This window comes from Schistocerca piceifrons, chromosome 2 (assembly GCF_021461385.2).
Source record: "Schistocerca piceifrons isolate TAMUIC-IGC-003096 chromosome 2, iqSchPice1.1, whole genome shotgun sequence".
Classification (NCBI taxonomy): domain Eukaryota; kingdom Metazoa; phylum Arthropoda; class Insecta; order Orthoptera; family Acrididae; genus Schistocerca; species Schistocerca piceifrons.
Window position 1 is genome coordinate 1,008,408,327 of NC_060139.1, and position 144,179 is coordinate 1,008,552,505.

Below are 144,179 nucleotides of genomic sequence, written 5' to 3' on the forward strand. Positions count from 1 at the left end.
TGGACCATAAGAATTCAGTTCGAAAGTCGTTAGAGACTCCAAAATTCGTCAAACCCTCGTCTGTATAGTGTAAAAACGCTAAGCAAAGTGTAATATCCGCTATGAAAATCATCTACATAGTAACGAAGGTAAATATTGCTACAAGCAAATTTTCCGTATTAAAACAGCTGTTATATACTAAGGATATCTTCATTTGACGAAATTAACTTTCAGTGGCAATGAAAATTATGAAAGTTATGATAGTATTAATGATATAGAGGATAAAGTGTATAAAATAGTTGCTGATTATAGTTTATCGAAAATAAAGTCAGCCAGATAGAATTCAGTTATGAGAAACTAGTCTACTGACGTTACTCAAACAGAAACTCTGCATATATATGTGAAAACAGTGGAGAATGGGAAAATGTGCACTCACTGCTTAACACTGTCTCCACTAACAGGATGTACTGCGAGAAATATATATTCATGTTTTGTAGGAATTTTGGATATGTATGGCACTGATAAGAGCAAATGCTCCTCAGCTGTTACTGATGGTGCATCCATTACGAGAGGAGTTCGATCTGGGCTCCCAATTTTTAAGAAGAACAACCCCCATATATTACCTGTGCACTGTATGGGCCATCGTTAAGCTGCAGCAGTCAGTCAAGCAGCTGAATACTGTGTGGAGCTTGTAGAGTTTCAAAATATTCTAAACGGAGTATATAGTTACTTTGAACAGTCACCAATGAATTTCAAAGTATTAAAAGATATGCAAAAAATACTTAATGAGCTGAGGGAAAAAACGTTTAACACTTTTGAGATTCGTATTGACAATACAAAGACTGCAATTCTTTGGTATCTGTGCTGGAAAAAGAGAAATAACACATCCCTTCTGGATTACTAAAAAATGTAAAGTGTCTAACACTTTTGTCAGTATTGTCATGTATGCAAGACTTCATGTTACTTGTTGACAAATCGAGTTTCCATTTTTAAAATTTAAGTCCCGTGTGCATACTAATTTACTTGAACTCATTCATACCAGAACTGGAGGACGTTAACTTGAAATCTGTTTCAAATTACAGTTATTTTCTTGTTAAGTACCTTCAGAATTTCAAGAAGGTGAATTCGACTTTCGTGGAAACGTAATACAAGATTCATTGCAGCACAGAAGTGTTATTAAGTACACAGTTTGCAAATTATTAGATTAATAGAGCATAAATTTAAATGTCGGACTAAGAGATTTAGATAAGATAGGAGTATCTAATAGACTGTATTCTAAAAACTACAGAAATGATGACGAGAATGGCAATAAATAAATCACATAAATATATTCACTAATTAATTCTGCCATGTCTATTAATTTAAATGATCTGTTACTGTCATAGTCATTGTTTAAGATAGTGTTGAACAGTAGATGCACTGGAATGAATTTCAGAGAGCTTCATTTATGATAATAAGGTGAGTAAATAATTCCCTCTTATGATTTAATTATAGAATACGCCTCTGTCCACTACACACAGTTGATTGCAGCGAGGGTTTAGTTGCTTGAACAACATATAAATGGAAATTATAAATCGTCTTTCTGTGGAAAGAATTAGTAAACTACAGATAATTAATATTGAAGAGCCATCTTACAACGATTTTGGTTTTGAAAAGACATTGATTGTGTGTATTAATTGCGTGGTCTATGCATAAAAACCGACATATTCTAATGTGATATGATATAACGTAATGCAAAATCCACAAATCAATACTGACATTTTACTGTAGTGTAGATATCGTATGGAATGTGTGAATCTTTATGTGTAAAAGCTACTATTAAAAAAATAATAAAATTTCATTTAACATATCACTGTTAACTCGAGTTCAGTATACACATGTTGCTCTTTTCAAACCCTCATTAACAGTATAATTTATAAAATTTTCTGTCAGCAGAATTTTGCACAAACTTTTCACTTTTTGCACAAATGTAAATTCTGATGTGTGCACTTTTCCGTTATCATTTCATTTTGTAGCATAAAAGTGATTCAAAGCGACAACGAAAGCTCCGTCAGAGGCTTGATTTCTCATATTTTATTACGATTGTATTGCGATGATCATGTCTCGTTTGTAAGTTGGGCACTAATATAATATTTTCTCATTCAGACGAATAAGCTGGTGCTTGAAACTGAGATCCTTCCTCAACGAGAAACGCCTTTCTTTATTGGTTGCCACCCGAACTAGCTTATCATATGCCCCTTTCGCCTATTCCGTGACAATACGAAATGAGCTGTTCTTCTTTGGACTCTTTCGATATTCTTCGTCGATTCTACGTGATAAAGATCTCAAGCCGCACAGCAGTACTTCTACAGAAGACAAGCGTAGTATAGGCGGTCTCTTAAGTCGATTTGTTGCATATTGTCTCTGCTAATAAAACACAGTCTTTACTTACCCTTCTCGATGGCATTTTCTTTGTGATAGGTCCCATTCAAGATATTCGTAATTGTAAACCCTAAGTATTTTATTGAATTTACCGCTTTTAGATTTGTGTGATTTATCGTGTAACTGAAATTAAACAGATACCTTTTAGCACTGATGTTAATGACCTCACACTTCACTATTTACGCTGACGTGACAGAAGTCATTTGATAGCGATATGCATATACTCAGATGGCGGTAGTATCGCGTACACAAAATATCAAAGGGCGGTGCAATGGCGGAGCTGTTATTTGTACTCAGGAGATTCATGTGAAAAGGTTTCCGACGTGATTGTGGCCGCACGCGGGAATGAAGTGGCTTTGGAGGCGGAATGGTAGATGGAGCTAGACGCTTGGGGCATTCCATTTGGGTATTCCGAAGGGAACTCTTTATTCCGAGATCCACAGTATCCAGAGTGTGCAGACAGTACCAAATCTGAGGTATTACCTCTCACCACGGACAACGCAGTGGCCGACGGCCTTCAATTAACGACCGAGAGCAGCGACGATTGCGTAGATTTGTCAGTGCTAACAGACAAGCAACACTGCGTGCAATAACCACAGAAATCAATGTGGGACATACGACTAAAGTACCCATTGAGAGAGTACGACGAAATTTTGCGTGTGCCTTTGTTAAAAGCGCGACATCGCCAGCAGCGCCTCTCCAGGACTCGTCACCATATCGGTTGTACTTAGACGACTGGAAAATCATGTCCTGCCGAACTGAATCGATCACCGACAGAGTCAGCATGATTATTACTCCAAGGGACTTCCAACGAGTTGACTCCATGACACGTCGAGTTGCTGCACTGCACTCGGTAAAAGAAGGTGTAAATCGATATTAGGAAGTATCCCATGACTTCTGTCTCCTCAATGTATAGTACGACAGCCCACGACCAAAACCATGTCTAGTAGTTTAACGGCCAAAATCGTACAAAATAGTTAGATTATATGAACTTGAACACGAAAGGTGGGCAGTCACAGCTTCGCGGGGACCGTTTCTGGTACATGCTATTATCGCAATATGTCAGATATTAAACAGGTACACAGCCTTTGTCATTTCTTGGAGAATTTTTGTTTTCAGACATTCCGATCGTGTCGTATGGACTGAGATGGACTGAGCACATTCTCAAAAATGTAAACAAATTGTACTGAAATCTATTATAGCCACCCAGTCACATTTTTAAAACCTTTTGAATGGCTATTGGGATTGCTAAAATACTATTTTCAGACATTTTCGGTATTACCTATACTCGCAAAAGTGGAAAGAATGTTCCGGCAGTGTCACTCGATTCACCACAGCGCATACGGCAGCATTCTGTTTTGACCGTCGCAACGACGCTAATTTACACTGTCCATAAACTACCTGATAGCAAGATCCAAGAAGTGAGGCTAGAACGAAAATTATTTGGGCGGCTTTTAGCGTTGTGCTTACAAGAAAAAAGCATTGAAAAAGTGCTGTGTCACCCGATAAGCCCAGTACCGCTATCACTTTGTCACATGTGCGGAACAACAAATAAAACCGACAGATCGATGGTCATGCGAGACCTTTAAAAAAAGACTGAAAGCAATGAGCTGGAATCTGTAAACGTTTTAATCATAGCCGGATTCATTTTACTGCACGCCTTAAGAGACATTCCACAAATAATCAGAGATCACCCGAGGAAAATTTTTGCACACGTTGCGTGAACAGGACGTTGAAAGCATCGATCTGATATTTAACAGACATTCTGTCCGGCCATCAGCGACACCGAGCAGCGTTTGCGCGAAGGTATAACATCGGTAGATTTTCATATATCAGGACTGTAACAAGTTAAGCCATAGGATTTCACAAAAGAATGAAGCTATGGTTAAATTTTTTAATTAATAATTGGTCACAACAGGAAAAGACGCAATGATCGCATAGAAAACCATCCATAGTAATCAAGAGTGTGCTATGAGTATTGGGTTGAAGACGGTACAATAAATCAAACAATTAATGAAGATTACCTCGTCAAGAATACGAGGGTCAGACACCAAGAATATTTACTATTTTTGACCAATTAATCAACGAGATCGAATATGTTACGAACGGCTGCGATTACAGTTCTGCATTCTGTCGCAAGAGGAGAAGAGCCATTTACAATGATGAAAAATTATACACGCTGTCAAAAGGCTTTCACAGATTTAAGCCGATATACACCTATTACAGGAATTAATTGACTGTCTTAAAAGGATTAACGTGCAGATTATACAACGAAAATAATTAATGATGTCTATTCGGCTATAATGTGGCTTTTTACAAAAACATGTAAAATGAAATGTTAACATTCTTTTACAACACTAAATCTGGATTTATCTAATTACTACTACTGCAGTATATCGCTGTGTGAAGCAGAATTATAACGCCATTTGTTCAGAAAAAATTAACTGCGTAAACACCTTGCAAAGCTCATACGAAGAATCTAACCGATTTAAATGACATATATTTCGTATGCTATGACAAAGAGGGAGATTACGATTTTCTTGGATCTCCGGTAGCCAACTACCACAAATGAACGACGTTATCTTAGACGAAGAATCAACAACCATATAAGGTAGAGTTCACATGAATTTTATTGTAATATTTTTCTGAAGAAATGTGTAATTTATTTTCCAGAAGAAAAAGTTAAATATCTTAGCAGTGAGCTGGAGAATGCTTTTGATTACGACGATAATGATGATGAGGGTGCACTTTAATTAAACTGTGTTTTCCGAACATTATCCCAGTTTCATTTCGTGAAATTTATTTAAAAAATCTTCCAAGTTGTTCAGTACGACGGTTATGAATAAGCTCAATATTCATCATCTCAGATTTAGAGGGTTTGTGCTTATTCATTGACTTGCGACATTGATTTTCATATGATTTTTACTGATTTTTTAGTATCGATAAGTTTTCTTATTAGAAAAGGGCTGCACTATTTGTCTGATATAAATTATTTCTACATCTGGTAAACTTTTTTTATCACGTCCAATAGTTCTCAGACGTCATACATTCTTACCAATCGGCCAAATTTTCTTAATATTTTCAAAACATTTTCATCATGGAAGGTGCTCAGATTTTCTTCGGAAAAAGGTTTTTTCTCATTAATTTACCCAAATCTGCTAGTAAAACAGATTTCAGGCAGTTTGCTAAGATTTTTGTCTTGTTTTATTTTTTAAGTGCTCCCCAAATTTGCTCCACGCTGCAGGAGTCTGACAACCGTGTTTTCTTTATCCTAGATACATTCAACTACATTCCAAAACTCAGACGTATTGCTATGATACTATTCAGTAAAATTTGTTGACATGTTTGAAAACACGTTTATATGAAACAGGACGCGAAAAATTCCTGAAACTGGGTTTTGAACGTATTGCTATTAGTCAAAAATTTTTGTCTAAATCATTTTGTAATTCGTATTGATCTTCCGATGACTTTACTACACGGTAAATCATCTACTAAGACTCTAAGAGGGCATCTCTGATTGTCTCCTAAATCACTTATATTGATTACAAAGATCAGAGAGGCTATATAGCTTGTGATTTACTCGACGACTTTCCATCAGTTGCCATGAACTCTGACGTTTCTGAGAGCAAATCGCGAATCCAGTCGGACAACTAAGACAATAATCCACAGGCACGAATTTCCTTTAAAGCCGCTTGTGAGGAACAGTATCAAAAGCATTCTGTAAATCTAGAATCATGGAATAACTTTGAGATTCACTATCAGTAAAACTCATTACTTCATCAGAACAAAGAGCGAAGTGTGTTGCACAAGAACGATTTTTTCTGGATCCGTGTTCCAGGTAAGCCGGCCGTTGTGGCCGAGCGGTTCTAGGCGCTTCAGTCCGGAACCGCGCTGCTGCTGCGGTCGCAGGTTCGAATCCTGCCTGTCAACTAGCATGGATGGGTGTGATGTCCTTCAGTTTCTTAGGTTTAAGTACTTCTAAGTCTAGGGGACTGATGACCTCAGATGTTAAGTCCCATAGTGCTCAGAGCCATTTGAACCATGTTTGAGGGGTTCATCGAACCAACCACCTTCACAGTAATTCTCTATTATTCCACTCTCGAACAGCGCGCGGAAATGACGAACATCTGTATCTTTCCATGCGATCTCTGATTCCCTTATCTTATTATGATGATCGTTTCTCCTTACATAGGTCGGCATCAACAAAATATGTTCGCATTCCGAGGAGAAAGTTGGCAATTGAAATTTCGTGAGAAGATTCCGCCGCAACGAAAAACGTCTTTATTTTAGCGGTGTCTGTCCCAAACCCTACATCATGCCAGTGACACTCCCTTATTCCCCGATAGTAAAAAACTTGCTGACCTTCTTTGAACTTTATCGATATACTCGGTTAATACTGTCTGGTAAGGATCCCAAACCGAGCAGCAGTACTCCAAAAGAGAACGGACAAGCGTAGAGCAGATAGTCGCTTTAGTTCAAAAATGGTTCAAATGGCTCTGAGCACTATGGGACTTAACATCTATGGTCATCAGTCCCCTAGAACTTAGAACTACTTAAACCTAACTAAACTAAGGACATCACACAACAGCCAGCCATCACGAGGCAGAGAAAATCCCTGACCCCGCCGGGAATCGAACCCGGGAACCCGGGCGTGGGAAGCTCGAAGGCTACCGCACGACCACGAGATGCGGGCAGTCGCTTTAGTAGATCTTCTAAGTATTCTGCCAATAGATCACAGTCTTTTGTTCACCTTACTCCACAACATTTTCTAAATTTATTTCCAGTTTAAGTTGTTCGTAATTGTAATTCCTAGGAATTTAGTTGAATTTAGGCCTTTAGATTTGACTGATTTTTGGTGTAACCGAAGTTTAACGGATTCATTTTAGCACTCATGTGCAAGTCCTCACACTTTCCATTATTTAGGGTCAATTGCAAATTTTCGCAGGCTATAGATATCTTGCCTAAATCGTTTTGCAACTGGTTCTGATCTTCTTATGAGTTTACCAGACAATAAACGACACCATCATTTGCAAACAACCTAAGACGGCTGCTCAGATTGTCTCCTAAATCGTTGACATACATAAGGGGCTGCAGAGGGCCTATAAGATTACTTGGGGAACGCCAGAAATTACTTCTGTGTTACTCGACGACTTTCCGTCTTTTACTACAAACTTTGACGTCTCTGACAGATAATCGCAAATCCTGATGCATAAGTGGGACGATGTTCCATAATAACCCAATTTGTTATAAGCTGGTCACGTGGAAAACATATCTTCTAGATCCTAGACTGTACGTACACTGTCTGATAAAAAGATATCTGGACGCTACTATAAACCGGTATATTAATATGAGTTGGTCACTCTTCGCCTTTTTGACGACTTGAATTCTGCTGGAGACACTTTCAATGAGGTGTCTGAATGTCTGTGGAAGAATGGTGGAACATCCTTCCTTAACAGCTGAAATCAGAGAACATAGTGATGTTGGACGGATTCAGATCATGAATCTAGGTAGGTCTGTCCATTTCAGCAATGTTACTGTCCGCAAACCATTGGCTCATAGATTCCACTTTATGACAGAATGGATTCTCAGGCTGACACCAACAGCCATCGGCTCCGAACTGCTGCTCTTCTGTGTTCACGAAACAGTGCTGTAAAATTAGTTCACATTTTGTACATTTAGTGCTTTTTTTTTTTTTTTTGACCGTAATGAGGAGACCACGCCCTCACCAAGAAAAACACGTTACATCGAATTGTCGCAGGGTATAGCGTGATTCATCACTCCAGATCACTTGTTGCCAGAGTCCGCCCCGATAGCTGAGTGGTCAGCGTGACGGATTGCCATCCTACAGGCCCCGGTTCGACGCCCGGCTGGGTCGGGGATTTTCTCCGCCCAGGGATTGGGTGCCGTGTTCTCTTCATCATCATTTCATCCCCATCCGGAGCGCAGGTCGCCAAATGTGGCGTCGAATGTAATAAGACCTGTACCAAGGCAGCCGGACCTACCCCGCAAGTGGCCTCCCGGCCAATGACACCAAACGCTCATTTCCGTTTTCCACTTGTTTCCAGACATCCACTGTCCAGTGGTGTAACTCTTCATATCAAAAGAATCTTTAGCGCCATCTACAGAAATGTGTGGCTTATGAGGGGATGCACGACCATCGTACCTCATTCCTTTTAACTCCCTGCGCGCAGTGATTTTACTAACTGATCTGCTGGTATCACTTTGGAAGTAACTAGTGATTTCTTCCCCCCATTTCACGTGCCTTTTAACTTCTGTCCTCCGCACTGCTCGGTGGTTCGTGTCCGTCAGTCCATTAGCTATTCCTTGTCTTAGTTTAGCTGTAATTGTTGCTTCGCATTGTCACTACACAATCACTTCACCGATAGTTCTTTTGGACAGCTTCATAAGTGTTTAAATGTCTCTGATGGACTTGTCACTCAGGTGACGTCCAATGGCTAGTCCATGTTCGAAGACAATGAGCTCTCCGACCGCCCCATTCTGCTGTTAACTACTTTCGCACTGACAACACAACGCTCCCCGCCTCCTTTTATACCAGCGTGTCCATCTCTCCTGATATCCACTGTGAGCGACGTGTGGGTGCTATTCTGTCATTCTGCACAACGGATTAATTTGAGATGTACCCTTTACCCTGTGGCTCCTGCAAGATGCAATTTCCACCCCCACACTACTACAGAAGTCAGACAGACGCTCCTAACGTTCGAGAGAGAAATGCCTGAAAATCTTTCAGCAATAAATATCTTCTGGAGTCGTCCGCTGTAAATAAATGACACAAAAATTCACAAAATTTCTTACACAACTAGTGGGATACTTGGGTACTGGAGTAGTGATAGTTAGTGAAGAAAAACATGAAACTAACGAAAATTATTATTTTTTTGCTAAAATCCTGAGAAATCACTATGGCACTTTTAGTTATGAACTGAAAAAGTTATTTCCGGGTTCTTTTCGGAATGTGAAGTTATCTCTTAAGGATAGGATTCGCTAATGAAATTTCTATACAAAGTTTAAGATTGTTATTGATTGGCAGAATGGCTGAGAGCTGTGCCTACTCAACTTGAATAATTATCCACTAGAATGTTGATAGGTATGGTCGAGGCTGTCGCGTGTGAAATGCAGTGAAGGGTACTGTTGTGGAGGAAATATGGGGCTCGCAATAGCTGTAGCACGCAATACTGTAAGCTGCGATGACTGCTGTCTGCGCTGCTCGCTGCTGACAAATAAGATAACTCTCGTTCTATCTGGATTGACCTTCGCCAATCAAACTCTCCCTACGCCTTGATGAAGTCAAAGACTCCTATTCGCCCCTATTCTAACTATTGGCATGGTACATTGGTCAGATAACCAGTCCACCGCGATGCCACTCAAAAATTCGCTCACAGGCTGTCCGTTCACACCACACAATAAGTGCGGCGGCCAACACAGTGAACAACGCTTAATTGCAAGGACTCAATATAGAGTCGCACGGCGATTCGCTCTCGACAGAGGTGCTCTCCCAGTGAAGTACTGAGGAGAGACTTGTTCCTTCCTCTTCGAGTACACGTACGAGCACACACGCTCTCGTTACGTGTTCTCGCTCCAAGAACGACAATGGAATGGCCTCTCTCCACGCCAGACATGAAGGGGTATATCTTTTGGTCTCTTCCATTACTCCTTCAGCACAAGGCATCAGAAATATCGTCTGCCAATCAAGATTGCTCTTCTTCAATGGGAGAATGACGTTTCGTTTAAGGCGACTAATCCGGAAATCTGTAGCATCAGGATTTGGTGTTTGCTGTCTCCCTGTGAAAACCTCTGAAACTGTGTGCTATGTTTGTAAAGAATGCGTAGGCTGAGCGCTCCTACACAATGTAGTGGAATTTGCTTTTAAGCCGAACACGGGGTCGTTCTCCCTCTCACTCGGGCAAACGCTGTCTGCTCTACAGGCGGTCGCCAGCAGACATAGACAGGTTGATTCATCCTCTGAAAGGACCGGCCTCCTGGCATGCGGTTTGCCTCTCCCGAACTAAAATCTTTTGTTACCGTCATGTCTTGAATGTGTGTGTACGCCAGCCGTGAGTATTTCAACCTCGGTGCGCACTTGCGATTTACATGTGATTTGCATATCGTCTACATGAATTCATACAACATTGACTTTATCTTATCGAGTTTGGGTTCGAATGAAGCGTCTTGATGTGCGGAATATGATTGTGAGGGCGGAATATGTAAGCAAGTGAAGGTCAGGAGACCACGATTGTCTTACACCACTGGTCAATTCCGAATTACATAGTGATATGCGGATGTCTTTGATTAGGTAGGGTATCCATAATTCCTTATATTTCTTACTTTGCTCTCCATGATATACAGGAACTTTTTGTAACTTCACATATTTAATGGCTTACATATTTCCGTTTCAAACTATGTTTTACTATACCTCTCCATTATCTCATACAAATAACAGATCACCATTAAGTCTTTCTAAGCACCCTGCTTCACAAACATGGGTCTGCCAATGCGGATGTCAGAAAAGGGCAACAAAAAATTATTACAATAACTATTTTTGAACTCTAGAAGATTTTACCAATTTTGTATGTTTAGAAGTATGTGTAGATGTCGTTCATATTCAGGGTGTATCATAATTAATGGCGTAAATGCATACTGTTGAAAGTAAACCAATCTAAAAGCAGAAAAGTCTCAGTAAGCCTTAAGAGCTACGAGCAATTTTTCATCTTCTATACTGTTAACCAATCTCTTCTGCTGCAAGTTGTTTGCTTCCCATATTTTGCGAAGTGGTAGTATGGACCAAAATAAGAAAAAATGTCCAGCAAACATGTACTCAAAAACGCATCCCTTAAAAGTTACGAGCTCTTGATCATTAGAAGAGTTGTGTTTTAAAGTAGCAAAGATGAACAAATGCTCATAGCTCTTAAGGAATGCATTTTAGAGCGCATGTTTACTGGAATTTTTTCTTATTTTGGTCCATACAGCCAGTTCCCAAAACATGGAAAGCAAAGAACTTGCAGTAAAATAGATTTTTTTCACAGTATCTAAGATGAAAAATTGCTCGTAGCTCTTAAGATATACATTTTCAACCCTAAGTTAAGTGAGACTTTTTTGTTTCTAGCGTTTTGTACTTTCAACTGTATGTATAGACCGAGAGCTACGCGAAGAACAAGCTGGATTTCGTAAAAGAAGTAAACCAGAGATCACACTGTCAATATCCGATATATTTTGGACAAGGTAAGACAATTCCATAAATATGTGAATATCTGCTTACTATTTATGCTAAAGGCTTTGAATATGTCGACCACAATAAATTATGGGAAGAGCTCAAGAACATGAGAACATCACATCATCTCACTTACCTAATACGGAGTTTACTCCAACCAAGAAGCCTCGGCTAGAGCCCCATATGGAGCAACTACATTGGAAAAGATACAGAAAGGAGTAGAGAGAGGATGTATATTATCACTTTACTTATTCATTCTTTATCAACAACACTTTATGAGTAAGGCCATGTTATATGAAAAAGAAACTGGAACTAAAATATCGGGAATAAATACAGATAACCTTAGCTATGCAGCATGATAGCAGCATGTAGAGAAGAGTTAAGAATTGTCTTACTAAAAGTGTAAGGATAAAGTTCAAGGGCTGGACTAATGTTGAATGTCAAGACGACGAAAATTATCGCACACCAATCACTTCATGGCATGGTAGAGGAGGTAGTGTCTACTGTCAACTGTTGCGGCTCCCAGATGTCTGCTGACGGTGTAAGAAGCTACGAAATCAAGAGACGCTTGTTAATTGATAGATGTTAATGTGCACCATTGACAATGTTTTAAGGAGTAGAGACGTAACATTGACAAAAATGGTCCAAATGGCTCTGAGCACTATGGGACTTAACATCTGAGGTCATCAGTCCCCTAGAACTTATAACTACTTAAACTGAACTAACCTAAGGACACCACACACATCCATGCCCGAGGCAGGATTCGAACCTGTGACCGTAGCAGTCGCGCGGTTGCGGACTGAAGCGCCTAGATCCGCTCGGCCACCGCGGCCGGCTAACTTTGAGAACAAAGACGCGTGTGGTAAGGGTCTTTCGCTTCGTGATGTACGAATTTAAGACTCGTATCATTAGAAATGCTTCCCGTCGTCGAATCGACTTCTCTGAATTGTGATGTTAGAGGACACTATTTTGTTCCATGGACTGCAAACAAAACTATTATGTCGGTATTACAGCAAATAAAACCAATTCGCTCCTTAGAGAGCCTGATCTTGCAACAAAAACTCACAAACTTTAGGAAAGTCATGAGAAGACATGATTCGCTGGAAAAGACATTAATGCTGGCGACGATCCAGTGCACAAGGAGAAAACCACAGCAAATAATGATACGTATTGATGGTATCATAAAACTAATGGATTCCAACCTGGAAGGTCTTCGGGACTAGCGCAAGACAGGAGAAATTCGCATGCTTTAGTTCAAGGGCCCACGGGGTGTCGGAATCGACTAAACAACTAGAGAGACAGAGAAAGAGGATATTTACCCGTGAGCACCATTGGGATATTTTCCCCCTTGTAGCTACTAACTGTTATACATAATGTCTACGCCCTATCGTCCATGTTCGAACTTCGGGTATACCATCAGCAGCTTGTGTCAGTTTCAGCGGACATACGTATAGACATCTGTTGCAGCATGTGTCTAGTCCATCTATGAAAGATACCAGAATTTCTACTTAATGGCCTCATATCCGTGACGACTACAGTTATACGAGCTCTAGAAATAATGTCAAGAAACAAGAAACTGAAATAAAGCTGAACTAACCTTGGACTGCGCTTGTAGCAACATGTTAAGGTCATTTAAGTGTCGCACGACGTCGAAAGGCGATGTTCATTCTTCCAATCTCTTTTTGTTAGAGCAGGAAAATGATGGAAGAAAGGTATAAGAAATGTACTTTCCAAGCAATGTCCTGCACCTTAAATATTTCAAAAAGTGATTTCCTGAACTGCCGAAATTCTGCTAGAAAATTGTTGAGATGTTATCTGCTACGCTTCACTCAATGTGTCTAGGTGCCCCAGACATCTTCTATGCAATAAGATGCCTGAGTGTTCGTCGAACAAGAAATGCATGTATCAGCCTGGTGAAAACGGCTGTTGTACCGTTGGAAGAAGAAAATGTTCACAGCGTACTCATAAGAATGTTGAAACAAACACTCTGGTTCAAGTTCATCGTAACTCCAATTACTGGATCCAAATCGTGGTAAGAAAAAATAGCCAAAAGGTTACAGAACCAGTCCTGGCCTAAACTGAATCCTCCGCACACGCTACAGGTTAAACGTCCTGTGTATTCGGCCCTCTCAGAGCACTGCATCATTTGAGAAGAGGCAATTCGGGACTCGTATGACCACAGACAAGCCTGTAGTCTCTATGTTATATAGTCCGTTGAAGACGGGCATCCTTATGGTCAGCGAAGAAAAATGACGTTTTCACAGGTACCTGGTTCCAAAAGTGTTTTTCGTTCAGTTCGCTTCTCAGTATTCGATCTGAAATTGGTTGAGATGGATCTACATCTACTGACAATAGAAATTCCTGTTGGCTTAAAAGTGACTGTCATTCGCATGTCGTCAGACTCGTCTCCCGGTGGTGCTGATTAATATCTTTTTACGACCACTGCTGTTACGCCGTGATACATTGGTGTGAGTAGACAGGCTGGACTGTGCGCTTTGATGTAGCAAAGAATCGCGCAGCTTCATACATTTCGTGGTAAGGACGCGTCGTAATAACTCTTTACCGCCACTCTGTTACGTCTTCAAATGGCTCTAAGCACTATGGGACTTAACATCTGAGGTCGTCAGTCCCTTAGGCCCGCATCTCGTGGTCGTGCGGTAGCGTTCTCGCTTCCCACGTCCGGGTTCCCGGGTTCGATTCCCGGCGGGGTCAGGGATTTTCTCTGCCTCGTGATGGCTGGGTGTTGTGTGCTCACCTTAGGTTAGTTAGGTTTAATTAGTTCTAAGTTCTAGGGGACTGATGACCTCAGCAGTTGAGTCGCATAGTGCTCAGAGCCATTTGAACCATTCGAACCTTAGACTTAGAACTACTTAAACCTAACTAACCTAAGGACATCACACACATCCATACCCGAGGCAGGATTCGAACCTGCGACCGTCGCAGCAGCGCGGTTCCGGACCGATGCGCCTAAAACCGCTCGGCCACAGTGGCCGGCTGTTACGCCTTCACTTCGACTCTTGTTACTGCACTGTTCCACACAACCGAGTGGCGCACACACACACACACACACACACACACACACACACACACACACACACAAACACACACCACTTCACTGCCATGACTTCGTCAGCACTGGAGAATCACAAAACTGCCTGGAAGCAGTTCTACGCCAAGTACAATGCTCAGAAAGACCAGAGTGCCCTTTTTGAAGATCTTGACTAATACACTCTGAGATAAAAAGAAAAGACGCACCGCGGAGGAATTACCCTAATGGATGTGAAATCGGTAGATGTGATGTACATGTGTAGACAAAGAAACTATTACAGTTCCAGAAAAAGAGAAAGAGCTTCACAACTTGAGCACGTCAATAATGCGTTGGTCCACCTCTAGTCCCAATGCAAGCAGTTATTTGGCTTGGAATTGATTGATAGAGTTGTTGAATCACCTTGTAAGGGATATCGTGTTAAACTCTGTCCAATTGGAGAGTAAGATAGTCATAATCCCGAAGTGGATGAAGGAGCCTGCTCAAAATACTCCAAACGTTCCCAATCCGAGGGAGCTCCAGTGACTTTGCGGGTCAAGTGAGGATTTGGAAAGCACGAAGATAAGCAGTAGAAACTCTCCCTGAGGATGGATCGCCATGAGGGCAACAAAATTGGGCGTAGAATATCGTCGACTCCCATTGTGCTGTAAGGGCGCCGCGGATGATAATCAAAGGGAATGGAATTGCACATCAGACCATCACTTCGTTGTCGGGCCTAATGGCTGGTGGCAATGAGAATGGTATCCCACCACGGTCCAGGGCGTCTCCAGACAGGTCTTCGGTGGTCATCGTAGTTCAGTTAGAAGCGGGATTCATCACTGAAGACAATTCTACTGCAGTCAGTGAGATTACAGGTGCCGATGACTAGCAAAGATATGTCTGCAGATGCCACGGACGGCGGTGGGATACCAACCTGACATTCACCCCCTCCCCGCCCCCCCCCCCCCACCCCCACCCCCCATACGACCCGACATTATAGGCAAGGCCCTCCAACCAGTTCGGTGTTTTGACGATCTAACGTGCTAGTTGAACAGAATTTGGCACGACACCCCTCTGAAGGACGTACAACAACTCTATCACTCAATTCGAAGGCGAATAACTGCTTGCATAAGGGCCAGAGATAGACTAACTCGTTATTAACTTGCTCAATTTTTAAAGCTCTTTGTCTTGAATAAATCATCCAATTTTTCTGAAACTGAAAAAATTTGTTTGTGGGTACGTGAGCACCATATTCACCGACTTCCATCCCATTCCGATAATTCCTATGTGGTGCGTCGTTTTCTCTCTCTCTCTCTCTCTCTCTCTCTCTCTCTCTCTTTCTCTCTCTCTCGTTAGTGTGTATTTTGTCTGGTGAACTCATTACAATCATTATATCATCATACAGATGTAATTATCAACTCTTACGTTGATAACATTATTTGGGCTATGTGATGAACCCTATGGTCGAAACTAGTTCTCAGAACATAGTAGAACCAATTAAGCACCTTTCTGGAGTCATAATGATGACCTTCATCAGTGCGGATGCACATGACTTACCTGAACTCTTACAGGACTAGGTAGACTGTCTGCCGCGAGTAATGGGTGTAATGGCAGGGGCACTACGAATGTAGTGTGTGGGCTACAATTTAAGAATATGGGTCTCACGGGGAGCGTGCCGGCGATAAATCCCTGCAGTCGCACTATCGTCTGTGCCCTCGGTGGCTCAGATGGATAGAGCGTCGGCCATGTAAGCAGGAAATCCCGGGATCGAGTCCCGTTCGGGGTACACATTTTCAACTGTCCCTGATGACGTATATCAACGCCCGTCAGCAGCTAATGGTATTGATTTAATTGTAATTTCAGTCTTCTGACTGGTTTGATGAGGCCCGTTACGAATTCCTCTCGTGTGCCAACCTTTTCATCTCACAGTCGCAATTGCAACCTACATCGTCAATTGTTTGCTGGATGTATAGCAATCTCAGTCTTCCTCTACAATTTTTGCCTTCTACAGCTCCTTCTGGTGCCATGGAAGTTATTCCCTGATGTCTTAACAGATGTCATACCATCCTTTCTCTTCTCGTTGTCAGTGTTTTCAACATATTCCTTTCCTCTCCGATTCTGGGCAGAACCTCTTCATTCCTTATCATATCAGTCCACCTGATTTTCAACACTCTTGTGTCGCATCATACCTCAAAGGCTTCGATTATCTTCTTTTTCGTTTTTTCTCTCAGTCAATTTCTCACTGCCATAGAGTTTTGTGCTCCAAACGCACATTCTTCCTCAAATTAAGGTCTTTGTAATTAATCAGAGACAAAAGTACAACCGTTGGTTCATTTGTTGCTGGTTACAGTTTCGCAATGTGCGCTGGGACCGATCAAGCAATCAGCCTACTGCCAAGAAAAAGTTCTGCTTAAACTAAAAACCATTAATGATACATTAATTCACTCTGACAATGAGAAAACGAAGTTTTCGAGTGACTCTCTTCTACCTGATGATTGTTTCTGTTTCATTAAAATGCGTCTGAAAATGTTAGTGTCATCTGATGCCAAAAATCAAAAGGCAATCAGACATATTAATTCTTGTTAAAAGTATAGTGTTAAGTATTAACACACCAAGCTGTAAAATGTATTTTGGATAGATCTGATCTGTCTCTATTACGTTTGATTCATAAATTGGCGATAGTGACACTATTATCTCGTTCGAATTGTCGATTGCATTTCACCCTGTACCACTAAAAGAGGGCCCCACCTACTACGCAAAGTATTATGGTTGCGGGAGGACCGTACAATGTTCGCTGTTTCCATTGCGGTGCAGGGCAGGAACGGAAAACGTACATCAGGCATGTGATATGTGCTGCCGCTGCCAGGCGTGTGCGTATACGTGTATGTGTGTGCAGGTGTGTGTGCGTGTGCGTTCGTTTGTGTGTATGATATGCTACATCCATCAAGCAAAGTGGTCCTGTGTAATGTATGCAGAGAGACGGCTCCACTGTGGCTCTGCGTAGCTGCGCTGTACACGAAGCGAGAAGTCACTGCGGAACGCCAGACCCGTGACGGGAGGGAAGGACGTATCGTCAAGGAGGCTAGAAAAAACTGTGATGTCTTTCCTTTCTGTCATGTTCCGCCAAAACACTGATGCCGCTGACTAATCACTTTCCTAGAAACATAATTCTACTAGTGCATCAGGTGCAAGGCCATAATAGAATTACGGAAGAATTTATACATTTCAAACCGAATCTATATGATCCTGATGATATATTGAAGGGATACGTCGCAAGACTCTTTGATTCAAAACAAAGAATAAGAAATGAAACAAACGATTAGATGACATAAAGACTACGGGGAGCGTTCAGTATATAATGTAAAACATTTTTTGTGAAAGCAGCTAGATTTTATTCAGTATTCCAACAGAATACATACACATCAAAAAAAGATTTTCATCACCTCTGTTCCGAGAGTCCGGAACCTGTACAGAAAATTGGAATAGACATCAACATAAACATCATTTCCTCTCTATTTATTGCTCATGAAAACCACACGTTTCATGTTGTACCACCATACAGCGAGACCTTCAGAGGTGGTGGTCCAGATTCCAGTGCACACTGGTACCTCTAATACCCAGTAGCACGTCCTCTTGCATTGATGCATGCCTGTATTTGTCGTGTCATACTATCCACAAGTTCATCAAGGCACTGTTAGTCCAGATTGTCCCATTCTTCAACGGCGATGCGGCGTAGATCCTTCAGAGTGGTTGGTGGATCACGTCGTCCACAAACAGCCCTTTCCAATCTATCCCAAGTATGTTCGATAGGGTTCACGTCTGGAGAACATGCTGGCCACTTTAGTCGAGCGATGTCGTTATCCTGAAGGGAGTCACTCACAAGATGTGCACTATGGGGGCGCGGCTTGTCGTCCATGTAGGCGAATGCCTCGCCAATATCCTGCCGATATGGTTGCGCTATCGGTCGGAGGATGGCATTCACGTATCGTACAGCAGTTACATCGCATTCCATGACCACCAGCGGCGTACATTGGCCCCACATAATGCCATCCCAAAACAGCAGGGAACCTCCACCTTGTAGCACCCGCTGGACAGTGTGTCTAAGGCGTTCAACCTGACCGTGTTGTCTGGTTGACGGCATATCCGACACTCATCGGTGAAGAGAACGTTATGCCAATCCTGAGCGGTCCATTCGTCATGTTGTTGGGCCCGTCTGTACCGCCATGCATGGTGTCGTGGTTGCAAATATGGACCTCGCAATGGACGTCGGAAGTGAAGTTGCGCATCATGCAGCCTATTACGCACAGTTTGAGTAGTAACACGACATCCTTCGGCTGCACGAAAAGCATTATTCAACATTGTGGCGTTGCTCTCACGATTCCACCGAGCCATAATCCGTAGGTAGCGGTCATGCACTGCGGTAGTAGCCCTTGGGCGGCCTGAGCGAGGCATATGATCGACAGTTTCTGTCTCCCAGTATCTGCTCCATGTCCGAACAACATCGCTTTGGTTCACTCCGAGACGCCTGGACACTTCCCTTGTTGAGGGCCCTTCCTGGCACAATGTAAGAATGCCGACGCGATAGAACCGCGTTATTGACCGTCTAGGCGTGGTTGAACTACAGACAACACGAGCCGTGTACCTCCTTCCTGGTGGAATGACAGGAACTGATCGGATGTCGGACCCCCTCCGTCTAACAGGCGCTGCTCGTGCATGGTTGTTTACGTCTTCGGGCGGGTTTAGTGACATCTCTGAACAGTCAAAGGGACTGTGTCTGTGATACAATATCCACAGTCAATGACTGTCTTCAGGAGTTCTGGGAACCGGGATGATGCAATACTTTTTTTGATGTGTTTATTATTCTCGACTCTTTTGGCCACCAAATCCTATTTTTCAACATAATCTCCGTTCAATTCGTCGGGCACCTTACTGAGAGGGCCTGTATGCCTGCATGGTGCCACTCTACTGGTCGACGTTGGAGCCAACGTTTCGCTGCATCGATAACCGCCCCATCATATATGTAGTGTTTCCCGCGGGTGGAGGAGATGGAGCAATCCACTGAAGTTCTGTGCCCCTCTCGGGTGCGCAAACTTGTGTGACATCTTTCGTTGTCATAGAGAAGGACAAGTTCGTTTGCATTTCTTAGCGACCAAGACGTTGAAGTCTTTCTTCAATTTCATAAGCCTAGCACAATACATGTCAGAGTTGATCTTTGCACCATGATGGATGAGACCAAACAAAATAACGCCTTCAGAGTCCCAGAACACTGTCCCCATGATTTTACCGGCTGGGGGTGCGTGCGCCTTTGAAATTTTTCTTCGAAGGAGAGGTGGTGTGGCACCAGTCCATAGATTTCTGTCTTGTTTTCGTTTCGTTGTGCTCGCCTGTGACAATGTTCGACAAAAAAACTGTCACGTTCACCCTCTTAACGCGCAAGCAATTCCGCACATATGGTCCTTAGTTGATCTTTATGGTCGTCTGTTAGGCGGTGAGGAACCCAGCGGACACACGCAGAGTACCCCAACTGGTGAACGCGTGTGTCAGCATTACCAACAGAAACGGCCAGTTGGGCAGCGAGGTGTTTATCTGTCGATCACCTCGAATGAGAGTGTCCGCACGTTCCGACATTGCAGGACTGACAGCTGTGTGCGGCCGGCCGGTACGCGGAACAGAGGACAGGTTTGCGTGACCTTGTTGTGATGATGACAGACGCCTCACCCAACGACTCACTGTACTTTTGTTCACTGCCACATCTTTGTAGATATTCTACAAGCGCCTATCAATATCTGTGCTGCTCTGGTTTTCCGCCAAAAGAAACTCAGTGACTGCTCTCTGCTTGGAACGCACCTTGGCTGCTCTGGTTTTCCGCCAAAAGAAACTCAGTGACTGCTCTCTGCTTGGAACGCACCTTGGCTGAAGGCGCCATTTTGAAAGCGATGAATAACGCCGCCACTCATCGGAACTTGATCATGAAACTATGGGGGCTGAATCAGGAATATTCCACGATGTTCCACAGCAAATTCCACATTTTTTTCCAGACGCCATATTTGTTTACAAAATATGACAGTATCATGTGATGTGTTACGACAATGAAAGGATCCTGTGACCACTGGAGGTACTCTATTTTACTTATTTTATTTTTACCGTTAGATATACGTTTGGTTTTTTGTCAAAAGAAACCCAAACCATGTTTTGAAATAGTGTTTTGTTTCTCCACTAGACAGTGCCAGAAGATCCTCCAAAAAAAAATCGTAAAATAACACACACACAAATGTCACACTGACAAATGTAAATCCACCTGATGATAAAGGTTTAAACATCTGAAACGCGTCGTGGAGATAAATAAACCAAGACTCCACAAGTGACAATGCCCTCCCTCTCCAAATCATCCGAAGAAAGGAACCTGACTCCATATCGCCGCCATTCTCGCCGACGCCGGCCATCGGGGGTAAAGTAGAGCCGCGAGTCATCGGTGAACACAATACGACGCTAGTACTCAGCAGGCTATACTTCCCCGTCAGCGCACCAAACGCTCTTGTTTTATAGTGATCAGATGGGGTAAACTGGAACCTGGTTTCCAAGTCGTCCGACATTAGACAACTATCACATCCGAATACCTTTCAAACCTGGGTTTTGTGCAATTCTACCAGGTGGTCAAGTGGTGAACCACAACAAGGTCTTTTTAAACACTGAGAGATAGTGATAACACTGTCTAACACGCGTATGCGGTATTTCCGTGCCTTTCGCAGTGATTATTTAATATCTGACGTTGTTCACCCGCCTTATATACCATGCCAGGACTGGTAACGTCACTAAACACCAACAGTAATGCACTCAGTTCAAGTTGCGACGGAGGGGTTCAGAAAAATGTAGACCCCTTTGATACGGAATAAAATGATATACTGTTGCAAGTCTTGCACGGGAGGAAGGTTATTTTATGCGTTCAAAGTGACCCCCATCAGAAGCCAAACGATGTCGATGCCGCTGACCTGTTGACCGAGCTTCATTTTTCAAGGCTCCCTATGGATGGCAGTAAAAAGATGTAAGGTCTAGACAGCTGGTCCCGGTGGAGGTTCGAGTCCTCCCTCGGGCATGGGTGTGTGTGTTTGTCCTTAGGATAATTTAGGTTAAGTAGTGTGTAAGTTTAGGGACTGATGACCTTACAGTTAACATTAGTAAGGTCTAGAGACCGTGGCCTGTTCTCAACAGCTCCTCTTCGATCTATCCACTGTCCAGGTAAATTTTCATTTAAGTAGGCTCTGACGTCTCTGTGGTAGTGAGGCAGAGCGCCATCTTGTAAAATCTTTCAATTCCAAATACCTCTCGAATGGCAGGTAAAATCGATGTATGCAGCATATGAGAATACACCTCACCGGTTACGGTGTCTTCAAAGAAGAACGGGCCGATCAAACCGCACGACGACAGACCACACCGCGCATTCACATCCGATAGATTAACATGTTTGTCCACATGGACGTTAGGATTTTCAGGAGTCCAGTACACGCGATTATGGCGGTATACAAGATCGTTCAGTTTGAATTGTTCCCAAATAACCATCTCTGTAAACTGTTCATCCTCGCGAAGCATGCCTTCAAACCACTCGCAGTACGCCGTCCTTCGATCCGGGTCGTCCTCGTTCATAGCGTGCAACGGTCTTGGAATATGCACCTTCCATTTCGCAGCCTTCAGAATTCGTCGTACGCTTGATATGCTTTTTTTCGCTTTGGAGTGAACGCTGCTTCACAGATTTTTTAGGTGACCTAGTAAAATGTTGCAAGACAGCAGCGCTAAAGCTGGACTGGTTGATATTTTTGATTGGCCAGACCTTTCCTTATGCACATTTGGATTACACCTTTACCGTTGTACCTCCATCATGTTTTCGTATTCCCAGTACAACTTCAATACGGCCTTGCCTCGCTCAAACGACAATCTTACTTCATCCATTGCTGCATTGTCGTCTGCTGGAAAACGCTCGCCAACATCTTTTGAGGAAACAATGGACTACGGTACCGCGCAAGATTGCAACGATATATGTTTTACTTCCAAAGATGTTAGCTGTCAAAGAGTGTCTACATTTTTCGGGAGCCTTCCGTATTTACATAACTGCTGATTATGTGTACGTGTACAAAGTTACACTGAAATCCGACCGTTCACTTGTCAAGCAATGTATATACCAGAATGAGATTTTCACTCTGCACCGGAGTGTGCGCTGATATGAAACTTCCTGGCAGATTAAAACTATGTGCCCGACCGTGAATCGAACTCGGGACCTTTGCCTTTCGTGGGCAAGTGCTCTACCATTTGAGCTACCGAAGCACGACTCACGCCCGGTCTCACAGCTTTACTTCTGCCAGTATCTCGTCTCCTACCTTCCAAACTTTACAGAAGCTCTCCTGCGAAAGGCAAAGGTCCCGAGTTCGAGTCTCGGTCGGGCACACAGTTTTAATCTGCCAGGAAGCTTCATATCAGCGCACACTCCGCTGCAGAGTGAAAATCTCATTCTGGAAACATCCCCCAGGCTGTGGCTAAGCCACGTCTCCGCAATATCCTTTCTTTCAGGAGTGCTAGTTCTGCAAGGTTCGCAGGAGAGCTTCTGTAAAGTTTGGAAGGTAGGAGACGAGATACTGGCAGAAGTAAAGCTGTGAGACCGGGCGTGAGTCGTGCTTCGGTAGCTCAGATGGTAGAGCACTTGCCCGCGAAAGGCAAAGGTCCCGAGTTCGAGTCTCGGTCGGGCACACAGTTTTAATCTGCCGGGAAGTTTCAATGTATATACCAGTTTCCTGAATTCTGGTGGCTGCAGAACACCTCCATGTGAAGTAATTTCACAGCAGTCGTTTATATTCAAGTGATGTTACAGAAACAATTTCAAATAACATATCCGTTATATATGGCCATATATTTCCGTGCCTAGTTTCATCTTCAGTAACACTTTTCCACGTAAGTAACCCGCCAATGTGGTGCATTTACTATTACAAAGGCGACGACATACAAGCAAGTTCATCACCCTGACTAAACCCACCTGTAACAGTGGCCAAACGTTGATTTTTCTAACAATTTTTTTCTTTTAATTTTTTATTTGCTTTAGAAATTTGTGCATAGAGTATTCTCACAGTCTGTTTTGTTATTGTTTGATTTGTAACTTCTCAGAGTTGAGCAACATAGGAATGGACTTCGGGATAAATTTCAGTAATTAAATTGACCTACAAATTTTCAGATAACATGTTTAAATTATGGGTCGATAAGGAGTCAAATGTGGCGCAGGAGACATGCGGGTAGTCTGAATAAAGTTCAATAATTTAATCGACTTATAAATTTTCGGACAAGGTGCTTAAAATAAAGGGTAGATAAGGAGAGAGATATGGCAGAGGACAGATGGGGGCAGTCTGTCTAACAGTGCTGCGTGAACTAATAAATACTCATTTATATTACACATGTAAGTTCCACCCCAATTCGCATTAAACTTAAAGCACGAACCTGTACCTAAAATTACAGTAACAAATATTTTGGTTCCACTCCTAACAGAGGTATAAATTTTGAAGGCAAGCCGTAAGGTTTAATTGTTCAGTATCTCAGTTTCCTAAAGTGCTCTGCGTTGATTACAAACTCGCACAGTGGTGTACACACTGGTAGCTAGTGTACGAGTAAGAATTTGACGCAGTCAGCTATTTGGAAATGTTTTATTAACTAACAAGACACAAAGAAGTTAGATGTCAGTGGGTGTGCCCTAACCAAGATTCGGACACGGGTCTCCTGCTTACTTGGCATATGTGCTAACAATTACACAATCCGGACACATTCGTTAACACACATTCACATCAAGCTCGAACTCTTACGGGAACTTGTGAGCTGCCGCAAGTAAGGAGGTTAATGACCAGTGACACCATATCAGTAATGTGTGGCATAAGTTGAGGGTTTTGGCCTTACAAGAGGTGTGCTAAAGTAGTAGTAGTAAGTGTTGCTACTACTATGTCTAGATGGCGTAGTGGTCAGTTTATTTACATAGTAAGCAAGGTAGCATGATTCGAATTCTGATCCGGCACAATTTTTAAACTTCCCCCAATGATATGAGTCAATGTTCACTGGCAGCTTATTTCTTTAATTCCTTCGTGTCTTGATTCATAGTGACTGGAGAGTCCAAAACGGTGTCTGTTCTTTCGGACCTGCCCGAAAGAAAAGACACCACACACATATTTATTAACTTTAAACAATAGTTGACTAACTTGCAGTAATGCTACCTCCCCATCTCTTGAAAATGAAAATGAATAACACCTGCATCCTAATGACGACACTCACGATCTCGACAACACGATCGTTGGTGTTTCAGCGAATGTCCGCTATGTTTTCATTGGAAAAGCTGAGACTGATATGTTTAGTTGCGCGGACCTCATAACAGTAGGAGAGATGAAATGGTGAAAGCAGTAGCTGATCAAATAGGCGAAAAGGCAAGGTCCAGTAGAAGGAATTGTATAGTATATGAGGTATGGAGTCCAATCGACGAATGGAGAAAATGTAAAAACGCAGCAAGTGAAGCACTTACGAAGTAGTACAAACATCTAAAAAAATGTGGCTGAAAGAAAATGTAAACTGGCGAAGCAGAAATTCATACAAAGAGATACAAGGCTGTAGAAGCACTCATGACTACGATAAAGCTAGATACAGTATACATCAAAATTAGAGAGACCTTTGCAAGACAAAGAAGCAAATGTATGAATATTGAGAGCTCAGATGGTAAGCTAGTACTACGAAAAGAAGGGGAAGTTGAAATATGGAGCAAATATACGTAAGGGCTACACAAGGGAAATGAATAAAGTATTATAGAAAGGGAAGACGAAGTTAATATGAATGAGATGGCAGATACAATATTACGAGAAAAATTTGACGAAGTTCTGAAAGATACAAGTCGAAAAAAGTACCCTGGAGCTTGCACCACTTTAGAATTATTGACATCTCTGTGAAAGCCAGCCTCCACATTGACGAAACTATTCAAGGGTGAACGTCTGGATGTCATTATCATACGTACCGTCCACATATGGCCGAATTACGCCAGGATAAGTTGAACAGTCAAAGTGACATAAACTGTCACTTATGACAATCTTCATTGTAGAAAAAAAACGTTTCCCTAAACGCCATACATCATTGGCACCAGGTGTTGTGGTCTGCGAATTAATTGGCCACGCTTCCCCAGTCACTCTCTAAATTTTTCATTAGCATGGTGACTGAGTCTGAGGAATGAATAAATTGCTGCACCCCACTTTCTCGTTACGTCTCCAGCCCTTTTAAAGCCATTAGTCTTTCTCCTGTTTCATTGTCATCCTTCATCACTTCCTATCTTATATTGGTTTTGTAGCTGCTGACCTCATTCTCTCTCTCCAAACTGTACATCGTCCCTTCAACACATCGTATGTGGCTGAGCAAATAGCAAGAGCTTTGATTGTTTGCATTTCCCCCTCTGATCGTATGTACAAAATGTCAGCTCTGTTTCTTCTGTCTTCAACTGTAAGTAATGTTTGTTAGCCTACTCAAAACTGATTTCAGCTGCACAGCTACTTTCTAGTGGAAGCGAGTGAGCACAAGTTACAAGTCACCCAGCCTCCCACGATACTGCAGCGAAACGTAATTATCTGCGACAAGTGCAAACACAAAACTATACAGAAGTGGTTCAAAAATGTGTGTGAAATCTTATGCGACTTAACTGCTAAGGTCATCAGTCCCTAAGCTTACACACTACTTGTCCTAAATTACTCTAAGGACAAACACACACACACACCCATGCCCGAGGGAGGACTCGAACCTCCGCCGGGATCAGCCGCACAGATAAAAGTGGTGATCAACGTGTATACTGATGAACCACTGCCCACCTGGTGGCGTTGCAGACACTTAATGTGATAAAGCGGTTATATAAGCTGACTGTAGACATAGTCGACTTTGACAAAGCTCAGATTGCTATGATTCTATCCATGGGTAACGACCATCTCGTAAACGGCGTAGATGATCGGCTGTTTGCGTACTTCAACATAGTTTGTCATTAACGCGAAAAAACGCCGACGCATGTGCGCCAAGGGAAAGCACGTCATGCAGCCAGCTGTCAAAAACACTTGTTAGCAGTTATTCATCTGCACGGTTGCCATTATTGTTTGAAGTCATCAAGGCCGTTATATGACTTGTGCGCGTTCCCCTCTGTCAATCTCCACACGAACGCCGATATGGCAGATACTGAGATAAGTGCTCGCGGAACGGAAAAGCAGCTACAATCGCTTAGTAGTGGAAAGTCATCTGGACTCGCTAAAATACCTGTAGTATTCTACAGAGAATACGTGAAATAAGTGAAAAAACTAGCTCCCCTTCTAGCAGCAGTTTATCATGCGTTTGATTCCTCAAACAGAGATCTTACGAAACTAGCCGGCCGGAGTGGCCGTGCGGTTCTAGGCGCTACAGTCTGGAGTCGAACGACCGCTCCGGTCGCAGGTTCGAATCCTGCCTCGGGCCTGGATGTGTGTGATGACCTTAGGTTAGTTAGGTTTAATTAGTTCTAAGTTCTAGGCGACTGATGACCCCAGAAGTTAAGTCGCATAGTGCTCAGAGCCATTTGAACCATTTGATCTTACGAAACTCAGTTAGCTCTCTTCCTTCATGATATCAATAGCGATGTAGGCAACGGTGCTCAGGTTGAGCCGTGTTTTTACTTTCGGAACGCATTCCGCACTATCAGTAGGTGAACAAAATACGAGGTTGCTAAGTAATGGACGAGATTTGCGACTGGATTCAAGACCTTCTTGCAAATACTACTCAACAAGTCGCTCTTAAATGAACAAAATCGACAGATGTAATGGTAGTTTCAGGAGTCTCCCAAGGAAGTTTGATAGTATCGTCACTGTTTACAGTACTCAGGGTGAACCGGCACTCCACCGACAAACTTTCAGAAGTGATAGTACGGATCACAACAAGAAAAAACTCCAGTTAACATGGGCTGTAAAAGCTCATGCTATGAGAACTACTTTGCTACTGCGAAATACTTTCCTTCTGTTGAACAGGTGCTCGTAGCTCTTAAGGTTCGCATTTTATAGCACAATTTTGCACGGCACTTTTTCTTGATTTGGTCTATATTGAACACTAGTGTCTTTGTCTAGTAATCAAAACGTCATAGGCCGGGGGTTCGAACGTGGGCACTGCTTGAATTTGAATATGAATCATCAGCAATGTCGGCAGAAGACTTCCGGTGCCAGAAGTCATCCTCGATCTGCCAACGGCCTTGTCAAAGAGGGTAGAGGAGTGGACAGAGGTTCAGGTCCCTCTCTTGCCCTCAGTATGCGAAGCTGGCCCAAATACGCGGAAGAATCAGCAATGAACAAAGGCATGAGGATGCAGAAGGCCATAGAAACCACTGCACTAAATTCACATAATGTGTATCCATAGGAAATATGGCGAATGGTCGACTTCGGTTCATTGGGAGAATTTTGGGAAAGTGTGGCTCATATGTAAAGCAGAACTCATATTGGACGCTAGTGCGACCTACTCTTGAATACTGCTCCAGTGTTTGAGATTCTCACCAGCTCAGATTAAAGGAAGATTCCGAAACAATTCAGAGGCGGGCTGCTAGATGTGTTACCGATAGGTTCGAACAACACGCATGTGTTACGTAGATGCGACGAGAATTCAAATAGGAATCCCTGGAGGAAAAGCAACGTTCTTTTAGAGGAACTCTATTGAAAAAATTTAGAGAAACGGTACTTGAAGCTGACTGCAGAACGAGTCAGCCGCCGCCAACATATATTTCGTGTAAAGGCGAAGATAAGATATGAGAAATTAGCGCTCATAAGGAGGCATATAGACAGACGTATCTTCGTCGCTCTGTCTGCAAGTGAAACAGGAAAGAAAACGACTAGTAGTTGTACATCGAGTGCCCTCTGCCACGCACCGTGCGGTGGTTTGCGGAATATGTATATAGGTGTAGATGAAAATGTAGAAAAATTGTTATGATGGTCTCTCCACCGGCAAAAGATTCCTGACCAGTCCCATATCCGGAGTTCCGGAATGGGACTGCAATGGGGTAGGTGGCTATGAGAAAAAGACGGATCAACCAACGACGGGATAACACTCTACGAACTGAAACTGGGGATATCAAGATCTGAACGTTGTAGGAAACATAGAAGATCTGGAAAGGAAAATGCAAAGTCTCAGTGTAGATGTAGTGCGAGTCATTGTAGCGAAAGGGAAAAAAGATAAGGATTGGAAAGAAGATACGGATTTCCGGTCAGACGGATATAGGATAATGTCAACAGCAGCAGGAAATGGTATCACGAGAGTAGGATTCGTTATGAACAGAAAAGAAAGGCAAAGAGTGAACTACTGTGAACAGCTCTGTGAAAGGACAGTTTTCAACAGATTCGACAGTAATCAAAACCGACAACAATAGTTCAGGTACACATGTCGACGTTGCAAGCAATGCATGAAAAGACAGAAAAAGTATATGAGGATATTGAAGGATAAATTCAATATGTAAAGGGAGATAAAAATCAAATAATCATGGGGGATTGCAAGGCGGTTGTACGGGTAGAAGAAAGGGTTACGGGAGAATACGGACTTGGAATAGGAATGAGAGAAGTGAAAGAGTAATCGAGTTCTGCAAAAAAAATTCGGATGATAATAGCGAATACTCTGTTCAACAATCGTACAAGCAAGAGATACACTTGAAGAGACTTAGAGAGATGGAAAGAATCGAGCTGAATTGCAACATGGTCAGACATAGATTTTGAAATTGTATATTGAATTTGAAGAAGTATCCAGGAGCAGATATGAACTTCGATCACAATTTAATAACGATGAATAGTAGAAGGAAGTTTAAGACAATATTCCGGACGAATCAGTTTGGAAGGAAGTGGCATTCAGAAGTGCTGAGAAATGATGAACGTTAGATATCCGCTTAGTATGTGGGTATTGCAATAAGGAATACCGTAGCAGACAGTTGAGTTGAAGAGGATTGGACGTCTCTTAAAAGGCAGTCACGGATGTTGGGCAGTCAGACGTAGAAGCAAGGAAGCTAACTCCGACAAGAAACTTGGAAGTGCTTGAACTGATCGACGAAAGAAGGAGGTACAAAAATGTTTAGGGAAAGACAGTAATTCAGTAATATATATCACTTAGGAATGAAATAACTAGGAAGCGCCGGGCAGCCAAGGTGAAATGGCTGAAGGCAAAATACGAAGAAATCGGAAAAGAAATTATTGTCGTGTGATCAGACGAAACATACACAAAGGTCTAAACAGCCTTTGGTGAAGTTAAAAGAACGGCGGGTAGCATTATGAGTGCAATGGGGATTCCACTGTTAAAAGTAAGCATTTCTGTGTCATCAGAGCTTTACTAGACTCATAACTGTATATTTGACTTACAGAAAACTCTGCTGGACTCAAAGTTAGCAAATTTGGGGAGAGGAAGAACTGGAATTTTGCCATTAGAGGAGAGAGCGGTTAGGAGGAAACAGTACATCGAAGACCTCTATGACGTGGAGGACTTGCCTAATGAAGTGATAGAGGAAAACATTGGAACCTATAAGGAAGATATAGAGAATCCAATATCAAAATCAGAATTAAAAGAGCTAAAGCAAGACTTCGGACACATAAAACAACAGTGGAATTTCTAAAATCATTGGGGAAAATGCTAGCACAACAACTATTCAAGTGTGTGTGTGTGTGTGTGTGTGTGTGTGTAGAATCTATCAAAATGGCGACGTACCACAGAGTTTCGGAAAAATATCGTCCACACATTTCCGAAGCTGGAAAGTGCAGATAACTGTGAATACCATCGCACAATCAGCTTAACAGCACACGCATCCGATTTCCTGACGATCAGCTTGGCTTTAGGACAGGAGAGGCAGTTCTGCCGTTGCGCTTTGTAACGGAAGCAACACTGGAGAAAAATCAAACACGCTCATAGCATTTGTAGATTTAACAAAAAGCGAACGACAATGTCAAATCGTGCAAGATGTTCTAAATTCTATGAAAAACAGGAGTAAGCTATAGACAAAGGCGGGTGATACGTAATGCACATAGGGAACAATACTACTGAAAGACCAAGAATGGAATGCATCAGTTAAAAAGTATGTAAGACAGGATTCCTTTCTTTCGTCTCTACTGTCCAATAGATACATGGAAGAAACAGAAACTGAAATGAAGGAATGGTTCAAGACCCGGATTAAAAATCAGAGTAAATGTCGTGAATGATAAGGTCTCCTGATATCATTGCTATCCTCAGTAAAAGTGAAGACGACTTAAAGAAAGACAAATCTAATGAGCACAAAATATTGATTGAAAAAGATAATGATAATGTGAAGCAGCACAAATGAGTTTAGCGAGAAAGTTAACATCGAAATTGGTGGTCACAAAGTATATGAGGTTAAGGATTTCTGCTACCTCGGAATCACAGTAACCCATGAGAGACGAAGCAAGGAGAACACAAAAAGCATGCTATAACAGGGAAAGATGGCACCAAGAGAAGTCTGCTGGTGTGTAACATATGCCTTAACTTAAAAGACATTTCTGAGAATGTACATTTGGAGCATAACATTGTGTGGTAATGAATCGTGGACGCTGGGAAACCCGTAACAGACGAAAATCGAAGTGTTTGAGATACGGCGCTACTGAAGAATGCTGAAAATCAGGTGATAAGATGGAAATAGGTAGTTCTCATCATAAAGGGGAAGAAAGGAGTATATAGGAAACACTGACAAGTAGAAGGGATGCAGAAAAGGCATTACAACATGAAAAAATCACAGAACACAGAAAACACTAGAGAGAAATTGAACAGATCGGACTTACACGAACATATATACAACTCCTGGTAGTCAGTTAAGATACGAACCAGGAAGCGCACTGGTTAGCATACTGGACTCGCATTAGTGAAGACGATGGCTCAAATCCGCATGCGGCCGTCCTGATGTAGGTTTTCCGTGTGTTTACCCTTAATAGTTCCAGACAAATTCCTGGTTGGGTCTTCTGAAAGCTCGCGGACGATTTGCTTCCCCATCCCTGAAACATCCCGAATTTATGGTCCGTCTCTAACAACCTCATTATCGATCGGACGTTGAACCCTAACCTTCCTTCCTCCTTAAAACTCCCTGCATAACTCAGCATGAACTTTAACAGGTATATTTGTTTCACGATAATACTCGCATGCTCTGACAACATTAATTGACAGTGTAATGTGTCTCCGTTCAGTCTGAAACTATTATTCGCTTTAATTTTGATGCTTCACTACCAAAATTTAATGTAGTAGACCTGTTTTGGAACTATGTCATCTCGCTTGAACGCGTGAAGACGAGTTCATTGTCGAACCTATCAAAAACAAATCACATAGAAGGAAATTAATTTTTCTTGGCGTCTCATTGCTATCTTAGAATTCCAGATTTGTGCAACGAAAGCTGTGACGTATTTTCAAAATGTTTGTATTTCTTTGTGTTTGAAACTGCTGCCTAGTATCTCATTTATCCATATTGTCAATGAGATATTTACTTTGCTTTTAGATAGTTGGATCCCTCTTGTCAGCATCGTTCCTACATGATGTTATTTGCACACCATGACCTTAGTCAGCTTCAACGTTTTGTTTTCACTTTTCTCCACTTTTGTGTTACCACGGTCGTTTAGTGACAGCAACCAGCATTATTCTGTAATGCTTCCCACGCTTATAGTGCAAGGTGACAAACCACACTGTTTTGAACTGATAACGTAACCCTTGGTCTAACAAACGACGGAGCTGATGCCACTGCTACACAAGACGGGTCAGAACACTGTTGCAGAAACAACGAGGAAAGCATATCAAATTAACGAACGCAAAATCTTCAAGATTGGCGGTCTTTTACAGAAGCTCGAAATTTAGTGCGGACTTCAATGTGAGACGCTTGTAACAGTTACTACAACGAAACTTTGTTTCGAAACCTAGCAGAAAATCCAAAGAGATACTGGTCGTATGTAAAGTGTGCTAGCATCAAGACACAATCAATTCCTTCTCTGTGCGATAGCGATGGAAATATTGTCGATTAGTTGCTATACACAGTCTTCCCAAATTCCTTCACCAAAGAAGACAGAATAAATATTCTAGAAGTCAAATCAAGAACAAGTACCAACGTGAGTAACTTAGATGAATATATCCTGGGGGTAGCGAAACAGCTTAGGTCACTTTATTAAGTCCAGACTGTATACAAATTAGGTTGATTTCAGAGTATCACTATACAGTGGATCCACGAGATATCCTCGGAATAGTGGAGAAAGTTAAATCACTTTAAAAAAGCAAGTCTTCCGCTCCAGACAATATACCAATTAGGTTCATCTCATAGTATGCTGATGCAATAGCTCCATATTTAACAATTATATAGAGTAGCTCGCTCGAAGACAGATCCGTGCGTACAGACTGGAAAGTTGCACAGGTCACACCAATATTCAAGAAAAGCAGTAGGAGTAATCCATTAAATTACAGGCCTATATCATTAACGACCATATGCAGCAGGATTCTGGAACATGTACTGTGTTCGAACATTTTGAATTACCTCGAAGAGACGGCCTATTGACACACAGTCAAGACGGATATACAAAATATCGTTGTTGTGAAACGCAACTAGCTCTTTACTCACACGAGGTGTTGAGTGCTATTGAAAAGGGACTTCAAACTGACTCTGTATTCCTTGTTTTGGAGAAGGTTTTTGACACTGTATCCCACAAGCGCCTTGTAAGTCAAACTGCGTGCTTATGGAGTATCGTCTAAGTGACTGGATTCGTGATTTCCTGTCAGATAGGTCACACTTCGCAGTAATTGACGGAAAGCAGTCGAGTAAAACGGAAGTGATTTCTGGTGTTATAGACCCTCTGCTGTTGCTTATCTATACGAACGATTTAGGGGACAATCTGAGCAGCCGTCTTAGGTTGTTTGCTAATGATACTGTCGGTTATCGTCTACTAAAGTCATCAAAAGATCAAAACAAATTGCAAAACTATTTAGAAAATTGGCAACTGACTGTACATAATGAAAGCCGGAGGTCATCCACATGAGTGCTAAAAGGAATCCGTTAAACTTCGATTATATGACAAACCAGTCAAATATAAAAGTCGTAAATTCAGCTGAATACCTACGAATTACAATTACGAACAACTTAAAATTGGAATTAACACATAGAAAATTATGTGGGAAAGCCGGAACAAAGACTCCCCTTCATTGCCAGAAAAAAGATGCAACAGATCTGCTGAAGAGACTGCTTACACTATGCTTGTCCGTTCTCTTTTGAAGTACTGCTATACTATGTGGGATCCTTACTAGATAGGATTGACGGAGTACATCGAGAATGTTCAAATAAGATCAGCACGTTTTGTACTATCGAGAAATAGAGGAGAGAGTGCCACTGGCATGACACAGGATTTGGGGTGTACATCATTTAAAAAAAAAGCATTTCTCGTCGCTGCGGAATCTTATCACGAAATTTCAATCACCCAAGTTTTCTTCCGAATGTGAAAATATTTTGTTGACGTCGACCTACGTAGTGAGAAACGATCATTATAATAAAATAAGGAAAATTAGAACTGTCGCGGAAAGATATACGTGTTGGTTCTTTCCGCGATGTTCGGGATTGGAATAATAGAGAATAATGGTGAAGGTAATTCGATGAACCTCCTTTCAGAGTATCCTTGTAGATCTAGACGTAAATTTAGTTAGTTAGTGCTAAGCCTGGACTGAGTTTCGTTGTACTGATTAACACATGGCTTGTTCAAGTGTGGGAACGGGGCGTGAAACAAGGAGATACTATGTACTATGATGGATGTGGAAAGCGTTACTTCATGAAGCACCAGTCCCACGTTTATCAAATGTTGTGGAGATGTTCGTCACATAGCGGATATTTAATGATTAAACTTTCATTCGATTGGAAAATGATGTCCAGCATCAACGTCAGTATGAGACCTCCACAAGTACGAATTTCTTGCCCTACCTGAAACACATGTCTTTATCATATTACGAAACTGCTGGCTGTTGGTTAATATGAAATTTTACATCCTTCAGCGACATGCCAAACATATTCTGTGAGTGACAAATCAAGGGGCTGGTAAGGCCAGTTAACGACACGTACATTCGTTTGTGGTGGGAACTCCAGTGCGGGCTCTTCCATGATGCTGCTGGAATGTGCCATTTTGAATCCAGTTCCTGAAAGTTATCACAATAGGGGCTTATCAGATACCTGCCACCAACACGATTCCTGGAGGTGAAGAGGTGTATTGGTCTCGAGGACCGCTCTGCTTCATGTGATCTTTCACCAGGAGTTGTTTATGGAGACGTTGGCGTCTATCGGAACCCTACAAGTGGAAGAAGGCTCATCTGTGGACACCACAGAACGCAGCTACATATCCAAGTTGCCGCATACCTTCAGTTGAAATCCTTTAGGAGGGTCCTGTGCCTGATCATACAATACTATTGTACTGGGTCATCTCTTCACCACTGATTCTGCAGTAATTGCACAATAGACAAATTATGTGTTACTAGTCTTTATAGTCCTCTTATGACTCCAAGCTAATGATTAGACTTATTTCAAAGAGCGGAACAATTCAAGCTGCACAAATGCGACCTCCTCAAAGGCTATGCTTCTATCTGCAGGTGAAAATTTCTAACTACGGGAGACACACGCAGTAGCAAATAATCTACTCACATCTTTCTTCATCTATAAGAGTGGCTTGTTTTCTGTACCTATAAACATGTAAATGTATGTTTGTACAAAATCATAACTCTCAGAAAGTTCTTCATCGATTACTTTGAAAATTGATACATCGTTGCATTCGAATGCACGCATGTTTTATACACCTATTTTTAATATACATCAAATATAAATTAAATGTAATACATAAAAGGGAAACGTTTTTTACCAAAAATCTTCAAAAGTTCTTGATCGATTTACTTTAAATTTTTGCTCAATGCTCTAATAAAGATTCGGACAGACATAAGCTCTATAGTAGTGAAACGTTGAGAGCAACTAGGAAAGTTGTTCTTATCACTTATCGGTTTATGATTAGAATACTACTACAGTATCTGTATATGTAATAAAAATAAATAACCGCAAGTTCAGTGGCAGTGGGGAGGGGGAGTGAGGAGGGGAAGAGAGGAGATGGACAGAACGTGGGCGGGGGGGGGGGGGGAAGATGGAAAGATGCGGATAGAAAGCGGAAAGGAGGAGAAGGGCAGATGGGACAGGAGGAGATGGAGACGGAAGGGGAGGAGAAGGTAGACAGAGAAAGTGGGGAGGAGGTAATGGACAGTGGGGGAGAGAGAGGGGCAGGGAAAATGGAGAGAGCAGAAGGTGGACAGATGAGGTGAGGAGATGATGAATGGAGACCACGGGAAGGAAAGTTGGTAGGTGGAGATGGAGAGAGAGGAGGGAGAGGAAAGTGTACCGGGAAAAGAGGTAAGGAATGATGGACAGAGAGAGGGGGAAAGAGGAAGATATGGACAGAGACAGGGGGGAAGAAGAAGATTAGGACGCATACTCAACGCACATACGCATTAGAAACTTGTGCTTTTTGTTTTGTTTTGTTTCCATTTAACCAGACTGAGCCGCAGCAGCGCGTGGCCGTGAAAATGTAGTTGAAAATAAATTAGATTAAGGATGCATTTTGCCGGACTGTGTGGCCGAGCGGTTCTAGGCGCTTGAGTCTGGAACCGCGCGACCGCTACGGTCGCAGGTTCGAATCCTGCCTCGGGCGTGAACGTGCGCGATGTCCTTAGGTTAGTTAGGTTTAAGTAGTTCTAGGGGACTGATGACCTCATATGTTAAGTCCCATAGTGCCATTTGAACCATTTTGATGAACTTTAAGCCGGTGTATCCCACAAGTGTGTGTAGCACTTCGTTGCCAAACTATGCTGAGGCGGCAGCGGCCCCTCCCCCCAACTCCACCACAACTTCTCTTTAAAAAGGCATAACGTAAAAAGGAAAGATAAAGGCACCAGTAAGGCTGCTTCTCACATTGCGCCTGATAATGGAAACAAGACTGAAGAAAAATAAACATACATTCATAGCGATTATTGATTTAGAAAAGGCGTTCGACAATGTGAGTGGCGCAAGATGTTCAAAACTGGGAGAAAATTAGGAATAGGCTACAAGGAAAGACGGGTAATATACAGTATGTACAAGAAAAAAGAGGGAACAATAAGATTGGATGACCATAAACTAAGTGCTCGATTTAGAGAGGGTGAGAGACAAGGATACAGTCTTGCTCGATATATAAATCTAAGAAGCAACGCCGGAAATAACAGGAATGATCAAGAAACGGTTCAAATGGCTCTGAGTACTATTGGACTTAACTTCTGAGGTCATCTGTCTCCTAGAACTTAGAACTACTTAAACCTAACTAACCTAAGGACATCACACACATCCCAGGCGGGATTCGAACCTGCGACCGTAGCGGTCGCGCGGTGCCAGACTGTAGCGCCTAGAACCGCTCGGCCACCACGGCCGGCAGTGATCACGAGCGAGATTAATATTCAGTGCGAAATAATACCAATGGTAAGATTCGCTGATCACATTGCTATCCTCGTTGATGGCAGAATATGGATTGAGAGTGAAGTAATAAGAAGTAGCACAGACGAGAATAGAGCGAAAATTAATACCAAAATTAGTGGTCACGAAGTAGGCGAAATTAGGGAATTCTGCCGCCTTGGAAACAAAATAACACGTGACGGACGGAGAAAATAGCACAGGCACGAACTGCATTGTAGGCCAAGAAAAATCTACTGGTATCAAATATGGGCTTCAATTTGAGAAACAATTTCTGACATTGTACGTTTGCAGCACAGCAATGTATGGTCGTGAATCATGGACAGTGAGAAACCTGCAGCAGAAGAGAATCTAAACATCTGAGATGTGCTGCTACTGTAGAATGTGAAAATCAGGTGGACTGATAAGACAGTGAGTGAGGAGGTTCTCTGCAAAATCGGTGATGAAAGGTACTTATGGTGATCACCGGCACAAAGAAGCGACTGGATGGTAGGATCTGTGTTAATACATCAAGGAATAATTTCCATGGGGCAAGAGGGAACTGTGGAGCCTAAAACACGCAGGGAAGACAGAGACTGGAACACTTCCAGTAAATAATTGAGGACGTAGGTTGCAAGTGCTACTCCGAGATGAATAGGTTGGCACAGGAGAGGAATTCTTGGCAGGCCACGTCAAACCAATTAGTAGACTAATGACTTAAAAAGAAACGAACAAAGAAACGTTATTGTATGTATTAGTAGAATATTGCCATCTGAAGACTTGAATCGCTGGTGTACAACTAATCCGTTCACGCGAAGTAATTACATGAAAATGGCTTATCCTTGTAGTACCCGACTTTTTTTCACCAATTAAAAGTAATAATTGTAAACTGGCGGAACAACTAGTCTTGCCACAAAATTGTCTCCCAAATCCAATTTCGTCCACTAAGATGTAATATTTATTATAATTAACAATAATGAAACACATTAATGCAGAGAAGATAGATCGACAGTCTTAGTGCGATAGAAATGGTGCCAATTTTGGTCTTTAGGCGGAAGGATACAAAGATTCTGAACAACTTGCGGAAAAGGGTATAGCATACAAGAAGCGTCAGACTCTTTTGCGCTATCTGATCGCGTCCTGCCAACTGTGTTCGCCCTCGGTTCCAATAGTCTAGGGTGGTTTCTTCACGTCTCCCCCGCTTGAGTTGGTATCCTGTAACCTTGGGCCACGTGGAGGTAGCATCGAACAACTCAGAAAATTGAACGGCGAAGCTATAAAGCTCCTAGCGAATCGTTGTTAAAGGCTCAGTTGCCAAGTCAGAAAGGTCACGTAGATCATAGTAATTAGCGGAAAGTCATCGAGTGAAACAGAAATGATTTCTTGCGTTTCCCAACGTAGTGTTATAGGCCCCCTACTTCCTTATCCCTATAAACGATTTAGGAGACAATCTGACCAGTCGGCTTAGGTTGTTTGCTGCTAATGCTGTCGTTTATTGTCTAGTAAAGTCATCAGAACATCAAATTAAATTGCAAAACTATTTAGAAAATATATCTGTATGCTGCGAAAACTGGCAATTAACTCTAAATAACGCAAAATGTGAGGTCATCGAGATGAGTGATAAACGGAATCCTTTAAATTTGGATTACACGATAAATAAAATCTAAAGAATGTAAATTTTACTAAGTACCTAGTAATTACAATTACGAACAACTTAAATTGGAAAGAACACATAGAAAATGTGCGGAGGCCGAACCAAGACTGCCCTTTATTGGCAGAAAGAGGATGCGACAGATCTGCTAAAAAGACTATCCTTCCTCTTTTGGAGTACTGCTGCGCAGAATTTGATCCTTACCAGATATGATTAACAGAGTACATTGAGAAAGTTCAAATAAGAATTGCACGTTGCGTATTATCGAGAAGTAGAGTGTCACTGACATGATACAAAATTTGGTTCAAAATGGTTCAAATGGCTCTGAGCACTATCGGACTCAACTGCTGAGGTCATTAGTCCCCTAGAACTTAGAACTAGTTAAACCTAACTAACCTAAGGACATCACAAACATCCATGCCCGAGGCAGGATTCGAACCTGCGACCGTAGCGGTCTTGCGGTTCCAGATTGCAGCGCCTTTAACCGCACGGCCACTTCGGCCGGCCTACAAAATTTGGGATCGACGTTTGTCATCAGTTACCAACTTCCTCCTCCGAATGCAAAAATATTTTGTTGACGCCGACCCACATGGAGAGAAACGATCATCATAAAAAAAAGGAAATAAGAGCTGACACGGAAAGAAATGGTTGTTCGTTTTTTCCGCACGCTTTTCTAGATTGGAATAACAGAGAATTATTGTGAAGGTGGTTCGATGAAGCCTCTGCCAGGCACTCAAGTGTGATTTGCAGAGTATCCATGTAGATGTAGTCGCTCTCAGTCCCCTTCGATCGACGTTGCCGCGCCAGTAAGTTTGTTCCAAGAGGTGAGTTCCTTCGTCATTGTTTTCCTTGCAGCGTACTACATCCTTTCAATTTTGTTTACGCCCTTGATAAATTACTCCTCGAGATGAGTAGCTATAGAAGAGCAATCAGTGTCATCTTTCTAAGTTTTCTGTGAAATGTACGTGTGAGTGTGTGTATGTGTGTGTGTGTGTGTGTGTGTGTGTGTTTGTGTGTGTGATGCGATGTATTGTTCCATTTACTTTCAAAGCAATACTTTGCCCGCAGTTAGTTGCTAATACAGGTACGGTAGGCCAAATTCAAGTATGTTCTTACTCCTAAACACATCAATATTCTTTTTAGTTTTTCTCTTGTAAATTCGATGTTTCGTTGTGCAGAGTAACGGCGCCAGCAAGTCACGATAAATAGACAATCTGCTACCATAAACACCGGACAAGTGTGCGTAGAACTACCGCTCTGAGTGTTCCATGCAAACTTAATTACTTTCACAGGTAATAACAATAATTTCGTGTGGCTCAGTTTCTTGCTGCTGGAAGCCGCTTCGGCGACTTGCGTGTTGCCTAACCTAGCCCCTCAAACAACCATGGAAAGGGACATACTTTTTAATGTGAAATCCGAAGCACTTGCTGTTTCTGGCGAATCCTGACATCGTTGAGAGGTGAGAATTAGGTTAAAGTGAAAAATCCCTAGTTCAACTGAGATTCAATCCCGTGACTTTCTGATCCAAGCACGTTCTTAATCGCTAGACCACCAGGCCCGATATGTACATGCACAGTGTTACGGTGTAAAGTCAGCGCCAGTCGGGAATGACAGAGAAGAGAAGGCTGTGAGAAGAGGTCAATCAGTCGCACACTGACCGACCTCCCTCCAGGACAACGCGACAGCAGTGACCCCTAGGTGAGGACGACATAAGCGCTGCGCCTGATTGGTGGCAATCCACTTCAACGTTATCCACTTCGCTAGTCGACAAATCGTATTCTCTTCATTAGCCATCTCTAGGTAGCTCAGTTAGTGATCAGCAGTCACTGCAGTTCGGTCCAAAAATGGCTCTGAGCACTATGGGACTTAACTTCTAAGGTCATCAGTCCCCTAGAACTTAGAACTACTTAAACCTAACATCACACACATCCATGCCCGAGGCAGGATTCGAACCTGCGACCGTAGCGGTCGCGCGGTTCGAGGCTGTAGCGCCTAGAACCGCTCGGCCACCCCGGCCGGCGCAGTTCGGTTGACAGGCTTTTGTTTGTAGTGTGTGACATACACGGCCGCATCATTTGACTGCATTGAGTTCGAAGCTTAAATTAATCGTTTACACAGCCAAGGGGCCGTAGACCTTAGTGTTTGACATAAACTTCAACTTGATACCTATAGCCGTACCTGAGAACTAACAGAAGTTAACAGATGGACAGATAGACGGACAACAAAAGACAAAAAAAAACTTTTGTGATGTACGATAGTTAAAAATTAACAATTTTCCGATATTTTCCTTTACTTTGTAACCTTCCCGTGAGAAATTAGAAAGTCCCACAAAAGTGAATAATAAAAAATGGGCCAAGTGTAACCTCCTTGCAGAATTAAAGAATAAAGATTGTTCATTAAACCCACAATAATATTAATTAAATAATGAACCATGAACCGTACGTAACATCTCAACAGAAATAATTAAACCTGATAAATCTTATAAGGGCAGCAACGCTGAACTTCGGCCCTGTGAAATAATTAAATCTGATAAATTCTTACCTCAGTAACACTGCATCTATATCTGCTCTTATTTTTTGGCACAGCTTCGTGCAATGCTGGCGTATATTTAATTTTGATTCTTGGAGGAAATGCATAGGAAATATCCTTTAAATTGAAATGAATGCTTTTTCTTCAAAAGGGTGGAAAAATTCTTTAAATTGAAATGATTACTTTTCTTTAAAAGATTTACTTTATAAAAAAATTATTATTGGGGCATTTCTTGAACAAATTAATTACAATTACCATACATTATTAGCTGAGCGCAATGCTGCTTCATTAACTTCTACAATAATACACATCGTCCACCACAATCCTGACCAGATTCGGAAGAACAGCACGCCGTCGACGCATGCCGACGCCCGCTCAGTACAACCGTCCACTCGCTACACACAACTGCTTCAGAATGCAACTCGGAACTGACTACTCTCTCTGCCCACTCGCCACACACTACTGAACTCTCGCACGGTCAAGCGCAGACTAGCAACGATAAATAACTCTCTGGTCAGAGATTCTGTCATGCCTCGCCATCGGTGGTAATGAATACATACGTGATTCAACTTGTAGTGTGAAACCTTGCTTCTTGCCGAATTTTATGGTTCTAGGTCAACGGGCAATAACCTATACCTCTTGATGAGCATGTTTCAGTACGAAAATATGCGAGGTAACCGTATTTCTTGACTGCATTCATTTAGAAGCTTAAATTTTTTACGCAAACAAGTTACCGAAAACCTTAATAGCTGACATAAATTTCAACTTTATATACCCACCCATTCCGGCAAAAAGGGTTCTTAACATACAACAGACAGACAAACAGACAATATGCGATATAATTACAAATTATCAAATTTCGGAGTTTTTCATTTACTTGTAGTAAAAAATCTTGCTTCTTGTCTAATTTCATAATTCTAGATCAATGGGAAGAACGGTATAGGTTTCGATGACTGAGTTTGCGTGTATCGAAATATGTCACAGAAATAGCCGCATCTTCTCACAGTATTGACATAGAAGCTTAGATTTTTGATACCGCTAAGGTACTAAGCAAAACCCGTCAACAGTTAGAGAGACAGACAGACGGACACCAAAGTTATCTATAAGGGTTCCGTTTTTACCGAATGAGGTAGGAACCCTAAAAACAACAAGACAAGAACCTCTTCTTCAAATAGGTAAGGAAATCCGTTCCGGATGTGCCAAGGATAAGTTATATATTCGTTCTAACTGTGCGAATTAATTTCGAACGCACAGCAACATCTTCCGGAAGACTATTTTTAACCCCGCCCTGCAGCAACCACCACTCACTCCCCTCACTTCCGCAACCACATGTTATTTCAGACGGAAGTACCGATTGGTTGGCTAGTGTTCCGTAAAGACTGATAACCGTCTGATGGAAATGTCTTTAATGCTATGTATCAATAAACGAGTTACGAACCGCTCGCATGGCTCAAAGATTTTTATAGTCCATGATTTCATCTGATGGACAATCATCTCTTTGGTGCATAGTGAAGAAGCATGTCTTCCGGCGGTTCTTTGAGCGTGTCGCCTTGTCGCACAATCAGGTTGCTTGGCGCAGACTTTCAAGTTAGACCATATGGAGAGACTTCTTGTGGTCACGTCGTGCAGCTGTTGACATAGTCATCCTGCTGACGATCTGCTAAATTCAAACATTTTGTCCTGTACATTATTGAGAGGGATTACGGAAATGTCCGATTCCACCCGTCTGTTCTGACCCGTGACATCATCAATATGGCGCCTATGATGTCACTATATACACACGGCAACGAACACGAAAATACGTATAAATAAGACAATAACATCTCCCTCCTAAAATACAGTGGGAGAGGACAAGCTAAATATAACACTAAAAAAAAACACACCACGATCCCAAAACACACAGAATGAGGAACAAAGAAAAATTACAAAATCTACAGGAATCGGACACTTCCCTTGACCTAGGTCAACCGCAGCTGACGATACCAAAGCTCCAACGCCTACAGCAAAAGCTACGGAAATTTGAATCAGACATTTACCTTGACCACAGCTGACAATACCAAAACACCAATACCTACATATAAAAATACGAAAATTGGCATCGGTCATTTCGCTTGACCTATATAGGACAACCATAACTACTGATACGAAAAAACCAACACCTGCAACTACGAAAAACAAAACCAAAACCACAACACATCAAAAATTCAAAAGTCAAACATCCGTACATAAATTAAAATACATTTAATACACAATAAACACACAAAACATTACAACTCGAGAAAAATAGACCAAAAAAAAAACCAATTACTTACCACCAACAAATTTTGTCGCTGCAAAATAGGTCGGCCATCCCAAACACACACACACACATACACAAACACACACACATACAGGGAGCCATCAAACACAACAATAAGACATCTACAATCACAACCAACTCATAAATTACGCGCTCTAATGACGTCACACACCACAACACCCTTACGTCATGGGTCAAAGCAGGCGGGTGGAATCGGACGCTTCCGTTGAATCTACTGAGATAAATAGAGCTTTGGAAGACATGCGATCAAAGAAGACAGAGATAACATTCCATCTCAATATCTTATGTCATTGAGGAAAGTGCCAGCCAAGCGACAATTCATGTTGGTATGTAGAATCTATGAGCCCAGAGACTTACCAACAGACTTTCAGAAAAATATTCTCCACACAATCCAGAATACAGCAAGTGGAGATACACGCGAGAACTTTCGCACAATCGGCTTAACGGCACATGCATGCTGTTTGCTGAAAAAATAATTCATGGAAAAATGGAAAAGAAGATCTGTTAGACGGCGGTCAGTTTGGATTTCAAAAAGGTAACGGCACCAGCGAGGCAGTTCTGAAGTTATGATTGATATGGAAGCAAGACCAAAGAAACATCAAGACACGTTTGTAGGATTTGTCGATCTATAAAATGCGTTTGCTTATTAAAATCGTGCAAGATATTCGAAATTCTGAGAATGGTAGGAACAACCTATACAAAAAGACAAATAACACATAATATGTACAACAGCCAAGATCGAACAATAAGAACGGCAGGCCAAGAACTAGGCTCTTGGATTAAAATGGGTGTGAGGAGACGGGGATGTAGTCTTTCGTCCCTACTGTCCAGTCTATACATGGAAGCAGCAGAGATAGAAATAAAATGAAGTATGAAGAGTGGGATTGAAATTACGGGTAAAAGGATATCAATGATAAGTTCGCTGACGAGATTGCTATCCTAAGTGAAAACGAAGATGAAATACAGTACATGTTGAATGGAGTGAACGGTCTAATTTCTATAGAATATGGATCGGGAGTAAACAGAAGAATGACGAAAGTAATGATTAGCACAAATGAGATTGTCGATAAACTTAACACCAAAGCTTGAGACAAATAATAAACGACTTGAAGGCATTCTGGGACCTTGGCAGCAAAATAACACATGACGGATGAAGCAAGTAGGAGATAAAAGCAGATTATCACAAGAAAAGACACCATTCTTGGCCAAGAGAAGTCTACTGGTATCAAACATAGGAGGAAGAAATTTCTGGAAATGTGCGTTTGGAGCACAGGATTGTATGGAAGTGAAACATGGACTTTGGGAAAACCGAAACAGACGAGAATCGAAGCATTTATGATGTGGCGCTGCAGAAGAATGTTGAAAATTAGGTGATGGTTCAAATGGCTCTGAGCACTATGGGACTCAACAGCTGAGGTCATCAGTCCGCTAGAACTTGGAACTACTTAAACCCAACTAACCTAAGCACATTACACACATCCATGCCCGAGGCAGGATTCGAACCTGTGACCGTAGCAGTCGCGCGGTTCCGGACTGAAGCGCCTAGAACCGCTCGGCCACCGTGGCCGGCGAAAATTAGGTGAATGATCAAGTAAGCAAAGAGGAGATTCTTGCAGCATCGGCGAGGAAAATAATACAAGGATAACATTGATAAGAATAAGAGACAGGATCGTAAGACATCAGGCAATAACTTCCATGGCACTGCAGGGAGCTGTAGAGGAAAATACTGTAGAGGAAGACAGAGCCGTGCTGCGGCTCGCGTTGCTGAAGTTTCTAAATTTCCGCCCTCTGTTGGAGGCCAGACGGTACCGTTTCGTTGGCATGTTCTTCTCGTGTTGACTGGTGCCACTCAGGTTCGCAAGCGTTGCCTGTCCGCTAGTGCAGCAGCGGCGATTATCGATATGTAGTAACTGTTGCCCTATCTTTGGGGCGACGACGTTGTTTTTCCGGGTCGTGTGAGTGGGCGAGTTCGGTTGGGGACTCAGGAGAAGCGAGGTTCGGGCAAGCCAGAACACGCCGGGACCACCAGCGGCACGTATGGTTTGCCGGATGGAAGAGCTGTGGTCACGGGTAGCACGACCCCGTGGTTAACTGAATCCAGCAAGTTTTAAGATGAGTGCATTTCAATCCAAGTAGAGTCATGGCGGCTGCAGTGTAACACGTGTTAAGTTCGGCTGTGCGAAATTTAGTTGAATTCGAAGGTGTTCTCGCAGGTGGTGTTGTCTCGTACAAGTGGAAATCGTGTAAACAACAGTGTTCTGTGCAGTAGTTCTATTTTTTTTCTGTGCTCCGCCAATATCTTCGGGAAAATGGTAAACAGAAGAGTCAACAGCAGCGTGTCCAGCAGCGGGGAAGCAGCAGGTGCGGCGGGTCTGTTCTTGGCGGAAGGTGCGGCCGCGGCTCCCGGTATAGCGGAGCTGGTCCGCTCTGAGGTAAACGCTGCGCTTCGCGATAAAGACAACCTCGACCTGATAGCAGGCACTATATCAGATACTGTAACGGCAACAGTATTCGCCAAAATGCGTGAAACCGTTGAGACCAATACTGCCGAAATTACAGCACTAAAAAAGTCTGTGTCTGAATACGAGAAAAAAGCACGAGAGTTGGAAGTGAAACTATCTGCCGCAACAGACGAGCTAGAACAGTACCAAAGGCGAAATAGTCTACGACTGTCTGTAGTAGCAGAAAATAAGGAAGAAGACACAGACAACCTGCTTATACAGGTTGCGCGTGAAAAATTAGACGTTGAAGTGACCAAGGCAGACATTGACAGGAGCCATCGAGTGGGACGAAAACTACCAGGTGCTACCAAACCTCGTCCAATAATAATTAAATTTGTCTCATACCGAAAAAGGGCAGAGATCTTTACACAGAAGAAGTAGTTAGCAAGGACAGGGCTTACAATAAGGGAAGATCTGACACACGAACGGCTAAAGATTTTAAACAGTGCCATATCCCATTTCGGTCTTCAGAATGTGTGGACTCAGGATGGCAGAGTAATCATTAAGACAGCAGCTGGAAAGAAGACAGTCACAAACATGACAGAACTGAATAGTAAGTGAAGCTACTCGAGCCAAAAGTGCAAACTTAACACCATTTGCATATTGTAACAGCCCTATACTCAGATATAGTCTTGTAATTGTATTAAGTTTTTAATTATACCCATATTTGTACCTTCAACTAATTGTTTTTGTAACTGTATTAACTTTTTACTATTCTTTTTGTGTCTGTAGCTCTAATCATTACTTAATTTTAGTTACTGCTAATACTTTTTTCATTTTCTCAGTTTATTCTCTTCCATTCTGTAATAGTTCTATTGCAATTATTAGTCTCTCCTTTAATTCATTAATCACCCATCTCTTCGGTTTAAACTGTTCATAACAAAAATCAGCATGAGTATCACTTTAGCAAATTTCAATCTAATTGTAGCTTCCTACGATAATCACTACCAGTATCAGTTTAGTAAATTTCAATTTAATTCTAGCTTCCTACGATAATCTATTAATTATTAAGCTTACTTCTCTCTGCTGTCAGCATCGGCCTCTTAAGTCACTCCCCTTTCCCTTATCTCCACCCTAAGCTGTTTCAAATACGCTTATTACATTTCTCCTCTTACGACATGGATACATAGTGACACACAGCCGTCACTATTTTGGTCATATTCTCCTTGCACCGAATACCACTAATCCATTTTCTATACTCCCGCAACCTCAGGAAATCTCTTGCAGTCGCCTTTCTTTCGGCACTCGCGGAGTCACAAACAGGGCGCGCAAAATTTCGGACACCCCTGTGTTATGTCACCTGGCGGAAGCAGCGGCCAGTGCCCCTCGCGGCAGGTAGTGCCTAACAAAAGGGACAAACCAGTCTGCCACCCTACTCCAGGCTGCTCAGCGGAACGCGTCAGAACTTTTAGCAGCTCACTGCAACATCCAGTCTTTATCTGCACATTACGAAGAACTTAGCCTCTTCAACCAACTAAACTACCACGTAATCCTCTTATCCGAAACGTGGTTGAAACCACACATATCCTCTGCATCTATTCATCTACTTTTGCAAACTACTTCTCAGTTGCCGCTGTCCGCATCTGGAACAAACTGCCCCTTACCTTGCGCAAAATTCAATCTCCTGCTGCTTTTAAGAAGAAGTTGAAGCATTTCCTACTATCATCCTCATAAAGTTCTCCACAAAATTAATGTACAAGGCCAATCCTCTCATCTGTCAAATAGCAAAGCTAGCATCTCGTGTCTTGCTCCTGAGATGCCTTCCCTCTTCATCTATCTCTATTAGCCACGCGATCTTCTTTTCCTTTATATTTCCTTAATTATGTTTCGTCATGTCTGTCTATTCTTCTCCTCCCTTCACCATGAGTCTCCCTCATACCCCCTGCTGCCAGCACTCCTATCTAGAATCTGTCTCTTCAATAATGTCTAATTATGACAGTACTTATGATCTACAAATATAAACTCTGTATGTATGTATTTTTCCAGGTGTACCTTTCTAATTGTTTATTTCACTTTTTGTACTAGATGTAGTTTAACATGCCTACTAAAACATATGAATGTAAAATAAGTAGAATGCCTGGTTAGATGTAAGAGAGGGCCTGATGGCCCTATCTTGCCAGGTTAAATAAATCAATAAATCAATAAATAAATAAATCTCCACCATTGTGATATCTCGCAATTCTCCAGTGACTTGGGTTCGTGTTGTTGTTCGTAGTGTCGCCGAGGCGAAGAGCAGCGAGTGGAGTGCTTGGGAAGGGCCGATCTGATTAGCTTTCCTAGACTTCTTATTACTATTTACTGCGTTCAACTTGTTACAATTTGTTAAGTTCAACCAGGGCTACTTTTTCTTGCCTGGTAGCCGCTAACGCCCCAGTTACCTGCCCTGGGGGTTAGTGTGTGTAACGGCAGTGTACGTTTCCTCGCCTTGCCGCTGCTGTCCGGTAAGTTTAGTTTTTACAGCTTTCTTGATTGAAGCCGGTTGGTGATTCTTCTACTCTGGTGTTAGTGATTCCTTTCTCATTCTAGGCGCTCTAAACACAGTATTGTGGGGACGTAGTGCAGACCGTTCGTTCCAGCTTTGGTGTATCTTTCCAACGTTGTATTTGGTTTATCGGACGTCAGGTAGCTTCAGCAAGATTATCGTTAGTCATTCGTTAGACTGTCATTAGTCTGAGTTACCATCTTGTGAAGTGAATGCAACCCTTGGCTGCCTATCTCATCGCTCGCGAAAGTGTTTGTTGCCGGACCTTCTCAGAGGTCGATTCTTGCAGCATCATCTGTGGCCCCTTGGTTCTAAAAGGAGGTCTGATGGCCAGTAGTTCAGTGTAACGCTCCTTCAGCGCACGCCTTCAGCGGGTGTAATCAGCTTCAGTACCCTTTAAGGAACTTATGTATTGGTCCTTGTGTTTTATCATTGTATTATTTATTACAATACTTTGAAATGCCTACATTAAAGGTTATATATGCCTAGTTAATAGTTCTAATCGCCTCCTGGAATAAATCTAGCAGTGTAGTGTTCAGTGGTTGTTAAGATTTCTGTTACAATGTTTACCATCATTTTGTTTCACCCGTTTGGTAATCAGTTGCTTGTTTTTTAATTAACCTTTGCAATTGTATTTACTGTTTTACATCATGTTCTTAATTTTTTATATTATTGCTGTTCCTCGGGTGTAAGGCCGTGATCGTGGTCATTTGCCTTAAAATTCTAATTTGGTATTTATATTTTAGCAGCAAGCCATAAAACCTTATTTACTGCCATTCCTGGCGTCTGATTCCTTCTGCTGTGTTTGTGGCGACTTGCCTTTAATATTTCAATACCTGTAATTTGTAAGTTGCAGCGAGTTTTAAACAATTCTTAATTTATTGCCATTCCTGGCGTGTCAGACCTTCTGCCGAGATCGCAGTGGCTTGCTTTTAAAACATTGTCTGCTGTATCTGTATTTAATGGTAATTTGCTAAATTGTAACTCACAGAAAACACTATTATTTACACAGCTGTTTATTCCTTCATTAAAAACATGTGGTATTTTTATTATTGTTCAGTCTGGAATTACTGGTTTAAAATAAATTGTGTTTAACTGTGAAAGGCAACCAATAGTAACTGATTACGGCTCCGTCCACATTCGTAACCGTATCCTGCCTTCCCTCGACTACCAGTTTTCAAAGACAGAGTTTGGAATGCATCCAGCAAACAATTGATGACGTAGGTTGCAAGTTCTACTATGAGATGAAAAGGTTGGAGCGGGAGAGGATTCGTGGCGGGCTACCTCAAACTAGTCAAGAGACTGATGACTCGGAAAAAAAGAAATAAGTCGTCAGTGTACCGAGCTCTGGGACGCAGAAATCGCTGTGCTGTCAATTTCTGACCAACCATTTCCCCCCTCCATCCAAATACACCAACAGCATCTCCAGCAAAGTTCATTAAACAAATGGTTCTTTGTTATTTTTATGTGACAGTTTTCTGTATGCATAACCGCCTGAAGATGGGCATAAAATGCCGGATACATTATCTTAAATTAAATATAAAACACATTGAAGTGACTGGTAGCAGAAAATGCAAATAAATAAAGGTCTACAATGGTAAAAGCATTTTATTTAAAAAGCATTAAGAATTTTCAGCTAAAAAATTCGAGGGCATTACCCTTCAGCACCCCCTCTTATTTCGTTTTCTTGAGCAAACTGTGTATATGAATAGTTTTACGTAACAAATAAAGAATATATATATCTACACTTACTGTATAAAGACAAGTTATTGATTAACGTTATTACCAAAAATCTTAAAAAGCACTTGGTCGATTTATTTCAAGTTTTTACATGATACTCTAATATACGTTTGGACGTATATAGGTTACATATTTCTCAGTGTAAATGGTACATAAATATGTATGTAGTAGATAAAAGCGAATGTTGTAAGTAAATATCTAGAAAAGTTGACCGATTTTTTCCTGTATTTGCAGTACACTCCAATAAACTTTCTGATGGACATAAGATACATTTTTTTAAATATATATGGTATATAAATATATGTGACTGGCTTCGGCAGCAAGAGACAGTGGTAATGTGTGTGATAGTCGCTTGTGTGATTGTGTTTATGTACATGTTGTCTAATTCAGAAGAAGGCTTTTTGGCCGAAAGATTACTTGTTTCGCAGTGTTTCTATTGGGGCTATCTGGGACTCAACATCTACACTATATAGTGAGGAGAGATCGATCCTTTTCATATGTTATCCTTATTCCATCCTAGATTTTCCGTTGTATGGTACATAATAGGTGAAGTGGAAACACTGTTTTCAAAAATCTCGAAAAGTTCTTGACCGTTTTACTTCAAATTGTTACAAAATACTCTACTACCATACAGACGGAAAGAGGCTACAAATTTCTTTTTCAAACAACAGTATACAAATTTTCTGTTGTAACTGATTGTGAGGAAGAAAATACTGAACTGTGAAAAGGTGTGATTTCGTTTTTTTCTTTCTCGACGTCATATTTATTTAGGGATCAGGGCATTTAAATCATTAGACGAATTGTTTCTTCCAGATATATTGTTTCACATAACTTTAAACCAAAACGGGGGGGGGGGGGGGGCAGGAGATAGACAAAGGGAGGGGTAGGAGGAGATGGACAGAGAAATGAGCAGAAGAACGTTAGGATGTACATACAATTTCGATAAATCTTTATCAGTCGCGAAGGAATGAACAGTTCGCTACCTTTGTACAAAAGCGAATATTTTCAGGGCATTCATACCAGAGTCTCAACTACTTTTGACTTAGGTTAAACTATAACAGGTCGTAACAGCTTTAAAGGTGTTCACGGCGATACACTTACCTCTTCCATTCTTGTATATACTGCGTTAGGAAAACTGTGGTGGAAACAAGGTAGTATTTCTTTTTTTAAAAAAGAAAATCTAAAAAAAGAGGAAACCTAACTTGAGTCGAGCGGGAAGGGCGGGAGAGGACGAAGCTGACAGAAGCGTTCTGAGCGCTGTGAGAAAGGGCCCTGCCGGTCACAAAGGCGCGCTGGTGTGAGCTGTGGGGACGGGGGTTGTTGGGTCTGGGTCGCGGGGGCGGTGGGGGCGTTGGGGGCGGAGTGGCGGCCTATTTTCATTTCACTTGCATCAAGCGCGGCCGGCGGCTGTGTCCGGCGCGCCGGCCCCTGTGTCTCTATCCGTCGCCGTCGTATATGGAATAAATTGCAGCGCTCCGCACCGATGCGGTTTCCGAGCGGGGCCCGAGGCCCGAGGCACGGACCGGGCGAAAATGTTGCACCGGGTTGCCGGGCTCCACGCACACAGGAGCGGCGGCCGACACACAAAAACAGCCGCAGCTCTATTTGTGTAATGGCGAGTTGTCTCTCTTTCTGTCTCTCTGTCTCCCTCTCTCTTGCACACGCCCACGCTGTTTGGTTTGTTTGTATGCGTGAGAGAGAAAGAGCGGTAGAGAGAAATAGGGACAGAGAGGAAGGTAGAGGAATAAAAACAAGTATAATGTTATTTGTCAGTAAATGTCCGATGATGCAGAACCGTTACAGCTGGTGAATATCAGCAACTATTTCGAAACCTGTAATCAAATTACTTATTATTTCACGAATATGCAATGCACGTGAAGGCAACCACTGCCAATTCCTGTTGTTTCATACAGTCTCTCACAAGCGCATACGTGCTTCAGCTTTCCTGTTTTCTCTTAAAACCGACTGTGGGAAGAAAACAAAACAGCATACAGTTGCATATACAATTTTTGCTTAAAATTATGCATGAGGAGAAATTATTGGTCTTATGGTTTAAATGCTCTGCTATTATAGTTAAAACAGACTCCGACAAAGAATAACCTATGTCCGTCTGAATATATCATTAAAAAAGTCTTAAATCTGTCGGTCAAGAACTTCTCGAGTTTTTGCTGACAACTTTTCTCTATGTCCGTCCCAATGTTTACTAGAATATCCTGTAAGAATCTGAAGTAAACCGGACATGAACTTTTCGAGATTTTTGTTAACAATGTTTGCCCATTGCCATTTAGAACATATGTACCTATGTCTGTCCAAACGTTTATTAGAGTATTGCTCTAGAACTTTTCGAGACTTTTGCTTACAATGTTTCCTCTTATATATTGCCATTTAGAACATATGTACCTATGTCTGTCCAAACGTTTATTAGAGTATTGCTCTAGAACTTTTCGAGACTTTTGCTTACAATGTTTCCTCTTATATATCAAAAATATGCAGGCTTCGTCCGTTCAAACATTTATTACAGTATTGTTTAAAAATTTGAAGTACACCAGCGAAGAACTTTTAGAGATTTTTGCTAACGACGTTTCCTGTTTACATGGTGTATTTACGTAGTTTATAAATTTTAAAAAATATATATTCTGAGTCTGTTCGTAAGTTTATTAGATTATTGTAAAAACAATTGAACTAAATCAGTCGAGATTTTTGCTACTAACGGTGTCCCTTTATTTAGTGTATATGTACTTATATACCATTTGGCCTATGTCCGTCCTGCCGGTTATTGGAGTATCGTCAAGTATTTTTCGAGATTCTTGGTAACAACATTAAACAACTGGTGTTTATATAGTAGTATCGATCGCCGTCTTTCCAATTCATTTCCGTCTCACTAAAAGAAAAATAATTCATTTATTTGCGTGCAGCATCAACAAGTTACTCCGTCAAAACTGCTTTCGAAATAGAAGTATGCCACATTTCAGAAAACCCAAGAACAGCCGATAAAAATAAATATTTATTTACTAGCGGTTTCGACCATCTTATCATCTTCAGGTATAATAAAATTATTTATTAAGAAGGATGTAGGTTTCAGTAGGTACTGGCAGATGAAGCAGCTTGCACAGGATAGAGTAGCATGGAGAGCTGCATCAAACAAGTCTCAGGACTGAAGACCACAACAACAATAACGATGGCCTACATAGCAACTTTCTTGCTGTGGGGCGAAATTAAATAGAATCGGGTCTACGTCACTGCTGTCAGTATTAGAGTGCAATACATAAAACTGCAGTGTTACATTTAATTACTCTTTGTACATCGCATTGGTCAGTATGAGAACGTACGCCTTAGAAAAGGATGAAATCTGATTATGACGGTTGCGAGCTAACATCCCATAGATCTATGGGCTATGTCTTGGCTCAAATTCGTCTAGGTGTTGAACCGCACGTGTCACATTACAGGCCCTAAATTCGACACTTGTGACCCTTTGATTAAATTGTCTAGATGATGGAAAGTTCGGGAAACACAAAGTTAATATAACATATAATGACAGTAATAATAACATCGGGAACTAAATTAACGACCCATAAACGATGTAGGCCACACAATTGCGATTTGGTAAGAATAATGTTTATTCAGAAAGCAAACTAATAGCGAATGTGGTCGTATTTAGAGTTACTACTACACTCGAGTGCATAATTATTTGATACAGTTCGATCATTCACAATCTCATGACGAAGTACCTCGTTAACTACGCGAAAAGTTAGTGTTCACACTAGACGCGCGGCTTAACACCGCTCAGAGACTAAGTTCTGCGATATCCCACTTTCACTTCCTAGCTACCTAAAGACTGGCTGTGCGCTTTCGCGTCTCAATCCGAAACAGAAGTCCAACAGTCCACCTTCCTAAATACACGAAAAGTTAGTGTTCACACTAGACGCGCGGCTTGACACCGCTCAGAGACTAAGTCCCGCGATACCACACAACGAGAAATTTTTTAAGTTGTTTCACTTCAATTACAGTAGCTGAACAGGGAAACATAAGTAGAAAAAACGTACGGTAATTGCAAAGAAATAGCAATACTTCAGTATATCGACAAAAGAAGGAACTACAGAAAGATAAGAACGTAGCAATTTAAGGCAATTAGAAATGAAAGAAATAGGAACTGCAGGGAAGCTAAGGCCAAATGGCTGCCGAAAACACGCGAATAAATCGAAAAAGGAATATTCGTCTGAAGGACTGACTTAGCAGGCGGGAAAGAAAGAACACATTGCGGTGAAATTAAATGCAAGCATATGAACTAAGAGGGTAATGGGATTTTCACTATTAAATGCAGAGCAGGAAGCGTATGTATGGAAAGAGTACTCTGAAGGCCTCTGCGACGAGCGGGACTAGTATGGTGCCGTGATAGAAGAAATGGGACAAGAGAATTTTAGAAGGTTTACTATGAAAAAATGTATAAGGGATGGATTACATTCCCTCCGAATTTATAAAATCATTGGCAGAAGAGGCAACCAAATGACTATTCAGGTCGGTTTGTAGAATCTATGACTCTGGAGATATACACTCAGTCTTTCTCAAATATGTCAGCTGCATAGTGCCGAACATGGCAACGGCACAATAACCTTAATGTCTCATACATGTAAGTCGCTGACAAATATAGTATATGGATGAAGAAGGGAAAAGAAAATCAAGATGAGGATCAGTTTGGTTTTTGGAAAGATAAAGGTGCTAGAGATGCAGTTCTGACGTTGTCCATGATTATGGAAGCAAAACTTAAGAAATATCAAGACAAGGCCATTGGAATTGTTGACCTAGAAAAAAAACATTCGATAATTTAGAACGGTGCAAGTTGTTCGAAATTTTCTAAAAAAATAGGAGTAACCTATAGGGAATGACGGGTAATAGATAATATGTGCAAGACCAATAGGGGACCAATAGGGCTTGGTTCAAATGGCTCTGAGCACTATGGGACTCAACTGCTGAGGTCATTAGTCCCCTAGAACTTAGAACTAGTTAAACCTCACTAACCTAAGGACATCACAAACATCCATGCCCGAGGCAGGATTCGAACCTGCGACCGTACCGGTCTTGCGGTTCCAGACTGCAGCGCCTTTAACCGCACGGCCACTTCGGCCGGCGACCAATAGGGAACAATAGGAATCGAAGGCGAAGAACGAAGCGCTCTGACGGAAAATAGTGTGAGAGATGGATGCAGTCTTTCGCTTCTACTGTTCAATCTATACATCGGAGAAGTAATGACGGAAATCAAGATAAGGCGGTATTAAAATTCAGAGTGCAACGCTTTCAATTACAAGATATGCTGAAGACATCGCTATCCTCAGTGAAAGTGAAGAAGAATTACAGGATCCTTTTAATGAAATGAACAGTTTAATCGGTACCCAATATGGACTGAGAGTAATTCGAAGAAAGTTGGAAGTAATGAGGACTAGCAGAGACGAGATCATCGAAAACTTGAAATCATGAAGTGGACGAAGTTAAGAAGTTATTCTATGTCAGAAGCGGAATAACACACGAAGAATGAAGAAAGAAAGGCATAAAAAGCAGACTAACACAGACAGAGAGGGCATTCCTCTGCAAAAGCAGTCTACTACTATCAAACATAGGTCTTAAGTTGAGGAAGAAAGTTTTGGAAATGCACGTTCGGGCACTACATCGCGTGTAGTGAATCAGGGACAGTGGGATCACTGTAAGAGAAGAGAATCGAAATGTTTGATATGTCATACTAGAGAAGGATGTCGAAAATTGGTTGGATTAATAAGATATAAAATGAGGAGCCTTTACGCTCCTGCAAAGAAAGGAACATATGGAAAACAGTGCTAGGGAGAAAGGACAGGATGACAGGACGTGTCTAAGACATCGGAGAATAACCTCAAAGGTACGAGTACCAAAGGGAGGTTAAAAGGGAAAAAATGAAGGGGAGGAAGTGATTGGAATACATATTCGAGGACATAGGGTGAAAATCAAATCCTATGAAAGGATGGAGAGGTTGGTTCAAGAAAGAAATTTCGTGGTGATCAGCAGCCAACTAGTCAGAAGACGACAGAAAAAAGGGAAAAAACGTTGTGACAGAAATATACATGCGACGGACGTTACCATTCATTAGCGAAGCGCCTGTTGTTATGAAGGTTTATGACAAGTTAGTAGATTGCCGTCACTATAGTTAGAGTCACGAAAGAAGGCGGTCGAGTTTATGCTTGTTGCGCGCACTTACATCACGCATTTTCCGACGGCAATGGGAGTTCATTAGTGTTCTGAGTGCTCTGCTGCAAATGTCGCAGCTAATGCGAGCATTAAATGTCATCACAGCAAGTTGTATAATGAATTTCTATTCCATTTATTGCGAGTTGTCATCGCTGAAGGTGGTGATAAGTGACAAATTCTTCATAAGGAACCGAGGGACACAATTTGTTGCATATACGCTTTCTTCAGGCGCAAATCACGCACATGCCATTATGACAATTGTCGCTTGGAATCTGCAACAGTGCAATCCCTGTCCGTGCCTTGACATGCGAAACGCATTCTTTCTTGGATCGGACTATAGTGTTTAGCTTGCGTGTCTGGGAGGCAATGATAGAAGCGAAACTGAAGAACATGGACGTGATACCGATATACTGTTGGTAGTTTCATACATTTCAGGTGAAAGTAAGAAACGTGTAGAAGTCCCTGTTAGTCCGAATTTACTAGCTACTTAGAGCAGCCCCCTATCCTGAAGATACACTTCCGTATGAAATTATTCATAACCCTCTCATATATCTAAATAGTTTCTCATGTCATAGTTATTGCCTGGTATATTACATTTAATAACGCATGTTGTGAAACTCCCGTGACGGTTTCATTTATTTTGTTTTTCACCGTTTCTGACAAATTCGAAGGCAGATCACGGAACACTTATAGGATCACTTTTTTGTCCATCTGTATGTCTGTCTGTTTGTCAGACTATTGGTAGCCCCTTTTCTCCGGAACGGGTAGGCATATCAAGTTGAAATTTATGTCACTTGTTCAGGTACAATCCCATGACAGCGTTAAAGATTGAAACTTTTAGGGCAATGTAATGAAAGGGTACGGGCATTTATCTCACATATTTTGATACCCGCAAACTCACTTATCAAAACCCGTAGGGTGTGTAATTGTGTATTGAACTGGGGACCTAGAAACGACGGAGAAGCTTCGTCCCGCCGTAGCCCTCAGTGGTTCACAACCCCACAACAGGCCACAGCAGTCCATACCAGACGAGTGTAACCCCACATGTTTGCGTGGTAGAGTAATTACGGTCTACGCGTATGTGGAGACAGTGTTAGCGCAGCATTCGCCGACATAGTGTAACTGAGGCGGAAAAAGGGGAACCAGCCCGCAATCACCAAGGCAGATGGAAAAACCGCCTTAAAAACCTTCTACAGGCTGACAGGCACACCGGACCTCGACACTAATCCGGAGGGCGGATTCGTGCTGGGGACCGGTAGACCTTCCAACTCGGGAAACAGCGCGTTAGACCGAACGGCTAGCCGGGTGGGCACCTACAGGCTACTTCCCGTTGACTTAGAATCAAGAAATTTGGCAAGAAGAAGGTTTGACAGTAGAAGGAAATGAAACAGCTTGTAATTATATTGCCCTAAAAATTATTTACTTTTCTATTTATTATCTGACCTGAAACTTAAAGTTAAAACGTCCACGAAAGTGAAGTATCAGTGTCGATAACAGGCAAAACTCGTCGAGATTGTCTATTCCAGGGGCTGATGAACTGTCTATTTACATAATTAAGTTTGTACGGAACGCTCAGATCGCGAGTCCTACCACTGTGATATACCTTCCTGCTGCTCTACTGACGGGCAACCTATCCCTTATTAATAATTTTGCGATTTAATGTCCAGTGAAAGCTTTCTCTGCATCTCCTCATCAGATAATTCTTTTGCCATTCCCGCTGCGTCTAACAGCTATGAAATCTAGACCTATGTTTACATATTTTGATAATCTCTCTGTTTTCTCATTTACATACACTGTCTTTTAATAACGTCAAAATTAGAGTACATTTGTGGCTGATACTTATTTTTCTTCAGTTCATTGAAGTGTGCTTCTCCCATGTCGTTACTTATTCAAACGTCCTGCTGTTCCTGCTTTTTCTAATTCAACAACTTAGGTATCTGCTATAGAACGTCCTGAAGTCGATGGCGCATGTGTCGCCCAAGTAGTTGTCTTCCTCGTTTCATTTTACATCATTAATCAATGCTATATTTCTATTGAAGCACCTTACTCTACATTCACGTTTCTTTCATACTTTTCAGGAAAACTTCACATGTCCAGCGTTCCATGTTGTAGCGCGTTGAATGAAAAGATTGCCTACCTTCTTCCTATATAAGTGTTCGAGTGCAGTTTGTCACTGTGAGACTAAGAACATTGCATGCATTATTAGGTTGTAGTGGCAGGGAGGGGGGGGGGAGGCTTGGTAGGTATTCTTGGTAGGTCTTCAGCCATTACATTGGTTAACAGCAGCTCCCTACGTATTTCTGTCTTCGACCTTACCCTTTACTGCTGTAACGGTGGTGCAGCCTGTACCCTCCGTGATCTGGTTGGTGTAGTCTAGTCTCGGTCTGCCACTTGTGTTCTTTTCTTCTACTGTGCCATCAATAACACTTTTAATGACACCACCATGTCTCAGAAGTGCCCGACCTAAGTGACTCTTCTCAGTTGGATAAGCTTCAAGAGACACTTCTCTTCCTCCACACTGTGGAACACCTCTTCATTTGCTACCATGTTTACCCAGGAACTCTTTAGCATTCTGCGATACCATCACGTCTCGAAGACTATTTTTCTGTGTTCTTGTGCTTGTCAGAGCGTATATGTTTCGCTTCTGTACAGAAGCACACTCCGAGCAGATATAATTATCAGAGCTTTCCTCAGATGTTTGTTTGTGTAGCTGGGACTGAAAAGGTTTCTTCTTTTGTTAAAAGCAGCATTTTACTGTGGTTTCGGCTTGTAACACAGTTCCTTGTTGTTCCATCTCATGTAATTGAACTCCACAGTAGGTGAAGGATTCGATGGTATCCAGGCGCTCATTGTTGATTGAGCATTGTGCAGTGATGTTTTATTTATCACCACTAAGATTCTTGTTTTGGCTTTATTAATTTTCAAGTTACAGGAACAGTTGAACGTGGTTTACATCTGAGCCAGCATCACTTCTAAATTTTCTGCATCTTCACTTAACACTGCCATATCACCAACAAATCTCAAATGTTCGTTTCCTTTACATATGATTTAATTCCTCCTGCAACTCCTTGTTTCTCCATGATTTCATCTATTGCCCTCCGAATGCATCCACGGAACAAGAGAGTGAACAGCCCTGTTGTAAACCCTGCTTAATGATGATATTCTCCACACCTTTACAAAGCCACCTCTCCTCTCTTCAGTCTCTGCATTACTCTTCTTATAATTTACGCCATTCTCTCTCAACATCTCAAATAGCTGTCGCCAATCTACCGAGTGATTCTTTTTCTAAGTCGACGAAGCCAGCATATGTGTCATGAGGCATCTGTAGTTTTTTCTCAAGAATTAATCGCAAGCCAACTATCGCTTCTCGTGTGCGCATACCTCTTCTAAGCCCATACTGGTCATCCGTGATCATTACATCCTACTTAGATTGATAGAGGTCAACATCTTCGAGTCAAACTGAGCTTTTCATATCGTTCACATCTGTTTCCAAATGCTTTCTTCGCTGTTGCTACAAGCGTAAAAATCAATCAATTACTGCTAATTGTGTTTTCCTAACACCTCATCGGAGTGCCAGAGTTCTTTTCTGTAAGGGAGCTATAATTACTGTTAGCAGCATTATAGAGCTCCTTCCAGCGCTAGATTGTAGTGACTCTCACGATTAAAATCAGTTTCTCCTCAGAAATCGACGATACAAACGTCTCTGCCCATATTCCTTTACAGGAAAACATTCTGCACAATCTTAAAATTATCTCTCCTGTTCTATTGTTAGCAGATAATCGAGATTATGAACGGAACATAGATTGTTAATTCAGACACTCCGTTCCATCTAACTCTTACTCCGCTATTATAGGGAGATGACGAGTGAATAATATCTGTGACCAACGGTGAAGCTGGTTTGTGAGTAATTGAAGGAAACAGTAGCTAACGATAATTAAGAAACAATATCTCCGCGGAACCGCGTGACCGCTACGGTCGCAGGTTCGAATCCCGCCTCGGACATGGATGTGTGTGATGTCCTTAGGTTAGTTGGATTTAAGTAGTTCTAAGTTCTAGGGGACTGACGACCACAGATGTTAAGTCCCATAGTAGTCAGAGCCATTTGAACCAATATCTCCGCAGTGAACAGTAAAGAAATTTTACTTTCTTCCTTTTTTAAGACATAATTGGTAAGAAGAGAACAAAAAAATCAATAGTTTATTTACAAATCATGTAACAGTGTTATTTACTGCTCTCCTACCATTCGAGTCAAATCCTGTGATCTTCAGCTCTGCAGTGAAGTAGTCTCTTGGTAGAAGACTCGCAGTTTGACCATTTTCAGTATCCAGAGGCTTCATGGAGAAAAACCAATGACAACGACGCTGAAAGCTGGTGTTTGCTATTTCCCGCGAGATGTGTCCTCTCTGCCACATACTGTACTTTGTGTTCTTCGCCTAAGGCAAATTTAAACAGCTCATGTTTTACAGAGGCGCCCACAAAAGCTGGCGATTGAAGTTCATGTCGTGTCTCCACTACAAGAGCTCCATAGGTCACGCTGCAGTTTTTTATTTTCTTTTTTTTTCTGTTCGACTGCTGTGTGTGGGAACCGACATCAGTTTCAGATCAAAGATATACTGAAAGGATATATATGTCGTTTCAACAAATGCTTATCGAATTAAAGGCTGTCAAACATTAACAAATAGGCATTAAGCACAAGAAAGATAGGAATTTTGTGCGAAAACCCTAAACAAATCGAGTGTAGTTATTGAGACTGACAAGAAATTAAGAAGTACACTGAAACGTCAAAGAAACTGTTATAGGCATGCGTATTCAAATACAGAGGTATGTAAACAGTCAGAATACGGCGCTGCGGTCGGCAACACTTACATAAGAAACCAAGTGCCCGGCGCAGTTGTTAGACCGGGTATTGCTGCACAGTGGCAGGTTATCAAGATGTGAGTTTGAACGTGGTGTTACAGTCGGCGCACGAGCGAGGTAGCGATGAAGCGGGGAGTTTCATGTACTACCATTTCACAGGTGTACCGTGAATATCAGGAATCCGGTAAAACATCTTATCTCCGATGTCGCTGAGGGCCGGAAAAAGATTCTGCAAGAACGAGAGGAACGATGACTGAAGAGAATCGTTCAACGAGACACAGATGCAAACCTTCCGCAAAGAGCTGCAGATTTCAATGCTGGGCAATTGCGAACTATTCAACGAAACATCACCGTTATGAGCTTACGGAGTCGGAGGCCCACTCGTGTACCCATGATGACTGCACAACACAAAGCTTTGCGCCACCCCTGGTACCGTGAACACCGACATTGGACTGTTGATGACTGGAAAAAAGTTGCCTGGTCGGACGAGTCACGTTTCAGAGAGGATGGACATGTACGGATTTGGAGACAACCTCATGAATCGATGAACCCTGCATGTCAGCAGGGGACTGTTCAAGCTGGTGGAGGCTCTGTAATGGTGTGTGACGTGTGCAGCTGGAGTGATATGGGACCCCTGATACGTCTAGATACGATTCTAACGGGTGACACATACGAAAACATCTCGTATGATCACCTGCATCCATTCATCTCCATTGTGGATTCCGACGGACTTGGGTGATTCCAGCAGGACAATGCGACATCCTACACCTCCAGACGTTTTACAGAGTGGCTCCAGGAACAAACACTTTCGTTGGCCGTCAAACCCCTCAGACATGAACATTATTGAGCTTATCTGGGATGCCTTGCATCGTGCTGTTCAGAAGAGATCTCCACCCCTCGTACTCTTACGGATTTATGGACAGCCCCGCAGTAGTCCCTCCAGCACTGCTTCAGATATTAGTCGAGTCCATGCCACGTGGTGTTGCGACACTTCCGCGTGCTCGAGGTGGTCCTACACGATGTAAAGATGGTATACCAGTCAGTATCTTTCCTTCTTTAGTGTAATTATGGTATCCTTAATCGACAGATAGAGAGTTTAATTTCCAGTTTGGACATTCTGATTTAATTTCCTGCCACCTCTTTAGGTCACTACAAGTGAATGCTTGGCTGACCCATTCACAAGATGACGGCCAATTCACTACGCCATCTTTGCACATTCCGGACTGTTGTCTCTCCACTTGCGACCTCGATGCTGACCGCTTTTAAACTCTAATCTTTCTTCAGTCCTATTAGGTTTACCACGTAAATAAGAATGAGTATCTCCTGTTTTTTTTAGAATAAATGTTTAGTTTGTGCATTCCATTTTATTACGTTTATCACACACATATCAAAAAAAGTTTTGCATCGTCCCAGTTCCCAGAACTCCTGAAGATGTTGACTGTGGATATTGTATCACAGACACCCTTTCACTGTTCAGAGATGTCCCTAAACACGCTCAAAGATGTAAACAACCGTGCACGAGCAGCGCCTATTATACGTATGGGGGTCCGACAGCCGATCAGTTCCAGTCATTCCACCAGGAAGGAGGTACACGGCTCGTTGTCTGCAGTTCAACCATGCCTAGACGGTCAATACCGCGGTTCGATCGCACCCGCATTGTCATTTTGTGCTATGAGGGCTCTCAACAAGGAAAGTGTCCAGGCGTGTCGGATTGAACCAAAGCGATGTTGTTCGGACAAGGAGGAGATACAGAGAGACAGGAACTGTTGATTACATGCCTCGCTCAGGCCGCCCAAGGGCTACTACTGCAGTGCATGACCGCTACATACGGATTATGGCTCGGAGGAAACCTAACAGCAACGGCACCAAGTCCAATAATGCTTTTCGTGCAGCCACAGGACGTCGTGTTACAGCTCAGACTGTGCGCAATAGGCTGCATGATGCGCAACATCATTCCCGACGTCCATGGCGATGTCCATCTTTGCAACCACGACACCATGCAGCACGGTACAGATGGGCCCAACAACATGCCGAATGGGCCGCTCAGGATTGGCATCACGCTGTGTCGCATATGCCTTCAGCCAGACAATCGTAGGAGACGTGTTTGGAGGCAACTCGGTCAGGCTGAACGTCTTAGACACACTGTCCAGCGAGTGCAGCAAGGTTGAGGTTTCCTTCTGTTTTGGGATTATGTGGGGCCGACGTACGCCGCTGGTGGTCATGGAAGGCGCCGTAACGGCTGTACGACTCGTGAATGCCATCCTTCGACCGATAGTGCAACCATATCGGCAGCATTCGTCTTCATGGACGACAATTCGCGCCCCCATCGTGCACATCTTTTGTATGACTTCCTTCAGGATAACAACATCGCTCGACTAGAGTGGTCAGCATGTTCTCCAGACATGAACCCTATCGAACATTCCTGGGATAGATTGAAAAGGGCTGTTTTTTGACTACGTGACCCACCACCCACTCTGAGGGATCTACGCCGAATCGCCGTTGAGGAGTGGGACGATCTGGACCAACAGTGCCTTGATGAACGTGTGGATAGAATGCCACGACGAATACAGGCATACATCAATGCATGAAGACGTGCTACTGGGAGGTACCGACGTGTACAGCAATCTGGACCACCACCTCTGAACGTCCCGCTGTATGGTGGTACAACATGCAGTGTGTGGTTTTCATGAGCAATGAAAAGGGGGGAAATGATGTTAATGTTGATCTCTATTCCAATTTCTGTACAGATTCCGGAACTCTCGGAACCGAGGCGATGCAAAACTTTTTCTTGATATGAGTAGTTAATTATAAATATTATCTATCTTTACAGCGTAATGTTTTTACATGAACAGCCATGAGTTGTATAAGGAAATGGCGACAAGGAAAGTTGTGGCAGACCTCGACTTGACCCGGATTTTCGTCTTCACGTGCGCGATCGCCATAAGCACTCTGGCTATCCGTGCACTACTCAGGACTAGACTCAAACGTCGAAATGTCGTCGATACTGCGGCACAATCTGTACTCGTACATACATTATATAACTCCTGTACAGGGGAGGACATTTTTATGCATAGTCGCTACTTGAAATTGGTGAATAAATACACTATGTGATCGCCGGCCGGTGTCGTCGAGCGGTTCTGTAGGCGCCCCGGTGGTCCCGATCGCCTACGGTGGACTGGATGGCCGAGCGGTGACCTCTCCAGTTGTCAGGATGCTAAGAAATGGCTGTAGAAGCGTCAGAAACGCCAAAGAAACATTGTTAACTCATAACAACTTTTTTCCTGCCGAGTACAATGTGGCTTGGTGATATCAACGACCTTCCCCGAGTCCTCGCTGACTTGGAGCGATGACACCAGATCCGGGCCGCACCAGTCTTGCTAGCGCAGCGCCGCGTGCTGTGACGTAGCGGAGGAATGTCCTTACTTCGGCCGTGCGTGGCTGGCGGCGTCCGGCTGGGCGGCGGCTCTGCTGTGGACAGCAAGCTGCTGCGCGTGGATGGCTCCGGGTTGGAGTCCCGGCGCTGTCGGCACGAGAGGCGTTCTCGTAGTGTGGAGTGTACTCTATCCCACCCCGTCTTCTTCCCTGCTCCTCCTGTTGGCTCGTCCGCGGTGGACGGGCGGAACGGGCAGCAGTCCCCCAGCGTCGTCTGCTCACCCGGTTGTGACGGCGGATGCACAGGGCCTAGGCCCCGCACGATCTCGACGACGGTTCACTGATCTACATCTACATTTATACTCCGCAAGCCACCCAACGGTGTGTGGCGGAGGGCACTTTACGTGCCACTGTCATTACCTCCGTTTCCTGTTGCAGTCGCGTATGGTTCGCTGGAAGAACGACTGTCTGAAAGCCTCCGTGCGCGTTCGAATCTCTCTAACTTTACATTCGTGATCTCCTCGGGAGGTATAAGTAGGGGGAAGCAATATATTCGATACTTCATCCAGAAACGCACCCTCTCGAAACCTGGCGAGCAAGCTACACCGCGATGCAGAGCGCCTCTCTTGCAGAGTCTCCCACTTGAGTTTGCTAAACATCTCCGTAACGCTATCACGCTTACCAAATAACCCTGTGACGAAACGCGCCGCTCTTCTTTGGATCTTCTCTATCTCCTCCGTCAACCCGATCTGGTACGGATCCCACACTGATGAGCAATACTCAAGTATAGGTCGAACGAGTGTTTTGTAAGCCACCTCCTTTGTTGCTGGACTACATTTTCTAAGGACTCTCCCAATGAATCTCAACCTGGTACCCACCTTACCAACAATTAATTTTATATCATCATTCCACTTCGAATCGTTCCGTACGAATACTCCCAGATATTTTACAGAAGTAACTGCTACCAGTGTTTGTTCCGCTATCATATAATCATACAATAAAGGATCCTTCTTTCTATGTTTTCGCAAAACATTACATTTGTCTATGTTAAGGGTCAGTTGCCACTCCCTGCACCAAGTGTCTATCCGCTGCAGATCTTCCTGCATTTCGCTACAATTTTCTAATGCTGCAACTTCTCTGTGTACTACAGCATCATCCGCGAAAAGCCGCATGGAACTTCCGACACTATTTACTAGGTCATTTATATATATATTGTGAAAAGCAATGGTCCCATAACACTCCCCTGTGGCACGCCAGAGGTTACTTTAACGTCTGTAGACGCCTCTCCATTGATAACAACATGCTGTGTTCTGTTTGCTAAAAACTCTTCAATCCAGGCACACAGCTGGTCTGATATTCCTTTGTTTATCAGGCGACAGTGCGGAACTGTATCGAACGCCTTCCGGAAGTCAAGGAAAATGGCATCTACCTGGAAGCCTGTATCTAATATTTTCTGGGTCTCATGAACAAATAAAGCGAGTTGGGTCTCACACGATCGCTGTTTCCGGAATCCATGTTGATTCCTACAGAGTAGATTCTGGGTTTCCAAAAACGACATGATACGCGAGCAAAAAACATGTTCTAAAATTCTACAACAGATCGACGTCAGAGATATAGGTCTATAGTTTTGCGCATCCGCTCGACGACCCTTCTTGAAGACTGGGACTACCTGTGTTCTTTTCCAATCATTTCGAATCTTCCGTTCCTCTAGAAACTTGCGGTACACGGCTGTTAAAAGGGGGGCAAGTTCTTTCGCGTACTCTGTGTAGAATCGAATTGGTATCCCGTCAGGTCTAGTGGACTTTCCTCTGTTGAGTGATTCCAGTTGCGTTTCTATTCCTTGGACACTTATTTCGATGTCAGCCATTTTTTCGTTTGTGCGAGGATTTAGAGAAGGAACTACTGTGCGGTCTTCCTCTGTGAAACAGCTTTGGAAAAAGGTGTTTAGTATTTCAGCTTTACGCGTGTCATTCACTGTTTCAATGCCATCTTCATCCCGGAGTGCCTGGATATGCTGTTTCGAGCCACTTACTGATTTAACGTAAGACCAGAACTTCCTAGGATTTTCTGTCAAGTCGGTACGTAGAATTTTACTTTCGAATTCACTGAACGCTTCACGCATAGCCCTCCTTACGCTAACTCACGCATAGCCCTCCTTACGCTAACTTTGTCATCGTTTAGCTTCTGTTTGTCTGAGAGGTTTTGGCTGCGTTTAAACTTGCAGTGAAGCTCTCTTTGCTTTCGCAGTAGTTTCCTAACTTTGTTGTTGAACCACGGTGAGTTTTTCCCGTCCCTCACAGTTTTATTCGGCACGTACCTGTCTAAAGCGCATTTTACGATTGCCTTGAACTTTTTCCATAAACACTCAACATTGTCAGTGTCGGAACAGAAATTTTCGTTTTGATCTGTTAGGTAGTCTGAAATCTGCCTTCTATTGCTCTTGTTAAACAGATAAACCTTCCTCTCTTTTTTAGACTCTTATTAACTTCCCTATTCAGGGATGCTGCAACGGCCTTATGATCACTGATTCCCTGTCCTGCACTTACAGAGTCGAAAAGTTCGGGTTTGTTTGTTATCAGTAGGTCCAAGATGTTATCTCCACGAGTCGGTTCTCTGTTTAATTGCACGAGGTAATTTTCGGATAGTGCACTCAGTATAATGTCACTCGATGCTCTGTCCCTACCACCCGTCCTAAACATCTGAGTGTCCCAGTCTATATCTGGTAAATTGAAATCTCCACCTAAGACAATAACATGCTGAGAAAATTTGTGTGAAATGTATTCCAAATTTTCTCTCAGTTGTTCTGCCACTAATGCTGCTGAGTCTGGGGGTCGGTAAACAGAGCCAATTATTAACCTAGCTCGGTTGTTGAGTGTAACCTCCACCCATAATAATTCACAGGAACTGTACACTTCTACTTCACTACAGGATTAACTACTACTATCAGCGACAAACACGCCACCACCGGTTGCATGCAATATATCCTTTCTAAACACCGTCTGTGCCTTTGTAAAAATTTCGGCAGACTTTATCTCTGGCTTCAGCCAGCTTTCTGTACCTATAACGATTTCAGCTTCGGTGCTTTCTATCAGCGCTTGAAGTTCCGGTACTCATGTGGTCAGCATTGGCGGCGAGGGAGTCTGCCGCGATGTCTGCTAATCCTGAGTTGATGATTGACAGCGGCAGCAGAGAGCACCAGAGCTGGTACTGTCCCCTCATGTCTGCTGCTGGATTGGCCGCCCTTACTGTAACATATCCTTAATAAAGATTAACATGTCGATCACCGAGCTGAGCGCTACGCAGCGACCCAGTACACATCTAACTGCAAGTCTAACTGCGAGTGGGAGTGTGTCTTGTTGCTATCAAAGCTGGCGTATTTAAAGGAAGCACGAGCGACGTCCTGACGTCATGCTCGTTTGTAATGACCGCATTCGTTCCACTTATACTGCAATTCATCTGTCGTACTCGCCCCTTAGGTGTTCTTGCGACAGAGTTAGCCCACAGTTCGTGGTCGTGCGGTAGCGTTCTCGCTTCCCGCGCCCGGGTTCCCGGGTTCGATTCCCGGCGGGATCAGAGATTTTCTCTGCTTCGTGATGGCTGGGTGTTGTGTGATGACTTTAGGTTAGTTATGTTTAAGTAGTTCTAAGTTCTAGGGGACTGATGACCATAGATGTTAAGTCCTACAGTGCTCAGAGCCATTTGGACAATTTTTGACAGAGTTACGTGTTGTTGTGGCAAACTTACGTGAAGTTGTGAAATGCAGTACAGCTGACGCTATACCTCTGTCTTGCACTCTACGAAAGTCTCCGTCTAACACAAACCCGCGTGCTAAGCAATTCTCTCTCGCCTGTTGTGTGTAACCAGGCCATTGCCCCTGCGTGACGACACATTCCGTTATATGTGCAATCCTGCTACTTCTTGGCTAAGCTACTGCCTCTGGCTCTCGGCATAGGCAACGAAACTTAGACAATACTCCACGTTTCCAACTCTTTACTATTCTGCGACACTACAGTTCTATGCGCTTCAGTCTGGAACCGCCCGACGGCTACGGTCGCAGTTTCGAATCCTGCCTCGGGCATAGATGTGTGTGATGTCCTTAGGTCAGTTACGTTTAACTAGTTCTAAGTTCTAGGGGACTGATGACCTCAGAAGTTAAGTCCCATAGTGCTCAGAGGCATTTGGGTTGAACACTATGTCATCAAAAGAATCCGGACACCCCCCCCCCCGCCCCCCCCCGCCCCCCCCCCCCCCCCCCGAAACATACGTTTTTCATATTGGGGGCATTGTGCTGCCACTTGCAACCAGATACTCAGTATCAGTGACCTCAGTAGTCATTAGACATCGTGAGAGACTTCGAATGTGGTCAGGTGAATGGGTATCACTTGTGTCATACGTCTGTACGCGAGATTTCCACACTCCTAAACATCCCTTGGTCCAGTGTTTCCGATGTGATAGTGAAGTGGAAACGTGAAGGGACACGTAAAGCACAAAAGCGTAGAGGCCGACTTCGTGTGTTACCTGACAGAGACCGTCGACACTTGAAGAGGGTCGTAATGTGTAATGGGCAGACATCTATCCAGACCATCACACAGGAAAACCAAACTGCATCAGAATCCCCTGCAAGTACTATAACTGTTAGGCGGGAGGTGAGAAAATTTGGATTTGATGATCGAGAAGCTGCTCATAAGCCACACATCACGCCAGTAAATGCCAAACGACACCTCGCTTCGATAACGAGGGTAAACATTGGACGACTGAACAGTGGAAAAACGTTGTGTGGAGTGACGAATCACGGTACACAATGTGGTGATCCGATGGCAGGGTGTCGGTATGGCTAATGCCCAGTGAACGTCATCTGGCAGTGTGAGTACTGGCAACAGTAAATTTCGGAGGCGGTGGTGTTATGGTGTGGTCGTGTTTTCCATGCAGGGGGCTTCAAGAAATGGCTCTGAGCACAATGGGACTTAACTTCTAAGGTCATCAGTCCCTTACAACTTAGAACTACTTAAACCTAACTAACCTAAGGACATCACACAAATCCATGCCCGAGGCAGGATTCGAACCTGCGACCGTAGCGGTCACGGGGTTCCAGACTGTAGCGCCTAGAACCGCTCGGCCACCCCGGCCGGCGCAGGGGGCTTGCACCCCTTGTTGTTTTGCGTGCCACTATCACATCACAGGCCTTCATTGATGTTTTAAGCACCTTCTTGCCTCCCACTGTTGAAGTCGGGGATGGCGTTTGGATCTTTCAACGCGACCAATCACCTATTCATAATGCACGGCCTATGGCGGGGTTGTTACACGACAGTAACATCCCTGTAATGGACTAGCCTGCACAGAGTCCTGACCTGAAACTTACAGTACACCTTTGGGATGTTTTGGAACGCCGACTTCATGCCAGGCCTCACCGGCCGACATCGACACCTCTCCTCACTACAGCAACCCGTGAAGAATGGGCTGCTATTCCCCAAGAAACCTTCTAGCACCTAAGTGAACGTGCTGCGAGAGTGGAATCTGTCATCAAAGCTAAGGGTGGGCCAACACCATACTGAATTCCAGCATTACCGATGGAGGGCACCACAAACTTCTAATTCATTTCCAGCCAGGTGTCCGGATACTTTGGATCACATAGCGTACGATACTGCAGTACCTGTGTTGTCAAGAAGGACGACGTAGTGTTAAGGTGAGAGCCCGCATGAAGTGGGAAATCCGGGTTCGAGTCCCGGTGTATCACAAATTTTCACTGTCGTCATTTCCTGTTACAGCTCATGGTTCTTCGTCTTCGCATTTGCGAATACATTAGATATATTTCACGGTGCCTGTTGTCGCCGCAGTGCCTGTTTCTTCGGACATGCATGCACTCGGCTGAATTCATAAAACTATAAGAATAGATGTATATATGTATGTATGTGTGTACCATGTCCTCTACTAGGCCACTAGTCCGATTTCAATCAACCTAGGTACACATATCACTTGCTGTCTGTAAAGAATCGCTGTAGAGGTACGAAACATCCATCTACCAAAGGGTTAGGGGTGGGGGTGAAAAATCATGACGTTTTAATTTACATTTTATTTGCTACTAACTCTGATCGCAAGACGTTTCGCAGGCAGCATCCATGTATGTCGTTGAATGTACCCACAAAAATGTATCATTTTGCAGCACGTTCTTCAGGAGACACGACATCATAGAGAATGAGCTGCGGGAAAATGAAACTGCAGGGCGAAATTCGCTAGACATACAGGTGTAATACGTGTACAAATACACGTGGCATATGTTAAGTAAGTGTGAAATATGTTAGACATGTGCTTATGTGGGCAAAACCGCCGGTAAAATTCTCATCCAAAACTTCTGGAACGATTTGAGTTAAATTTGGTACCCATATTAGCTACATTCTGATACGAGATTTGGGCTGGACATCATTAAAAGAAAGGCGTTTTGCGTTACGACGGAATCTCCTCACGAAATTCCAATCGCCAACTTTCTCTTCCGAATGCGAACATATTTTCTTGACACCGACCTACATAGGGAAGAAAAATCACCACAATAAAATAAGAGAAATCAGAGCTCGTACGGAAAGATATAGGTGTTCATTCTTTCCGCACGCTATACGAGATTGGAATAACAGAGAATTGTGAAGGTAGTTCGATGAACCCTCTGCCAGGCACTTAAATGTGATTTGCAGAATATCCATATAAATGTAGAAACAACATAAGGGAGATGTAGCAGACAGCAGGGGGGTGGAGGAGGTAGGGAGCGGAAGAGACAGGCAGAGCGATGGGAGGGGCGGAAATGGAGACAGAAGGGGAAGAGGGGGTGAAGGAGATGGACAGAGAGAGGGGAAAGAAGGAGATTGACTAATAGAAGAGTTCGAGTCTCGGTCGGGCACACAGTTTTAATCTGCCAGGAAGTTTCATATCAGCGCACACTCCGCTGCAGAGTGAAAATCTCATTCTGGAAACATCCCCCAGGCTGTGGCTAAGCCATTTCTCCGCAATATCCTTTCTTTCAGGAGTGCTAGTTCTGCAAGGTTCGCAGGAGAGCTTCTGTAAAGTTTGGAAGGTAGCAGATATTGGCAGAAGTAGAGCTGTGAGGACCTGGCGTGAGTCGTGCCTCGGTAGCTCAGATGGTAGAGCACCTGCCCGCAAAAGGCAAAGGTCCCGAGTTCGAGTCTCGGTCGGGCACACAGTTTTAATCTGCCAGGAAGTTTCACAAAAAGATTTACTCACACAAAACGGATAATGTTTAATGTATTTACATGATAATGCATTCCAACATAATGGACGTTGCGGAAGATAACATTCCATTCCTCACACCAGCAACATATTAATACCAAATCAATCTATTCTTTGCTTTTATGTACCCTGTGAAAACGTATCGTTAAACTGAATACATCGTTGGAATAAATTAGAAACCTTTACCTCTGACTCTGGACATGGAGTCCCAAACTCGTGAACAAATAGGTAGAGTCGCGGGGTCCTTGGTTCGATTCAGTCCTGGCTCACACATTTTTTCGCTCGGAGCATTTCATCTCATCCTCATCGACCTGCAAGTCGCAGAAGTATCTTCAAATAGGAAGATTTGCGTCAGTGGCAGAACTACCCAATACGGGGTTTCCCGGCCAATAACGCCCTACGATCAATTTCAGTTAATTTCTGAGTATGGGACACGTAAAGAGTAGTATTTGTTGGGCTGACTCCAACGCTGTGCTGCAAAGCAACACTGCAAATATTTCCTGAAAGACCAGAGGTTAACATAACCACTCTCTTTAACGAGAGACGACAGTTAAACCCATTGCAGATATTCCATCAAAACCAAATCTTTAGTTACTGGCTCATTTATTCTCGATCTTGTTTTTCATATCTGATACGCCCGCATTAAGGTGGTAGATATACTTGAATGTCTCCTTTCGCTAACCTATTTTGTAGTTACTCCTATTCATCAATAATACTTGTTCAAGTTGGTTAAAGACCACTGTAAATCTTACGACTTTCAAAGTGGGGAAAGTAGGATCGTTTTTGGATTTAAAAAATGATATGGATAATTTCTTAATACTAACACGATTTTTTTTCAGTGTGAATTTTGTCTCTGCAGAGGAGTGTATGCTGATGTGAAACTTCCTGACAGATAACACAGTGTACCTGACCAGAATTCGAACCTAAGACCTTTGCTTTTCGCGGGCAACTCCTCTACCAACAGAGCTACCCAAGAACGCCTCATGACCAGTATTCAAAGGTTTATTTTCGAAAGTACCTCGCCTCTTACCTTCCAAACTTCACAGAAGTATTCCTGTGTAACTTGCACAGAAAGGATACTGTGGAGACATGGCTTAGCCAAAGCCTTCATGATGTTTCCAGAATGAAATTTTCGTTCTGAAGTGGTAGAGGTGGAGTCATTCTTGGTAGCGCAGTTGGTAGAGCACTTAGTCACCAGTGGCGAAGGTCCCACGTTCGATCCTGGTCCGGTATCAGTTTTAATTTGCCAAGAAGTTTCACTGACACGAATTATTTACAGAAGAATGGGAACACTGGCACTCGGAAAAAAATGTCTACCTTCTGCAGAAATGTGGGGACAGACGGGCAATATTGATCCTACGAGCCGGCCTGTGTGGCCGAGCGGTTCTAGGCGCTTCAATCTGGAACCGCACGCCCGCTACGGTCGCAGGTTAGAATCCTGCCTCGGGCATGGATGTGTGTGATGTCCTTAGGTCAGTTAGGTTTAAGTAATTCTAAGTTCTAGGTGACTGATGACCTCAGATGTTAAGTCCCATAGTGCTCAGAGAAACTTGAAATTTAAATTTGATCCTACGATTTACATTAGGAGCCGTTTACAGAAATTGAAAATTTAGGGAATGTTCTTGGTAATGTTGTCTGCTCTTCCAAATTTTGAACGTAGCAGTGATAACATATAGATGGAAAAATGCTGTCTAGAACTTACACAGAAACCAGTTTGCAGTTGTTGAGAAGACAGCGAGACAGGGTTGTAACATGTTCCCAATGTTAATCAATCTCTGCATCTAACAAGAAGTAAAAGGAGAAATTTCGAAAGTGAATTAAAGTTCAGAGTGAAAAAATAAAAACTTTGTGGGTTGCTGATTACATTGTAAGTCTATCAGCGATGTCAAATAACGTGACAGATCAGTTGAACGGAATGGATGGTCCAATATTTTGAACACGGCTGCTCTTTAGCAACAGTTATAGATCAATAAATGAATCCAAAGCAGCCAATCAGGTGCTATATAAAAGGCGGTTTTATTCAGTCTTTCACCATGGTTTCGACGGATGAAAACCTGTCTTCTTCAGACATACATGTAACCGGAAGACAACGTAACAACAATAACTACAAACTCGGACAAAACAACGTCCAAATTTACGCGTCGTAAAGAAACTAGATTCCCAGAAAGGGATGGGAATATCACAAATAGCGTAAAACCTAACCAAAAGAATAAAAACTAATAATTACTAAAACTTCACATTGGAAAAGCATCAAATAATGAAGCGACTTTACACATGTCAAATGAAAATATGCTGTAAGCTCACGTCATTGAGTACATTATTAAATATTCTGGCCCCTATGATCAGGGCCTGCGAAGCAAGAATAGTTAAAATCCAATCAAATAAAATGACAGTTCATATTATGAGCTGCACACCGAGTGGCAGGAAACGAAGAGCGTGAACACCAGGGAAGCATGGCAGAAGGCGCGTGCTCCGAGATCGATGTACTCTAGTGTGAGTAGTGCCTTGAAAAACAGTTATAAAATGAGCATTAGGAAAAGTAAAACGAAGCAAATTGAATTTAGTCAAATTATACAAGGCGATGATTAAAGGAACACGAAACCCACACACGGCTCCAGTGACAGTAGTGGCAGAAAATCATAATGAGAGCAGCAATACATTTAGAAGGAGTTTGTGTACTAGTTATGCTGGTACTCACATTGAACAGAAAGATATGAGGCATGTGAAATTGTGAAGCAGCCTGTCAACACGGAAAATTTACGTACAGGCTCTGATCAACGTGGCTGCCACCAGTAACCTCCTATGGGACGACTGTGTTCACAAGATTGTCCCATTAGGTGTGGCAATAAATATAGTGGCCGAAAGGACTTAATGCATCGAGCTGTCTCGCCTACCACTGGCCTCCGGGAGGGGAAAATACTACATCACTGCAGAGTAGCCTCTCATTCGAAGGTATCAGCTAACAAGAGTTAAAATGGAATAAAGAAATGTTGGCAGTTCCCGAATCACTATTCTTGTCATCCAATCAAAATAGAGTTCAGTCATGTTTCTCATATTCTGACTCAACGAGCAGCGTGAAACTACACTAAATAAGACTGTCCCAATGGCAAATACAACATCCTGAAAAAATTGGTAAATTTGTTGTAAGGTCTTATGGGACCAAACTGCTGGGGTCATCGGTCCCTAAGCCTACACACTACTGAATTTAACGGGGGCAGCCGCATTCACCGTGACAAACCGCCCCAGACCGCGCGGTTACTCCGCGCGGTAAACATCCTGATAAAGCCCACTTGCAACACTAGCCGATATAATGGTTTCATAAATAACGATGCGATCACATATACCAAAACGTTTTACTGAAGATGTCAGCTGCATCGAAAACCTCTGCTCGTACGTACGTTTTGGTCAGTAGGCTACATTAAAAGTTGGCGTTATAATGCTTGCCGTTATATGTTTGTTGTTCAGAACTAAACATTTTGAGCTTTTTGTTCTACATTGATTTCTGCGAATGCAGTAAGAGTCGTGCTAACTAGATTTATCACTATATTTCGTAGTGCTAGTCAGTGTTTGACGGTAACCACTCATCTGCAATAATCCTGATTTAATTAATCTATCCCATGTTTGATTTGGACGCAAAATTCTGTAACAAATGTTATTTACAATTATAAACAGATATTTATTAATAAAAGAACTAACCCACAAGCGATAAGCATTTGTAATATGGAGTTAACGACTTAAGGTCGTCGGAGTAAGACCACAGGAGTTGCTGAGAAGGCAACAAGTCACCACATGAACCCGAATTTGTTAAGATGGATGTGAAGCCTAGTGCAACGCTACTACAGTAAATTATGGTACACTTTCCGCAGAGGTCTCAATCTGTTTAAAACTAGCACTGCAATGTAGAACGAAGTATTTACGAAAGATGTGTCAACTGTTCAGTTACGACTCATTTTATCTGTGTGGTTCGTTGCAGTTTCAGGTGCTCCACCTCACGCGTTATCTCTTCGGCCCGTCTCTTTTTTTATCTCTGTTACGGTACTGATGGAGCCAGAACCAAGTTCCTGATATCGAAACACTTTAACACTCCGAAATAATTGCCACCTCATTCATTGTTGCACTTAATATCGACTGATATCACCTAGGCGACAAGGCTCATGAAAGGAGTAATCGGAAAAAAACATGTGGGTTTGAGTTTATACCATCGGCTTGTCTTCTGTAGCACCGCATATCAAACGTTTCAGTTCTCTTCTTTTGCGGTTTTCACATTGCACACGATTCACTGTCTTACACTGCGGTGCTCCAAACGTTGAGTCCAGGAATTTCTTCCTCGGATTAGGGCCGATGTTTGATACCAACAGATTTGTCTTGGACAGGAATGCTGTCCCTGCCTACCCTAGCACGCTTTTAAGCCGTCCTTGCTTCGTCCATCATCGGTTATTTTGCTTCCAAGTAAGCAGAATTCCTTAACTTCATTTATTTGATTATCACCAGCTTTGATGTTAATTTTCGTGTTATTCTCATTTCTGCTACTTTTCGTTACTTTTGTATTTTTCCATTTACTCTCAATCCATAGTCTGTGCTCATCATACTGTTCATTGTTCAGCGATTCCTGTAATTCTTCACCTTCACTGGCGAATCTTATGACTGATATCCTTTCGCCCTGAATTCTAATTCCATTCCTTTTACTTCCACCATTGCTTCTTCGATGTACAGATTGACCAGTAGGGCCGGAAGACTGCATCCCTGTCTTACACCCTCTTCAGGCCGAGCACTTTGTTCTTGGACTACCAGTCCTACTTGCCGGCCGGAGTGGCCGAGCGGTTCTAGGTGCTACAGTCTGGAGCCGCGCGACCGCTACGGTCGCAGGTTCGAATCCTGCCTCGGGCATGGATGTGTGTGATGTCCTTAGGTTAGTTAGGTTTAAGTAGTTCTAAGTTCTAGAGGACTGATGACCTCAGAAGTTAAGTCCCATAGTGGTCAGAGCCATTTGAACCATTTTTGAATCAGTCCTACTGTTCATTCCTGATTCTTGTAAATATTGTGTATTACCCGTCTTTCTCTATAGCTTACTCCTATTTTTCTCTAGAAACCTATGAGCTTGTCTTGATTTGTCTTCAGTCTTGCTTCCATTATCAAGTGCAGCAATAGAAACACCTCTCTGGTGCCCTTACCTTTTCTAATGCCAAACTGTTCGACATATAACAGATCCTCAGTTTTCTTTCCCAATCTTCTGTATATTATTCTTGTCAGCAGATTTGGTGCATAAGCTGTTAAGCCGATTGTGCGATAATTCTCGCCCTTGTGTATCTTTGCTGTCTTCAGAATTGCGTCGACGATAATTTTCACAAAATCTGACGATATGTCGCCATTCTCATAGACCAACTTGAATAGTCGTTTGATTGTCACTTACCAAATGATTTTAGAAATTCCGGTGGAATGCTATCTATCTCTTGTACCTTACCTGATCTCAAGTCTTCCATAGCTCTTTAGAATTCTAGCTCTAACACCGGATCCCCTTTGTCTTCCATATTGACTCCAATTGTTTCTTCTGTTACGTCATCAGACAAGTCCTCCCTCTCATAGTGGTGTTAAATGTACTCTTTTCACCAATATAGTTTCTCCTCTGCGTTTAACAGCGTCATTTCCTTTGCACTCTTAACGTTACTACCATTTCTTCTAATTTCTCCTAAGGCTGGTTTGAGTTTTCTATAAGGTGAGAGAGTCCTGTCGATGATAATTTGAGTTTTCTATAAGGTGAGAGAGTCCTGTCGATGATAATTTCTTTTGCAACTTCTTCACATCATTCCTGCAGCCATTTCGCCTTTGCTGCCCTGCATTTCCTGTTTATTTCATTCCTAAGGTATTTATATTGCTATATTCTAGTCTTTCCGTGAACACTTCTTTCTGTACTTCCTTCTTTTGTTGATCAGTTTAAGCGTTTCTTCTGTTGTGCAAGATTTCTTTGCAGTTGGACCTGTTTTTGTCTGTCCAACATATGTGTTTACCCTTTTTAGAAATAGCCACCCTCCTTCAACTGACCTGCGTTCTCAAATATTTCTTATCACAGTATCCATATCCGTAGCGAACTTCAAACGCTTCTCATCATTCCTTTGTATATCACTTCATTCCACACTGATTCTCCCAAAGGAAGAAATTGTGGATGTGGCTCTATACCTGCTACTGGGTATGCCTTCCAATCCAGTATCTGTTTCAGAATCTCTGTCTGACCACGGCCTAATCTAGCTTGCATTTTCCTGTGTCGAAGAGTCTTTTCCAGTTATAACTCCTTCACTTGTGTTTCTCGAATATAGTATTCGCCATTACCACTTGAAATTTACTGGTGAACTCAAATTGACTATGTCCTGACTCATTTCTACTGCTAATCCCATATAAATTGGTAACCCTTTCTTGTAGTTCGTCCCCTACGACCGCATTCCAGTCCCCCCGTAATTCTTAGATTTTCATCTTCCTTCAGTTACTGAATTACCCGTTCAATATCCTCTTATATTACCTCTATCTCTTCATCTTCTGCTTGCGTCGTTGGTATATTCACCAGAACTATAGCTGTCGGGTTTGTCTTACAGCCGTATCTTGTGATCAAAGCCCTATCATTCAACTGTAACTTACTCTCTGCCGCCTTAATTTTCCACTCATAACGAACCCAACTCCCATTATACCATTTTCTGCTGCTGTTGATATTACCGTGTACTCTTCTTACCAGAACACCCTACCTTCTTTCTATTTCACTATACTGACCCCTACAGTATCTAATCTGATTTTCTGCATTTCCATTTTCGAATTTTCTTGCTTCTCTGCTATGTTCAAACTTCTGCCATTGTACGTTTCGGCTCGTAGATGGTTATCTCGTCGTTGGTTATTCCATTTTTTTCTGATGGTCACCTCTCCATTTTCAGTCCCCTTCCGGAGATCCAAATAGGGGACTAATCTGGAATCTGTTGCGACTGAATAGGTCATCATGACCTTTTTTCCAATTGCTTGCCACATGTATATGCATGCAGTCGATCATTGTTAACTCTGCCGCCTTTTTGGGACAGTTTCCGACCCCAAAGGCAGGGGAGTGGCCTGAACTCCACCCCCCCTCTTTGACAAGTCCTCCACCGCCATTGCTGATTATTTTAATTCAAAATTCGAGAAGTGGCTGAATTCGAATTCGGGACTTAGGACGTTTTGATTATTAGTCAAAGTCATTAGCTCTAGACTGTTAGTGATATCGTAATCATTACATTTTTGTAGGCTGTAAGCTAGCAATCAGTTTAATCGTGCAGTGATCCTGATGCACATCTTACCAACCACGTAGTATACGAAAGCTGACCAAACGTCTGTCTCCATGGTCATGGCAAGCTTAAAACGCTGGGAATGTTCCCTCGCTCTTGTAGAGGGCGAAATGGTCGCTGATTCGCACAGAATTACCTCGTTTGTATTCTTTCAGTGTAGTGCAGGGCTGATGTCTCATTACATGCGTGCTTCCTTCTTACGATAGTTTATGGAAGGTGTTGCTTTCATTTCCGAACCGCTCAACGTCATTTACAGCCAGCCTGTGACGTGTGGAAGCTCTGCACCTTTTCACACCACAGTGGAGAGTTACTGTTGCAATGCATTTAATAAAGTATTTGGAGATTCATCACCCTATTCCTCTAGCAGACCGACGGCGTGTTTTCTGACCCACGTTCGCTACACCACATGGCCGTCTATTAACCCTACACTTTAATTGTGACAGTTATTTGACCTAATAGACATTCGCTCTCGCAACGAAGGACTAAGGCAGGACTAATCAGCAAGAAGAAGACAGACTGTGTGCACAGCTTAGCTCTCTTAATTTTTCCTTGTAAGTACATCATTTTATTGTCTATCGCATTCTTACAACTGCCTACTAAATGTGCTGTGAAACCTTGATGAAATGTTTTCAGATTAAATATAAAACTGTCACCTACGTTACTTAACTGAAAACTGCAAAAAAAGGAGCAGCATTAGAATTTAACTTCGCATTGACGAGGAATTCATTAGAGTGAGAGGGGCTAGGCGGATTGGAAAGTAACGAACAACGATATCAGCTCGCGGCGGCGCGATTCCTTCCGTCCCTTGACGTCGAAGCTGCACCTACCTCTGAACATTGTCTCAGCAGATCACCAGTAGGGAAGCCGAGCGAAACCTACTGTACTTCGAAGTGAACCAGGCTGAAATTAAAGTCACTAATCTACGTTTCGGGAGAAAGTTTTCACACGAAATGAAAAGTTGGAAATTTTGTCCTTAATTAATATATTCTGAAACTTAGGTGAACAAGTATCACTGCCAAGCCCGTGCTAGTCTTAACACAGTCACTCACAATCCCTTTCACTCACTTTAGCAAGTTTATGGTATTGCATTTCCCGAAAACGTAATAGCTACAAAAATACGGATTGTTTTTGATTGAGAATGCTAGCCAAGTCTGTCGGTACCTAATGCAGTCACAATTTTTTAGCCACCGACCTGCTCGATACGCCACGCGGAATTAATGTCTTTTCTCGTCACGAAATTCAATTAAAAATTCCGAAATTTCTGCACACTCACCTGAATAATTATGCCGACACTTTACAACACTATTGATGTATGAAACACTGCTAGATCCGCCAACTTATCATTTCCATGGGAACTACTACTACTAAGCACGTCCGAACTGTTTCATGGCTCGGCTCCGACTCGTCTCTAGAATACTCGAAGTCTTCTCTACCAGCAGAGAAAGGCGCGCGAAGAATATTGCTTTGCCATTGGTCAGTTTACTCAACAGCCAATAGCAAAACAACATTTTCCCGCGTCAGTCCGCGCTTTTCATCAATAACCAATCGCAAAATAGTAAACTTAACGACTGCGCTTTTTACCGACGTAATTATCTAATATGCTGAAGTTTTTATGCGTAAAGTTATTTACTATTGTTATTTATACCTGAATTAACTTTCCCTTTACGATAAACTTCCTTTACAAATCTATTCTACAAAAATCCCCTTTGTGCACATCCATACTTCTTCGAAATGTTCCCACACTAAATCCCACTACATAACTCGTTAAATAATTATCTTCACTTTAACCTTAAACCACACTCACGCATCATTCATACTGCTAAAACACATTTATAACATTTTACATACACAAAATGACATAATAACACTTTATGAAAATACTAGAACAGTTTATGAAAAACATTCTATTACTTTAGTGCACTCTAGTGGGCACAATCGAAACTAAATCACAGTCCCCTATCCAATACTGTCCTCTATCGGCAGATACCCGCGTCAAGTCTCGCGTCACCATCTGTCACTATCCAGTTCTGAGACACATCTCCCACTTAACCGCCTCCAAGGCAGGATCGGTATTCGGCGCTACGCCTCAAGCTGTTTCCTTGAGCGATTTAGGAAAGCCTCGGAAAATGTAATTCACGCGTTCTGGAAGTCGCATCTGTCGAACTTGAGTCCAGTATCTTACATCTGCTGCAACATGTTCAGTGAGTAATCAATACAAGTACAGTGGTGTGACAGCCAATAATAGACGATCAGTAGTGTGAATAATATATTACATTCTATGCTGTGATACAACCATGGGTATAAAAGAGCCGTAGAACGTCAAAAAGTACACAATTCATTTAGTTTAGTGGAGTTTTTCAAAGAGCTTGATTTCCTGAAAAGTGAAAATGGGATGCTTGTTGTGGCTCGTATCCTTACAGTGAGGAAACGTTCCATGGATTTTGTCGTGAATGTATACAAGTCTCAATACAGTTATGTGACCCCGTTACTTAAAATAATTTGTGTTAAAAACTTAATGAAATGCTCGCATGACACTGAAGGCCGGGAGTCCCCACTTCGGGAAGTTCGGCCGCCGAGTTGCAAGTCCTTTCAGCTGACGCTACACTTGGCGATGTGCGTGTCGATGATGATTTAATGACGATGAAATCGACACAACAGCCAGTCCCCGAGCGGACAAAAATCTCCAACCCAGCCGGAAATCGAACCCTGGTCCGCTGCATGGTAGTCCGACGTGCTTAACACTCAGATAAGGAGACGGACATAATCCTAATACGCTGAAGTGATAATTTATTTGTTAACAGTTACTTCGTTGCATATTAAATTCAACCACGAACAATTTTATAGCATTCTAGTTATCTTAACAAGCACAACTTCAGTTTTATTGAACTGTTCCCCTTATGATTAACGAAGTTGAACATTAAAATGTAAGACTTCCTGGAGACTAAATTGTCTGTATCTAGTAATTTAGCACTGAATTTCAAGCAACCCGAATACCATCCAAGGGAAATCATGAATACAACAGGAGAGACAATAGTACTTTCAAACTCAGGAGTGCTAGGAACATAGGCCAGAGGGAACAAAATTTTTAATTCACAACACTTTATTAGAATACTTTACATTTATTAGATAGCTGCAACCAAAAAACAAACATCATTAATTACGAAAGCGTTAGATACGGACACAACACGCCCTCAGGCGCCGTATTATCCCGACAGCGGGCACCTGCAAGAATCATGAACAGTCTGGTTACAGGTTGGTACAGGTAACTTCTAAAACAAGAAAAGAGCATATAGATAACAAAAAATACAGTTATTTTAAAAGCCCATACCCGCCCCGAGCTCAGGAACTGTAGAACACAATCACGGGAATTATTATTAAAGAATATTTTCGTGGTTAGGAAGAACCTTTACAAACAACTTTAGATGAAAGATACACGGCGCCAGATAATGCAGCCGCAATAAATAATGAGCAGTTAATTTACTTGTAAGAAGTGAAACTCTAGCAGTAGCCGCCCAGTAGCAAAACAATTTGCGTACGGTTACTGCTGTAACCTAATGGGCCGACTATTGCAGAGTAGAGTAATTAAGTAAGAGTATCTTTGAATAAGCTCAGCACTGCTTAAAATGGGCTCGGTAAAATCTGAATCACAAAAAACAACTTTAAACAAATTCAACAGAACATAGACTAAGGTGGGATAGGTCTGTCTGTTATGATCCAATACAATACATAATTCTTAGTTACGTGGGTCATTTGCGACAAATAAAAACATTAATACATTGAATATGCTGAGAAAGAAATCTGTGTACTCTTAGATATCATTTCATTCTGGAACCTTGGCTGACTGCCTCTCTAGCATTTGTTTCTCAGAAAACTGAGTTGTAAAACACCCCCCTCTCGGTCTGTTTTTATCGAACTCTCCTTTCACACACACGAAAATCCAGATTCGGCATGTTCAGTAGAGACGAAGGCCAGGGATTTAAGACAAAGTAATTCTGGCATTCAAGGAAAAGCAAGTCAGTGGATCAACAACAACCTCACTTTTTTCTATCCTAATTTTAATGAAATTTGTTCTTTGCCTGTTGATATTTCCTCTATTCAATAAGATAATAGTTTTCCCTGAATTACGTCATGTTCCAAGAGTATAGCGTCCCCTGTGTAATGTCTCCCCATGAGTTATAGACGATTTTATAGAGCTATCGAAAACTATATACACATCCTGAACACTAACTCAGCTTATCGAACATTAACGCATCAGTCTCAGTGACAGCTAACACCTACAGTGTCCCAACGAGGAGTGTGTAGAGGAACCACTGTAATGCATCGTGCAGGGGAGTTCAGGAACAAAATGGTCAGTGATGACCGAGATGCTGTTGACTGACTTAATAAAACAATTGGAAAACCTAAACACTTTGGGAGCTTGGAGCGGTAATAGAAATGCAGTGATACGTAGGACGCTTCAGATGAATATCGACGCCTGCTGAAAATCCATAAACCTCAGCGGAATGGTCTTCTTATGGATATTTTTATGTTCCCCGACAGATCCGACTGGGGAGAGAAAAAAGCGAGAGCGATGCGCGGCCAGCGCAGTTCGGAAATGGGGAGCCGTCACATACGTCGTGGAATTGCCCGGCTCGTATTCATGGCGGAGATAACACCTCGAAATTTATTTATTACGCATGCGTAACGCACCGTCCGTAGGGCGTATAAAGAAGAGGGGCGGGACACGGCGGCGTGGCTCACCAGGGGCAGAAATCAGTCGGCAGCGGCCGCCATTCCAGCCGAAGCCGGGAGCAGGTAGCTGGAGACACCAGGAGTCGCCCAAAAGCTGCAGACGAGGACAGAGAGAAATAACGTCTGTCGCCATCTAACGTGGTTAACTGCTGCCTTTGGCACCTGGAACACGAATAATCAGCCTGGAATTTGCTGTATGAGGATTGTGAAAAGTGGTCAAAGTTTCATCATTCCTCACAGAAAAACCGTGCGAATTATTAGAACAAAAATTCAGTACACTATCTGACCGAAAGTATCCGGACACCCCTTGATACGAGCGAGCGCACTTATCGATAGATTTTACGCTCGCCTATCATCGCTCTGAGGTTCTATGACTTGTCTAGCAGAACGAGAGACGACACAGCCACGGAAAATGATTTAAGCGAGGAGAAGGAAGCTGTCGATTGCAGTGACTATGGCCATTTTTCCTCGTGGGTGCTGGCTGTTCACAACACCGAGAGTCGGATTGGCGCGCTAGACTTGGATCTACATTGGTGTTGATTTTTAAGCGACGCCGGTTCTCTCACAAGGAGTGGGCGCTTATTCGTCATCGCCGAATTCGTCCAGATTTATGTTACATCTAGGGCGTGGTGCGACAAGAAAGTGCCCCAGGTGGAAACTCCAAATGGCCAAGCGTTTAGGAAATAAAAGGAATTTTGATACGGATCTATCACCATGTGGACGTTATCAAATGCCCCTGTGAAACTGTGATTAGGAAGCGGTGTTTGGCTAGGCGGTAAGAGATCGGCTTCGAATGTAAAGGGTCGGAGGTTCGATTCCGTCCGATGGCAAATATTTTTGTGCTCCTTGGCAATTCGTACGCTACTGACATCATAATTAAGCGCAACATCATATAGGTTATTTCATTAATTTATGTAAGTATGAAAGGTATAGGCGTAGGATGAAATGCGGGTTAATTGTGACGTCAGTAGAGTACGCATTTCCAAGGAGCACAAAAATATCTGACCCTGGGCGGGGTCGAACCTGTGACCCTTTCATTACCAATCCGTTCTCATACCACTTTTTTTAAATCATATTTTGTTCAGTATTGTTCGTTGCGTTTGTTCGGGGTGGATGTCCCATGACACCCCTTGAAGTTCGTCGTTCATCCCTTTACTCAGTTTTTTGTTACAGAGGGAAGCTAGCCCTCTGACTGAACACGCTGAGCCACCGTGCCGGCAATTTCATTTTTTTTCGTCATCAGACGTTGCATTTGATAGGGGCGGACGTCCTAGGACCCCCTTGAGGTTCATCGTTGATCCGTTCACTCACTTCTTTACTACAGAGGACAGCTAACCCTGTGACCCAATACGATGAGCTACCGTGCTTGCTGCCGCTGAGCCGAAGACCTCTAAGCACATTGTCACAGGAAAATTGATAAGGTGCACATAGTGACAAATTCATATCAAAATTTCTTTTTATTTTCTAAACGCTTGGTCATCTGAAGTTCCCACTTGGGGCCTTTTCATGTCTCACCACGCCCTACATGTACCATGAATTTGAACGAATTCGGTGATGACGAGTAGGCGGACTGTGCGTGTCAGAAAGGAAATCAGCCTGGAAAATGAATCTTGATCAACATCTGTGACGAATGTGACCGGCTTCTCGGCAAGAGAAGATTTTATGGTGAAAAATATATGAACTTTATACTCCCTGTGGGCCGAAGGTGGTTAACGAGACTAATTTGTAATGTTTGGCACGTGAGACATTTGTAGTTTCCATCAGCAGAGTAATAGTTGATTCACCTTTGATTCACCTTCAATATCGCGTGTATAAGCTGTTACAGCAAAAAATACTGGACTTCGGCTATCGTGATAGTACTGTTTCCCTCTGGCACAAGTAAATAAGACTTATGAGTACTAACTAAATACACTGATCAGCCAGGACATTACAACCACCTACCTAATAACCGGTATGTGCATCATTGGCACGTATAACAGCGGCAGAGCGTCGTGTCATGGATGCAATGAGGCCTTAGCAGGTCGCTGAAGGCACCTGCCAACACATCTGCACACGCAAGTCACACAGTTCCCGTAAATTCTGGGCGGGGGAGCGATGAACTCTGAAGCCACGTTCCATCACATCCCAGTTGTATTCGATCGGGTTCAGATCTGGTGAGCTGGGGACCCAGTATATCAATTGGAGCTCGTCACTTTGTTCCTCGAACCACTCCATCACACTCCTGCCCCTGTGGCATAGCGCATTATCTTCCTGAAAAATGCCACTGCCGTCGGGAAACATGATCGTCATGAAGGGGTGTGCATGGTCTACAATCAGTATACGATACTCCTTGGCCGTCATGGTGCCTTGCACGAGCTCCACTGGATCTCTGGATGCCCAAGTGAATGTTCCCCAGAGCATAATGGAGCCGCCGGCAGCTTGTCTCCGATCCGTAAATACAGGTGTCAAGGAGCTGTTTCCCTGGAACATGACGGATTCTCGCTTTCCCATCGGCATAATGTATACGTATCAGGGTTTATCAAACCATGCAACGCTCTGCCACTGCACGAACATCCTGAACCGACGTCCGGAGCTCGTGGTATAGTGGCTAGCGTTGCTGCCCCTGGATAACGGGGTCCCGGGTTCGATTCCCAACCGGGTTGGGGATTTTCTCTGCCCGGGAACTGGGTGTTTGTGTTGTCCTCATGAATTCAATATCATTCGGAATAGTGACTACATAGGACTGTGAAAAAAATTGGACTGTGTAAAAAAAGTGGAACTCTGTATGGGCGCTGATGACCGCGCAATTGAGCGCCCCACAAACCAAATCTCATCATCATCATCGTCCTGAGCCGATGATCACGTGCCCCTTTCAGTCGTAGTTGCCGATGTCATGGTGTGAACAGTGGCACATGCATTGGTTCTCGGCTGCGAGGGCCCATCGTTAGGAGTTTTCGGTGCACTGTGTGTTCAGGCACACTTGTACTCTGCCCAGCTTTAGAGTCAGATGTTAGTTCCGCCACAGTTCGCCGTCTGTCTTGTTTTACCAATCTGCCCAGTCTACGAATCTGACATCTGTAATGAGAGGTGGTTGGCCAATCCCAAGACGTCTGGACGTGGTTTCATCTTGATTTCGCGACGTGTTGAAGACAATCACCGTGACGCTCCTCGAACACCCGACAAGCCATGCAGTTTCCGAAATGCCTCCGGGCCATCACTATATGCTCTCCGTCAAACTCAGATAGATCGCGCGTCTCCAACACTCTACAAACGGACAGCGCTCCCACAGATACTACACGGATCGTGCTTGTGTCAGCCCTCGCCAGAGGGCGCTCCTATCGCCTGGACGGGTTTTTATCGTTAATAAGTCGGTGGTCATAATATTTCGGCTTGTTAGTGTGTATGTACTTACCTGGATTTGGCGTCTTAATTCTAAAGAGTTTTATAGTTTATATTTTTAGCATGTGTTCAATTTTGTGTCTTATCTGTTGTAGTACTGGTCACTGTCGTTTGGCCCTTAATTCGAAAATGTGCAAATTCTCCTCCCACCCTGTCCGCCCCTATCTCCGCCGCTGGTCTAGCAGCTCAACCTGCCGCACCGGAGACACAGGAGTAACCCAAACTGGCCTGCTTTAACGGTTGGTAATACGGGCCAATTTGGGTTTCCGCAGGCTGGCAAGCTTCACAGACCCGTTCACCCTGCTGCATCAGAGAAGAAGCTGCGGTATCACTGAAACGTTATTGGCCATGTGGTAGCTTCCTAAATGTAGGGCAAAGATTGACTGAAATAGGAAAAAATACGGCTCAATGGATATTAAAATTCATATTCTGGTTGTATGAAAGACAGTGTGAAGAAAACATTGTATGATATAAATGCTTCTTCTTACATATATGTACTTTTCAGATGAACATAATATGAAAAACGAACTTTGTGTCGTTTGCACGATTTTCTGACCTACAGTGACACAAAGTAGATATATATATTTCGTTGAGCTTTGCCTTGTGATGCTAAGGCACTTTCATCAACTTCCGAACCCTACTCGCAGCACCACAACGAAGGCGTACAGAATAAACTGCTATGTGCCGTAACGTGGCGGGAAGACGGCCAAGCAAGCAAGATTCCTTTAACCTGTTTAGCTTGAGCATAGCTTGGCTTGGATGAGAGTAAAGCAGCCAGCCCATTCTCCTGATAACCTGCGGCAGCCTGCGTGCCTGGCTAACAGGGAAGCATGGGAAGGGTAAAAGCGGAATGTGTAGCCTCTGCTGTAATTACGGTTTTGAGCAGCCAGCCCATTCTCCTGATAACCTGCGGCAGCATGCGTGCCTGGCTAACAGGGAAGCATGGGAAGGGCAAAAGCGGAATGTGTAGCCTCTGCTGTAATTACGGTTTTGAGGGTTTTGGTGGTCGGCCATTTCAACCACAGTTAAACTGACGTTGCTGCGCCGGATAATCTCGTGAAAGGCTATTGACTGGTAGTCAGGTAAATTGTAAATTTTAATTGTCACCAATAAGAGAAGCCAGACCACCGAAGTTAAGCTCTATCGGGCTGGGCTAGCACTCGGATGAGTGACCGTCCTGTCTGCCGAGCGCTGTTGGCAAGCGGGGTGCACTCAGCCCTTGTGAGGCAAACTGAGGAGCTAGTTGATTGAGAAGTAGCGGCTCCGGTCACAAAAACTGACAACGGCTGGGAGAGCGGTGTGCTGACCACATGCCCTACCATATCTGCACACAGTGACGTCAATAGTCTGAGGATGACATGACAGTCGGTCTGTACCGTTAGGGTCTTCTGAGACCTGTTCGGCCGGAGAGAGAGAGAGAGAGAGAGAGAGAGAGAATATAAATTGCATTGGCTTCTGGTACCTGATCGCGATCTGCTAATTCTATTTTCCTGTTTTTAAAATTTCCTAGTAATTTTAAATAAAGGTTATCTAATGATGTTTCGATTTAAGCAAATTTAGGAACTGTGAGTTAAAACGCCTTCTGCGTCTCCCGTTAAGCTTCTTTAAAATTACTGAGGAAAATTTCAAAATGTTATCTTTTGCTCTTTGGATTAATTTTTTTTTTTAACTTTGTGTTATACAATTATCGATAGTAGCTTGTGCGTTATACCTGGCAAATAAATTTACCACTTCATCTCTACCCTCTCCTTCTTCCCCCGCCTCCTTACCACCCCCTACGTTTTGTGGAACTAAACGCAAGACGGAGGTAAGAACAACACACAGTTAATGAGTGGAGAAAATCTTGGACCCAGCCAGGAATCGAACCTACGCCCCTACGGTTAGCAAGCCGCCGCGCTGAACCCGCGGCTACTGAGGCATACGACATGTGTCGGTCAAGAAATCTCACAGACGTCGAACATGGACTGGTCACTGGATGTCACCAGGGACGTTTCAACCCTTATAAATCTGCAAAGGTCGAATGTTGGTGATGTTATTGTCAAGTAGAAAGCGAAGGAAGAGCCACAGCTAAAGTAAGACCAGACAGATCGCATGTACTATCGACCAAGGTCAGTTGAGCATTGCAATGGAGGGGGTTGCACAACATCGCATGGCACCTTCAGAAGAATCACTCGTGAGTTTCAAAGTTGTAACAGCGATCTAGCTAACACGTAGACGGCGTGTAGGGAATGAAAAAGAATCAGTAGAAATGGTCGTGCAGCCGGCTGCTGTGGCCGAGCGGTTCTAGGGGCTTTAATCCGGAACCGCGGTGCTGCTACGGTCGCAGGTTCGAATCCTGCCTCGGGCATGGATGTGTGTGATGTCCTTACGTTCACTAGGTTTAAGTAGTTCTAAGTTCTAGGGGACTGATGACCTCAAATGTTAAGTCCCGTAGTGCTCAGAGCCATTTGATTATTGAATAATTATTATTATAAATTTATTAATAATAAATATTAAATTTATTATTATTAAATATTTATTATTATAAATATTGTGATAATTTATTATTCTAATAATAAATATTTCATACAGACAACGGTGACTATGAGTCTTCTAAGAAATATTGTATGACTGTCAATCCCAGCCATGAGAACTTAATCAAGTTGTGGGATGTGTCTAGATCGTAAATCACGCTGTTTACACAACTGGTGCGCGTAAAATTCCCGCGTTAGCTCTTTTAAAACGCAAATTTCCTCCATTGTCCATATCCTTGTCACATCGTTCTATATGTAATACACACAAATAAAAACTTCAATATCGATGTACATGTTTTAAGACAAAAAGAAAAGTACCATGTCCAACCAACAAGGATACAGGCTTATTAAAGTTCCATTGTAAACAGTGTGACACAAATTTGCAATAGTTCTCCACATAACGTAAACATTATTTTATCTACCCCACATTTGAGTAAAACCCTACGGTAATTCTTACTTGATCACTGTTCCTACTCAGTAGCACAATCTTTACAACTTGTGAATTGCGAATCTCAAAATAAATAGGAACAAAACATCTTTATATAAGTAACGCAAGCTGTCCTGTAGATTAACCCAATCGAACAGACTCACACCCCAAAGAGAGGTGTAGAATATACTTACATTAAACTAATAATAAAGCATCAGAAACTGTTAAATACCCGCGCGTTAGGGATAAAAATTTAACCTTGGTGAGACACGAACCATCATTGCATCACACAACTGGTCATCAAACATTAACGCTACTCTCTACGCTAAAGCAACAACAATTTATCTTTGGCCACGACTACAATGTTGCCACACGCTAAATGCTTTAATCTTAGCTATGTTACTAACTGAAATTTATTAAATTGTACCAAGAACAATGTGTTTTTGGTGGATCTTCAGTGTGTCGCTACCTTCAAATGACATACTCTCAATATGAAAGTTACAATAATTCTTTTACCACGAACATGATGCTTCTCATTATTTTATTGCAACGAATGACACAGTTAACAACGGGTTTTGGAGTGATTCACAGTTTGCTGGTGCTCAGAAACGGCATATATACGTATAGATTTGAACTGAATGCCAATATGGCGCCTCACAGCTCTATGCTGAAGGGAGATGGCGTGCATGTGACGTAGGTGGCGCTGTGCCATCTCACTGGTCAACGCTCAGACGCACGCTCAGAATACCTGACATGCTAGATATTGCGTGCTATTCCACACTATAACGTCAGAAACTCGGCACGCTCAACGCTCAGCATTCGGGTGCACGGTCCTTGTGCCAACGCTTTTAGGCTTTTGGCGACCCCTATCTGTGCTGCCATGTCAACAGAAGTCCCAACACTGATTGCAGTAATTACAGTCTGTGGTACCTGAGACGTCGGCGCAGTATTCGTGTGGATACGTTTTTTCTGTAAACAACCCAGTTTCTTTACCCAAGGGATACAACACGCCTGTATAATCCCACACGGCGTTGCAAACAACACGTCTGTCGTCTAAGGCACTTCTCACACGGGGCTGTTGGGTTGCTGCATGGCGTTCAGTATGGCCCTCCAGATCCCGCCGATGCCATATCCGCTTGACAATCGTGAAATCCCAACACCAGCAGGAAATTGCCGAACGATCAACTGTGGTATCGACAGACTACTTCGGTTACCGTCCAAGTCCCACAAATGCTGGCCTACATTCACCATCTTGCATGAGTCATAACATTATCGTCTCACGACCAATCAACATAAAAATCTAGGGTCATTTCAAAAGTTCTGCACACTGTAATATAGAATGGAACAAAATAATCCATTCCACAAAACACCTTTACAGGCCTTCCATACAATCTCCATGCTGGTGTTCTACAGCTTCTCGACGTTTGGACAACTTCTGTATTCCGGATAGGGGTCCTTCATCATTCAGCTGTCTGATTACTTGAAGCTTCATTGGCTCTATTGAAACGTTTTCTACGGTATTGTTCCTTCAGTTTGGGAAACAAATCAGTCTACTTATCAATGAAATTCGCCGACAGCCGTGTAACTGACGTATTATTTTATCTTATTTTGACTACCAGTTTCGGCATTCCACCATATGCATGTCTCAAAAATAAACGATAATGTCATACAGTGCCACATATTCCTGGACGCCGTGGATTCGAAACCGTTTCCCAAGTGTTTCATTCGAAGACATGATAGCACTTCGGAAATGGGTTTGAATTCACGACATCCAGGAATGTGTGGCGTTGTATGATAATATTGTTCATTTTTGAGAGATGCATATGGGGCATGAAGACGGTATAGTGGAACGCCGATACTGGTAGTCAAAATAAAATAAAATAACATCTTAATTGCACGGCTGTTGGAGAATTTCATTGATAATTACTTGACCAGCTGATGTCCCCTGTCCATGATGGATCAACAGAGATCGGAACACATCAGTCTGGTGGGCTCATATCAGTGGTGAGCTGGGAAGTATTTCCCATCGACAACTGTAGAGCGTTTCTCTCACTGGTAGGGCAACATGATGTCTTGCATTTATCGAGCAGAATGAGGACTCCAGCTGCAAACATGTGAGGTCTCCATTGACGAATTTTCAGGGGCAAAACATTTTGCAGACTCACCTCCTGACAAACATTCTGGTCTTGTATGAAATTTCTTCTCTCCTCTCTCCAGATGTCATTATCAATAACCTGAGCGAATTGGTCTGTTGCAGTTGATGGCCTTCCACTTCTTGGATTGTCCTCGGTGCTTACGCATCCCTCACGGAAACAAGCAGAGCATCGTGATACTGTTCTGCGATCCACTACACTATTCACACAAATCTCTCTAAAAGTTTTGTAAATTTCCGTTCGGCTCTTTCCAAGTGGGATTCAGTTTTGATGTAGGAGTAATTCGACCTGACTCGGTTTCAATTCCATTTCAAAACTGAATTACTCACGGCACGCGAACTAGCAAACACATATACGACTGTCGCGAATGAAGTCTCGTTCACAAAAAAATGGCTCTGAGCACTATGGGACTTAACTTCTGAGATCATTAGTCCCCTAGAACATAGAACTACGTAACCCTAACTAATCTAAGGATATCACACACATCCATGCCCCGAGGCAGGATTCGAACCTGCGACAGTAGCGATTCCTAGAACCGCTCGGCCACGCCGGCCGGCTTCTCGTTCACAACTGACATGAATCTCAACTTGATCAGCCATCGTAATGGTCACATATGCGCAGTGTTCAGGATTTTTGAAATGATCCTCGTATAACTTGCGAATGAGAGACCTGTTTTGTAATCTTTCCTTATATACGGTTTGTAGATAGCGTAATCTCACGTGCTTAGTGCGAGTGCGCTGAAATACTAATTATTTAAAAATCTACCTGATGTGTACTACAATCCTGGATATTCATGTAACATCTGCGAAGGTTCGAGTTACATAGTATGTGGCCCTTGACTAAAGTAAAATATCCTCTTATAGTGATCCCGTGAAGATGCGAAACGTCGCATGTTTACAAAACTAGAGCGCAGTTGTCGATTGCTGTCTGCTGTCATCCGCTGTTGCTATAGTCCCACAATTATTGACTCACTATACATAGGAAGAAGTACCGTCTAACGGTAATGAACAGTGAAGAGGATTTTGTACATCAGTTTTGTATCCAAGAAGTTTTTCATGACAAATATGTTGTGCAAAATCTTATCAGTGTTAATTTCAACAATGATTGCAGATTAAATAATTTCCACTTCTTGTGCTTTCTACACAGTGGGCAACCATATGCCACAGTTAAATTAACGTATATACCTATTCCAATATAACAGCAAAGAGCAGACCACTCAGTTGTTCTCCAGCAGGAAATAAAAGAAATTCTGGGTCGTGAATCCAACAGCAAAAAATCACTTTCGAAGTCGCCTCCTGTCTTCGTGTTAGATCGACTGCTTGGATCCAGTTATTTATATGTTCTTCTTGGTATTTGCATTTTTTGTAGTACTTAGAGTAGTGAAACTGAAACCTATAGTTGCAGCAACTGTTCTCAATTAACATTTTCCATATCGTGTATCTGACATCGTCTACCGCAATCTCCTTCACGTATGGATCACATTTTTGCTTTTGTCGGTTTTCCTTTTTTAATAACGAACCAACTTTTCATCCGTAAAGGAACAGAGCCTTAAAAGATATTATCAAAGAATATTAGTTCATAAGGTATAAATTCATGCAAGCGTGCACTCTGCCCCTTATTCTCTATGCAAATTTGTCTCCTATCCATCTCGTTATTTTAACTTAATCGCTAAGCTTCACTCATGAAGTGATTAATCAGTAAAACAGATCGAATTACTACAAAATATCAGTCTAATGCGATAATCCATGATGAATCATGGCTGTCGGAACTGACAATCTCTATTACCATCATCATCATCATCATCATCATCACCTCCTGCAAGTATTAGGCCTTGCCTGTCATATCTACTTATTGATATTAATCTACTCCTTCCACATGATTTTCAGTCTCCCTGATTTTTTTCGGACGGTGGGTTTTTATTTGCATAGTATTTTTGGTAGTCCGTAATCCTCCATTGCACTTATGACCTCTCTCCATTTCTATTTTTTTCCATTTAGAGATATCAATCCCAATTTTTCTCATATTTCTATATTTTGCTTTCGGTTTTGTCTTGTGTATCCTCTTCCATGTCTGAGAAATTCTCAGACGTGGATTTTCAGTGTATCTTTTCTTGTTGTCATCCAGGCTTCGCTTCCATTTAGTATAACTGGAAGTGGAAATGTGTGGTAAGATTTCATACGTTCATTCATTACGTTAATTTTCTCTGTGATGACATCAATGACTTCTTCATGTTATGATATAGAGTATCTTAAGTATTTAAAATTTATTACTTCCTCTACCGCTTTCCCGTTAATTACAATTAAGATCTTCTAGCTAGTCATTCCATCAATACAGCCCCTTCCTCTCCCGTATCGTCGTTGCTCCTCTTATGAGGTGACTTGAGAAAATTTTGCGGTTTCTTTTTTGTAATGATTTTGGGTATACCTCGTCGGTTGTAAACTTATTCCAGTTTCACAGTTTGACCACTCGCAGTTCTCGATTATAGGGAGTACGTGCGTTTCCACTGCAGTTTGATGTGTTTGTCTCTCCAACACATGTTTATAAATATTGTAAATCGTGTTATTTTGTCTTTCAGATATTTAAGTAATTCAACATTAATATTATCGCTGCCAATGTCTTTGTTTATTTTTTATCTGTTTAAACATTTGCAGTACTTTTTCCTGCTGTATACTATACACTACAATATTTTCTTCTCTGTCTGCTCTTACGTCTTCCATCGACACACATCTTTATAGTACGCCAAACACTTCCGCGGCCGGTGGTGGGGGAAGGGCGGCGCTGGGTGGTGGGGGAAGCACGGCGCCCCGCGACAGATCATGGGCCGCAGTCCTTCCGCGACCACGGCCGCTTGTGGAACTCTGCCGCCGAGGTGACAATGCTTTTTCTTATTCTTCTTCCGGCATCCTGACAGGAGCGGATTTCCGTGTAGACTGTCGCTATGTTTTAATCATACTAAAAGCTGTATCCCGGGCCTTGCTTAGCTGGAAAACATTGTCTTTATTTAGTAGTTCGTCATGCAGCCGTACCTCCACTGCCTCTTTGAGGACACTATCCCAGAAGGTGTTCGACTGCTGTACCACCTTTGTGCCATTGTAGTTCACGTCATGTCCATGTGAGATGCAGTGCTCTGCCACGGCGGACTTGGTCGGCTGTGTGTTCTCAGTGTGGCGTTTATGTTCACTACATCTCTCCTGTACCGTCCGGATGGCCTGGCCTATATACATTTTCTCGCACTGGCAAGGGATGCTGTAAACCCCCGGTTTCCGGAGTCTTAAGTCGTCCTTGACTGATCCTAATAATGTTTCCGTTTTGGATGGAGGGGGAAACACGCACTTGACATTGTATTTTCTGAGTATTCTGCCGATCTTTGCCGATGTATTCCAGACGTATGGTATAATCGCCGTTGGAAGCGGTTTGTCTTCGTCCTCGGAAAGCTGCGATCTCGGCTTCTTCGGCCATAAGGTGCGTTTTATCCGTCGGTTGTTGTAACCGTTCGTGCGGAACACGGCCTGCAAGTGCTGCAATTCAGCTGCTAGGCTGTCACAGTCCGAGATTTCGCGAGCTCTGTGCATCAGAGTGCTCAGAACACCCTCTCGCTGTGAAGGAGCATGACAGCTGGAGGCATGCAGGTACAAATCTGTATGTGTCGGCTTACGGTAGACGCTGTGTCCTAGTGTGCCATCTGGTCTTCGCTTGACGAGCACATCAAGAATTGGAATCTGGTTGTTTTCTTCTACCTCCTTCGTGAACTTGATATTCTGATGCAGCGAGTTCAGATTCTGCAGAAAGTCATGGAGCCGTTGTCGTCCGTGCGGCCAGATTACGAATGTATCGTCTACATATCGAATTAAGCAAGACGGCTTGTAGACTGCCGACTCGAGAGCTGCTTCTTCAAAAGTATCCATAAATATATTGGCTCCTCCTCTGACAGTCTTTGATATATTCTTTGTTCTCTGGTATTTATTTTTTATTTAAGTTTTTCCAAATTTCTCAAACCTACATTCTCTCCTTCTATGGTTTGTTTTATTTCTTGGTTCCTCAGCTTTACTTTCTAGCTTTTTATTTTATTTTACAGAGTCCAAGTGCTTCTTCAGCTGCTTTTTCAAAAATGTTTACCTTATTCTTCCATTCCCCGTCAGTCACGTTAAATGATTCATACGAACTTTCTAATTCTGTTATCCACTTCCGGCAGAAGATCCGTTTTCCTACATTTGCGCTCAGTTCCATTTGTTTTCGTTTCACCGTTTAGTAGATGTATTTCTGAAATCACGAAGTACTGATCGCTGTATACGTAATTTCCTACACTCATGGGTGCTGTTCGTGGACAAATGCAACAGCGCAACCTGAAGATTTGGCTGGCATCCGCATTATGTTCATGCAGGCATCTCTGGCGGTGATTTCATATTTTTGTACTTAAATTGCTTGGTAATTCTCATCCTACTGTAAGTAGTATCTTCCTGTTTCCTATCAGATTATGTAATGGTCCATAATCAGTTTTGGTGCTAAAGTCTCCTGCAGTGTTGACGTAAATTCTTCCATTAACCTGAAGTAGAGCGTGTTGTAAATGTTTGTAAAAGTTTCTGTCCTTCCTACCTTCTTACGACACATATGCCCTTACTACCAAGAGGTTTAATGTACTGATTTCGAATCTTGCAGATAACGATCTCTCCAGTTCTACGGATATGTTTTTCCATCTCTTCTTCATTAATATTTCCATCACAATCGCTCCGTTTCTTAATTAACTCCATTGTATATCTAAAGTTATAGCATGGAGGGTTTTCTTGGTTTTTGCACTTACAGCAATAGTATATATCTTAATTCTTGTTCTTTTTCCTTTAATGACCTAACATTCCATGTGGCTACTTACAGCTTTCCTGAGATCTATGAACCTTTCCGATTCCATTTGCCCTCGGTCGTCATGAGAGGATCCATCCGGCTATCTATGTCTGTAGTACTAAAGTCTCGACATGTCCCTGTATGGGGGGCCAACAAATAGCAGACTAAGTCTGGTGATAGGGTTGCCATTAGTGAGTTTCCGCTCTAAGCTTCCTCTTCATGTGGAGTGGTACAGTGTTCCCTATACAGCAGCTGAACAGGTTGTATCACTAGCAGGTCAGCTTGACATTTGACTCGGAAAGTCTGTATACTCGCATCGCCATCCGATTAGTACCCATATCAATATTACCAAACTGTCATTTTAATAAGTTATGGTTGCCAAATACTAACACGAATTCTTTACAGAAGAATGGAAAGCTGTTGGAAGCAGACCTCAAGGAAGATCAGTTTGGATTCCGGAGAAATGTAGGTACAAACGAGGTAGTTCTGACCCTGCGTCCTCTCTTAGAAGATAGTTTAAGAAAAGGATAACTTTCTTTTATAGCACTTGTACACATATGGAAAGCTTTTGTCAATGTAGACTGGAATATTCTCTTTGAAATTCTGAGGGTATCAGTGATATAATACAGGGAGCGAAAACTATTTAAAACTTGTACAGAAACCATATGGCATTTGTAACAGTACAGGGGCATGAAGGGAAAGCAGTGGTTGAGAAGGAAGTGAGACACGGTTGCAGCCTGTCCCTGATGTTATTCAATCTGTACACTGAGCAAGCAATAAATGAAACCAAAGAAAAATTTGCTGTAGAAATTAAAGATAAGGGGCAAGAAATAAAAATTTTGAGGTTTTGAAGACGACATTGTAATTCTGTCAGAGACACCAGGACTTGGAAGAGCAGTTGAATGGGATGGACAGTGTCTTGGAAGGAAGATATAAGGTGAACATGAACAAAAGCGAAACAAGAATAATGGAATGTAGTCGAATTGAATCAGGCATTGCTGAGGAAATTAGATTAGGAAACGAGACACTTAAAATTGTTATGAGTTTTGATATTTGGGTAGCAAAATAACTAGTGATGGTTGAAGTAGAGAGCATATAAAATGTACACTGGCAATGAGAAGAAAAGCGTTTGTGAAGAAGAGAAATGTAATTAACACTGAATAAAGATTTAAGTGTCAGGAAATTTTTTCTGAAGGCAGTTTTAAGGAGTGTAGCCATGTATAGAAGTGAAATACGGACGATTAACAGTTCAGACAAGAAGAGAATAGTAGCTTTTAAGATGTGGTGCTACGGGAGACTGCTGAGTATTAGGTGGGTGGATCACATAACTAATGAAGAGGTACTGAACAGAATTGGGGAAGAAAGAAATTTGTGGAAAACCTGATTAGAATATGGGATTGTTGGTAAGACACATTCTGAGACATCAAGGGATCAGAAATTTAGTGTTGGAGGGCAGGGTGGGATGTAACAATCGTAGAGGGAAACCAAGATGTGAATACAGTAAGCAGATTCAGAAGGATGCATGTTGCAGTAGCCATCTGAAGATGAAGGGACTTGCACAGGATGGAGTAACACGGAGAGCTGCCTCGAACCAGTCATCAGACAGAAGGCCACAACAACAACATTAGCACTAAATTGTTAGAGTGTAAGTTACTCACCTGAAGAAATAACAGCAAATATCGTCCACGTCAATAACGACTCGTTCGTCTAACATTGGCGTCTTTATAGCTGTACGACTCTTCTTGCTTAGCAAATGGCGCACTATGACGAATTTTACTTGAACTATGGACATCATGTTTACCAATCCCTGTACCACACCTGCCCTGAATAACAACAAATTATTTTAGTCTTATTATAGTAAATTTTCATGTCGGTCTGTACGTTGAAAAATATATGAACTACAAGCATACAGTACACTGAGCATCAATACACTGAGCATCAATCTTTGCAGCATAATTTTTATACTAGCCCTTGGACGGAAAGACCAGTCGACAACGAGATTGTTAGAGATAGAGCACACACTCAGATATGACAAGGATGTGGAACAAGTCGACCGTATCCTTTTGAAAGACACCATCCCACAAGTAGTAGCAGTCGATTTAGGGAAACCGTGGAAAACCGAAATCTGGAAGACACGACGTTCGCGTACCACTCCAGCAGAGTACATACTCACCTCCCAGCCCGGTAATCATCACGGAAGTCGAACAACAGCAATATAATGTAAAGATTAGTATCCTCAATCATATGCTCCGAGACATGTTTGAAATCAATTTGGAGTTTGTGGATGGCTCTATGTACAGGGTCAACGGCTTGGTCGCAGAGGTAACACCTGCTCCCGTCAAATCACCGAAGTTAAGCACTGTCGGTCTTGGCTAGCATTTGGATGGGTGACCGTTCGGATCTGCCGAGCGATGTTGGCAAGCGGGTTGCACTCAGCTGTTGTGAGGCCAACTGAGGAGTTACTCAACTGAGAAGTAGCGAATCGGGTCACGAAAACTGCCAACAGCCGGGAGAGCGGTACGCTGACCACACAACCCTCCATACCCGCTACCAGCGACTCCTGTCGACTGAGGATGAAGCGGCGGTCGGTCGGTAGCGTCGGGCCTTCCGAGGCCTGTTCGGATGCCGAGAGTTTCTGTATCCACGACAAGTATGAAGTGTGCTGCCTGAAACTTGGAATGTTGCTAAACAGTTACAAAACGCTATCAATATGTCAAATAAGAAAGGAAAGTGGCGGAGAGTGGATCAGAAATCATCCTGCAGTTCCCACTTGCTGTATACGTCACCGAGAAGTAAGCTCCCTAGGTGGACGCTCAATTTATTCGGCGGATTTGACCGTCAGAAAGTTCTGACACCGGCGAGATGTGGTGAAAGTGAAAGGCTGCCAGATTAAACTGCTAGAGCCGTCGGAAAGGTATTAAACCGCCGTGCGTCCGTGGTGTGCTGAGAGCCAGGGGATTATAAACAGAAGCATTTCCGCGGCCACCACACGTGGCGAGCGCCGAGAACTTTTCAAAGCGCTGTCATTCCGCACACAGAGTCGTTCACATACTTGTGCTGTGGCCGAGCTCCACCGCAGTTCGCACACACGAACGAGACAACTCAGGAAAGAATGACGTCAGATTTTCCAGAATCAGCGTTAAAAATCCAATGAGGATTATGTAAATCCCGATTCTACCCCTACTTACTCTGTTTCATATCGTATGCAGCTGTCACGTGAAAACGTGCCGATGTTCGCAGTCTTCCTGATGCCACCTGTGACACGCCAGTGAGGTTCGTGGAGAAATCCTGTCACCTCCCACTGATACAGAACCGTACAGTGACTGCGCACCACTTCGATATCCACTTCAGCCGCTGTTCCAGATTCATCTCTTTGACGTTTGTCACCGCAGTCAGCAGTGTTATCACCAGAGATGCTGTTATCTGCGACTCTGGAAACAATTTTGTCTAAAGTGCACAGCCACGGAATTACACTGAACGTGTAATACTCACTTATTTAGAATGAATCTGACTTTTGTACATGTACATAAGTACAGGGCTACTACAAATGATTGAAGCGATTTCATAAATTCACTGTAGCTCCATTCATTGACATATGGTCACGACACACTACAGATACGTAGAAAAACTCATAAAGTTTTGTTCGGCTGAAGCCGCACTTCAGGTTTCTGCCGCCAGAGCGCTCGAGAGCGCAGTGAGACAAAATGGCGACAGGAGCCGAGAAAGCGTATGTCGTGCTTGAAATGCACTCACATCAGTCAGTCATAACAGTGCAACGACACTTCAGGACGAAGTTCAACAAAGATCCACCAACTGCTAACTCCATTCGGCGATGGTATGCGCAGCTTAAAGCTTCTGGATGCCTCTGTAAGGCGAAATCAACGGGTCGGCCTGCAGTGAGCGAAGAAACGGTTGAACGCGTGCGGGCTAGTTTCACGCGTAGCCCGCGGAAGTCGACGAACAAAGCAAGCAGGGAGCTAAACGTACCACAGGATGGTGCTCCACCGCACTTCCATCATGATGTTCGGCATTTCTTAAACAGGAGATTGGAAAACCGATGGATCGGTCGTGGTGGAAATCATGATCAGCAATTAATGTCATGGCCTCCATGCTCTCCCGACTTAACCCCATGCGATTTCTTTCTGTGGGGTTATGTGAAAGATTCAGTGTTTAAACCTCCTCTACCAAGAAACGTGCCAGAACTGCGAGCTCGCATCAACGATGCTTTCGAACTCATTGATGGGGACATGCTGCGCCGAGTGTGGGAGGAACTTGATTATCGGCTTGATGTCTGCCGAATCACTAAAGGGGCACATATCGAACATTTGTGAATGCCTAAAAAAACTTTTTGAGTTTTTGTGTGTGTGTGCAAAGCATTGTGAAAATATCTCAAATTATAAAGTTATTGTAGAGCTGTGAAATCGCTTCAATCATTTGTAGTAACCCTGTATATGTCTAATGGGTGTTCTGGCACAGTGTGTGTCACCAACAATATCATCGAAAAGTCATGGAATGGTTGTGTGCTGCCTCTGAAGCCAAAAGAATAGTTTCATATACTATGCTTACAAAATTCACCACAAGAAAGTCGTGTGTGGAATGGATGATGGCTTTTTAGCGGCAGTAACATAGCCAGTCGCCCCAGTACAGAGGTGTACCCATTCCGCTTTTAACCTGCTCATGCTTCCCTGTTAGCCAGGTAGGTAAGCTGCCGCACGTTATCAGCAGAATGGGCAGGTTGATTTACCCCCATCCAAGCCAAGCTATGTCCGAAACCAAGTAGGCTAAAAGAGGCTTGCTTTGCTCCCTGTCTTCCCTCGGTCTTCCACTACGTAGCAATTTATTCTGCATGCTTTCATTGCAGTGTTATGAGTAGGTTTTCGAGGCTGATGAAAATACCGGAGTATCACAAAACGAGACTCAGTGAAACATATAGGGTGTACATAATTTCCGGGAACACTTTCATTTTTTTTCATGTGTACCGCCATAGCGTAGTTTGATAATTTGCCGATAGTCAGCGCTAGTCGGAAACATGGCGAGTTCAGGTGCGGAGCGAGCTTTCTGTGTGTTGGAGTTCCTCAACCACCAGATCTCACTCCGTGTCACTTTTTTCTGTGGGGACACATTAAAGACCTGGTGTATATACGGCCTCTACCACGTGATGTTGCAGAGCTGCGGGAGAGAAAACGGGAAGCGACTGCCACAGTCGACGATGCCGTGCTGGGACGGGTATGTCAAGAATTTGATTACCGATTGACGTCCGCCGGGTCACTCATGGTTCGCATATTGAATGTTTGTAAAAAGCCTTTCAGAGTTTCTCTCCAAATTGCAATATGTGTGACATGTGTACAATGCTTAGTTCTTGTGCAATAAATAATTGAAAATGTTCCCGGACTTTATGTACACCCTGTATATATATTTTCGGTTATTGTAGGCAAGAAAATGGTGGATTTTAGTTGTCCTTTTCTCCTTTTCGGCGAATTTCTGGTTTATTTGTTTATTTAGATATGAACGATTTTCTTTGGAACTTCTCTTCGACTAGTACTGGCCATTCTCAACTCGAACCATCATCGGGCCATTTCTAACACATGTTTTCGGTAGTAATGAGGACTATCTCTGAAACTCGAGATCCTTTGGAGCTAAGAATCTCAAGATGTCTATTATACTGCAACGCCAACTAAAGTAAGGTTTTGGAAGTCTAGTTTCTGTAGCATTTGTGCATTCCAGCCAAATAAGACCCCATTTACACCAGTTTTAATTACTTTTTCCATGATGTGTATTCGGGTTCACTGAATTCATTGTAAGTTGCCAAAATAGTCCATTATATATTTCCCAAATGCACTTTACTAAACACAAAGTTAGTTTCTCATATTATGTTAATCTCATAAGTGCATATCTGAAAGGAGAAACTACTCTAATGTGCCAAGTTTCCCCTTCACAGCATTACTTACAACCAGAACGTGGTTTTTAATATGTACTGAGTCATATCATTTTCTATTCCAATCAATGTTTGCCCTAAATTTAGAAAGTCCATTTACTACTAAATAGCCTCAAGTTGTTAGCATATATTCCTACATGCTTTTCAACTACCAAGTCTTTGGCCTCTTTCAAATTATTTATGGAGCGAGAAAACTGCTGGTCAAATTTGGTAACGTGTGGGAGGTTACCGATTGAGTGTTTAGTAACTTTTCACACAATTTCCGCTGCGAGACATCTACCGATTTATCTGAAGCTGTCTCGTAGACAAACGACGAGTTGTCCCCTGCTGGACTTGTGCTCTACTTAGTGAATGGTATATATTCCCCAAATCTTAATTTCTTCCCAAAAACCTTTAAGTTTAATTTGTTCATTTTTCTGAAATAGCTGAGCTGCAGTGAAACTGCCCACACACTCATATACCTGGCTGGCTATTGACGTTGGATTGATAGCGCAACCATTTGTCAGGTGCAGCGAACTGAACAGGTCCCGTGAAACTAACCAGGCCTGCACAAACCGAAGTTGGGCTGCTTTAAACACTGTGCTTCAGTACTTACCGTCCACCACAGGTCACCTCCCCTATGTATAAATGGCGGGAAATTCAAATTTTGGAAGTGGGGCTGTTGTGTAAATTGGCGGGAAATTCAAAAATTCAAGATGGCGCATTGTCATGCTGGCTGACTTGGAACGCAGGAACAGGCTCTATGACGTAAGAATACAAGATGTCCGACCTGAAATACTGGCACTGGCTCTAGGACATCATCATCACCATATCCTTCCAAGGTGTTGTAGTCACCAGTTCCGGTTTCTCCATCATCCATCCATGGAGGTCTATCTAGTTCTCTCTTCCCACTCTGCCGATAATTCACTACTTGTTTTGGCTGACTTTCTTCTGTCATTCTATCAACATGATCCTTCCATTTCATTCTAATCTCTTCGACCTTGTCACTGACGGAAAACTTTTAAATCTGTTCTCATTGTTTCATTCCATAATTTATCCATTTTATTACGGCCCCCGGCATATCTCTTGAACATGCATGACTTCAGAATGCAGCTTTTGAAACACTGGCACTTTGGCGTGAGATTTCTTGAGACAAACTATGTTTGCTTCCCCCAGTAGGTCCAGGCCTGTCTGTTGGGCAAAGAAGGTCCTACTTAACATGTTTTCCCCAAGCTGCTATTCACGCACTACAGTTACTGCAAACTACTTATCCCGTACAGAATCGTAAGTTAAAGTCCAAACTGAATGGTGTGCATTAGGAGCAAATGCTTCTTTATTTAGAAACACACCAGGGGAGGGAAAGAGCCCCACCATCCCGCCCCCGCCACCCCCTCTCAGTTTCGCATACTCTGCGCCGTATTATCAGCCGAAAGTCTCGCAGCCGCTTGCGGCTCGGGCCGCCGTTGCCGCATCGCCCCGGGCAGCAGGCTGATATGCGTCGCTGTTAGCCGCAGGGGTTGCCTTGCCACGTAAGACATAGGAGTCCTGAGTTAAAATGACGCGGAACATGAAAAATGCAGGAAGCGCACTTCTGCTGTAACCCATATGACAGGTATTCAAAATTAGCTTAGTCGAAAACAACCTAGGACCCACACATACATTCTGCTTGGAAACTGCAAAATCAAAAAAATTGCGCATTTGTCCTCCTGACGATGGTTACTTCCGTGAGTCTGAAGCCAACAAAATAATTTTTAAGTAAAATTAGAAAAAAAGTGTGTGTGGAATGTATGTGGCTAATTTGCCAGGAGGTACATAGCCAGTCACCCTATTGCTGCTATTTTTTCTCTGTTATTATTTCATCCCACCTCAACCCATATGGGCTGTCAGCACTACAGGCAATCGCTCTTCAGCCAACTGACAAGAAAATGTAAATGAGATGTAAGAATAATAAATACAAAGATGAGATATTTGCAAGGAGTTAAAAACTTCTGTAAGATGAAAATAAAATGGCATTTTTATATATATGACAGATGACTTCCTTCGCTTTTAGTTACAAAGAGTTGTAATAAAGAATTAAAATCAGAAACACAATAAGATTATATTTAAGATTTTTAAAAACACTGGTGCAGAACACTGATGTCAAAATGAAGCCCTTCACTGGCACTAAAGCTGGAAGGACCTTCTATGGGCTAGACAGCCGGTTGTTGAAGGGGAAAGGAAAGGTTGGTCGTTGAGGAGTATAGAGCGGGTTGAGGCCAGAGCAGATGTACCGATGCAGTAGAAGTAGCTGTTTGGATTCAAGAGAGGTTGAAGTAGAGATGGTATTAGTGAGGCTAAAACTTGTTGAGGGAAAGGTGCTATAGAAAAATAGTGGAATGGAGAAAAATGGATGGTAGGGAAAATATGGAGAAGGGAGAGAGAAGGAGCTCTGAAGGGGTGGAATAGGTGAAGTGGGCTTAAAGTTGATGGGAGGGGTAAATCTTGGGACGGTGTTCATGATCTGGAAGGGGGAAACGTTTGAAGCTCCTTTGGTAGAGTGTGTTGGGGGGGGGGGGGAGGGTTAATGGGACTTGTTAATAGAGGTGCGGCAACGTACTAGGGTTGGAAAGCAGAGGAGAAAATATAGAGTTACTCCAGTCGAGTTTGCAGATGATGTAGGCTGTCAACAGGTGTTCAGTGTGAGTGAGAAGAGAGTACTTTTTTATTTTTTTACATTTTCCACTCTTAGGAGTAGAGGAAGTGTTCGATATCAGACCTATTAAGAGTCACGGTTCTATTCAGCCAATTATCAGACAAGCTCATTGTTTTGGTTGGCAGGAGAGCCAACACCGTGTTACTAGGAGGAGGCCGAAAGGCACGCGTTTTAGCTCACACAGGTTGGCGTGGGGTCTGGAACAGGACAAGGAAATTAGAATTTAGAAAAACGGACGTAGCTGGTGGAATACTTAACTTTAATCCGTTAACGAAGAACGTCGGTCTTGCCGGTACATGATTCACAATATCAATGGTAACTGATAATGGCGTCTTGCTAGGTCGTAGCAAATGACGTAGCTGAAGGTTATGCTAATCTATCGTCTCGGCAAATGAAGACGTATTTTGTCAGTGAACCATCGCTAGCAAAGTCGGTTGTACAACAGGGGCGAGTGCTAGGAAGTTTCTCTAGACCTTCCGTGTGGCGGCGCTCGGTCTGCAATCACTGATAGTGGCGACACGCGGGTCCGGCGTATACTAACGGACCGCGGCCGATTTAAAGGCTACCACCTAGCAAGTGTGATGTCTGGCGGTGACACCACACTCATACTCGGGCAAATGGGGGAGCCCAACTGGGAATAAATGAGATGGGACTATCAGTTCTGGAACACACCCTACAACCAAGGGAAACTTCCCGAAAACCTTATTCGGAACTGGGAGATTGGAAGAATATTACTTTATTTCTGGGATATAGTTCTGTATTGAGGGTGTTGTCCCAGCCAAAAATAAAATGGCCCTGTTCTTGGCACAGAGTTTTAGAGGTCTTGAGGTTGCTGGCTGTGAGGAACTAGTGCACAGAGCTCATGCGCTGGCGTAAATATTCGCCTCGCAAATCGTGGGCCTGTTTTCAGGACGTGACACAGTGGATGCATGAAGAGGTGCCGTTTGTCAATAACGACTGTCGTTGCCATGTACGCCGCCTTGTAGCCTGCCTGGAGTGTAGTTGGTGCCCTATGCTGGCCTGGCTTTTGAGTTTCAAGATTGCGAAGTCGCGCCTCATGTGACCTGTAGGGCTGAGCCTGCTGCAACCCTCATGATGTACATTTTACGCGTGGTATTTTCGGCTGTCTAGGTTGCCATGGAATTCCTCGCCTACCCCCCCCCCCCCCCCCCCGCCCCAACACCACCACCACCACGCAACTAGGAGACAGAAATTAGAGTCCCAGGTGAGGTGAAGTCCTCAGGCGACGACTGGCTCCTGCTGGTCGTGTGGTATGCGACAAGCCATGTGTCGTATAGCAGGGAGACCATCGCACTTGCGACGCCAGCGGCCAGGACGTCCGGCAGCCGCGACCAAGTGGATGGGAAGGTGGCCCCAGTGCGGCTGATAGACCAGCAACAGTGAATTGCGAGTTGCCGAAAGCCAGCCTGTAAGGAGACTGTACCACAGACTGGGCTCAGATTGCATTAAACTTGGAAAAGAAAATGAAAGAAAACACATGAAAAGGATGCGAAATCATTAAGGATGACTATTTGTCGTGCGCATGTACGTAGGGTAAAACAGTGTCGTGCGGAAGCACTTGGGAGAGAAAAGTGCAATATGGAAGCATGTGAGACGGGAAGATGTGGTGTGGAAGCACATGGAATAAAATGGTGTTGTACCGGAGCACTTGCGACAGAAAAGAGAAAATTGAAAGAATTTGGAAGGGAAAGTTGTGGTGCAGAAGCACTTGAGATAAAAGAAAAAAGCAGCCAGCATCTAGACGACATTCTCGGGGTCCGGTGCCACGCCAGGGCAAGAGGCAGCGCCAGATGTTGTGGTGTTCAGAGGCAGTCGAGGCTGGTCGTACACATAGGACAGTGGCTATGTACTTCTGGAGTCACAAAGGTGCCAGTCACCAAGTTGGGTGTTTTGTCAGGAACCACCAACTGCACCGAAATCTGGAGAGCAGCCTCACCAGGCAATAATGACTTACGATTTTTTTTTTTTTTACGTCAGTGTTCCTCTCCGGGGCCTCTCCTTGGAACCTACATCCTCATTTATTTGCTAAATGCATTCCAGTTCTGTCTTCCTCTACACCTTTCCCTCCACAGTTCCCTCTAGTGACACCTAATATTCGTTTTGTTGCCACTTCCCCGCAATCACTTTTACAAATTCCAGATGAATGTTATCTATCCTTTCCACCTCATTCCATCTTAAGTCGTCCAAAGCTCTTTTAAACTCTGATTCTAATACCGGGTCTCCTATATCTTCTCTGTGGAATGCCATCAATATAATCTTTCCACCTACTCCCTCCCTCCCGTGTTTTTAACTGTCGAATTCCATTGCAGTCATAATGTTACCGCCCTTGCTTTTAATTTCGCCGGAGCGAAGGTTATATTGATTTTCCTATATGCTAAATGAGTCTTTCTAATAATCAAATGAAAATATATATGTATATGCAGACAGAAGTGAAAATGAAAATTTTTAACAAGGCTGGGATTCGGACTCTGTCTCCTGCTCACCAGGCAGACTCAGTAAACAATACCCAGACATAGGTGCTTTTATCAAATGAAGCGGTATGGTTCAAGAGACCTTTTCAAAAAATGGTTCAAATGGCTCTGAGCACTATGGGACTTAACATCTGTGGTCATCAGTCCCCTAGAACGTAGAACTACTTAAACCTAACTAACCTAAGGACATCACACACATCCATGCCCGAGACAGGATGCGAACCTGCGACCGCAGCGGTCGCGCGGTTCCAGACTGAAGCGCCTAGAACCGCTCGGCCACAGACACCTTTCCAAATCTATAACATCTGTAATGGCAGGATAACGAGAAAATGCAGCACTTGGCGGTCTGCACGCGATTCCTCATCCGCATTCACGACGAGGTGTATCTAGTAAAGCCTAGCTTGAACAGAAATGTGATACAAAAGGAGGTTCAGCCTACGCTGTAACTGCATGCAGCGTAGCCAAGAACAGGTAGCATGAACTATACGCTATGCCAGATCTGTCCCATTAGCTCAGTGAGACGATGCAATGCCATGGGGAATAGATATGCAGACTCACCGATGTTCGAGTAGAGTTCGCTCCATTTTTTTTTTTCAGTCACAGCCTCAAAACAGTATCCAGTATACACTTCCACATTGCGGTACCTTCAATATCTATTCCTGTTGCTGTTACCTTTATTTAAACATTAAGACACAACATGAACAGCTGGAAAGAAGAATTTTAGATAAGTAAGTGTCTGCGGTAGGTATGTGGGCTGTCACCGACCGTTTTTAAACTGCACCAAGGAAAAATCTTGCAGGCTTTACATAGATGATACCACGTTATGGGAGCGACAGTAGAGGACAGTAAGACATTTAGGCTGTAAATTACAGATGACAAGATTGTCATAGCAAAAGATGAAAAATCACCTGAGCTATATGTCGAGAGAACCTAAAAAGGAATACGATAAAGCTGGACTGAAGATAAACATGAAGAAGTCCGAGTACTTGGCCGTTGGAATGGAAAAAGTAAACGATTTGGAGGCAATGGAGAAGGAATCGTAGGTGTGGAAAAGACAAAACTTTTGGGGTATTATTTAATAAACAGGACAGACATATTGACGAAATCACTGGTAGGATTCATAAAGGATGAGCTGTTTCAAGGGCAATGAACTCTGTTCTGTGGAATAAAAATGAAAGAGCAACGAAGAAGAGAAAGTATTAACCTATATCCAGACTATAGTTTTGTAGGGAGCAGAAGCGTGGGACGTTAGCAAAAAAAAGTAAGAACAAACTGCTTGCCACTGAAATATGTTACTTAAGACGAAACTCAAGCTATCCAGAAAGGGATCAGGTAAGAAATGACGTAATCCGACAAAGGATGTAAATGAATAGGAATATCTGTGACGACTCCAACAAAAACGGCTGACGTGGTTTGGTCATGTTACTAGGATGAATGAAGACAGGATACCAGATAGGATACTACAATGGATACTATCCCTGGGGAAGAAAAGGGCTCGCCCACGGCGCAAATGACAAAATGATGTAGAGGAGGCAATGGAAGGAAGGAGTATGAATGTTGAGGAAAGGCAAGACAGAAGAAGATGATGACTGGGAGGCGGAGAAGCGTCGCCAGCCGTAGATAATCCGCTAGAAGAAGAAGACGTGACATGAATTCTTGCAGACGTAAGTAACCACTTTGTTTCGTCCATGATAAAAATGAAGCCAACAGAAAATAACAGTAAGTACGGTAACAACGTCTGTAACCAAAGAGGTACAAAAACACAATAGGTCGGCTATACTACACTGCACATTATGCTATGCACAAAAATTCCATTCTGTACGTTTGACGTTCAGGCTTATCTCCACAGAGCCAGTATGTACATGAACTAGCAACATTCACTTTAGAAAAAAAAAATTCAAAGCGACCACCTTGCATTTGCAATTACTCGCTGGATCATACTTCGCTGGACCCTTCGGAACAGACCTGCACCCACCGTTGCCGATGCGGCATGCAAGCGAGCTATTAGGTCGTATACATCCATGGATGGAGTAATGAAACATGTTCATTTAAGTGTTCCCATAAATGAAAATCTAGTGGATTAAAATCCGGTGAATGTGGAGGCAAGAGCACTGGACCTCCACGACCAATCCATTTCGCTGGAGACGCCACATTTACATAGTTACGTTGGAGACGCCACATTTATATAGTTACGTTGGTGGCGCCACATTTATATCGTTACGTACATTCCTTCCAACGTGTGGAGATGCACCATCATGCCGTCGCCGAACGCCAAGTGAAATTGTTTCTTATTCGTCAGGCAAAGAATTCCAAAGAAAGGTACGACACAGGAGCGCATTCAACATGTCCGGCGATAGGTAAAGACCCAAAAACACTCCCCACACGATTCCAGCCCATAGGCTTATGCCAACATGTGCCTGAAGGCCACGTGCACGAGTCGCATGTGGGTTGTGTCTCGACCAGTAATGGCTGTTGTGGAGGTCGAAAATGCCTTCACGAGTGAAAATACATTCGTCAGCACTCATCACGTTATTTGCAAAAGGTTCACATCTTCCACTCAGTGCAAAAGCCATTCACTAAACGGTACTCGTAGAATGCAGGCTTCTGGGCGCAAGCGTTGAGTGACGCAGTTCTTCGTTGCGGAAACCTTCGACAACCGGTCTTTGAGATATTTGGAACTACCTCTCATCATCACAGGTATTTCGCCGACATGTATGGTGAACCGTTTCAAGAATCTCGTCTTTTGTTGGTGGAGTACGTCAAGTCCTTGGACAACCTCTATCCGTTACCTGTGGCAGAAGATTCCCGGATTTCCTATAGGCCTTGCTACAAGCGACGAAGAGCATGCTTACCACTGTGGTGCCTTTGAGGCACCGAGCAACATAAACACGAGCAGCAGCGCCAGCAGCAGCAGCTTGATTGGCAGATACACCCAGCACCAAAAGCATATTGATGTGTTCATTGTTTGAGTATTCTGCCGAGAAGTCGTCTTACATGAATTTGACAGCACCAGTTACGGTTGCACTACACAGTTAGTACATACACGCAAGCAGTTTAATTGATCTCACTGTAATGTGATGGGCTATTGTCATGTGATAAAACGATATCGTACTCAGAAACGACGACAACTAGGAAACGGGCTGGCTCGGCTAGCCACACGGTCTAACGCGCTGCTTCCCGTGCGGGAAGACGTGCCGGTCACCGGCCAAATCCGCGGCGGATTACCCTGGGTTCGGGGTGGGGCGGCGGTGGGGTGGGTGGACTGCTGTGGCCTGTTGTGGGGTTGTGAACCGCTGAGGCCTACGGCGAGACGAAGCCTCTCCCTCGTTTCTAGGTCCCCCGTTTAATACATACTAGAGAATGGACGTCTCAAAACTAAAAAAGGAACCTGACGCGCAACGACGGCTGTTATGGTAGTGTGGGGTGGTACGCGTTCTTGTGTGGGTTCCGACAGGCCACACGATGTGACATTACTTCCAGCTCTTCGCTTTCATACATTTTTCAAAATGTACACAATCTGGTTTTGGTAGACTTTTATCTTCGCTGGGGATAAGGATCCTGTATATATAAAGACTGAATCTACGAATGAAAATTTGTAATAAGGCCGGAATTCGAAGCCCAGTCTCCATCTTACAATGCAGATGCGCTAACCACTATGCCACCCTGTCACAGTGGCTTTGCACAACTGCACAGACGACAATAGAAAGCCTTCTTCCACAATCCAAATTCTCATTCACCCCACAGCTCACTTGGGATTCCCCTTTAACAGCATTGCAGGGGCTCTCCAACTGTATTGGAAAAGCACGTCAGCATCGAACGAAATGGGAAATCCCGTCTGAAACCCAAGCATAGGTACTTGAAACCATCTGGTTCCAGAGATCTTTCCATATTTAAAACACCTGTGATGTATATATGCAAACTGAAGCGACGAATGAAAATTTTCACCAAGGTTGGGATTCGAACCTGGGTCTCCTGCTCTCTAGGCAGATGAGCTAACCACTAGTCTCATAAACTTCAGCCTACTCTTCATCATTCCAGATTGCTTTTCGTCACTGCTACATTGTGATCTTAGTTTATATCTGCTCCTGGGTACGCCTTACAATTCAATATCTGGTTTTTGAATCTTTGCTTGACATTAGTGTAATCTAACTGGAATCTCCCCTTATTCTCCGGCCTTTTTCCAAATATACCTCCTCCTCTTGTCATTTTTGAACAGAGTATTCGCTATTAGTAACTGATTTTTACTATAGGACTCAATTATTCTTTCTTCTCTCTCATTCCTGTTGTCAAGCACACATTCTCCAAAAACCTTTTCTTCTTCTCCTTCCCCAATCACCACATTCCAGAACGCCATGACTATTAGACTTCCATATTCACATATACTTTCTCTACCTCTTCAACTTCTGCTTGCGACGTCAGCACGTATACCTGAACTGCCGATTCTGGTGAGAACAACTCTATTACTGAACTGTTTATAGTAACTCACTCTCTGCCGTACTGTTTATAGTAACTCACTCTGTGCCGTACTTTCCTACTCACAACCAATCCTTCTACTGTTATATAATTTTCTGCTGCTCTTGATATTAGAGTATACTCGTTTGATCAGGCTCTTTGTGTTCCTTCCATTTCACTTCACTGATACCCACTATGTGTAGATAGAGCCTTAGCACCTCTCTTTTCAGATTTTCTGTCGTCCCTACAATGTTCAAACTTCTGACATTTCGTGTCCCTACTCTTAGAACAGTACCTTTTCGTTGGGTATTCGGTCTTTTTTACATTGTCATCTCCCTTTTGGCAGTCCTCTCCCGGTGTTCAGAATGGGGGACAAGTTCGGAATCCTTTGTCAGTGGAGAGATCACCATGACAGTTTTTCAATTACAAGATACACGTCCTATGGGTAAACGTTATGTGTCTTTAGTGCAGTGGTTTCCGTTCCCTTCTGCTTCCTCATGTCTATGATTATGGTTGATTGTTCCGCCTTTTAGGAACAGTTTCCCATATCGGAGTAGGCAGACGATGCACACAAACTAATCTCAAACAGTTGTGGCCATAGAACCAGAAAACTTACATTTAACGTATACGTATTTGTATATTTCTGTAACTCAACTAAAGTTCTGTACAGTTGAAACAGTGCCAGTTTTCCTGATACTAACCAATTCTTTAATTTTAACAGCGCTAACATAGACGCCAAGGTAGCAGTTACCATTTAGTGTGACCTCTCAAGAATAATATTAAACAGGACACGTCCTTGTCTGCCTCACACAGCAACACACAATAACGTAAGAGATTAAACGGTACTAAACTTGTTCTGCTCATCTCGCACAACTTTGCACCAGAATCAACAAATCGGAAAATTAACTGTAACATATATGGCGCCCATATCAGCTAGTTGATAATTCTTCATTCAGTCAACATATATACCTTATTGTGCCCTAGACGAAATTAAGGAAATTGAAACGAGCCATTTCCTATTCTGACTCTAAAAACGGATGTGGGCTCGCTCACCCACAGAAGTTTCTCAGTTTTTAGCTAAGCAGATATAAATGCTTTATTACACTGCGAGCGTTCTTGGCCGTTCATCAACTTCAGTTTTCAAAAATGATGGAAATGGAAATGAGCGTTTGGCGTCGTTGGCTGGGAGGCCCCTTGCGGGGCAGGTCCGGCCGCCTTGGTGCTGGTCTTACTACATTCGACGCCACATTGGGCGACCTGCACGCCGAGTGGCAATGAAATGATGATGAAGACAGCATAACACCCTGTCCCTGAGCGGAGAAAATCCCCGACCAAGCCGTGAATAGAACCCGGGCTCGTAGGACGGCAAACCATCACGCTGACCACTCAGCTATCGGCGCGGACTTCAAAAATGATGATGACACACAACTGTCGCGTCGGCTCAGAAGTAGTTGAAACAGTAGGCTAAGTCTCTCGTTAATTACGTTCACAGGTTACTACTGCAACATACGCAGGACATTATTTCACTTGTTAATGAAGTAAAAAACTTTCACGTCACGCTGTTATAAACGCTCGAGAGAGCAAAATGATTACACGCAGACGTGAACTTGCTTATCAGCTGATCAAGCCACACGAGCAGACCAAAATATCACAATTAACCCTGACACACCGCCTGCCGAAGTGGCCGTGCGGTTAAAGGCGCTGCAGTCTGGAACCGCAAGACCGCTACGGTCGCAGGTTCGAATCCTGCCTCGGGCATGGATGTTTGTGATGTCCTTAGGTTAGTTAGGTTTAATTAGTTCTAAGTTCTAGGGGACTAATGACCTCAGAAGTTGAGTCCCATAGTGCTCAGAGCCATTTGAACCATTTGAACCCTGACACACCAAAATATGCAGACTGAATCACCTAAAACTTGCATCGCAGATATTGCGGAAGTGGAAAGCGCTGTTGATGTGCGATTCTCACAGAAAAGATTGGTAGTCAGGGGCTCCTAGTTTTAGCAAATAAACAGACTGTAATAATATTTAGAAAGTAAATTTTTGTGCAAACATACTCTTTTTTTAAAATGGAGTATAGCCTAATGACATCAACATACTAAAACTAGGGCAAATTTAAATGTAAGTGGTGTTTGTTGCAGGATTCTAGTGCGAGTCGTTTACGAGATACCGAGTTTTGAAAAGTTTCCCCACCAACACTTGTTTGTGCCATTCAACCTGTGTAGCTGCTAGGTACAATGTTTTTATGTTGGCTTACAGTGTGCTTGTGTGTTCCTAGAGCGACTACGACTTCCTGTTCAGTTAGTGGTTGAAACGGCTCTGAGCACTATGGGACTTAGCTTCTGAGGTCATCAGTCCCCTAGAACGTAGAACTACTTAAACCTAACTAACCTAAGGAGATCGCACACATCCATGCCCGAGGCAGGATTCGAACCTGCGACCGTAGCGATCGCACGGTTCCAGACTGAAGCGCCTAGAACCGCTCGGCCACAGCGGCCGGTGTTCAGTTAGTGTGTGACAGTCCAAGTAGCAAGTCGTGAGTGGACGATGGGATTTACCAATGCAGAAAAAATCGACATGCTCATGCTGTTTGGAGGAGAGTGTAGGAAGAATGCAGTTCGCTGTTGCATGGCACGGCAAGATATCCCAATAGACGTCAGCTATCTCGGCAGTTACTTATCAACCTTTTCAACCAGTTAAGTGAAAGTGGTTCTGTAACATCTAGACTACGTAACAGAAAGAAACAAGTGACGACAGAAGAGGGGGGACATTAATGTTCTTGCTACTGTTCTGAGTTAATCAGCTTGTTAGCTCCCGTGAAATCTCACGAGGAATTGCCATGAGTCAGGCAAGTGCCGTATGCAATCTCCATCGACATCGGTTCCATCCCTGTCACATCTCTCTCCATCAAGTGCTGCACGGAAACAATTATGAGAGTCCTGTTAACTTCTGTACATGGTTGTTTTGGGGAAGGAGACCAGACAGCGTGGTCATCGGTCTCATCGGATTAGGGAAGGATGGGGAGGGAAGTCGGCCGTGCCCTTTCAGATGAACCATCCCGGCATTTTCCTGGAGTGATTTAGGGAAATCACGGAAAACCTAAATCAGGATGGCCGGGCGTGGGATTGAACCGTCGTCCTCCCGAATGCGAGTCCAGTGTGGACATTAAGACAAGATACTACAGATGTACTGAGTACCTTGTTTAATGACGAAGCCACATTTACAAGGCGTGACCAGTAAAACCGCCGAAACATGCACTATTGGTCTGTTGACGATCCCCGTTGGCATCGCCAGACGGAATGTCAGCCTCCATGGAGTGTAAACGTGTGGAGTGTGGTAGTGAACTATCAGTCATAGGCCCGTTTTTTATAGACGGAACACTGAACACGCAGACATATCGCAGCCTCATAGCGGAGTGTCTTCCACGGATGCAAGAAGACGTTACGCTGCAGACTTAGAGGAACCTGTGGTATCAATATGATGGCTGTCCCAGCCCATAGCGCACGAAGCTCTACAACATGTCTTCACGAATTGTTTACAAATCTTTAGATTGGACGCAGAAGACCGTTCCAATCCGTGGCCCGGATTTAACGCTTGTACACTTTCTTCTGTGGGGACAACTGAAAAAAAAAACCCTGTGTGCAATGACACACCAACCACATCCGATGATATGCAGCGACTTATTAGTGCGGCCTGCTAGGACATCTCCGCTGATATGGTAGCAAGTGTGCAGCAGTTGTTCCACACTAGACTAGAAGCGTTTATTGCCGGTACCGGTGGTCATTTTGGCACAACCTGTAATCATCAGTTGTCTCGTTACTGGTCAGAACCCACACAAGCAGTGTATGCACTTGTGTTGTTCTGTAGTGTGTTCTACCACAGGTACTGTGCAGGAGTCGGTGTGGGCATTTCTCAAAATATTACATCTCGTAAACTACTCGCAATACATTCTTACATCAAACACCAGTTACCTTAGAATTTACCCTTCGTTTATTTGTTAATGTCAGTACGCATTGGCCGGCCGCTGTGGCCGAGCGGTTCTAGGCGCTTCAATCCGGAACCGTGTTGCTGCTACGGTCGCAGGTTCGAATCCTGCCTCGGGCGTGGATGTGTGTGATGTCTTTTAGGTTTGAACCATCAGTACGCATTGTTCCATTCCATAAGTGTATGTTTGCACAAAAAAATACGCTTCCTATGTATTATTACAATTTGTTGATTGGCTAACAATACGAGCCCCTGACTATCAACTCATTCTGTGAAAACCGCACATCAATAGCACTTTCCATTTCTGCAAATGTTAAATGGGAAATGTTGTTGCCAAATACCAGCTCAAACTGAAATGGAGGTGCAACTAAGTTTTAGCACTTGTACATTTGTAGCTATGAATAAGGGATTTTCTCACCGAATAAAGAAGATCGCCTTCCACAGTACGGTGCAATCTTTACACAATTACGACTGCATACAGCCCTTTCGCTTTGTAACTATAGCACCCAACAGCAACGTTATCGATTTCCCGATTTTGCTGCTTGTAAGATAAAAGGATGCACTTCTTTATTACTCATGTAAGAGAAGACTTGGGCTCGTATTGGAGTATTACAGCTGCTTTGTTGGTGGGCGCACTTCACTGAAGGTGGTATGTAGCTGCCGTGATGTCGGCATAGAGGCCGACTGACACATGAGGTATAGTCGGGATATTATTTATATAGATGTTGAACTGTGGGCAAGAGATGATTCGGGCATGCTGCTCGCGCCTTTGTATAGCAGTTCATCATGGTCTAGCCTGCCCCCTGGTGTCTTCTTGTCTCTACTAAAAAGATTTAACCAGGCCGAGAGCAGTGTCTATAGCATGTGACGCGCCAGAAATACGGCCGCGAACGACGCTATATAATATCTTAGTCTGACAAGGATAGAAAATTCCAGTCTCAGGATAGAAGCTTCTAGTCTGCCATTATCTTGCCAGCTAGAAAAACAACGGTCTAATTATACCAAGTCTCAATTAGCACGTCGCTAATCACTTAGAATCCCAGCTGAGAAGACGGTTTGCTGTCCAGAAGTCGATGGCCAAACTTTGGCGCGATATCGTGGAGATCTTCAAGTTGCTGGCTGCGACGGATCGAAATAGTGCGCGGCACTAATTAGTCACCTTGCGGATACATACTTACCGCCCTGTTTTCATACCTGACCTGGTGGCCTGGCTGGAGCGCTCTTGATGCCCTCCGCTGGCCTGACCGCTGAGTTTCAGAGTTCCGTCGTCTGAACTGTAGGCGTTGGGCTTGCTGGAACTCGCAAGATGTATATGCTGAGCGTCTCAGGATTTTTCACAAAACAAGATCTCTTATTTTAAAGAGTTAAGTTATCGGAGCACAAACATTGAAACTGAAATTAAATTTTGTGCTATAAAAGTAAGCCTATAGACGTTTCATCCTGGCGTGAGAAAGAAATTTAAAAATATTATAGGTACTTCTAGAAATTTTTCCAAAAAATCGCTGATTTGAATTGAGGCTGACTAAAAGCTTTCACTGCTTCTCATGCATGCTACGCAAGACAAGTAACGACTAATTTAAACAGGGGAGCGAGGAGGGAGAGGCAGGCGTGGAGATAGGGAGAGAGAGAGAGGGAAGAATTCGTCTGTTGGCGATATCCTTCGCACGACAGATCTGAAAGGAAAGGACATAAGCGCCTGTGTTTAATCAACTCACTCACATGTTTAGTTTATAGATTTGCATGATCTCGAGGGGAGAGTTTTCGGTACCTATCTGAATAGAATAGTGGTAGATGATGAAGTATATCAAAAGTAGCTGTGTCTGGACAACATATTGATATGTGCAGACACTAGCTACTGATTGTCATGGGATCTAATTGTTTGGTTACAACCGATTTAACACGAGGGGCAGATATGACATAAGCTCTTATAATTTACAAACATGCTATGTCCAGGAGTAACTTTCGGTCATTTGGAGGGGAGAGTGCACTGTTACTCTCGGGCTAAAACGTCAGCCAGATGTAATCTGAGCTGGGTTTATAACTTGAGTGGAGTGTTCCAGGTTACCATCAACATATATATATATATATATATATATATATATATATATATATATATATATATATATATCGCACATGTATTGTGAATTGAATGTCGCGTGGTACTGAAGAGGCAGCCGAAAATGATTTCGAAGCACAGTTACACAGGTGTGTTCCATTCCACTGCAGACAACAGAGATGCTATCGTCATTAGAGCAGAGAAGAATAAACTATGAGGAGTAATTTTCTTAGATGCATCCCAAAGATGTACCATTGCTATTCAGGGATGTTCTACACTATATCTGCATATTCTCGTCTCCTGAGAAGGTGTAGTAGGTAGCACTTGTTATTGATTGGTTGGTTGGTTTGTGGGGATTGAAGGGACGAGACTACAAAGGCCATCGGGCCCTTGTTCCACGACGATAAAAACCTACAAGGAATAAAAAAAATCAAGTAACGGAGATGACAAGGGACGACACAGAACAAGAAAAATTGTTCAAATGGCTCTGAGCACTATGGGACTTAACATCTGAGGTCATCAGTGCAAAATGGCTCTGAGCACTATGGGACTCAACTGCTGAGGTCATTAGTCCCCTAGAACTTAGAACGAGTTAAACCTAACTAACCTAAGGACATCACAAACATCCATTCCCGAGGCAGGATTCGAAACTGCGACCGTAGCGGTCTTGCGGTTTCAGACTGCAGCGCCTTTAAGAGGTCATCAGTCCCCTAGAACTTAGAACTACTGAAACCTAACTAACCTAAGGACATCACACACATCCACGCCCGAGGCAGGGTTTGAACCTGTGACCGTAGCGGTCGCGTGGTTCCACACTGAAGCGCCTAGAACCGCTCGGCCACACCGGCCGGCCAGAACAAGAAAGAGACAAAGACCAGACAAAAGGATTTAAAAGGACACAAGTGTGTGACAGTGGTTGACCGACCATGGAAACGAGAAAGGAAAAGCCAACCACCAAGAAACACACTAAAAACCCCAATTTAAAACCATAGGCCAAAGGCCGGACTCAACACAAAAATGAAATGATCGTATGACATTGTTGGCCGGGAGGCCCCATGCGGGGAAGTTCGGCCGCCGTATTGCAAGTCCTTTTTAGTTGACGCCACTTCGGCGACTTGCGAGTCAATGATGATGAAATGATGATGAAAGAAACACAACACCCAGTCATCACGAGGCAGAGAAAATCTCTGACCCCGCCAGGAAGTGAACCTGGGACCCTGTGCGCGGGAAGCGAACAGAGACAAACGCTTAGATCGAGCGATAAAAGCCGCCTGCACGAATAAAGCTCAAAACTAAGTCTGCCATTGCAGAAACATCCGATAAAAGTGCAGGGAGCATATCAGGTAGCGCAAACGTCTGCCTGAGCGGCGTTAAAAACGGCCGTCAATGCTGAACCACATCGACAGAGAGGCGGGTCCTCGCGGCGCAATAAACATCGGTGGATCAGCCAAGTGTGGCCGATGCGAAGGCGGCAGAGGACAGAGTCCCTGCGAGGAGCCTCATGATGAATAGTCCTCCTAGAGTGAACGTTGACCTTTTCATTTTCTCTGATACCATAGTGCCCCATACCTCACTAATCGCCGCGCGGGATTAGTCGAGCGGTCTAGGGCGCTGCAGTCCTGGACTGTGCGGCTGGTCCCGGCGGAGGTTCGAATCCTCCCTCGGGCATGGGTGTGTGTGTTTGTCCTTAGAAAAATTTAGGTTAAGTAGTGTGTAAGCTTAGGGACTGATGACCTTAGCAGTTAAGTCCCATAAGATATCACACACATTTTTGAACCTCACTAATCGCAGTGGTGTAATTCTGTACTCTGCTCTCTTAGCTGGTGTTACTGACTGCACTATTGTGTCAGCATCAACGCTGCCTGCGAGTGAGACAGGGAGCACCATTCGACGTATAAAAAAATCTCAAAGTTTTATTTGCACTCAGTGGTGTGTCTTTTTACTGTTTATGCGCTGTCAACGCCATCTGAATTACGTGACTATATGTACAGAGGTGGCACGCCTGTTCGCTTACAAGTGTCCGAGATCGTTCGATGTGGGTGTCAAGAGATCGTTATGGTGAAGCAGAAGTGTGCATTACTTCCGTGTCATCTATACGGAGTCATATATAAGCAAGATACATAAGTGCTTGTTTGTAGGTATTACATACTTCCGAGCAACATGTAGCTTTGCATACTCTTTTAAGGCAAACGTTTAGGGCAGGGCGTTAATTAGTGACATGAATGTAATTAACATGTAAAGAATTCCATTCCTCGTTATAACCTGTACGTTTTTATGAGCTTGTGGGAATTATTTTAGTTTCTCAATTATGACTCAAACTCGTATGTTTGCCCATCTATCGCATATGGAACAAATGTGATTTTCGTATTTCAACTTAAAACATTTTTCTATGGATTCTATGTATTTATAAGCCTGAGACGAAATACTCTTGCGTCTCTGGTGAATTATGAGTCTTAAACCAGTATATCTTTCATATGGCTACCGATATAGCACATCAAAATTAGTTTGATTTCAGTTTATTTTATTTTATTTAAAAACTAAGTCCAGAAATTCAGCGTGCACATGCCATCTTCTGCGGTCGTCAGGTACAGTTCATTAGATTGTTCCTCCGCTGTCCCGCTTGTCTTGTGTCTGATCATGGCCTAAGATGTCAAGACACCACGGTGTAGTTTCGAGTAGTGTGCAAACAGCTTCGACGCTGCCACGTCCTCAGCTTTCGCCCTTCCAGCGGCTGGTACACGGTGGCGGCGGCGTCTTACACGAGAGTTTACTGCGAAAAAAAAAGACGGTATATGAGCAAGTCGTTGGAGTTCGTACGTTCTCAGAAAGCATGGGATACCTTCGTATAGTTTGAAACCAGCATCGACGCCACCACCCCGTCAGCTTTTGCGCTTCTAGTGACTAGCACAAGGCGACGGCGTCGTTGTAGTACTCAAATAAATGCGAGACTGAAGGGAAAAAAACGAGAGTACATGAGCAAGAGTTTACTGTCAGTATGAAGCTCAGATATCATGTCATACCTTCATGTTGACAAACAGCGTCTGTAAAAGAAAAGAGACTACTTGAGCAAAGTGATGGGAACTTGTGGAGCTCGTAAGTGCACAAGAAACCACGGCATACCTTTGTATATCTCGCAAACATCATCGATGCAGCCACCGCCTAAGCTTTTGCACTTCCAGTGACTTGTACACGGCAGCGCATTGTAGTCGAATTCAGATAAATCCAAGGCTCTGTAAAAAATAAATGATAATAAATCAGCAAACGTTTACTGCGAGTCGTGGGAGTTCGAACGTGCTCAGACACCACCGCATACCTTCTTATAGTTCGGCAGAACCACGACGCCGCCACCTCCTCAGATCTTCCGATTCCAGTGACTTGAACCCGGTGGCGGTGGCATCATCCAGTTACGTTCACTTCTGCAGCATGCTTTCTGCTCGCAGCGACCTGTTTCTGAAACTCTACCTAAACTTCACAGCGTCTCTCCTTATATAGAACTACAACAATGCGAAGCGTGGTTTCCGTGGAAATGTGCTATGACGTTATTTCTTCACCCATTGTCCATTACAATTCCACGTGCATGTACCGATGCTACACAACCATTCGTGTAAGATGAAGTGAGAGAATTCATATCGGCTCAATCAAAGACTCTTTGTTGGATATCTATACTGAAAACTTTGTGATTTTAATCGCCAGACAGTTTTTAAGTAACTTGCAGACCCTATCCCGTACAGTTCGATTTTAATCTCCTTATACTATCTAGAATTGTACCAACGCGTTCCTCGCCTTTGACAAGGATTCGTACAAGCCCCATGCGAAATATTACGTACCCGTACTTTTAATATTAGTGAGGGACGTGGAACAGTTCTTAATATAGGGGAGTGGTGTCTGGATTATACTAAGTTCCATTCTGCGGATAGTCATCAGTGTAGTCTTATTTATAGGTTTCTTTTGACAGCTTAATACAGCCGAATAACCCTCAACCATCCTCTGCCTTCGCATTCGCCTCTTTTGACTTTGTTTGCAAAGAGACATTGAATTCTAGGCATCCTCTCCCTTAATTTTGACTGTGTTACGAAACTAGACTTCTGATACAGGAAGTCATTGTCATTGTGACAACAGCCTTGCCAAAGAGGGCGGAGAAGATGAAAGAGTTTCAAGGAACCTTCTTGTCCTTGACGTAGAAAATTATCCCTAAAAGGGAAACTAATTAGTAACAATCAACTATATGACGATGCAGAAGGCAATGGAGAAAATGGCATTAAAGATGAAATATTTTGTATTGTAATGTTATGTGTGCCTCACTGCTTTTTTTAAAACTAATTAGTGCCTGATTTTATTCTGAGAAACTCTGTAATGTATGTAAATACCGTAAATGTAAATGTGATTCAAAAAGTACTTGAAGTGAAGCGCAGCTGGACAACAAGAAACTCTTTAGCGCGCAATCCCCATAACGATAGTAGTTGTGAATCTTCGAGTATGGACTCTAAAAAAAGGACAATTCATTTACTAAAAAAAGAGGACTGTTAATCTGTATCTTGTGGAAAGAGGACGTGTTGCTGGGCCGTCGCTCAGAACGTATTGTTACATTTCATGAAAATTGATATTTTACTGATAAAACCGAATAAAGTATGTGTAAGAGTTGCCAAACATTTATGTATACAAATTTTATGGAAGTGAAGAATAGAAATATCTTGTTTTTGGAAACTTCATTGTCGTCGCCGTCTATCAATCGACAGAATTGTAAGTGTACAAAGTTCACTAAAGTACAGGAAAAGAAATGCATTCTCTACAGTTTTCATTCAATACGTAACAACCTCTCATAATTTCTTAATTACAGTAATTGCATTACGTTCTTGTACAATAGTATGGTGCTGAACTCCACTGACTAATTTTGATGTAGCAGGACGTGTAGTTTGAAGGAAGTTTGTGTGCCAAGCAATCTCCATTTCTCACGAAAAGTAGATAGCTGTTTGATCTTATTTACTTACAACAGTGGTCCCTTAGGTATGAAAAGCTATGAAAACTTTGGCTCAAAGCTATCCGCAATACGGCCAAGTAACCAACAGAGTCGTACTTTAAATCTTAAAGAACAATAACTTCCTCCAAATTATAATACGTAACCAACTGGTGCAGGCAACTGGTGCAGAAGCTGATCATTGAAGGAGGCGGCAATCAAAATTCAGGTACCAGTTAAGACTTAAAGTAAAGTCTCGATCAAGATCAGTCTCTCTCTCCAGACACACACATAAATATTCATATTATAAAGATACAAGTCATTTTATAGTATCTGCAAGAAAAGTGCCCAATTACAGGTGGCCTGTCACGTAAAATCAGTCAGAAAACTAATAACCCCTCTTCCCAAATAAGGTGATTTGCATCATTTGCATAGAACACAACGTCTGAGAGTACTAAACGGAGGAGTCTGATTCGATCCTAGTTCCCGGAAAACTGTTAACGCAGGATGGAATTTCGGAGATACGTGGCGTTCCTGCGGTAGTCATATCCAGAGACTGCTTACATGAAATGTGTTCGCGTTGGAGAACCATCAGCGGTATAGTAGAATGACAACAACGAAAATTTGTGTCGGGTCAGGACTCGAACCCTAATTTCCCTCTTATCGCGAGCGGTCGCCTTACCATTATGTATGTCCGAAGGAACTTTGCATCGTACATGTGAACTTCACAGGCACTGTAACATCATACTTAGCCGCCGATACCGGACAAGCTACTTATAATTAAAATGCCTCGCCTGTATGGGAACGTACATAATGAATGTACGAATGCAGACTCTAGACACTTGGTTGATGACATGTGGAAGTTTGTTTCTGGCCGTGAGTCGTGCTCGGATAGCCTAACGGTAAGGCGACCGCTCGAGATAAGCAGGAAACCTGTGTTCGAGTCCCGGCCCGGCACAAATTTTCACTGTCGTCATTCCATAATACAGCTGATGATTACCCACATGCACAAATGCGAATGCATTCCACGTATTTCGTGACGGCTGTAGTCGCCGCAGAGCATGTTCCTTCGAACAAGCCTGCTTGTCCGAAGGAAAAAATGGTTCAAATGGCTCTGAGCACTATGCGACTTAACGTCTGAGGTCATCAGTCGCCTAGAACTTAGAACTAACCTAAGGACATCACACACATCCATGCCCGAGGCAGGAATCGAACCTGCGACCGTAGCAGCAGCGCGGTTCCGGACTGAAGCGCCTAGAACCGCACGGCCACATTGGTCGGCTGTCCGAAGGAACTTAGGATCGTAGTTCTGATCAACACATGCACTACAATACCATAAAGACTGCTTAGGCGGAGAATGAGGCTGCGGTCAGTCGCTATAGCAATGTCCTCTCAGACGATGAAGCTATAGATTTCTCTTTATGATGATGCCAGTTCCTCCGTCGGTCTGTAGGCCCAGACGTCAATGTGACTTCGTACGCGTGAACACCTCCGGTGAGTATGTAAGACATCATCAGATGTTGAGTGATTACTGTGAAGGGCACGGAGATGCCTTGTGCTCGTGTGAAACAGGGTTGTCAGCAAGAGTTTCAAATTGGCCTCATTGTGGGTCTCCATTTGGCTGGCTGGCCAAATTGTACAATATAGAGACGCCCTGCCAAATCCTCAGGGCAGGACACGTAGTTTAAATTGTGGAAACGGGCCAAAATAAGCGGCTGTCAGTTACACTCGAACATACAATTTTATTTATTTGACCAAACATTACAAGAACCAAGAAAATTTTTTAAAAAAAAACAGCATTAATTTTTGGAACTTAATTTCTGGCTGAATGCTCCATACAGTCTCATGCCTTAAGGGCAAGACCACTTTAATTTAAAATCGGCTGAAAGCCAATAACTTAAGACTCAAACCAAAAACAGAAATTTAAAAGGCAGAAGGCCTTATCGTAAATCAGTTCTTTCAATTAGGCTGATGGACCAAACAATCTCACACCTTAAGAGCAAAACAACTCTAGTTAAAAAAAATCGGCTGAAGGCCCATCACTTAAGATTCAAACCAAAATAAATTTTTAAAAGGCCAAAGGCCTTACCTTAAAACAGTACTTTAAATTAGGCTGAATGCCCAAACAATCTTACGCCTTAAGGGCAAAACAGCCTTAACTTAAAAATCGGCCAGAAGCCATACAAATGCAAACAAGAACAAATAAGAAAAGGCAGTACACCCAACGGCGCTCAGAAGTTTCCGAGGGTCGGCCTGGAATTCACTCACTAATGCTCGCTTAGGTGAGACAGGCAGTCGGTCCAACCATTCTCGATCTGACGACAACCCAACCGACAGACAGTTAACGGACCCACCGACAAGATAACTTCCGCTCCACCCGACCAGCACACAACAGGGAATTCAATGGAACAACATAGAAGGTATTGGCGCCCACAACCAATTATACATTGAGCTGACAAACTACACACAGCGCTGGACGGCGACAATACGATGAGGAAAATACACTGCCTGAATTTAAGCCAACGGCCAGGGCAGGTAACCGGAACGTTAACGGCCACAAGGCAGAAGATTCCGCTGGTGGGAGGGTGGAGGGTGGAGAAAATTTGCCAACTTGGAAACAGACGTTGTTGCTCGCGGAAATGTCCGCCGACAACGAAATCCAGCGACTCAGGGTGAACAGTCGTGTCTTGCTGGTGGATTAAGTCAAAACTCAACTTTCGTGATCAGGATCGTTTAGCCACGGACCAACGGGAACAGCACCACACACTCCGACCGGTGAGCCACGGACCTCGCAGCAATAGGAACAGCACCACACACTCCGACCGTGCGTATACGACGCCAGCGGCCTGGGCCAAACTACGCGCCGCGGGGATTTCCTCGCTGCTCCGCGCCAACCGACCAACTGGTCGCACACAGCGCAGCTGGAAACACTCAGCGCCAGGCCAAAGGTAGTCCTAGGTGCGAATATCGATACACACCGCTGCTGCCACTCGCGGAGAGAGAGGATAACAGCATAATCGCGATAACCGCGGGAGACTAAACACAGAATAGCAACCAAGGTTTAATCCAACGCATAGCACGAGCCAGCCACGACTCAAACATATTGATTCGGATAAGACAGTGGTACGATGTAGGACTGCATGCCAAAGTAGAAGCAGGCATACTCTTCCTCAAGTTTCCGGACGACCATGTGTGACCACCACAAGGCAGGGTCGTCGTATTTTTCACCAACCACGTCACATCGTCTTCACACCTGTGCCAGCCCTCCGAGAACAAGTAATGGGCTCCCGTCAACATTCTGCGTCATCTCTTGCCAATGTCGGGAGACTAGGCAGCAGCCAGACTAGATAATTACAGTCCCACGCGTAGCCTGTCGTTAAGATCGCTTATAAACACATGCTTTTGTAGTGGCATTATGACCGGAAAGAATGAACTGCTTGTGAATGGCGTCGCATTGTGTATAGTTGTGTTCAGTGATGAATCAGTGCCCTGCATTGCCCCTGATGACCATCACCGACAAGTGTGGCAGCGATCAAGAGGAAGTCCCATTCTTCCAACATTTTTTTGGAGAGACACAGTGGCTTTACTCTACATCTACATCTACAGCCGCACACATGCTCTGCAAGCCACCGTGTTGCTCATAGCGGACGGTGGCTTGTGCCACTGCTAGTCACTTCCTATCCTGTTGCACTCCCAGAGCGAGGGAAAAACGGCTGCCTATATGCCTCCGTATGAGCCCTAATTTCTCTGTATCTCCTCTTCGCGGTCCTTAAGCGAAATGCGCTTTAGCGGCAGCAGAGTCATTCCACAGTCAGCTGTAACAGCCTTTTCTCTGAATTTCTTCAACAGTGTATCGCGAAAAGAAAGTTGCCTTCCTTCCATGCATCCTCTTTTGATTTCACGAAGCTTCTCCATAACAGTCGCATGTTGACCGACCCTGTCAGTAACAAGTCTGGCATCTCGCCTTTGAATTGCTTCAATGTCTTCCTTCAATCCGACATGGTGGGGAGCCCAAACACTCGAGCAGTACTCAAAAATGGATCCCACACGTATTCTATTCGCCATCCCCTTCGCATATTGGCTACACTTTCCTAAAACTCTCCCAGTAAACCAAAGTCAACTATTCGTCTTCCCTGCTCGTTCCATTTCTTATCTCTTTGGGACATTACGCATAGATATTTAATCGACGTGACTCTGTCTAGCAGCACACCACAAATAGAACATTAAAATATTTCAGGATTGTTCTTTTCTACTCGTCTGCATTTATTTACTTGTTATACTTATGGAGGAATCTTTCCTTCATCATACTATAGGAAAATTCTAAGTCGCCCTGAAGCCTTCTACAGTCACTCAACCGCTACACTATCCACACAGGCCGGCCAGGGTGGCCGAGTGGTTCTAGGCGGTTCAGGAACCGCGCGACCACTACAGTCGCGGGTTCGAATCCTGCCTCGGGCAGGGACGTGTGTGATGTCCTTAGGTTAGTTAGGTTTAAGTAGTTCTTAGCTCTAGGGGACTGATGACCTCAGCTGTTAAGTCCCATGGTGCTCAGAGCCATTTGAGCCTATCCACACAGCATAGTGTCATTAGCGAACAATCTTAGATTGCTGCGCACCCTATACGTCAGCTGTTTTACGTGTATAAAGAATAAGAACAGTCCTGTCATATTTCCATGGAACAGTCATCACGATTCGCGTGACTCTGATGAACACTCCTCCTCCAGGACAACGCACTGTGCTCTATTTCTTAAGAAGTCTTCCAACCACTCGCATACATGAGAACTTGCTCCACATGCTCAGCACACTTCCGTTAACAGCCTGCTGTTTGGAACTGTGCCAAACGAATTTCGGTAATACAAGAATATCGGATCTGCCTGTTGCCCTTCGCCCACTGTTCGCAGCGTATGCTACCAGAAAAGGACAAACTAAGTTTCCCACGTATGTGTTGTTGTTGTGGTCTTCAGTCCTGAGACTGGTTTGATACAGCTCTCCATGCTACTCTATCCTGTGCAAGCTGCTTCATCTCCCAGTACGTACTGCAGTCTACATCCTTCTGAACCTGCTTAGTGTATTCATCTCTTGGTTTCCCTCTACAAAAAAAAGGCTCTGAGCACTATGGGACTTAACATCTATGGTCATCAGTCCCCTAGAACTTAGAACTACTTAAACCTAACTAACCTAAGGACATCACACAACACCCAGCCATCACGAGGCAGAGAAAATCCCTGACCCCGCCGGGAATCGAACCCGGGAACCCGGGCGTTGGAAGCGAGAAAGCTACCGCACGACCACGAGCTGCGGGCTCTCCCTCTACGATTTTTACCCTCCACGCTGCCCTTCAATACCAAATTAGTGATCCCTTGATGCCTCAGAACATGTCCTACCAACCGATCCCTTCTTCTAGTCAAGTTGTGCTATAATCTCCTCTTCTCCCCAATTCTATTCAGTACCTCCTCGTTAGTTATGTCATCTACCCATCTGATCTTCAGCATTCTTCTGTAGCACCACATTTCAAGAGCTTCTATTCTCTTCTTGTCCAAACTATTTATCATCCATGTTTCACTTCCATACAAATACTTTCAGAAACGACTTCCTGACACTTAAATCTGTGGAAATGGAAATGAGCGTTTGGCGTCAGTGGCCGGGAGGCCCCTCGCGGGGCAGGTCCGGCCGCCATATCGCAGGTCTTATTACATTCGGCGCCACATTGGGCGACCTGCACGCCGGATGGGGATGAAATGATGATGAACACAACACAACACCCAGTCCCTGAGCGGAGAAAATCTCCGACCCAGCCGGGAATCGAACCCGGGCCCAGAGGACGGCAATCCGTCACGCTGACCACTCAGCTACTGGGGCGGACACTTAAATCTGTACTCGAGGTTAACAAATTTCTCTTCTTCAGAAACGGTTTCCTTCCCATTGCCAGTCTACATTTTATATTCGACCATCATCAGTTATTTTGCTCCCCAAATAGCAAAACTCCTTTACTACTTCAAGTGTCTCATTTCCTAATCTAATTCCCACAGCATCACCCGACTTAATTCGACTACATTCCATTATCCTCGTACTGCTTTTGTTGATGTTCATCTTATATCCTCCTTTCAAGACACTGTCCATTCCGTTCAACTGCTCATCCAAGTATTTGCTGTCTCAGACAGAATTACAATGTCATCGGTGAACCTCAAAGATTTTATTTCTTCTCCTTGGATTTTAATACCTACTCCGAATTTTTCTTTTGTTTCGTTTACTGCTTGCTCAATATACAGATTGAATAACATCGGGGAGAGGCTACACCCCTGTCTCACTCCCTTCCCAACCACTGCTTCTCTTTCATGTCCCTCGACTCTTACAACTGCCATCTGGTTTCTGTACAAATTGTAAATAGCCTTTTACTCCCTGTATTTTACATCTGCCACCTTCAGAATTTGAAAGAGAGTATTCCAGTCAACTTTGACAAAAGCTTTCTCTAAGTCTGCGAATGCTAGAAACGTAGGTTTGCCATTTCCTAATCTAGCTTCTAAGATAAGCCGTAGGGTCAGTATTGCCTCACGTGTTCCAACATTTCTACGGAATACAAACTAATCTTCCCCGAAGTCGGCTTCTACCAGTTTTTCAATTCGTCTGTAAAGAATTTGCGTTAGTATTTTACAGCCGTGGCTTATTAAACTGATAGTTCGGTATTTTTCACACCTGTCAACACCTGCTTCCTTTGGGATTGGAATTATTATATTCTTCTTGAAGTCTGAGGTTACTTTGCCTGTCACCAGATGGTAGATATTTGTCAGGACTGGCTCTCCCAAGGCTGTCAGTAGTTCTAATGGAATGTTGTCTATTCCCAGGGCATTGTTTCGGCTTAGGTCTTTCACTGCTCTGTCAAACTCTTCACGCAGTATCATGTCTCCCATCTCATCTTCATCTACATCCTCTTCCATTTCCATAATATTGTCCTCAAGTACATCGCCCTTATGTAGACTCTATATATTCCTTCCACCTTTCTGCTTTCCCTTCTTTGCTTAGAATTGGGTTTCCATCTGAGCTCCTGATATTCATACAAGTGGTTCTCTTTCCTCCAAAGGTCTCTTTAATATTCCTGTAGGCAGTATCTATCTTACCCCAAGTGAGATAAGCCTCTACATCCTTACATTTGTCCTCTAGCCATGTCTGCTTACCCATTTTGCACTTCCTGTCGATCTCATTTTTGAGACGTTTATATTCCTTTTTGGCTGTTTCACTTACTGCATTTTTATATTTTCTCTTTTCATCAATTAAATTCAATATTTCTTCTGTTACCCAAGGATTTCTACTAGCCCTCGTCTGTTTACCTACTTGATCCTCTGCTGTCTTCACTACTTCATCCCTCAAAGCTACCCATTCTTCTTCTACTGTATTTCTTGTCCCCATTCTTGTCAATTGTTCCCTTATGCTCTCCCTGAAACTCTGTACAACCTCTGGTATAGTCAGTTTATCCAGGTCTCATCTCCTTAAATTGCCACCTTTTTGCAGTTTCCTCAGTTTTAATCTACAGTTCATAACCAATAGATTGTGGTCAGGATCCACATCTGCCCCTGGAAATGTCTTACAATTTAAAACCTGGTTCCTAAATCTCTGTCTTACAATTATATAATCTATCTGAAACCTGTCAGTATCTCCAGGTTTCTTCCATGCATACAACTCCCACGAATGATGCTTTTTAAATCCCCTCTGATTTGTGGCCAGGTACTATTCTCTCTCAAGGAAATTTTTTCCATTCGATCTTCGAATATGGTCAAGAATTCTGCAGCAAACCGTCGTTAAGGATGCTCTCGCAGCGATACCATTAATATGACTTATTAATTGACGTTAAGGATACTAATCTGCCTCTTATGGCACAGAGAGAGAGAAAATGGAACAAATGGTTCTGCTAGCAGGCTTGATTGGTAGGCGTAATTTAGACCGTAATGAAAATAAAATGTATATGGAGAGGACATGTAGCGAGGCGAATGTATGGCAGATGGAGGAACGAAGGTCTTTATTAGATTCCAGACAATAAGAAAAGTTCGAGGCAAAAAAGCAACACAGAACGTGTAGATTACATTAGAAAACATGCAGACGCAAGATGGACGCATGCAGTCAAAGACTATAGTCGTCGTGCAGGAACAGAGGGAGAGAGGAACTTTTATCTACCATGTGAATTTGTTATGATATCTCTATTGTCACTTCGAGCAAATTATGGTCTGCCTGTAAAAAAAAAAGAAAAAAAAGGAAAAAAGAAAAAGAAAGAAACTGTGAAGCATCTAGTAGGGGAAGAGGAAACTTCATAGGTTGAGTCAAATTTACAAATCGCTTGGCAGCATGACGAGTCAACCCCTCTAGCTTGGACGCAGCCGCTGTTTTGTTTGGGAAAGGTGTCATAAAGCTCTTCTGGGCGAACCGGATCACAACAGTTGTATTTATTTACTCGAGTCAGAAGCCGTACAAAACTGTACATCACATGAATATACGATGTTAAGGGATACTACATAAACAAAAGTTTCCATTATTTACAGTTAAATTGATTAATATAATGAAATAAATTATCTTCTCCCAGAAATGAGCAGGTCCACTGCCTTCAGCATTCATCAGATCTTCATCACTGCATGACCAGGGGCGTAGACAGTGGCACAGGTGATCCCTTGTCGGTTCATCTCCGCGTTCACATTGTGTCGTTCTTACAGAAGGTCCCCATTTTACGAAGTTGTCCCTGGATTTAGAAACACCTGGTATTAGCCTGTTTAATGATCTTCAGTTGGAATAATCGAAATACCTGTACCTCCGTGCGGTAGGCACTCAGCAGGTTCCATCTGCGTTCGAAGTTGGTCACATCTAGCTGCCCAAAGTTGTTCTTTGGTATCATGTAAAGACATAATTAGTGCTGACGCTATACTAAGGAAGCAACACTGTGCAACAAAATTAAAGGAACTCTTTTTGGAAGACCAGTAATTTTCTTCAATCTGATGCAAGCGCTTGAAGTTTGGCTCAAAGACGGTTGAAACCGTCTTATGTAACGGTGGGAAAGGGAAAAGCGTGCAGTCCTGCGATGTCACCCTCAGGCTCGACCACGCTTGAAGCAGCAAGCTCTCGACAAATGCAAAGAGAGAGAAGAGAGAGACGGACAGAGGGGAAGAGAGAGAGAGAGAGAGAGGAGGGGGCGGGACATAGAGGTAGCTGTAAGATGGGTTAATGAGTCAAATTGGCATCGGATTTCACCACACTTGTGACCAACGCCTCATGCAAGTATCACATGATAAGAAGGTCGTCACACTGCGTCTTACTTACATTTCACCCCCTCTTTTGACGCCTGAGCGATGGAGACCAGAACCGCGCTACCCAACGTTGAAATCACGCAGGTTTCTGATGGGTGGCCGAGGATAAGATTTCAGACACAGCGCCACTTAGAACCCACACGAAAAAGCCTCGGGGGTGGGGGATGGCATGAAGGGCGTCAATGAAGCCATCCCTTTGCTCAAATGTCCAACCCCTAGACATTTCAGCACTACTCTAAGGACTTCGTGCGGCTGCAATACCACTGAACATGATCTGACCCCTTTAGAGTGTAGCGCGACTGCAATTTTTGCTCCATTGTGCAGCATGGAACCACTGGAGAGCCTTTGAAAACCATTCGGTGAAATCTGATGGTGATAAGAAGCAGCAATGGGTTCATAAAATGTTTCAAGCCTCCTTTCCCGTGCCCTCCTGTGGGGAGACCATGGGCATTTTCTCTGCCCGGGGACTGGGCGTTCGCGTTGTCCTCATTATTTCATCATCAGTCTTGGAAGTGGCGAGATTGGACTGTGTAAAGATAGGGAATTTGTACGGGTGCTGATAAACGCTCAGTTGAGCGCGACACAAACCAAACATCTACACTTGTACACTTTGGCAATAGGTAAATACGAGCATTTACACACCGTTATAATCACTCTAGATTTTCACTATTCTCGCGCAAATCCGCTACAAAGTCAGAATATGCACTTCTGGCATACGGAAGACAGCGCCTCAGTCTGTCTGTAGCGATTGTTAATGCACAGTATAGTTCACTCAAATTCACAATACTCGAATGTTTTATGTAAGTACGGTTGTCCCTGAAGCTAATTCAAGTACAGCTTCTTCATACATATCGACTATAGAAATCTACCTCCCAAAGATATGGTTGTGAACAGGTGTATGGGATAGGTCGTACCTTGTCATCTTCTTCGTCACATACTTCTTCATTCTGCACAGATAGTCTCACACGTACCATGAATACTGTACTCCAGGCCCAGCAAACTGAACGTTTTCTACTTCAGTTTCTACATCAAAGTAGTCGCCAAGTTTAGACTCACTAGTAGCCAAAATGTGCCTATCGGTGAATATCGGTGTTTTGTTGGCGCTTATCTCAGGACAGATAGTGTTGATAGTGGCGCAGGAAACGGGTATGTATCATGGTCCGAAATATGTGGTAATCGATCTGTGCTTAACTGGGGATCAGCGAGTTGAGAAAGTTCTGGCAGCGGCCGCTGTGATGGTAGTACCAGGCCTGGCAAATCAGGAAGGGAACCAGCAGATTTCTGTTGCTGTGGTGCTGACACAGACAATTGTATGCCGAACACCAAATCCTGCAGTTCTGCTAGTACTGGATCACGGGCACGCTCTGCTGCTGGGAAAAAATAACAAAAGTTTAGTATAAACGAATGTATTACTAAATGAATAATAACAATATTATTAATATTTAATTTACTATTATTATTAATATTTAATTAATCTATTGATATAACACCCTTGTTCTGCCTTTTATTCCGGCTGGAAGTAGTGGTATTTTCCTACTGATAGCGCTTCATGATGGTCGTTTAACTATGACGTGGAGAGCTCGAATGAGAGACAGTTCGATTTTTAAATTAAAAAAGGAGAATAGATGGGAAATTTCATTCCTATGGCCAGGAGCGTTGGGGCTCCAGAAGTATTGGACGAGAGCATCATGGCGTTGACGTAACTCCATTGGCCAAGAGCAAATTATAGGAGGCGGAAGGGTGAAGAGAGGCAAGGATGTTAACCTGAACAGACCAAAGTGACAAAAGTCGTGTGATAGCAATATGCCCATATACAGACAGCGCTAGTGTCACGTACACAAGGTGTGTTATGTACATGGTTGATTCATGTGAAGAGGTTTCCGGCGTGACTATGGCTCTAAGAGCTATGGGACTTAACATCTGAGGTCATCGGTCCCCTAGACTTAGAACTACGTAAACCTAACTAACCTAAGGACATCACACACATCCATGCCCGAGGCAGGATTCGAATCTGCGACCATAGCAGCCGCTTGGGTCCGGACTGAAGCGCCTAGAACCGCTCGACCACAGCGGCCTGCACGTGATTATGGCCACACGACAGAAATTAACAGACTTTGAACAGCACAGTAGTTGAAGCTAGACGCACAAGACATTCCATTTCGGATATCGTAAGGGAACTCAACATTCTAAGATCCATAGTGTCAAGAGCGTGCGGACAATGCAGTGGCTGACGGCCTTCATTTAACGACCGAGAGCAGCATCGTTGGCATGTAGTTGTCAGAGCTGACAGGCTAGCAACACTATGTGAAATAATCGCAGAAATCAATTTGGAGTGCATGGCGAAAGTATCTGTTAGGACAGTGAGGCGAAATTTGGCGTCAGTGGGCCACGGCAGCAGAAAACCGACGTGAGTGCCTTTGCTAACAGCACGACATCGCCTGCAGCACCTCTCCTGGGCTCGTGACCCTTGACGACTGGAAAACCGTGGCCTTTTCAGATAACTCCCTATTTCAGTTGGTAAGAGCTGATGGTAGGTTTCGGGCGTGGCGCAGACAACACGAAGCTATGGACACAATTTGTCGTCAAGGCACTGTGGGAGCTGGTGGTGTCTCCATAAAGGCGTGGACTGTGCTTACATGGAATGGACTGGGCCCTTTGTATAACTGGCTACTTGGAGGCAATTTGCAGCCCATCATGAACTTAATGTTCCCAAAGAACGATGGGGTTGCTGTAGATGACGGTGCGCCATGTCACTGGCTCATAATTATTCGCAATTTGTTTGAAGAACGTACTGGACAGTTCAAGAAAATGATTTGCCCACCCAGATACTTCGACGTGAATCTCATCGAACATTTGTAGAAGTAATCGACAGATTGCTTCGTGCACAAAATCATCCACTGGCAACACTTTTGCGATTATGGACGGCAGAATGACCCAATATTTCTGCATGGGACTTCCCACGCTGAGTTGCTGCGCTATGCCGGGAAAAAGGAGGTCCGACACGATATTAGGAAGTAGCTCATGACTTTTGTCAAATGGTTCAAATGGCTCTAAGCACTATGGGACTTAACATCTGAGGTCATCAGTCCCTTAGAACTTAGAACTACTTAAACTTAACTAAACTAAGGACATCACAGACATCCACGCCCGAGGCAGGATTCGAACCTGAGACTGTAGCAGCAGTTCGGTTCCAGACTGAAGCGCCTAGAGCCGCTCTGCCACAGCGGCCGGTGACTTCTGTCACCTCAGTGTAAAACAAGTAGTACAAGTGTATAACAACAGTGTAAATCCTTCAGCACACCGGAACGCTAAAACTGGAAAATGTTGACATCACCAGTTCCTGGAACGCTGACACCGAAAACTGCTGACATACGCGATGTTTGGGCCAGAACTCTCACTGCCCTCCTAATTGTAAGTAAATCTAAAATAAATCCCACGGGTACCTTCGTTCGTTATGTTTTCATCGATATTTCTGGCTGTTCCCAGCTATTCTTCTTCACCTTAGTGATTTTCTCGTCGGCACTTGTAGTACGGTCCGCTCCATCGTGATCTAACAGTCTATTTTATTTTTCGGTCTGTGGCGTAATACCCTTCCTCCTGCTACTGTCCTCAGTTGACACCGTCTGTCTGTAAAACGGTCAGCTTTGTTTCCTCTGTATTTCAACTGTTTATGCACTCGTACCGTAGGTGCAACCACAACGGAGGGGTATCTGTTGAGAGGCCAGACAAACATGTGGTTCCTGAAGAGGGGCAGCAGCCTTTTCAGTAGCTGCAGGGGCAACAGTCTGGATGATTGACTGATCTGGCCTTGTAACACTAACCAAAACGGCCTTGCAGTGCTGGTACTGCGAACGGTTGAAAGCAAGGTGAAACTACAGCCGTAATTTTTTCCGAGGGCATGCAGCTTTACTGTATGGTTAAATGATGATGGCGTCCTCTTGGGTGAAATATTCCGGATGTAAAATAGTCCCCCATTTGGATCTCCGGGAGGGGACTACTCAAGAGGACGTCGTTATCAGGAGAAAGAAAGCTGGCGTTCTACGGATCGGAGAGTGGAATATCAGATCCCTTAATCGGGCAGGTAGGTTAGAAAATTTAAAAAGGGAAATGGATAGGTTAAAGTTAGATATAGTGGGAATTAGTGACGTTCGGTGGCGGGAGGAACAAGACTTTTGGTCAGGTGAATACAGGGTTATAAATACAAAATCAAATGGAGATAATGCAGGAGCTGGTTTAATAATGAATTAAAACATAGGACTGCGGGTAAGCTACTACAAACAGCATAGTGAACGCATTATTGTGGCCAAGATAGACACGAAGCCCACGCCTACTACAGTAGTACAAGTTTATGTGCCAACTAGCTCTGCCGATGACGAAGAGATTGAAGAAATGTATGATAAAATAAATAAATTATTCAGATAGTGAAGGGAGACGAAAATTTAATAGTCATGGGTGACTGGAATTCGGTAGTAGGACAAGGGAGAGAAGGAAACGTAGTAGTTGACAATGGATTGGGAGTAAGAAATGAAAGAGGAAGCCGCCTGGTAGAATTTTGCACAGAGCACAACTTAATCATAGCTAACACTTGGTTCAAGAATCATAAAAGAAGGTTATATACATGGAAGAAGCCTGGAGATACAGACAGGCTTCATATAGATTATCTAATGGTAAGACAGAGCTTTAGGAACCATGTTTTAAATTGTAAGACATTTCCAGTGGCAGATGTGGACCCTGACCACAATCTATTAGTTATGTATTGTAGATTAAAACTGAAGAAACTGCAAAAAGGTGGCAATTTAAGGAGATGGGACCTGGATAAACTGACTAAACCAGAGGTTGTACAGAGTTTCAGGGAGAGCATAAGGGAACAATTGACAGGAATGGGGGAAAGAAATACAGTAGAAGAAGAATGGGTAGCTTTGAGGGATGAAGTAGTGAAGGTAGCAGAGCATCAAGTAGGTAAAAAGACGAGGGCTAGTAGAAATCCTTGGGTTACAGAAGAAATATTGAATTTAATTGAAGAAATGATAAAATATAAAAATGCAGTAAATGAAGCAGGCAAAAGGAATACAAACGTCTCAAAAATGAGATCGACAGGAAGTGCAAAATGGCTAAGCAGACATGGCTAGAGGACAAATTTAGGGATGTAGAGGCTGATCTCACTGGGGGTAAGATAGATACTGCCTACAGGAAAATTAAAGGGACTTTTGGAGAAAAGAGAACCACTTGTATGAATATCAAGAGCTCAGATGGAAACCCAGTTCTAAGCAAAGAAGAGAAAGCAGAAAGGTGGAAGGAGTATATAGAGGGTCTATACAAGGGCGATGTACTTGAGGACAATATTATGGAAATGGAAGAGGACGTAGATGAAGATGGAATGGGAGATATGATGCTGCGTGAAGAGTTTGGCAGAGCACTGAAAGACCTGAGTCGAAACAAGGCCCCGGGAATAGACAACATTCCCTTAGAACTACTGACAGCCTTGGGAGAGCCAGTCCTGACAAAACTCTACCATCTCGTGAGCAAGATGTATGAGACAGGTGAAATACCTTCAGACTTCAAGAAGAATGTAATAATTCCAATCCCAAAGAAAGCGGGTGTTGACAGATTTGAAAATTACCAAACTATCAGTTTAATAAGTCACTGCTGGAAAACACTAACGCGAATTCTTTACAGGCGAATGGAAAAACTAGTAGAAGCCGACCTCGGGGAAGATCAGTTTGGATTCTGTAGAAATATTGGAACACGTGAGGCAATACTGACTCTACGACTTATCTTAGAAGCTAGATTAAGGAAAGGCAAACCTACGTTTCTAGCATTTGTAGACTTAGAGAAAGCTTTTGAAATGTTGACTGGAATACTCTCTTTCAAATTCTGAAGGTGGCAGGTGTAAAATACAGGGAGCGAAAGGCTATTTACAATTTGTACAGAACCCAGATGGCAGTTATAAGAGTCGAGGAGTATGAAAGGGAAGCAGTGGTTGGGAAGGGAGTGAGACAGGGCTGTAGCCTATCCCCGATGTTATTTAATCTGTATATTGAGCAAGCAGTGAAGGAAACAAAAGAAAAATTTGGAATGTAGTCGAATTAAGTCGGGTGACGCTAAGGGAATTAGATTAGGAAATGAGACACTTAAAGTAGTAAAGGAGTTTTGCTATTTGGGGTCGAAATAGAGAGGATTTAAAATGTAGACTGGCAATGGCAAGGAAAGTCTTTCTGTAGAAGAGAAATTTGCTAACACAGAGTATAGATTTAAGTGCCAGGAAGTGTGTGAAAGTATTTGTATGGAGTGTAGCCATGTATGGAAGTGAAACATGGACGATAAATAGTTTAGACAAGAATAGAATAGAAGCTTTCGAAATGTGCTGCTACAGAAGAATGCTGAAGATAGGTAGATCACATAACTAATGAGGAGGTATTGAATAGGATTGGGGAGAAGAGAAGTTTGTGGCACAATTTGACTAGAAGAAGGGATCGATTGGTAGGACATGTTCTGAGGCATCAAGTGATCACCAATTTAGAATTGGAGGGCAGCGTGGAGGGCAAAAATCGTAGAGGGAGACCAAGAGATGAATACACTAAGCAGATTCAGAAGGATGTAGGTTGCAGTAGGTACTGGGAGATGAAGCAGCTTGCACAGGATAGAGTAGCATGGAGAGCTGCATCAAACCAGTCTCAGGACTGAAGACCACAACAACAACAACAATGCACTTTATTGTCTCGTTTTCCTAAACGAGTGAAAGAAGAAACCGTTAAAACCACACTTGGCGTCTACAGATCAATTTTATTCTGTCTGGTGCAATTGTTCCATACGAGTCTTTAATATAAGGTATGATGCTGTTCATTGGGCTACACAAGCAGGTCACTCCGTTTTTTCCCAGCTATAAGCTGAAAAATGCACTGATGTGGGTGGTGGACTTTTTAAAGTGAGTTTTATAGGAAAAACTGGCATTGTAACACCAAAAAATATCTGCTAATTTTTCATTTGCGCCGTTACCATTCCTGATAACTGTAGATTGTGAAGTAATATTCTTGGCGCGTATCTGGTGAAACGTCACCTACATAGGCTAACGAAGTTTCCAGGCAGCGATGGAAGCAGCGAAGCGAGCACAGGTAGCTAATTCTAAATTATGTTCAATACATCGTATTTATTGATATTTTCAAAAAAAGGTATGAAAAAAGACGACGTAAATGTGGTGCTGAAAGTAAATTTCCAGGTAGGGATTATAAGCTGTACACGAGAAAGTCGTATTCAAAATTAGATACATTTTTATTTTGCACCTGATAATTAACGAGTGCTGGGGTGATATTCATGGTAGAAACAGGAGAAGCAGTAATTTTCTCGGTAACTTACACGTGTTATGGGCGGTGTGTCTTTAAAATTACATGTTTGCCTTAAAGTTTCTATAGAGAAACAAACTTGGTTCCCATTCATAAAAGGTACGCTCTCATCGCACAGTTTTGGCAGAAATACACGCATAACGCATCGTTTCCTCGACTGTTGGTGAGGATAACTTGTGACTTAAAACGGAAAGTATTTGGGTGCAGTGTTCTTGGGGTGTGATTTCTTTATCTCTGTTTACGAGATAGAAATTTTAAATATTTTTTTGCTCAAATTCTTTACCAGACCACAAAAGTAGACATCTCGGGATTGCAGTAGCGGTGTTCATTTGGTAACTCATTTTAATACTGCGCGATAGCGATTCTTCTTCATCTGGAAAAATCTGATCGTATAATTGTAGGTTTGTTTGTCCTCTCCACGAGTCAATTAATAGAAAAAAACGTCCTTCATGTAGGGCTTCATCACATCAATCGGGAAGCCTCTGTACAAGGCTGTTGTAAGTTTAACGAATTTTGACGAAGTAATGACAATATTCTTATATTTTACAGTGTGCTCATTCGTTCCAAAAGACAGTACTGTTTTGTGGGGTTACGTAGACAGTTGGCAATAACTTTTCAGAAAGGGTTATAGCCCACTGCACTGTGTACGACTACGTAATTTTGTTCATTTTTGTTTGATAAAGTAAAAATTGAAAATAAAAAATAATTTTGCATAGGCTCTCAACGCCAGGGACTCAGATATCCGCACCGGCCGGAGTGGCCGAGCGGTTCTAGGCGCTACAGTCTGGAACCGTGCGACCGCTACGGTCGCAGGTTCGAATCCTGCCTCGGGCATGGATGTGTGTGATGTCTTTAGGTTAGTTAGGTTTAAGTACTGATGACCTCCGCTGTTAAGTGCCATAGTGCTCAGAGCCATTTGAACCATTTTTCAGATATCCGCTCTGTTCTCTTACCGGCGCACCAGCCGTCTCTAACACAAATGGCACGCAGAGAGAGGGGAGGGTGGAGAGAGGAGTGATTATCGTTCTATATACATTCCACTCCTAGGAGACCTGATATGAGTCTTCTCTGCTAGGAGATCGCCCTATACTTTAGTTCTTGACAGAAAGCGATTGTCAGCTAAAAACATGTTCAAATGTGTGTGAATTCCTAAGGGACCAAACTGCATAGGTCATCGGTCGCTAGACTTACACACTACTTAAACTAAGTTAAACTTATGCTGAGAAAAACCCTCACACACGCCTATGCCCGAGGGAGGACTCGAACCGCCGCCTGGAGTGGCCGCGCAGCCCGTGACAGGACGCCCTAAACCGCGTGGTCACTCCGTGCGGTGGTCAGCTAAAGTTAGTACCAATACATGAGGCCCACCCCAATTTACATTTGCAAAAAATCACATTATCATTTGGAAATGTCCACATATATATATATATATATATATATATATATATATATATATATATATCAGGAAAAGATTTTATACCGATCCAGAATTATTCTATTTCTTTTTTTTTTCGATAAGATTACTGGGAACTCAGAATTTGACAGCGACGGGAACTGTACCTACGACTTCAAAATATTGCAGCCTTTTAACGACATCGATTTCAAATTTTGTATTTGTGGGTATCCACAGCCTCCAGACGTTTAATAAACGCAAACGCAATCCAAATGTTCAAATGTGTGTGAAATCTTATGGGACTTAACTGCTAAGGTCATCAGTCCCTAAGCTTACACACTACTTAACCTAAATTATCCTAAGGACAAACACACACACCCATGTCCGAGGGAGGACTCGAACCTCCGCCGGGACCAGCCGCACAGTCCATGACTGCAGCGTATTAGACCGTTTGGCTAATCCCGCGCGGTAAACATAATCCGTAATAGGCTGTAGTGAGATGTCTATTTAATCGTGCGACCAGCTAATTTCGACTATGCGTCATTGTCAAATGGCTCTGAGCGCTATGGGACTTAACATCTGTGGTCATCAGTCCCCTAGAACTTAGAACTAATTAAACCTAACTAACCTAAGGACATCACACACATCCCTGCCCGAGGCAGAATTCGAACCTACGACCGTAGTAGTCGCGCGGTTCCGGACTGAGCGCCTAGAACCGCTAGACCACCGCGGCCGGCTATGCGTCATTGTGAAGCGCATTTGTAACATCTGCACTTTATGTCACTTTCAAATCATCCTTAATTTCAAGTAAAAAGTAGCCAAATTCCATCATTTTGCTAAGGGATCCACACTACAGTGACTTCTTCTAAGATCGTATTCCGCAGTTAGCATATGGTTGTACATAGAGCAAGTTCAGAGTATGATCTTAAAAGGTGTCACTGTAGTGTGGATCCTTTCGTAAAATGACGGAATTTGGATCCTTTTTCCTTATAATTAAGAATGATTTGAAAGTGCAGATGTTACAAATGTGCTTTAAGAATTTTTAACATGTTGTAGCCTTGTCAGCAACTTCGATAGTCCGCAGCTCGTGGTCTCGCGGTAGCGTTCTCGCTTGCCGGGCATGGGGTCCCGGGTTCGATTCCCGGCGGGGTCAGGGATTTACTCTGCCTCGTGATGACTGGGTATTGTGTGATGTCCTTAGGTTAGTTAAGTTTAAGTAGTTCTAAGTTCTAGGGGACTGATGACCATAGATGTTAGGTCCCATAGTTCTCAGAGCCATTTGAACCATTTTTGAACTGTGATAAATTGATATGTCCAAAATCCGCCTCAGTTGCGAAATGTTACTGGTTTTTACCAAGGTTTTAGCTAGAGTAATCTAGCCATCTTCAAAAGCATAAAATAAACTAATACGTGCCAGAATAAGGGACGGTCAAACATAAAAAGTTTAAGTACCGTGATACCATGTCAAGCTACGTTATTTAGCTGAGGAACGGCCCCGGTCCCACTTCGTGGAAAGCGGTCGGTTAGCCGCGGACGCTACGTTGGAACTGGCATGTATTAGTCTATTTGCTGCTTCTGAAGAAGACTAGATTACTCTAGCTGAAACCTGGGAAAAGACCAGTAACATTTCGCAACCGAGGCGGATTTTTGACATATTTACAAATGTGCTTGACAATGAAACGATGACGGGTAGTAGAAATTAGCCGATAGCCCGATTAAATAGCATTACAGCCTGCTACAGACCATGTTCGCGTTTATTAGAGCTGGATGTAATCAGCGTTTCCGAGGAACTCGTGTTGAACTTACACGGTTTGTTTACACGGCGATCAAAGGCCACGACAGGTGAAGCGCCTTGTTTTCCCACACACGCTCCTTCGTGCCGTGGAGAGTCTCTAGCCGGTAGCAGAGTGGATAAGCAGCGCCCCGCCAGGGCAGTACCTCTGGCAGCAGGAGAGGGAGAGAGAGAGAGAAAGAGAGAGAGAGAGAGACAGAGGAGGCGGCGGTTTTTCCGGCGCCGTCCCGTTCCGGTCTCTGCCCCGCCGGCCGCCGCATTAAGCCGGATCTGTCCGGAGCGAAGCGGGGCGGGCGCCGCTCCAGGAAGGCAGTCAATTAGCAGGATGAGCCGCCGTAGGCCGCTGCCCGCCCTGCAGTCTTCCCGCGTCCGGAAGAAAACCGCCCGGATGCGGACCGGCACGGCACGGCACCATCCACTACACGCCTCAGCGAGGAAGCGACGCACGCGTGCCTTACACAGA